The sequence below is a fragment of the Poecilia reticulata genome, chromosome 18, assembly GCF_904066995.2.
Source record: "Poecilia reticulata chromosome 18, P_reticulata-male-v2, whole genome shotgun sequence".
NCBI lineage: Eukaryota > Metazoa > Chordata > Actinopteri > Cyprinodontiformes > Poeciliidae > Poecilia > Poecilia reticulata.
Window position 1 is genome coordinate 19,647,727 of NC_088847.1, and position 119,629 is coordinate 19,767,355.

General features: G+C 38.8%; 2 protein-coding genes, 1 long non-coding RNA gene and 5 other non-coding genes across 13 annotated transcripts; 6 read left to right on the top strand and 2 right to left on the bottom strand.

The window, feature by feature from the left end:
• The first annotated feature begins 3,549 nt into the window (after positions 1–3,549).
• Positions 3,550–26,765, top strand: dok1b (docking protein 1b). The gene is made up of 5 exons (XM_008435952.3): positions 3,550–4,071; positions 20,210–20,530; positions 21,438–21,528; positions 21,611–21,783; positions 23,216–26,765. Exons 1-5 carry the CDS (start codon positions 4,015–4,017, stop codon positions 24,542–24,544), a joined length of 1,971 nt encoding a protein of 656 aa, XP_008434174.2. The 5' UTR covers positions 3,550–4,014; the 3' UTR covers positions 24,545–26,765.
• Positions 26,766–29,565: 2,800 nt separating this feature from the next.
• LOC103480774 (uncharacterized) lies at positions 29,566–46,589 on the top strand. Its single transcript, XR_014084610.1, has 6 exons — positions 29,566–29,653; positions 33,131–33,284; positions 34,225–34,298; positions 41,859–42,044; positions 42,521–42,626; positions 46,075–46,589. It is a non-coding gene; the product is annotated as an uncharacterized LOC103480774 (long non-coding RNA).
• On the bottom strand, positions 35,611–74,597 carry m1ap (meiosis 1 associated protein). Of its 6 annotated transcripts, XM_081599303.1 has the most exons (12): positions 71,479–72,382; positions 71,019–71,282; positions 70,738–70,935; positions 68,713–68,878; positions 47,441–47,596; positions 47,197–47,356; positions 44,847–44,988; positions 41,867–41,930; positions 41,652–41,794; positions 40,744–40,859; positions 40,552–40,636; positions 35,611–37,914 (listed from the first exon to the last, which is right to left on the bottom strand). In XM_081599303.1, the coding sequence occupies exons 1-12, from the start codon at positions 71,533–71,535 to the stop codon at positions 37,705–37,707; spliced, it is 1,761 nt and encodes a 586-aa protein (XP_081455429.1). In that variant the 5' UTR covers positions 71,536–72,382; the 3' UTR covers positions 35,611–37,704. The 6 variants fall into 6 exon arrangements, with proteins under 6 accessions (XP_081455429.1, XP_081455428.1, XP_081455426.1 ...); XM_081599302.1 differs by lacking the exon at positions 71,479–72,382 and adding an exon at positions 74,022–74,597 and having other exon boundaries at positions 47,197–47,596; XM_081599300.1 differs by lacking the exon at positions 71,479–72,382 and adding an exon at positions 73,309–73,425 and having other exon boundaries at positions 47,197–47,596.
• trnaa-ugc (transfer RNA alanine (anticodon UGC)) lies at positions 57,102–57,173 on the bottom strand. The gene has a single exon. It is a non-coding gene; the product is annotated as a tRNA-Ala (tRNA).
• On the top strand, positions 61,217–61,288 carry trnaa-cgc (transfer RNA alanine (anticodon CGC)). Its single transcript has one exon. It is a non-coding gene; the product is annotated as a tRNA-Ala (tRNA).
• On the top strand, positions 62,018–62,089 carry trnaa-ugc (transfer RNA alanine (anticodon UGC)). The gene has a single exon. It is a non-coding gene; the product is annotated as a tRNA-Ala (tRNA).
• Positions 65,476–65,547, top strand: trnaa-cgc (transfer RNA alanine (anticodon CGC)). The gene has a single exon. It is a non-coding gene; the product is annotated as a tRNA-Ala (tRNA).
• Positions 70,097–70,168, top strand: trnaa-ugc (transfer RNA alanine (anticodon UGC)). Its single transcript has one exon. It is a non-coding gene; the product is annotated as a tRNA-Ala (tRNA).
• Positions 74,598–119,629: the final 45,032 nt, after the last annotated feature.

The following is a 119,629-nucleotide window of genomic DNA, read 5'->3' on the forward strand; positions in this document are numbered from 1 at the left end:
CATGAACTTCACTTTTTTTGCCACACATTTATTTTGAAAGAAATCCAACTGGCAGAGGAGGACCTGGAACCAAGGAGCCACGTAGCAGAGTTGTAGTCTAGACCACCGAACCCAAGACCAAATCAAAACCAGCACCCCATGCTACATGACAATAAAATTAAGTGCACCTATCAAAATTGCTTCTCAAATTGATCTGAAAGATTCACTTTCCCATAAAAACACCTAGATATTAAATACTTAGAGCTGAAATAAATTTAACTAGTGACAATTAAAACTCTTCTTCATTCTGTTTTGCTTTCATCTCTGTGCCACAATACACAGAGGTCTCCTGCCATCCCTAAAAAAAATAACACCCTGGGTGGTTGCCCATATTGCCAATGTCAGAAATTGCACCATTAAACATAGCAATTAACAACGCTCAACTATGAACACTGTCCAAGGCCCAATAAGCAACAAGTAACCAAGCAGAAGGAGCACTGACTGTTCTCATCCTCCCTCCTGCTGCAACGTCTGCCACCATGACAGGTGACGAAAACAAAGAGCAATGAGCATGCTCTGTGTTCTTACGTTCTTGTTTTATTTATTCGCCAATTAAATATAAAGATATTTTAATGAAATAAAATAGCTACTGCAGTGTACACAGAGCATTACAAGAACAAAGAATGGCTCTCAGTGAGGCTTCAGTACTATAGGACTTGGTCAAGATCCGTCCAGAAGAATCGGATCGTTCCTGAATGTCATATTTCTATATTGCACTTTGGTCACAGCGTTGTCCCATATATGCAACACCTCAGCCAACACCTCCACACAATAATTTAGCGCATGAGTGACAACTTTTTTTCATCGCAGATGCAACATGTGTTTCAGTAAATACAGCTAGCTTTGCTAGCATCACGTCCACGGAGCTTACCTTTCTTTAAGCTTTCCTTCCAAGTGACGTTAAAAATTGGACGAAGTCCCACCATCTGTGAAAGCGAAGCGCTGCTGATTTTACATGTCGCCATATCTTATGATTTATGCAGCGCTATTATATTACTGACTCTCAGAGGAAACCACTGCGCATGTGTTAGAGCTCCGCGTGCGAGTAAAGGTGGAGGCGATGGGTGACAACAGACACTAAGTCACGTTATTGCTCGGATTTTACGGCGCCACCTTAAGTCCCTGAACTTCACATTTTAACGGAAAAAAAGCTCAACGCGACTTGGATGTAACGAGTAACGCGACACTTTGTAGAAATGTAGTGAAGTAGAAAGTACAGATACTTACTGTAAAATGTAGTGGAGTAAAAGTAGAAAGTACCCATTATTAAATCTACTTAAGTAAAGTACAGATACACGAAAATTGTACTTAAGTACAGTAACGACGTACTTGTACTTCGTTACTTCCCACCACTGCAGTTGCTACAATTTTATCCTCACTGTTATTGATCTAACTATTTGTATATTGCTGCATTTATCTGTAAAACACCAACAAAAACAACAATAGTAGTTACATGTTTAGACACCCTGTCTCGCTTTAAGATGGATAAGCTTGATAGAAAGATACCAGTTAAAAAAATGCACAAAATCCACAATTTACTACATTTACTACATGAAATTTCTCTTCAGAATACAAAAGGTCACACAAATAAATCCTAAAATGCACAAAGCACACAGCCAAAAACAAACAAGTACAACAATGAGGGAAGAGTCATCATTGGTCACAATGACCTTCTTAAGCTTAGATATCATTTCTAGCGAAAGATAGAAATGATATCTATCTTTCGCTAGATACATACTGTAGATATCTAGCGAAAGATAGATATCATTTATCTATGATATTTAGATAAATGAGAGAGCTGCTTTATTCCAGAATAATCTTAACCTGTTTGATCACCGAGCTAAGTCTGTTAAGATGCTTAACGGAAACAAAGTGTTGTATTAAAGGAGAGAAAACTCAATATATTATCTGTTAATCACTTAAACTTTTCAACTTTCTCAAATGATCACTTTTTATAACCAGAATTTGCATGGAACTGGAAATATATATATATATTTTATGTCTAAGTGTACCAAGGTATTTAAAACCAATAATCTTCTCCACTGCCTGACCCTTTATGATTATTGGCCAAAGTGTAGCGCTGCACTATCTTCCAACCTCTCTTCCAAATACAGCTCTTTCAATTTACTGCTGGTTTGTACACTGACCATGTCATTTGATAATTTCACAGCAAAGCGATTGAGTTTATCTTTTGTTGGTTAAGTTATTGCAAAACTAAACTGCAACAAAAACAAACAAAAAACCCCCCAAACAAACAGAATAAGACATTTTGGCCTCAAATTGAGACTGGGACTCATTGTTCAAGAATCCTTATCCAGTGTCAGAATAATGTCAATAAGATTTATCACCACTGGAGACACAGCACAGCTACACTGTGGGCCAACAGGAACAGGAGGCATCTGCAACATATTAATTTAGCTGGGCAGCTCCACTTGCCAACACACACTGCTTAATTTAAAATTCCTGCAATTTTTCTGAAGGGAAAACGTATTTATTTTGGCACCAACAGCAGGTCTACAGAAAAGGGGGGAACGGATTATTATGCAAAAAGGGGAAAAAAACCCCCAAACCTTTAAGCTTTCTGCAACATTTATACCCTGCTGGTAATTTTCCATCATTATCATCGGATGTAAGTAAGAGTTTTCGGGGTTCGTTTCGACACAAATAGAGAGCAAAAGAAACAGTTAATTAGAGTTTGGGTGAACGATGAGGTAGGAAAGTGAGCGTGTCAGAGGTGAAATCAAGGAAGAAGTCACACAATAGTGAGGAGGTGGGTGGAGGAAAGCAGAGGAGCGAGCAGTTTCTGCTGCTCAAGGCAGAGAGAAACGTCAATTCCACGCTACAAGAGGACACCGGATGTAAGCACAGACTTCAAATTAAGAGTCTATCGCTCTGCTACGCTGTTACGTTGCAATACAGGTTATTTGGCGCCACATTTTACTATTACTTGAAATGATTAATGGGATTAATTGTGATGAATCAATTAATGAGATAATCGATTAATTGTTAAATGGAGTACTCAGTAAGAGGCCTTTTACTGAAAGACCAACACACTGAGAGCAGTAATTAAGCAAAAACTATAACAAAAGTATACAAATTTTTACATTAAAGATAATAACTTTATTTAGAAGTATGTTTAATCCATAAGTCTCTGTTTTAGCTATTAAACTATTAAACACCTTTTGCTATCCATTTATTAATCCAAAATTAAATCAGCAGATCAGCTGTACAGTGAATTACTCAAGTAAGAGTAGCAATACTTCATTATAAAATTACTCAGCTAAAAGTAAAGAGTAGTAAAAATACTCCTAAAAGTATTTTTTCCCCCAAAAAAGTTACTCAAGTAAATGTAACTAGTTAACAAAAAGACAGCTACACACAGCAGCACCGGACCAGCAAAATAAAACAAAGAAAACAATGTAAATGGGAGCAATAGTTTTAACTGTTTTATTTAAAAAAAACAAAAAACAAAAAACAAAAACAAGGTTAAATACAAAAACAGTAGACCAGCACCAAAACCAAAGCGCAGATTAAAAAAAAGAGGCTAGCATATCGCGCCAGCATGATTAGCTTTTATTTTGAAAGAGCCAAAAGGAAGGGGTTGGTTGTGTTTAAGCTAGCTGCAGGCGCTCTGCCGCTCCATCCTCACTGGCGGAGTGAGAAGAGACAGACAGACGAGCAGCTGACCTCACACGGACAGTACTGAACTTCTCACGGAACCGCGCGGTGTCTTTTTGGGCCGCTCTCTTTCTGCCCTCACCATGGCATCGCCTCAAACTGTCGCGTCTCTACCAAACCGCTTTTTAAGACGCCTGAGGGACGGAAGTGAGAAGTAAGAGGGAAGTCGCAGTTGGAGATAATTAAGCCCACAATATATCTATATATAAAAAAGCGATTTTCTTTGATCAAGTTCAAGTTGAGTCGCCATTGTTGTTGATTTCCCTGGAGGAAAGTTGGTCTCAGCAGTGTGGGATCATGGACGCGCATGTTAAAGAGGGACAGCTTTACGTGCAGCACCAAAAGTTTGGGAAGGTGAGAGTTTTATTGTTTACTTATTTACCAACACTGAGCAAACGACTAATGCAGATCTCTACTGACGCATTAAATGGTTTTATTTCTTAGCAAAACGCTCATCACACACCGAGAAATAGCCCAGAACCTCTTCGTATTTACACAGAGAATATGAAGATGACATTCGCAGTTTTAAACTAATAACATGTTTTTGTAAATAAGTTGGCTGGTCACCGATTTAACCTTGTTATTGTGTTGTGATGCTGAGTAAAAACACTGTGAACACGCATAGGAGGAAAAGGAAAAACCCTTATGCAACGTATTGCAGTTTAATGCAATTTCCTGAGCAGGGAGAAGGCATGAGTTTCACTCAAGATGAGTAAATTATGCTTCATTTTGTCTTTTTTTTTTTAACAGTATCGACACAAAAAATTTACTAAAACGCCTTTAATTATTTGTGTTTTTGTAGCCAGAAATATTTTGTAACTACTCAAAAATATCTTAAGCAATGGAGTAGTTTTCCTTTCAGCCAGCTGACCAGCAGTGTCCAGCAACAGATGGGATGGGGTAGTGTTGCTCCAAATGCTCAACTTCAGCACATTCATTAAAACAACTTTAAGCCGAGCGAAAGAAAAACTTTTAGATGTTGGTATTCCTTTAAGTCATTAACTGGGTCATGCTGGTTCTGTTTTATGACCCAGATTGGGTCAAAGTTTAGCAGTCAGACACCTGCTCTCCTCACTTCTGCAGACGAATTAATGGCTGCAGCCAGGTCCTTTAAACCTTGGTATGCCTTTATACCAGTTATTGGACCAAACCTCAGGACAGTGGTGTTCAAAGACAGTCTTCAAGGCCCGGTATTCTGCAGGTTCTAGTTCTTACACTGAATCAAATGATGGCCCGCTAGCAGAAAATTTAAGAGATCGAACTTATGCTGCCAAAAAGCCCGTTGCTATGCGTTTTTAGTGATGTTGAAACAAACTCGACAAACAAATACCTTCCGTTATCTCGTCAGACATTAGGTCAGTGCTTCAATAACACATTCTGCTGTATAATATTTAACAGCTGATAGAGTTCACTGCGATTGTGATGTAGCTCATCGTACCGTAGACGTCCAGCAATCGGTTGTTATAGCGATGTTTTAAGAGAAGTCGAGGCTTATTTTGTTACGGCTTTATCCGTTGAAGGATTGTTGACTCAAATTGGCTAGCTAGTAGTCCCCTAAACGATATTGTGATGTTTTATTTTGCAAGAGCCCATTGCACCCGTTGGAAAGAGGGATAACTGGGCATGTCACAAAAACTAATTTTACTGGACGAAAAATCGTCCGAAAGTTTATAGGGATAAATGGAAATATTGTTGTTTTGAGACCATTTTAAGTAATATTGTGGTTAAAATCAGACAATAATGCAATCTCAAACATGAGTAAACTTTAAATTCTAATGAATACGTAGCACTTGAAGCGGAAGACGGTTTAAGTGTTGAAAATAAATAAACAAAACAACAAATGCAGTGCATACTTAAGTCTCTGTAAGCAACACTGACCTTCAGTAACGAGGCTAGTTGAGACCAATGAACCAGACCAATGAAGCCTTTTGTCGTCCAATTTTTGTCAGAAAGAGAGAAAATAGAAGAAACAGTCATCATGATATTAACTGATTCATTGCTTATTAGGGACAGCGTGTCTTCATGTTGATTGCGATCATCCGCACGACTTGTCAAACTACCTTTGACTATGAAAGCTGCTCTCTCACACCTTGTTGCAGCCAGCAAACCAACAGAGTGAAACCCCGGTGATAAGCACCTCAGCTCATGCTTGTGCCTTCCTGTCTTTGGCATCCATGCTCCAGTTTAGTCTCTCAGCAGCACCGCCAGATAACAACCCGGTCAGACGCTCAGACTTGTGAGACGGTCTTTGTCTGGCCTCGTCTCTCTGTCTCTGCTGGTCATATGACACGAACCGACAAAACATCCCGGCCCCATGCTTCCTGTTCTGAAATCACCACTTCACAATGCATATTCAGGCTCCCAAGAAGCACTTTCAATGTCTTTTATGGTGTGAGTTTTCTATGGCAAATGGACACGCATTATGTCTTGTGTCTGAGCAAAACAGAAGTTTGCTGAAGGGGGTAAGGGGAGGCGATGAAAAAAAGCACGAGTGCTTGCAGAAAAAATAGAACAGGAAGCAGAACCTCAGTTATTCTGAAAGTGTTGAAACTAGTTTGAGGTTTGCTGAGGTGAATTATGCAATCTTTCAGAACAGCCAGTGGACACACACACATATATATGTACATATAGGGCTGATTCCCACGTGTTTGGTTGGAAAATGTGACAGAAGAGGAGCAAGGTTTCTGTTTCAGACGGTTGTCTTTTTTTTTTTTGTGACGTGGGACGTTGTGGCACTTGTTGCAGGTCGCCAAGATGCAACAAATCAAGCTTGCAGACACCATGTGCAGACATTGTGGCAGCCAGACTTTGGCCAGGATTCTTTTGAAAAAGAGATTTTAAATCTAAATGGGAAATAAAGGTTAAATAAAAAAAAACTAAGACTTAAGCAATTGTTCTTCCTGGACGTGTTTGCTTTTAAAGCAAAAGCACAAAATGTGATAGTTGTCGTTTATCATTTACCGCAATAAATTTTGATTTATTGTTGTATTATTGTTTTTAAATTGGAATTTACTTTTTTCTCCCCTGTTTGCTAACTATGTAATATGATTAAATGCATTTATTCTGTCGTTTACTGGCACAGAATAAATTCACTTGCTTATGTGTGACTTTTAATTTAATTTCCCGTTTAATGGAAACACAGCAATTCCATAATTGTGTTTTTTTGACATCAGCATTATATCAACGATTTGCACACATTTAATGCAGCTAATGCCATTAAAAATGTTGTCACAAATGGTCACTTTTATTGTTACCACAATGCCGCTAAATATCGTGATAAAAATATTGTTTTTTCATGTTGTATCACATGAAAGAAATGTGATAAATATCGTCCATATCGTCTTCCTAACTTAGTTTTTGCCCAAAAACTATTCTGACAATAGTTTTCTGACAAAAAAAAATCACATTTTTTTTCTTTTCAAAAGATGATTTAGGAGAAAAAAAAAATTGACGAAGTATTACTAAGGACATTATGTGTAGGAAGGTAACAATATTTGACACGGAGAGAATTAGCAACACATTGCCTTGTAAAACTTGTCGCACTCTTAGATGTTTTGTGTATTTTATTGAGATTTTACATAAGTCAACACAAAGTGGCACAGAAATGTTAAAAGGGAGAGAAATCAAATTTTTCTTTACTATCTAATCATAAACTTTTTTTTTTTTTTAGATTTTTTTGGCTTTAGTGGCCTTTATTGATAGTTAATTGACAGGAAAGTGACAGGAAAGTGGGTAAAGAAAGAAGGGGGAAGACATGCAGCAAAGGCCGGGAATCGAACCTGCGACGGATGCGTCGTGGACTAAGTGGGTTGTGCTTAACCCCTGCGCCACCACAGTACACCCATCTTACCCCTAGCGCTTTGTACTCAGCTCGTTCTTCATGCTGATGCGTCTTAATAAAACCGAATGTAACCAATTTCCTTCAGGAATCACCAAAGGAACAATAAACATCTAAAATGATGACTGTTTTTAAAGTTGCTGTTGTAATTGCAGCCTGTAAACCGGCCAAGCTGTCATCCAGACTCTGGTTCTGGATACAGATCTGAGCAGCAGAGCAAAGTCGATTGCTCACCAGGTTTACCGGGGAGTCATGTCTGTATCTGCATCATCTGGCCTGGCCCTACCGCACGCATGCTAATGTTTTAAAAGCTGCTCGGACTTGTGTTCTGTTGACCTGCCGCTAGCAGAAGCTTTCGGCGACCTGCTTGCAGCTGCCGGCCGAACGCTGGCTGAGATTTTGACTTTGTCTCCTCATTGGCAGCAGACGGGTTCAACCGGGATGTGTGTCATGCTTGGCCAGAAATACATTCCCTGAGGCCACGAGATTTATACCACATCAGTTCAGGTTATTGGTTGGGTTTTTTTTTTCTGTCAGGTCTCCTCCTCTTCTTTTGTCATGCACTGAGACGCTAACGTCAAACTTCCCAGGAAGAAGCACCCAATCATTTATGGTAATAATTAAGTACCTAGATGTGATCAAATAATTACGCTTATAAACTGTTATGGTTTAGGAAGAAGGGTGGCATTTGCTTCTAAGCAGAGCCGGCCCAAGGCATGTGCACCATAGAAGGCCGCTAAGAGCACCAAGCTAGCATGATAATTTATGTTTAAAATAGGATGCAATAATACAAACTAAATGCTATTACACATGGAAAATGATTTCTCTATTATTTTTATAGTTGTTGCACAAACAATAGGTTAATCTCTTCCTTTCCTGTTGGACAAATATAAGATGTCAAACTTGTTAAAGCTGCAGAATGTAACTTTTATAAAAAATATATTTTACATATTTGATGGAACTGCCACTATGTTGTGACAGTATGGCATGAGAGACAATCTGTGGAAACGATTGAGCTCCTGTGCTTTCTGCTATCTAGAAACAACCAATCGGAGCCAGGTGGAGGATCTTGGTGCTGTCAATCACTTCTGTGTTCGTGCCACTCATTCCCTTCGTCTCCCTCTCTGCTATGATACAGCTTCTCCCTGCTGTGAATGCTGGGGGTAGTTAGCATCATAAACGGTTTTCTATAACAGTGAGTTGTTTCTTTGCCATTAGAACATTTAGCAGCGCATTCACAATGTGATTGGCAGCGCCAAGACCTTGCTCCTGGCTCTGATTGGTTGTTTTTGGTCTGGAGCACTTGCATTTCTTCAGACAGCAGTAGTAGTTCAGGGAGGAGATTGATCTTTCATAGATTATCTGTCTTATATTATTCCGTCATGAGAGGGTGAGAGTTTTAACAAATATGTAAAAAATATATATTTTTTAATAAAATCTACACACTGAAGCTTCAACTTATTTACTGTAAATTTAGTGTTTGTCAGCTGGTGTTACTTTCAAACAGTTTAAATAATATGGCACACTTAAATGCCACTATGTGTCTCAAAATCCCAAATTTCTTTAGTTTGCTACTCCTGTAAGGTCGAAATCAGTAATAACACTGGTATGATATGTAAGGTAGTTATAAATATTGCCAATGCTAGTAGGTATGTTGCATATAAAGTTGCTTAGGAGTGATAATGTATCTGGTATTGACATGTTGGTATGAGGGGCCTCAATTGGAAAAAAAAGCCCCAAAAGAAGCTAGGGCCGGCCTTGGTTCTAAGAGATGTTTTGGTGCCTTGTGGGAAGTTTTTCCTCAGAGTTTCTGCACTAAGCTTTAGAGATGATGGATAAAAATGTGGAGAAATTTAAAGCAATGCAAGGCTGTAAAGCAGAATGCCAAACTTTGAGTGTCTGCAAATGGACAGACTATATGACACAACAGCAAACGGGGGTCGGTAGTCAAGGATTCATCATAGGAGGACCTAAAATGCAGCTTTAGAGGAGCTGCAGAGAGCCACAGCTCAGGTGTGAGAATCTTTCCACCATTAGTCCTGCACTCTCTGAATCTGGCCTTGATGCAAGAGCTTTAGAAAAAAGTGTTCAGCGTTGCAAGAAAGTCTTAAAAACTCCCTTCTGTGGTTTACTGTTTGCATGCAAAACAACTCAGGAACATGGTAGAAGCAGCATCATGCTGTGTGCAAGCTGGTCAAAGCTGATGGAAAAATATATGGAGCTAAATATAGAGCAACAGTAAAAGAAAACCGGTTATAGGCTGCCAGAGCAACAAAAGAGTGGTACACCACAGTGTGATGTGCTATGATGGCCTTGTCAAAGTCCTGACTGAAGACTTGTTGAGCATCTGTGGTAAGACTTGAAAGCCTGTTCTCTCAGGCTCTCTCCAATTTAACTAAGCGACCCAAAAATATACGTGCAAAAAGTTCTTTTTTTAAAGTAAATATTTGCAGAGGGAGGTTGAATACAACAACACCCCACACTTTTCAGGTTTTTACCTGCGTTGCTTTACTTCCATTTTATTATGATCTGCTCCCCTGCAAAAAAAAAAAAAAGAATTAGTGTTGTAATGAAATGTGAAAAAGTTATGGGGGTATAAAGAATGTTTTGTGCTTATTTTGGTCAAATTATGCAGCACAAACTTAATAAATGAGCCAAAAAACCCTTAAATATCAACGTTTCCATTTCACAGAGATTTGTGCCTCTGCTTCGGCTCTCCTGATTAAAACTAATCAACTTCCTTGTTTGTTGTTACAGAAGCTCATTAATGCCACATCAATTTAAATCTGATATGATGAAATAAGGAAACTGTTTACATAATATATGGCAACACATATAACAGTATACGGGGAGCCAAAAGTGTCGAGTTGATTGTAGTCGTGTGCCACAAAAATTATATTATTTTTAATTTATTAAACATTTAATAAATGCATACGTTTTTTTGTTTTAACTGCATGCCCAGTATTTGAATGAAACTAAGTAGTTTTATTTTTTTTATTTCAAATTTGAAACGTTAAAAAGGGATGAAAAAAAGTCAAAACTTTTTTCTTTTAGATTTTTTTTTAAAATTTGAATTCACATAGTCTTTCTATGTGAAAGACTATACATAGTCTTTCTATGTATAGAAAGACTATGTATAGTCTTTCTATACATAGAAAGACTGACTCTTTCTATGTATAGAAAGAGTCAGTCTTTCTATACATAGAAAGACTGACTCTTTCTATGGGTATGAGTCAGTCTTTCTATGTATACTCTATTTATTTCGCCGAGTTTAATAGATTAGTGAGTAAAACCTCAAAGGATGTTTTTGGTCTTATTTGCTACAAAACTGAATTTTGTGGGTGGGGAAAGTCATTAGAAAAGATGACTATTGTTTTTGTTTCCTTCTTTGGAGAATTGCAAATGATTTAATGTTTTTTTTATGTGTCTTTTTTACAAGACCACACTTCAGTAAAAATTTTGAAAAAAAGTGTATCAGCTGCCTGGACTGGTGAACCAAACTTTATTCAGTTTTTGACACCCACCATGTAAATTGCTCCACATAAAGGCCAGTTTACTGAAGGAGAACAATGAAACAAAAACTGATGCTTCTGTACAGGGTTGAACAGCAACAAACAGCATGTGCAGGATGATAAAGCGTTTTCTCTGCTTCATTAGATCACCCACACATTCATTTTTATGATCTTACGTCGCCCTATCTCAACTTCAAGATTAACACGGAAGTTTTTAAACCACGTCTGAATCATAGAATTGCTCCACTTAGTGCTGCCACATAAATGCACTGCGATGGTTTTTGTTTTTATCTACTACTCCATGATGTAGCCACAATAATCCGTCTGTTTCTGTTAGGGTTAATCAGATTTCCTCTTAAAACACAACACTGTATTTTAATAGTTCAAACACCAAATATTTCTCCATATGTATTACTAAGCACAGTGGAAACTCTTAGCTCTATCACAGAAGCTATTAGTTTTCCTTATTTCACGTTTGTGTACAGCCAAATAGTGACAAGGAAAATAAATGGTGCTTTTGGATTGGCTGCTTTGTAAACGCCAGCCAATAGCGAGTCAAGTAGCGTCGCACCTGGTTTTTTAAAAATATTTTAGATATGCTGTTTGCTAATTTTCTGTGAATAATTTGGAGTGACGTTCTGCAGAAAAACGTACCAATGTTTTGGGATGGATATGCTGCAGGGACGCGTCGTCCATGTTGATCTGCTGTGGACATTTGCATTCTCTAAATACAGATTTCTCTCTTCTGCACAAGCAGTTTCTGGTCTTACGTGCCACGAGGCGATACGGACACGCAAGACTAATCATGCTGAGAGCGCCTCAGCAGATGATTGTCAAATTGAAACATGTTTCCATTCACTCTGTGGTCAAGGCAGTTAGACTTTCTCTCTTTTCCCTTCCTCAGAAACCCACTTCACAAACAGCCTCTCTAATCCGTCTCTTTTTACCAAGCAAACGCGCTCCGATAAACAGACTTTCACACTTTTAAATAAGCCCCACTGCTTTGTGTCTACTCACGCTAAGGAGGTTTAGCTATTCTTTACAGTGAAAGATAAAGATGATGTGTTTAACCGGAGGGATGTTTAGTGGCGGGGTCTTGCACGCACAAGGTGATATTCTAATAACAAACACAACACGTACTGGAATGGGTGTCATTATTGTGTATTTTTAGGCAGCCAAACTGAGCCGTGAATCGCACTAAACATTTCAAACTGGGGTGTTATTCAGAGCATTTTGGGCCTTTACGTTACGGTTGTTTTATGACACGTTCATAAACCACCAAACGCACTTTTACAAAAACGTAAAGAAAGCCACTCAAGCTTTCCTGCATCTCGCCCGTTTCTGTAAAACTCAGCAGGTTGTTGCCACACCAGTGAGGAAGTTTCTCTCCGTCTCTCTGCCATGATCTTTTTTGCATAATTTCCACTCAGTGCAACGCTCTGTTGCCTTATATGGACCAGCTGTTTCTCACACACACACACACACACACACACACACACTTTAGGACCACGTTGCAACACGGCTCAGAGCGTCACGCCTCGTACGAGAAAACTGTTGCATGAAAGCAACTCCAGATGGTCCGCGCTCAGCAGCACGAACAGATGGACGCATTTACAAGTTAGCATTTTTTTCTGAAGCCGCACCTGGATGCAGAAGAAGGAAGCAGAGAGAACCCTGGGTAATCACCATCCCACATATATCCTGTCCTCTCCGGCAGTTATCTTTGAGGCCTCAGTGTGTGTATGCATATGAGATTAATAAAAAATTTGCCCACCTACACAACAGATATTGACAAAAAAAAACAAAAAAAAACTTATCCGTGAAGGTGAAAATCGGACAACATATCCAACTATTTGCCATGTGGGAAAAAAATTGTCAAGTTAAAAGTAGGGCTGAAATGATTAATTCAATTATTAATCGTGATTAAACCGATTAATCACGATTAATCAAATTAAACATGATTAATTGATTATTGAAATGATCTTAAACTAATTTCGTGGTTGATTAATCGTTAACTGGAGTACACAGATTGAAAAAAAGGCGGAAATCTCGTTTTTGCTGATAAACCAACACATTCAGAGCAGTAACTATGCCAAAGCCGCACAAAATAAATATAAATTTTTAATTTAAGATAAAAAAAACTTTTGTCTGGAAAATATGCTTAAGACAAAACTCTTCAAGTGGCATAGTTTTAGCACACCTGGGTCAAATTCCCTAGAGGGATGGGGTCTAATTTAATTATTAGATATTTATTATATTTAATTATATATTTATTTGCATCTTTTAATGCATTTCTAACATTGTATAAAAAGGCTTACAAAACGCTTGATCCAATAATTGATTAATCTTCAGAATAACTGATAATACAATATTTCAATAAAGTCAAGACGTCTGATTTGTGAAGAAAATGGAGCCGTAAGTCATATCAGCTCTGAAACACAAATACCTACAAATTTGTCTTGTTTAAAACAAAATCAAACAAACAAAGAAGAACCATGGTTTAAAACATCCTGCTTTACTTAACCAAGTTTAGTACCAAAACCACAACAAAAAAGTCACTGGATGTTTGGTACAATTTACTAAGAAGGGTATTAAAAGCAGATAAATATAGTTTATCTGAATACTTTGTGCTTTAACTTCAATTCTTTTACTTTATTTTTAACCTCCAGCTGGAAAAGCTCATTTGTGCTGTTTTTGTTTGCTGGTCAAAGGCCACGAGACGTCACTTCGAGGGCATTATTCGGCCCCCGTGCCTCTCGTTTGACACCTCTGAGTAAGAGTGAAGCTCTGTCAGACATAAGCTACAACATTGTTTTAGTGGCTCAGATAATTTGGTGAAAGTTCATAAACATTAAAATAAAATCATAGCATCAGATTAATAAAGTCATACGACATTAACCTGAGATCAAGCGTTTTGCCGCCAACACCCTGTGGCTATAGTCGTACCTGGGCCTTCATGCAAATAGCGCAATTTTGTAATTAGACCGACTCACATGATGCTTATTTTCATGCTATGAATGACAGTGAAGAGATGACCGGTTTGAAGAGTTCATCCAGCACCAGAACCTGCTGTCAGGATGTAAATATTCACATTTGGTCACTCAGATCCACTCTGAACTACACCTAAAACAAAACCTAAACTCTTTGTACCTTAAGCCTTGTTTATATTATATTAGAAATACATTAAAAGTGTGAAAACCCCTAAATAATTCAATTATTTTAAAAATATTTTTTAATCTACAGCTAAAAAAATACTTTTGACATCAAAATGTGAAAAATTCAAACCTTGCAACACAACTTGACACCAATACAGTGTAGGGTTGACCTGCTGACTATTTTTTCGATTATTAATTTGATAGCAATAGGTGCTCAATATGAGATTTTTCACTAAATTTGAATTGGGTGAAGCTAAAATCTATGCCACATGAGTTGTTTTGGGTAGAAAATATTTACAGGTTCAACTTCAATGCAAATTGTACATATTTTTCATATAGTTTTAGCTTAATTACTGCTCTAATTATGTTCTTTGAGCAAATATTTTTTTTGAGTCTATACTCCAATTAACAATTACTAAATTAGTTGACTATAATTTTAATCGTTTCAGGCCTACTCTTGTTATTGCTGCTAAGAGACTGAAAGCATCAGTATGGTGCAAAGTTCTCTCTGCACCAAGTGCAATCTTTGTTGCTGAGCTCATATGTCTATTTATTTGATCATTTAGCTGCGAATTAAAATGTAAAATGTGTATTATTTTGCCAATATAGTTTTTGATTGAAATGCAATCAATTACGATTAACTGCAAATCCAGCACTTATTTGATTATTAATTTTAATCAAGTAGGACCACTAACCCCATATGTAGCACCACGTCATGTAACATAACTCTATGTAATGCCAAACACCACCATGTAACGTAACGTAACGTAGCGTAACGTAGCGTAGCGTAATGAGCCCCATAGCTTCTTTTCATAAAATTAAGTAATTCTCCTTAAAGTGGAGGGATGTCCTCTGAAGACGACGATCGTCTTGGTACCATCCGACAAATCGGCTTCGCGGCTGCAAAGAGGAGCCGTTATTTTTCGGATTCCTGGTGTTTAGGGAACCAAAACTCTAGTAAAAATCTGCCTTCTATACCAATGAGGACTCGAGGATTTCTCTGAATACTACAACCTGCAGTTCCAACCAACGTCCTACAGGAGTCTTTTTGCAAAATCTTAACTAATTACCTTTCTAAATATAACTTAGAAAGGTAATTATATATAAATAGAATTTATAAAAGTAATTACTGTATAGCAACATTTGCTAACCTTTGGCTTGTAGCTCAGATAGTTTCATTTGGTGAAAGTTCATAAGCATTAAAATAAAACCATAGCATCAGAGCCTGAGATCAAGCGTTTCGCCGCCAACACCCTGTGGCTATAGTCGTACCTGGGCCTTCATGCAAATAGCGCAATTCTGTAATTAGACCGTCTCACATGATGCTTATTTTCATGCTCTGAATGATAGTGAAGAGATGACCGCTTTGAAGAGTTCATCCAGCACCAGAACCTGCTGTCAGGATGTAAATATTCACATTTAACTCAGTCGCTCTTCAGACTTTGCACCTTTTCATTTGAACTTTCTGTTGGGCTATTGCTACATCATGGTCTTATAAAATGTCTCTGAACCATTTTACCTCTAGACATTTCCTACCAGATATAATTGAGTATTTTTACGCATGGAAATTATAACACAAGAAAGAAGCCAAAGCAGAAAAGGTATTTTAGACACGTGACTCAGTACCTTGTAGAATCTCCTCAGGCTAAAGTAATCTAATGTAGTTATTTTCTGTGTAACTTAATCAGTCTCTGGAATGTGTTTTAGTATGCTTAACGTTCGACATAATTTTAGAACCTCGTAAACACCAATGGTGTGTCCAAATTCGAGTGCTGCGTCCTGCAAAAAAAAGGCCGATTGCAAATTTAAAAGCTCCTCAGAAAGATTCAAAGGACGGGTCGGGGAGGTTTTAACAATGGCCGACCCAGCAGGAGATGGAGCAAATAATTATGATTTCCATTCTTGTCATCAATATATTTTGAAGGGCAGAAACGTAATAATACATTTTATTGATGGTTTCGGTTGTGTGCAGTTTTTATTTCAGTTTTATTTACGGTTTTTGGTTGCCGTGTTTTCTTTTGGGTATTTAAATTATCTGTCAGTTCCAGCGTCACGGGATCTTTACAAAATTAAAGTTTATCAGTCGTGGTGAGGGTGAACCAACATTATTATGCCGCTATTAATATATTACTAGAAACATCATAATTTATCACAATAAGTACTGGGATAATGTATAATCCAGCAAAATCTGTCTCTGTGACAGGCCTAGACTTACGCAGAGGTAATTGTGGGAATAAATCTGAAGTCTGGTTCGCCAATTTCACACCAGCTCACTTCTATTCCTATTTAACTTTGCTTCTAGCTGACATCGTGACAGAAAGCAGAGGTGTAAATAACCTGATTTCTAGACTAGACTGTATTCTCACGGTATTTTAGTTCAGTCACATATATGACTGTAATCACCCAGAATAAACACAGCACTTTGAGACACAATGAAGGTCAGAAGCGTTTTTACGAGGCCTTTAAGTTAGCCATTATCAGACAGTTGAGAAAAGGGAACGTCCCTCTGATTGGAGCTCATATGAGGATCTGCAGCTGTTTTTCATTTCGTTCTCCTTTAGCTGGATTTTCCCAGCTGGTCAAAAGGTTATAAAAAAAACCACTGACCTTCCTGTCACAAGCTCCTCTCTCTCTCTCTGCTTGTCTCTCTCTCTGACTGTCATCCTGCTGCGTTAGTAACTGTAGGGGCAAACCTGAGCTCTGTGACTAATGTAGTCAATGAAGCATGGCCTGTTGGGACTGCTGCTAGATTAAGCAGGGTTTTTCCCCCAAAATCCATTTTATTCACTTTAGCTGCTGTGTCATAACCTCTATACCATAATGACATGTATATCAGTGTGATGCTTTTGTCTTCGTGGCTATTGTTGGCGCTAAACACGTGCAAACCAACACCTGCCACCTGCGTTATTGTTCAGGGTTGAGTGTCTTGTTGTTTGGCCCCTTGGAGGAAGTGATCATTGTTAGCTGTCGTTTCCTCAGGGTTGAACAGATGAAGCTTTCAGCTGGTTTTGACTGTGGCGTGTCTTTAACTCGTTCAGGAGCTACTGAACTTTAGCTATACCTGAGAGCCATTTTAACTTCACTCCATCTAAATAAGACCAGTTGATCTTTTTGTAAAAGGACGATGACGTTTGACAGTAAAGCATAATCTTTAGCGTCAGTCTATTCCTGTTTTGGTAAACTATGGGTTTGCACAGCAGTATTTCTGTTTTCTCTGTGTAATGCTGATAATTTACCAAACTAAAGTGAACTGAACTGAATATCTACAGTGGGAAATCACCAAAAGAATCACCATTTTATTTCTGTTAGAGAGAAAAACAAAACTGGGAAAAGGAAGATGATGGATCCATTCTCTTTTTTGGGACGTAAGCAAAAAAGCACACAATTTCCAAACTAATAACAGTAAAAACATATCTAAATGTTGATCGTATTTTTTAGGACTGGGCAATATGGCTGAAAAACATACCACAATATAAGGGTTTCATATCAGTCGGTATTGATAATTATTGATTAGCTTTTGGTTTAAATATCTGACATACTCCCAATCTGATGGTGTGGCCTACCCTGTTTTATCCACAGTTTCCTCTTGAACTATTGTACTCATTTTATGTTTTTATTTTTAAGCAGTTATGAGGCACCTGAAACTGCTGCTCAACAGGTCGTTGCTAGGTAACCAAAGAGCGAGTGAGTCGCTAGGTAACCAGAGTGAGTGAGTTAGTTGATGCCACCAACCTGGCTGTGAAAGGTTGAATAGTTGAAGCCTTTCTGCCTACATCCCCCAGAATGCTATGCGGTTCTGGATTGGCGTTCAATGACGTTATTTAATGTTGCAACTGATATATTTTCTATTCATATTGAATTTGTTGTCATGTTTAAAGAGCCACCATTTTATTTTTATTAGACTTACAAAAAAACCCATAAAACATTTGGAATAAGACGAGTATAGCTGCTAAAAGCTGGATTTGTTATTATATTTATATTTAAAAACATCAGTTGGTTCTTTATCATTTTTAGTCAGTTATTAAGAGCCATTGTAGAAGATTCAAAGAGAAGCAATATAGATGTTGTGAATTTAATTAAACGATCTAAACTTTAAATCCGTGGAAGAAAAATGCTGTCCTCAAGATTCAGTATTGAATCGTTACATTTTGACAGAAATTCAATCTCATCAGCCTCGTATGTTGCTGTCAGGTATCGTTCCCTGTAGAATCATTTGGTTGTATAAAACAACATAAACGTCGTTATGATTTCCAGCTGGTTCAAACTTCCAGATTGAAGCCAGTTTTGAATTTTAGGAAGTGAATTGCGGAGTACAGAATGACTAATTCTGAGAGTGGTCTGCCTGCTGATTCAAACAACTGTTAACGTGCAAAAAGAAATGCCGAGTTAACATCTGATCTATCACCACAGGCCTCCTACATTAAGCCTCAGGCAGCAAACGAAAGGCACACTTATCACTCAGACTGATACATTCAGAATAAACTGAAGTTTTCACCCCCCATTGTTTGTGGTCTGACCTACGTTATGTCGCCGACCCGTTATCTCTGAGTGAAGACAATTTCTGACTCTTTACCAGTTACCTCCGCTCACATCCAATGCGATCTGAAAGTTTCAGTTTTGGTTTAAAGTAGCCCAGCTTGCAGATAGCACTGGTTTTCCATTGTTTGGACAGATGAAGCAAAAAAAAAAAATGAAGTGTTATGTTGCATCAGCATTTACAGATAAAAAAATGTCAATTATAGAGAAAAGGTTTTACCGTTTTTACCATAGAGAAGACTAATTAGTGGATATGAGATCTTCTTGCATTTTGAATACTACCTAAGAGCAGCGGCACTTGAAAAGGTTTTCCCAGTTAGGTGTTATACAAACAATAATCTCTGTAATTAAATAGAATTAGAATAAATGCCTGTTCTGTATTAGAAAACTAATCTTTAGCAAAATAATTCCTGTCGTTTCGAGTCATATTGGGTTAAATAAAAATACGAAATGATTTTCTGTGTGAATGAATAATATTTTCTTTTTAATATGATAATAAAATGTTACTTTTTTTAATAAACAAAAAAGTGTTCATCTTAGTCTTTAATTTCTTCTTCATCCTCACTGCTCTTCACCCAAAAACTGCCAAATAAACATTAAACTCTTTGCAAGAAGTGAAATTATATTGCGCAAACAGAATATCTGTAAGTGACTCAACAAAAAGCTGGTTCCTCTCCTTCGTTCACTGGGTTAGTGACGGTGACAAAGTTAAATCAACATTTGCATTTTGTGAGGGATGTGCAGAGACAAACTGCAGTATTAAGCAATTCAGAGATAAATGTTATGCTGGCCTTACAGTCTTAACCCGTACCGTCTCTTTTCCTTTTTTGTGTCTGAGATATTTCATCATAGACAGAAATACAAATTTTAGCTTTGCATATGGCGCATTTGTCCCGACTGGGAAGGCATGAGGGAATTTTCTTTTGTAATGCGACACTTTTGGCAGTTTTTATCACATCTCAAGAGCAGAGAATAGAAAAACCACAGACGTTAGCTTCTGGCGTAGCACTAAGTCTGCTTTCGCTGTATTGATGTATATTAATGTATTTTCGGTGTTTGAACACTTACAAAAGGATTTGTAAGTGTTTTTGGAGGAGGTCTTACATATTTGAGGGTTTCGGTTTTTCACAGGTGGTTGTGGTTTGCTAATTCTCACAAATACTAAAGGTTCACAACCCTATTTTTTTGTTGACTTTAAATTTAAATATGTTTTGCAACTCATTTTGGTTTGGTGACTGTTAATGCCACATAATTTAAAAAAATAAAAATTTGACCCCTGATCAAACAAAACTGAGTGACATCCTGATGACAGATAATATATCCTTCCATACACCAAATCACTGGCACATTTTAGACAATGACTGGAGTCCAAGAGTGCCTCCTTCTCCTTTGACACATGGATTGTTTCAATACTTTCTTCATTGAGTCCTTATTTGTTTTCCACCCATCAGAAATGGAAGAAAAACTGGTTCGTCCTCTACCCCGCCAGCCAGAACGGCATCGCCCGCCTGGAGTTCTTCGACTCTCCCTCAGGCGGAGGCGGGTCCAGCGGAACCTCGGTAAGCGGCTCCAACGAGAAAACCAGGAAGCTGGACAAGAAGATCATCCGTCTGTCGGAGTGCATCTCCATTCTACCTGCTCTGACCGAGAGCTGCCCCAAAGACAACATGGCGGCTTTCTGCGTGGAAACAAATGACAAGACGCACGTGTTTGCGGCAGAGAAGAACACTGCGAAGGACTGGATGGACACCATGTGTGACATTGCTTTTCAGGTATTTTTACCATTCTACTCTCACCTTTTGTTGAAAACAGGATGACCAGTTCACTTGTTTGGTTGCTAAAGGAAATGGGAGCGTGCACCGGGTGACTAAGACGTGGGTGGAAATGTTTTTTAGGACTTCCTTTGCATGTCTGCTCTGTTTGACGTCTCCCCTGTTCTCTAGTCTCTGAGCCTTACTGCGATCAAACACAGACAGAAAATTAGTTTAATAGGAATTACTGGAAACTCTTATTGGGTGTGTTGCCCGCACTTACAGTGTTTTCCAGTCCAGTAGATTTGGTTTGATTAGGACCAATATTACATTTTCAACTGGCACGGCTCGCTTTCTGTAGAAAAACCTGTTGCCTCTCTTCCTGAACCACTGAAGGAACCGACACAAAAACCTTTGAAGGAGACGTGAGCTCAACTTCCTTCTTCACAAAATGTAAACAAAAATGGAGTGTTGTCAGATTTTAGCGGTTGCAGGATTTCTCTTTGGTCTTTGGTAAAAGACCACAAGTCATTTCTCCCACCAGCTCCAGACTTGTAAGTTTTGTTTTGGTTGTATTGACCCAGAATACCTTGCGCTGCAGTCTGCTTCCTGCTTTAGGAGCATTCGAACCGCACCAGAGTTCGCTTCAACTAAACCAAGATCTAGGTTTTTAGGTGGACCAGAGTTTGCCTTTTTGGTCCGGATTAGAGTTCACACCTCCCCAGATGAACCAAACTTTCTAGGCAAACGATTACAGCGACCTATGCAGAGCTGGTGTGAAGGAACCCTTGGATGCCCAGTGGATATCCTTGGCATATTTTCATGCACACTGTGGAGTAAACAAGATGAAGTAAACAGCTTACTCCTTTGTGGCAATGTGGAGTAATAAGATAACTAACATGATGTTTTCTCTCTGGTTGAGCAACAGGGAGGGACCGGCAGCAGCCTGACGGACTCTAATGGAGGACCCCACGACCTGCAGATGTCTGAGAACCTCATCTACTACTCCAGGGACGAGGGTGAGGACGTTGATCAGAGTAGTCTTACGACTTTTGGTTGGAAACTCCAGCACGATCCCTAATGGACATTATCTCTTGACAGTGAATGAGTTCTGGGTGACGGTTCAACGCACCGAGGCGTCTGAACGTTGCGGGCTCGCAGGGAGCTACTGGCTGAAAGCAGAAAATGAAGCGCTGATTTTGAAGGAGCCCAAGACGAAAAGGAACGTCCTGGTGTGGCCCTACAAGCTCCTGAGGAGATACGGCAGGGACCGGGTGAGCGCCTGACCAAACAAACTGAGCAAAACATACAAAAACCTCAGAAAACCTTTAGAGGAAGCTTGTTGGCTGCAGCAGTGATCATAAGGAGGAAGCATAAATAGCACAGATGTGGTCAGATTATATTTAGCAACCCCCGATTGTGGTCGTTTCTGTGTCACATTGTTGTTTCAAGATAGAATATGTGATCTAAAACTGACAGATGACCTTTAAAGCTGGTTGTTTGGTTTGTCTGCACATAGTTTCTGTTGACCTGCCGATACCAATTTTAGCCAATTTGTAGTTGACTTTAAGAGTTACATTATGGGAAAGTTTTACAGGCCGTCTTGCTATGGGCGGCCATGAATTACTTAAATCTTTGGCGATGTGATGCTACACCATGTGCATGAGTCATCAGTATCTTATATTGATTAGCATGATTATGTTTATTAAAACAGCAGTACCCATGTGTAAATTTAAGAGTAGTGACCCTCAGGATTCAGATTTGTCCCTACTCCATCAAACCTAATTCACATGCATTCTCACCTGAGGAGGGCATCAGTTCATTTAAGTCAGGTATATGGAAGCCGGGAAATGCCAAAAACATGCAGGACAGAACTTTGTCAGTATTCCACTAATGTCAGAAGACATGATTTCACAATTCCATTTAATAAGAAACCTGGTTAAAATCACATGTGACTAAGTTTGTTTGAAAGATCAAATATCAACTTTGTTGAACTCCATTAAGCCTCTTTGTTATCTAATGAAAGTTTTGCTTTCTCTTGCTTTTCTGCAGCCTTAAGAAACTTCCGATACCTCCATGACGCATTGTTTTCTTTTTAAGAACTTTCTACGTCTGTTCTTCCTCTGACTTCATTTTTATACACCTGATACTCTTTGTATTTAAAGTTTAGCCTCTATGTAGCAACAACTGGTGGGTGGAAAATGAGCTGTTTCAAAAACTTGACAATTGTTAAGTCACGATCAGCACTGTGGCGTTGCTTAGCAACCACACAGGAGGTCCAGCACACTCGATAAGCTGGTTTTACTGCTGTATTTACTCTACAGTGGCTGCTGGAAAAGAGAACTGCTTTGTTGTTGACTTACCATCGAGAAGTCACTTGCTCTAATATTGTTGTTTGTGCAGGATGCTCCACTTCTGCTTTTCAAAGATGTTTGGCTGCAATTAGATGTATAATTGATGCATCTGTTTTGCAGCCATTTTTACATGCAAGTTTAACCAATGAGCAGCAGCTTATTTGAGTTTAAAGTGACAAGACGCCCTGAAACAGCTCATTGTGAAAGGAGCTCAAAAGCTAAAATCTCGTTATCTAAGAATAATTTTGTACAAAAAATGTAGTTAACATGTTTCGCATCACCCATGTGTCATACATAACCTGTTCAAGAAAGCTTAATAAATCTGACTCCATTTCGTCTTTCCTTTCCCCAGGTGATGTTTTCTTTTGAAGCGGGACGCCGCTGCGACTCCGGCCCTGGCAACTTCACCTTTGAGACAAAACAAGGCAATGAGATCTTCACACTGGTTGACTTGGCCATCCAGTCTCAGAAGGCTCAGGCCGAGGAGCGCCACCTCAGCGGACCCCAGAGCTTAGACCCCGACTGCCCTTTGTCCCTCCAGTACATTCGGAGCGGCGTTCCCGGCTGCGGCATGGCGGCGGGAAGCGGGGACAGCAGTAGCTGCAGCAGTCGGGAAGCGGACGGCGATTCCGGCGGCAGCAAGCCGGGCTCGGCTGACGGAGTGCTTGGGAAGAGGGAGGGCGGAGACGGAGTCGGAAGAGGGCAGGGAGGACACAAAGGGAGGAGCTTACCAGAACCCCCAGCACCCAGAGGACTGGCAGGGAAAGCTGTAGCCCCGCTCGATGAACAGACGAGTCTTTATTCTGAGCCAGCAGACTCGGTGCGACTGCTTGTTCCCATTTGTGACGGCCTTTACTCAGACCCAGTGGACACCATCAAGGGTCAGAACCAAACCTCGCCTCCGGTGCCAACGCCACGCCTTCGACCTGTGGGCGACGACTCCTGCGGAGGAGACCATCACCACACGGGAAGCAACCAAAAGAAAGTTCCCGACCTGTATTCGCATTTGTACGACCAGATCGGCGTGGACCTGAGCCAGAAGACGGGCGCCCTGAGTCTGAACGGGTCGGCCGGAGGAGGAAGAGGCGCCGGGAAGGGGGTGATTAGCAGCAAAAGACCCCCAGGAGGTCATGGGGAAGGAGCTTCACCCCCTCCTGCGCCCTCTGCAGACCATATATATGACGAGCCAGAAGGCTGCGCCAAAGGAAGCAGCAACCTTCCCGTAAGCCTTGGGATGACCGTTTATGACGAGGCCCGGTTGGAGCCTCAGCGGCGACAGGAAGAGCTCGGGCCTCCGTCAGGACAGGACGCCCCCTACAGCACCGCCTCCCACGGGAAGCCGACGGAGCCACAGAAACACTCTCCAAAGCTGCTGGGCCTAAGTCGCGGAACGCCGCAACCGCCAACGCCAAAGTTCCCCAAACCTGCCACCGCTCCAAAGCCCAACAAGAGCGCCTTCGCTCGGAAGGAGCCGGTGCCTCTTCCCGCTGGGAAACACGGCGTTTCCGGTAGCAACGTAAACAACAACAACAACATGTGGAGCTCCGGAGGAGGCGGGAAGGAGCTGTACAGCAGAGTGTCGAAACAGAAGCCTCCTCCATCGGCTGTGTGGTGTAATAAGAACCACCAGACCCCGCTCCGGGCACCTGATATAATTTATGACAACTTGGGAGACATTTGACCGCTCCTGTAAGACGCGGACCAAAAAACAAATCTTTACTCTCTCTCGCTGAAAAACGGAGCGAAGCTTCGGAGCAGAACCGGCGGCTGGGCGGCTGCCTCGGGATTTTCTCGTTTCACATTTGTTCCATCCGTGCGGACTGCAGCAATTATCTGAGACGGTCAGCTGGTTCGGAGGAGATTAGCTCACAACTATGAGAAAACCACATTACGGGCGCAATTTGAAATGTGGCGTCCAGTGATCGCTGGGCCACCCTGTGTGCGTGTCATAGAGAGGGAGCGTGTTTGCACGGGCAAAGCCATAATTGGCATACCAAGCCACAGTGCGGCCGGAGCCAGCCACTTCACTGGAACACACACACACTCTCACACACACACAACCCAAATGGATTTGTCTTTAAGCTGAGAGAAGGAAAGCGGCCTGGTTCCTCTTTTCCTACAAACTCCTGCTGTGCTTATGAAAAAGACAGACATATTTTTGCACTGCGTCTTCTGTGTTTAATGTGAAACAGAATGTGAAGGTCAGGAGTCGATCTTTGACTTCAACAAAAGGAAAGCTCTTTTTTTTTTTTTTTTTCCTGGACTCCTCCAATGCAACGGGGGAGTGAAAACGGGACGGCTTTGGGTTTTGGAAACAGTGGGTCAGAATCTCTGCATGTTTTGTTGGTTGGATTTTAAATAAAAACCCAGAAATGAAAAACAAAAAACAACTTGGTTATAATATAAAACTTTAAATAGAATTGCAAGCATTTTAAAGTGTATTTAAAACTTAAAATCATTCAGAAGAGTTGACCACTGCCTGGTTTTCTCATATTTTGAAATTTTGACATCACTGCCCCTGTCTGGTGTTTTTTTTTTTTTTGAGTGTTTCCAACATCAATCTCACATACATTTATTTATTCTTCCTTTTGACTATCCTTTGTCTAGATGTTAAAGAATGTGTGTATTTTATACACTCTTGTTTAACTGTGTTTGTTTCATTATGAAAAATAATCAGGGAAATTTCAGAATTTAAAAAATGTGTTTTCATATTAATAACAGTAAAAAACAAAACACCTCGGGCTCCAGAAGTATATGATTTATCTTACCTTAATGTTGCACGTGTAAAGTAATGGGCAGTATTTTCGACATGCGCTAAAATATGTATCTCAGTCCAAACCCATGAAAACATTAGGTGTGAGTTTAACTTACCTTCATTTACAGTTAGGGACCACCACGGTTAAAATCCATCAACACTTCAGATTCCCTCCAAAAATACCTAATTTAGTCGTTTAAACACCAAATATGCCTTAACATGCTTCAAGAGGAAACCATCTTATTACTACGACAGAAGCTGACCTCTACCGACTTCCTTATTTAACTCTGAGCAGCAACCAATCAGCATGAAGGAAAATGAATGAAGCTTTTCTTATTGGCTGCCTTTGAACGCCAGCCAATCGCGTATCAACTAGCATCGACTTCCGAGCTGCATTTTTTTTCCATCAGAAGAAAAATTTAACATTTTTAGTATATTATCATTAATAAATACATGAAATTATGGGTAAGAAGAAACAATAAATTGGCCTGTTTTTTCATATTCTGACACTCTCCACTCCCTAACTTGATCCAGTAAAGCATCACTCAGTGACATCACTCGCCGCATAGGGAAGAGGTTTGTTTTTATTTATTTTCCCAATGAGTTCATGAAGCAATAATAATAATAATAATAATAATAATAATAATAAAATGCTACAAAGGTATTTTAAAAAATACTTTTTGTTGTCCAGATTTTATATTTTTGTAATTTTTTTATTTTATGGAATAAAATAAAATATACAGAACAACAGAAAATGCACTGCCTTGAAATATATGTATATAAATTTTACTATTTTAAAACATGAAAAAAACATCATATATTTTTATACTATAAAAATCTAAACAGAATACATTTTTTGCTTGCTTTTAGACCTCAAATTTTAATCTAATATTTTTTTTTTAATTCAACAAAATATGAAATATCCACATTTTAAAAAACTTTTTTCTGGTGAGCTAATCCAATTACCAAAACACGCATGGACCCAAGAGCAACTTTCTGCACAAGAATCCTGAATGTGTCTGTCGATAGATGAACTAAATATAAAACTAATCAATCCCCAGCAATGTGTCGGTCTGTGTGTATACGTGTCACAAACAGCTGTGCTGTCTGTAAATGTATCTGATAATAAAAGTGTCTCTAAACTGTTTTTTTTGTTTGTTTCGCTAAACCGAGTCATTAAACTGGTCGTAATTTCTTCCCCTTGGTGGTTCTGGTCCAATCAGAATCTGTTATTCGTGTTTAAAAAGGACTTTTCTGTGCCGGAGCGGCCGGGACAGTAAAAACAGTCTGACCTCATCCTTCACTTCTCTTCCTCTGCTCTGTTTTTGTTGTTTCAGTCTGTTTCCAACCACTTAATCACACCGTAAAATCGTAGCCTTCAAAAAAAAAAAAAAAAAGAAAAAGAAGGAAAAAAGACCCAAACAAAGACGTTCTTTCTTACTTTTCTTCCTTCCTTCTCTGCCTCTAATTGTGTTGTTTGGTTGCTGAGGCGACAGATGATGGTGGCTGCTTTGCCATGTCGGACCTGCTGTGCATTTTAACTGCAGAGCGATGCCCTTAGGAAGACGAATACGAGGGAAAACAACGTTTCAGATCCCCGATTTAATGTGATGAATGCTGTCTGGATGGATGAACCTGTCTGTCGTCTTGGCTCACAAACAGGTACAGGCTGTTCCACTTACTGCCGTCTCTCTCTCTCTCTCTCTTTTTCTCTTTCTTTTTGGCCTTTTTCTTTCCCTCACCTGCTGCTAGAGTACTTCCAGCTCTGGAAAAGTAACTGATTACATCTCTGCTTCTCTCAGAGAGAGGGAAGAAAAACAGAAAGTAAAAAGAGCTTCTGTTTTTTTCATTAAACTATCTTTGAACTCATCAAAGGAGGAAAAAGGAGCGTTGGGTAAAAGGGGGACTGTGTGCTTTTTGTTTCTTTCATTTGCGTCAACACTTCCTCTTGGAACGACTAACGAGCTGTTTACACGTTTACAGGTCCTGCGTGTTTCAGTATGGAGACTTTTGTCTTTGCTCATTAGGGTTGTAAAACCACCATAAAGTGCCAATAATATGATTCCAACTTCAGTTTTGATCGCAGTTCTACCTCAACCGAGTCGTCTGCTAAAGAGCGAGATTTATTGTTTTATTGTTGCAGTTTTACTGCTTTATGCTCAGCTGGGAGCTCAAATGTTCATTATTGATGCACAGTGGCTTGAAAAAGCGTTCATACCGAGAGAATCCAACAAGCTACGCCAGATGATGCAAAGTTTACATTTATTTTTACAAATAAAACTTTAAAAATAGCACATTTGTATTCAGACCCTCCAGAATCAATAAATCTCTACATGCATTTAGCTCATTTTGTCTCTACAGAACAGATTCTTATTATGTTTTAGGTCTGAACTTTGACTAGGCCAGTGTAACACTTATGCATCCATTGATGCTTTAGCAGTTTAGCCTCAAAGCTTCTGCATCTAACGGGTTTCCTTCAAGGATTATTCTGTGTCTGGCTCCACTTTCTCATCCATTTTGACAATTTTCTCTGTAAAAACCAGTCCAACAGCATGATGCTGCCACCACCATGTCTCCTGAGCTGTGGATCTCTGCAGCATGAACCTCATGGCTGCTTCAAGAGGCTCGATAATGTTGTCCTTAAATTACACAGAAGTTGACTTTTTCTATTCCAACTGCTGAATGCAACTGGCTGTGCTGCATTGTTTTTAGGGGCGTTAGAGTAAAGTCTGCTGATTACAAATGCATGCCACACTTTTTAGAATTTTCTTTGTTCAAAAAGATTGAAAACAAGACGTGCTTCTCTCTTTACGTCGCAGTTATGCAGTACTTTGTCTGCCAAATAAAATCCCGGCAGCTTGAGGTTGAGATGTGAAAAATAAAAGGAGCATGAAAACTTGTAATCAAGTTCCATGTTTGAATTTTTTTTCTGTTTTGTTTTCCTTGCGGTTTTTGTAAAGTTCTGCACACTTGAGCACGAATAATTTATCTCAAATATTTACAGCTGGGCTCGTTTTTAAAAGCAGTAACATTTGGAGTTTTTTGTCAAATCTGGACTGGATTATTTGACACCAAACGCAGATTATTTAAAGCACAGTTTGTGGACTGTGGTAGCTTTAATTTAGTTGTATAAAAAAATAAATAAACTTAGTAAAAACCCTGATTGAATTAAGAAGGCACGGAGACTAAAAAAACAGAACAAATCTAAATGTTCTATGAAGTTAAAGAACATAATTTAAATATAAATATATTTTTTTTACTTATTTATTTTTTTATGTTATTCATTTTACAAATTCAGATTTTTAGGCAACAGATTAAGAAATACGACCCGGAAATTGAACAGTTTTCCGTTCTTGTCCAGACTTGTTAAATAACGAAGAGCAAACTGAACCAGCTGCGTTTAAAAGAAAAACAAACAGACATTTTCAGAAAATGGTTTCAAAAAATGGTTTTATTTATTCAATGAAACAACATAGTTTCTTACACTCAGTTGAAGCAGTTATGTGACCACAAACATGAGGGACTTCATTCATTCAAACAAAAGGGAGCTTCTTAAAGAGACAGAGGCCCAATTTCAAGATGTTAAATTACAAAGTCAAAATTCTTTTAAGTCGTGTTTGATGAATACAGCAACTGAAGGTAGCAAATAATTGTTACAGGATTGAAGGGTTGGACAATACAGATCAAACACGTCACAATATAAGCGTTTCGTATCGGTCGATATCGATAATTATTGATTAGTTAATTGTTTTGAATATCTGAAATGCAGCCAAACTGATGGCATGACCTTCTCCTGTTTTACTCACAGTTTTCACTCTTTTGATTTGGCATAGTGACGAAACCTTGAACTGCTGCTGCGCCACTCAGCAGGTTGTTGCTAAGTAACCAAAGAATGAGTGAGTTGCTAGGTTACCAAAGAGAGTGAGATAGTTGATTCCACCAATCTTTCTTAGCTTGCCTTAAGAGGTCGAGAAACTAAAGCCTTTCCTCTGCCTACATCTCCCAGAATGCAGTGCGGCTCTGCACCAGTAGTCAGTGAGTATTCTACATACTAAATATTCTACCAGAAGTGTTATCTATTGATATTGATCACATGTCTATCGCGGTATAAATTGTTATCGATTTATTGCCCAGCTCTATCTGATTGCGCTATAAAGCGGCTGGAATGTACAGAATACTTCTGCTATGAATCTGACATCAGAAACTAATTTATCGGCTTATTTATTTTTGAGACCTCCACCTCTTGTGGCGTTCAGTACTTCTCAGTCCCTGGTTTCGTTTTGTCTCACACCGACTGATTAGGGCTCCACCCTCAGGTCGCCTTTGCAGCGATCACCTCCTCTGCCTTTTGCACCAAACTTCTTCTCAACTCGTCTGACCTTTCAAACTTGTGCCAAGCAGTTCGGCTGACTTCGCGCATGAGCTGAGTTTAGGCACGTCTAGGTGTGAAAATGAGTCTTTTGTGTTGCAGTGCATTTAAGTGAAAATATGTTGAGCAAGTCCAGCCACATCTTTTTGTTGTTTAATTCTTGAGTGTGTTGATGTGATCATTTTTATGCAAGCTCAGACAACAACAACAAAAAAACCCCCAACCTAATAGTTTCAGATCAGCTTCAGCAGGTTCACACTGTTCTTAGACAGGAAGCATATTAAGAGGAAGCCCTTGATAATTTAGGTCGTCCATTTTTTAAAATTTTTTTAAAGTGTGGACTGCCTCTGCAGTAAAAGACAAGATCACGCTGTGTGGGCGAGGCTGTGTGTGGGCGAGGCTGTGTGTGGGCGAGGCTGTGTGGGGGCGAGGCTGTTTTAACGGCGGTGTCAACATCCACACAAACAGCCTGTAACCTTTAATATTTCAGACGCCGTCTCTCACTTTGCAGCTTTTCTTTAAAGGTCATGTTATATTTACAGAAAGAGAAGAGTCGGTGCAACGACAAGAGGCACTGAAACTGCTTCTTACCCAGACAGGTGCTTCTGTGTGACGGACCCTTTCTGAATCAAAAAGTAAAGGGAATGCACAAGCTGCAGAAATTAAAAGTTGAGCCATTAATTTGATGATGCAGCACTTACAATTTTGACTAGGAATAACTCATTTGCTTTGTGCATCTCTAACTTCACACCCAGCGGTTGTGAAACTGCTGTTAGCATAACAGCAATACTGTTATGAGTGTCAGTGCTAATGAGGAATATTCGCAATATCCTAAAGCTGCGTTTCTGTGTTGACTAAATTACAGGAATGTTGGATGAGTGGTGGATAAACACTCCTTTTTATTTATTTATTATTTCTTTGTTTTGTGGTTGAGAGCTGGAAAACTGAACTGAAACACCAGCGCTGTAAAAACCAAAATAGGAGCAGAAACTTTTTTATCTTCTCTCCGTGTTTAAGCTCTTAGTTTGACTCGTCTTGCCTCTCATAACATGTTTCTCTCATGTTATGAGAGAAACAATTTTCCAACGGACCAAGTACTTTTTAAGGAATTACCGACTTAAAACAGTCTCATATTTTTGATGAAAAGCTACTTGTAAGTTGGCTTTGCCTCATTTGAAGTATACTAAGATATTTGCACTGGAAACTAGACAGCAAAAAGTCTGTCAATAAAGCCTCCAGACGGAGAGGCGCGCGTTGCTGCGCGGCTCCAGAGACGACTGCTGCCATCGCCGTTTTCCACGGTTCAGACGGTGCCGCTAACGTGATGCGCTCTTCCTTCCTGTTTCTGCTGCAGAACCTGTCCGGAAGTGAAGCTAAACAGTTTGATCTTTGTTTTATTCAGAGGATTTCCTGGTGAGCCGAGAGTGAGGTGCCTTTTGGATCATGCCAGCAGGTCTGTCGTGAGTCATTCAGTGAAAAGTGACCTCTGCCCTGTCAACCCGCCACAAAGCACAGAGCGCTGCACTCTGAACTACTGTAGGTGTGATTGGCTTTATTTCTCAGGATGAAACAGAAAATACTTTTTTCTTTTTTTTTCCTTTCAGTGACTCCTGGCGGCACAGACTCGAGAAGACAAAAATCGGGTTTGTTTAAAAGTTTCACGACAGAAAAATAAAACAATTTCAAATGTTGATAAGATATAAAAGAAGGCTTTACCAAATTTAATTCAGTAAAACAGTAAAATTTATCCAGCCTAGTCTGGAACATATCCTTAATTCTGCTTTAATATTTTTAAAAAGTGATGTGATAGCGAACAAGTTTGAATGTTTTATGGGTTTTGTCTCGTCCGCTCAGGTTTCCACTTCACCCCAACAAGATTAGCTTCTCAGGAGAACTGGTATTGATCCTGGTTTTGGTTCCAAAACCAGTTTCAATCTGTGTTTGGGGTCCAGTTTAAACCGCTTAAAATTGGTCACAATGAGAGCTGCACAATCTACTGAACTACGAACGTCTTTGCGTTACGAACGTGTGCGGCGTTGGAGGACGCTCAGCTCTTGACGTCCTGCAGCAGATGTTTGTTTTTTATGGCTAAGATGCTGCGGCTCACGAAGAGCGGCGGAGTCACAGCGATGAAGAAAAACAAAATGAACGCCAGCAGAACGTGGGCTGTTTATGTCTCACTTCGTCACCTGGAAATGTAGTGGAAGTTCAACATCACTGGTGACCAAGAAAAACAGCTGCAGCTCTGAAACAGACGCCTCTGAGAAGCTGCATCCACAGGCAACGGTGGAGCGATTCCACCAAACTGACAAGACATTTGTTTGAGTTAGTAAATTTGAGGCCGACCCAGTTTTACGCTGCGTTCCAGTTGCACTTGGAACTGGGAAATTCTGACTTCTTAGTTGGAAAAATCAACTGGAACGCTCCCCAGAAGTCGGGTTTCACCAGTGGGGAAACTGAGAGTTAGGCGGACTTTGTGTTTCAAGATGGCCGCTCCTCGCATCAGCGGTAGTAAGGATGTGGTGGGGACGTCTATTTTACAAGACACACGTGTGAGAGCGAATCTGAAATCAATGTTGCATGTAAACCAAACAAATTAAATATGGAGTTTGCTTTTGGAAAGTAAAGCCTACACTGCAAAAACTAAATCTTAAATATTTTTGGTTGCGTTTGTAGTTCAAAAATAACTTACACGTAACTTTTCAGCAATAAATTTGAGTTTAAGAAAATAATTTCTTAATACTGATAAAAGTACTGATTCCACTGACAGACTTTATTTATAACAAGACATTTCCAGCATTTTAAAAGCAAAATAATTTTTAGTGGTATTAATATCTGTTTAGCTGTGTTTCTCTTCTGGGTGACAGTATTTCTGGATGAGTGCTTGGTTTTGTGTGTGTGTGTGTGTGTGTGTGTATCCCCATGAGGCAGATGATGTTTGCTTTTGTGTAACATTGTTGACTAAAAACCAAACGTCATGCATACTAGAAAATCCAACAATTTAAATGATTCTGCAAAGATCCAGACAGAATTATGCTACGAGGCTGCAGACGTTTAACCAGAGGGAAGGAGTAAAGTCGAAATGATTTATCTTTAAAGACGTTTGTCTTCCAGCCTGAAGTAAACTCTTGCTCCTTCCGCAGGTTCTTCAGACCCAAAGCTTCAGTCTGATGTGATCTGAGAAAGGACTTCCTTCTAATGTTGAGGAACTTCGACAGCTGTCAGCTGCACTTCTGAATATAAAGCAACATTTAGCTGAAGCTAGGATGTATTTCCTCCTTCTGTTTCAACTCTGCGGTAAGGCAAAGCAAGAACCCCTTTCACTTTTGAACATCTGATAGGGATCTGTGCGATCTGCGTTCAGAAACACCCGAAACTCTACGGCTTCCTCCCCGTGAAGACCACCCCGGTTTATTTTTAGCTCCTAGCGTGGGCTAGCCCCCGTGCAGTCATGGGTCTGAAAGAGAATCTTACTCATTCCTCCTTAGATCTTTCTCAGAACTACCTGAAGGAAATGACAGGTCTTCATGCACGTCATCGCTCTGCTGACCTAAAAATAAAGGCACGTGTGTGTGGTGTGCATGTGTGTGTGTGTGTGTGTGTGTAAACTACAAGGTTTTAAGCACAAAAGTGAGTCGTCAGGAGGAAGAGGATTGTTTGGGTCTTTCGTTTCCAGTAAAATGATTTTATCTGCAAAAGTCTACTCATTTACAACCTCTACACAAAATCTTACCAAGTTTTTTTTGTTTAGCTTCTAGTGCATTTAAAATAAGACAAAACTAACTTGCAACTAACTTCAGCAAGGCATAGGAGCTTGTTTTAAGTGAATATTTCCTTAATATTTATGAAAAAGTACCAGTTCTCCTGGCAGATTATTTCACTTATAACATGGGGAAAATATCTTGTCATAAGTGAACAAAAATTGTCAGTGGAATTAGTTCTTTTTATCATTATTCAAGAGTTACATTTTGCCTAGATGTTACATGTAAGTCAGTTTTACCTTATTTTCAGTGTGCTGAGATGTTTGCACTATACACTAAACCAGAAAATACTTGGTAAGATTTTGCACTGCAAAAACATAAAATTGATTGTTTTGGAGCTTGAACTATGCATTAGTCTTGGGTATAAGCAAAAATAAAAGAAAAGAAAAAAGGAAAGGATCAGGATTTTCTAGACAATTCAGACTTGAAAAATGTTTCCCATTTCTTTCAAACAATTCTTGTTTGGTCCCTGCAAGGTCCTGACTTCACCTCCTCACTTCCTCCCTCCCAGAGATGAACTTCCTCTTCCAGTTCTTGCTCAGCTTTGCTGGTAAGAGACATGATTATTATTATTATTTTTTTTTTTTTGCTCCCTGAGTCTGAATTGTGACTCTTGTATGCTTGTCTGATTCCTGTGGCCTACATGTGTGGACAATTGCAGGAAAGCGACAGAGACAGAGAGAAGCTAAAACATAATTCTGCCTCTGCTGCAGATTGTTGCAAAAAAGGAAATGGAACATTAAGAATAAAGCAGGAAGTCGCAGAACTAATATTATCCTAGAACAGATATAGATGAGTTAAAAGAATCATTCTTTTAGACAGTGTGAATGCAGAAAAGTTATTTTTGTTGGATCACAGTGGAAACTGGCCGGAGAAAAATAACGTTTTTCTCAGTAAAAAGAGTTTCGAGAATGATTTAAAAATGTACACAAATGTACAAACCTTGAGCAGATAATAGCTCCTCATCTTGATATATGGAAATATTCTGGGTAGACTCAGCTCCACCTGCTGCATCTTTTTGGGCTGCAACTAATTTTCAGCAAAAAATATTGAGCCTCTTGATTATTTTAGGAGACAAACAGCCGTTAAAAATGTAGATCGCATGCATGTAGCAAAATCAACAACTGAGGACTGAGGAAAGAAAGATGTGCAAAACGGACTGAGACAGTTTTCTTTATGGTTAGCATTAGCTTCTGCCAATTGTTTTGTGTGTTTAGCAATTTAGCATTAGCATCTGTCAATTTTGTTTGTGTTTAGCGATTTAGCATTAGCTTCTGCCAACTTTTTAGTGCGTTTAGTGGTTTAGCGTTAGCTTCTGCTGATTTTTAAAATCTATTTAGCAGCTTAGTGTTCAGTTATTTGGCAATTTTAGTGCAAAAATTAATTCTCCATGACAGCCCTGGTGGCCAGCTTGAAAATTTAAAAGTTATCAGTAAATATATAATTCTTGTGGGTCCATTTATGTATGATTTGACACCAACAGCATTCATCTGTGGTAAATGCTGGCAGTTGTGGTGCAAAAATAAATCTTCCTTGACGATCATCTTGAAAAATGGCCGCCACCTTGAATTGTTTATGACCAACGCTTATTAAAAAAATAAATAAATAAATAAAGCCCCTGGAAACATCTGTGCCACGTTAAGTTCTTCTATCCACATTGAAATATTAAATTATCTGCTACACTAACTGGTGCACTAGCATGGTGGTGGCAGTATGGTGGTGCTTGGAGGTAACGTTCACTGCCATCAGGATCTGGAGTTTGATGTTGCACAGTTAGGAAGTCAGTGGGTGGTTAAAGGTTAGAAGGTCAAATGCTCTCCTTTCTCCTGCAGTCACTTAATGTCACAGAGATTTTACGCTGATAAAGTTCCCAACAAATGTTGCTTTTATTTAGTAACCCAAATGCCACAGAGATAAGAAATATATAAATATAGAACACAGTGAAGACACACAGCAGAGAGAACTGAGTTTAAAGATGAACTGTTCATTTTCTATATGGATGAACCGTTAAAATCACACAAAAGAAAAGCAATTAAACACAAAGCAAACACCAAACTGCAACATTAACATGTTAAAATGTAACAGCAGAACAACACAAAAGGCTTTTAAAGCAGAAACAAGCACAGTTTTGTCCTCTGATTTTATTTAAATGTGAAGTGTGTCTGACAGCGTCAGGATCAAACAGAAGGACCTCCAGCGCCGACCTTTTGACCCTCAACGCGGACAGAGGGGCTTGCCGTTGCTCTGCCTGAACCAATTTATGAAATCTGCACGCGCCGACTCAACTTCTCCGCTTTTTAAGGTAATTAAACGAGAAAAGACGTCACAGAAAACAACGAGGGTGAAACGTCAGCGGAACGTTGCTGAGGTCCGAACTTTAGGCCTCTGGGAACAAAACGTTTCGTTGTGGTTTTGGGTTTGCGAACGCGGAGGAGCTGCGGTGTCATGCAAGTCACTCGCCGGCGCAGCGAGGTTCAGGGGGGGGCGGAATGGCGGGATCCCGATTAACTCTGTGTGAGCGTCTGTCCGCGTGTGTGTGTGTGTGTGAGGATGATGCAGCTTCCTGAAGAGGAATAAATTAAGACGAGTGACGACACAAATGTGTTTCAACCGAGCGGAATCTACGCAAGAGCGTGAATCATCGACTAAACGGGAGCAAATGCAAACGAAGCCGCTTCATCGACGTAGCGTGAACCGCCCGGCCAAAAGCACCGCGGAAACGTTCTCACTTTCTACGTTCGCCGTTTCACAGAAGACTCACGCTGGAGATTTTTATCACTCGTTTGGTTCTGCTTGCAGGCTGCGGCCCCCCCTGGAGCGGGAGGGGCCCAGCAGAGAGGCCCCTCTGTCTGCTGCTTTATAACAGAGACGCTGTGTTCAAACTGGGGGTTCAAGGGCCAAAATGAAAAGAAACGCGCACTTGTGTGTGTTTCTGTCTGTGGGGCTTCATGCACACATCACTGTACATACGTGGTGTGTTTACTCTCGTCTTTTGGGGGGTCTTACATTAAAAGCAGGAAGCAATTTTTTCACAGAAGCTTTGATCTGCCTACATGAGGAACCTTTTGTTCTTTCTTCCTCCTCATTACTGAAGGAAGCCTTCATTGTCCTGCTGCTTCCCTTCATCTCGTGGTTTTCACTCTTTATAGGTTTGCAGTTTTGAAGTGTGCTGCCTCAGCGTTCTGCCCAGCTTCACAGGTTCACTTCAGCTCTTACTATAAGATGTTCTGGTAATTCAGACACACCTTTACTCTGATATCCGCAAGTAAAACCAGCTGTCTTTGAATGTCACCTAATTAGTAACGACGGTCCAGTTTGAGTGTGTAAAACCAAAAGAAACAAACAACGCAGCATCCTGGTCACAAAACGGCTGTTACAGGACTTGGTTTGGGTCATTTGAGATGACCTAGTCAAAGCCCAGACTTGACAGCTGATGTTCACTGGGGCTTCCCATCCAAAGTCAAAAAAAGCTTGAGGTTATATCACAAACAACAATTTGAAGGTTTTAAAGCATAATGTGGCTTGATGGGGGTTTTATTTGGGTGGTTGGGTGAATTTAAATGCACACCACACTTGTCAGATTTTCACCGTTTTAAGAAAAATAATGACAACCACATATCATTTTCCTTCCCTCTTCACAGTTCTGCTCTGTAACCTTAAATCCCAATAAAACACACCAAACGTTTGTGGTTTCGATTAATTCAAAGGCTTCGAATACATTTCCAGGGGACTAAAGCCTCAAATTAAAGCATTTTTTGTTTTTTTTTAACAATCTCTTTAAATACTTTAAGAGCCATGTGGGCGCTCGTATGTTTTACGGCGAGCCCAATTAGCCAAATGAGAGCGTATTTGTGCTGACTAAGGTCTGCTGCCGATGCAGGGAAACCCCTCTGCAGCGCGGCGCTCACCTCTCCCTTTCTCTCTGACTCCTTTCTTCCACTCACCATTCATTGTTCTTACTGTAAAATCAAACAGTCATCGCCGCCGTCGTCTTCCTGCAGAGGAGGGGCCGGGGCCCGGCGGCCGCTGCTGAGGAAGTGCAGCGCGGGGCGGGAGGCCTTCGCCGGAGGGGGTCCCAGCAGGGAGGAGGAGCAGGGGGAGGCGGAGGGCAGCGGAGCCACGGTGGCCCTGACCCTGCTGCTGGGTCCAGGCTGGCGGCTTGGAGGCTGCGGCGAAACAACACACACATTGTGTCCGTGTGTGCAGAGGAAACCTCCTCGAGATCAAGAAACACATTTTACACACATATTTATCTAATTTGTAACCGTGGATGGTAAAGTGTTGTTGGACTGAATTAAGCTGAGTTGAGATGTAGATCAAAAACAAGAGCCATGATTTCCATGATTTATCGTTTTTCTACCAAAAACCGGATAACAAAGTCGTCAGTCTGGTGCTTTGGGCTCAGCTAGGACTTTTATTTTGAAGGACGATTTTATTACCAGAAACTTCAGAATTCGTTTTATTTGTTGTTTCGTTTTTTTTTGTTTTTTGTTTTGGCTTATTTGGGATATTTAAAATGCCTTCCAGTTTCAGAGTTAAATATTCATTAGGATTTAAAGTTGAGAATGTTGTGTTTTTACATTATTACTATTATTTTCCTTTAAAATGGTCTCAAAACTACAATACTATCATTTATCGCAATAACTTCTGGGACTATTTATCGTCCAGCAAAATTTGCTATTGTGACAGAGTCAGTGACGACATCCGTGAGAAAAAGCCTGAAGGAGTCTGAATGCAGGTCTTGATGGAACATTTTGTCCACGTTTTGCAATTTGACGTTTTGAAAATAAATTCATGGAAACACAGTAATTTTGAAAAAAATCACCTTTTTTGCGCTGGGATGAGGTGGATTTTTTTTTTTTGGCCGAATCAAATTTGATTCAAAACTGCAATGGAAACACTTTTCACAACACAAGTCCTAAGATCAACTAGTGGATGTCACTGGGGCCTGATTGAGCTTAAAATATTTAGCAAAAAATCCATTCATCCGTCCAATTTTGGGTTAAAAAATTGGGTAAAAAAATACAGAGTTTAAAATGTAAAAATGTGTGGGAATAATTCACGTATGTTAATCAGTTCAGTGTCAAGACAGACTCTTGGTTCATTAGAAAAGTATTTCAAAAATAGCTCATCTCCTTTAAACAAAAGTGATTTGTTTTCAGATTGGCAGGTTTTTTGGAACTGAATCATTATAGTTCTCAAACTTTCAATCTTCTTTGTCTTATTCTTAGAGTACAAAGCAAAAACAAGGTTCAGCAGATTCTAAACTAATTTAAGAAATAAAAAAATAGGACGAAGACGAGTAAAAAACATAGTCCTGGACATTGTCTTGCACTGAAGCGAACTATTTGCATGTCAGCAGCTTATCGGTCATGATGAGTCACACGGCACCGCGGGGACAAATTGAAATAAAATGGCAGCTTGATGTGCGAGTTCTCAAGCAGGAGGCCGTTTGGAAAATGGGTTTAGCTTGAATGAACGATTAATAATGTTGTGAAAAGACAGTAGGAGTCAAAGCACGGCGATGTCTGCACAGGATCAACGCTGCAACAAGAAACACGAGTTGGCCGTTAAAACTCTTCACCGGAAATACGACGACAAATAAACGCAACGTTTTTTTTCTAAGAAATTGAATTTTTTTAATCCGAGAAGAATCACTTTTTGTTGCAAGTCTGTTTTTATTTTAAGTAATCTTGCTTTTCAGACGGCCTCACCACAGCCTTGCTGTGTCACTGAGTTTAATTGGCTGTTATGAGTCATTCTGGAAATATTGAACTACAATAAAAGAATGATTCAAAGAGAATTAGTTTGACTCAGCAGGACTTTCTGTCTTAATGTTCAAAACTTAGAGCCGAGCGTGACTTCTGATCCCAGACGCAGCATCACCGCAGCAGAACAGCTTCTAGAGTTTTAACTTCTTATACTTTTAATGCAAAAAAAAAAAGATTAAATACCAACGGCTTAGTGTTTAGCATGTTGCATTCATCTTAAAAAGAAAATAAGTTGCATTTAGAAATTGACTGTTTGATTTTGGATCTCAAGTACAAAATAAATAGAGCGTTGATTAATAGATGAATAAATAAATTGAGAAAATCAATCAATTGATTAAAAATATACGTTATATGAGTAAAAAAAGAAGCAAATAAGTAAAATAAAAAAATCCATTAAATGAACTACACCAAATAATAAAATAAAAAAAAAAATGCAATAAATAGATAATAAAAAATGCAAAATAACCAAATAACTGAGTAAAATAAGTAAATGAAATAAGTAAATAAATGTGAAGCGGGGAATATGAAAATGTATGAACCCCCTCCCACTTAAAGTTTGGTCACATTAAACAAAACCAAAAGTCCCTTTTAGGAGTCGGTATCTACTGGTTTTAGTTCAGGTCTTTTGTTTTTATTCGGTGGCTGTAAACAGTCTAAATAAAAACAACATTAGGAAATTAATTTGCCTTTTATTAAAATAGATTATGCTAAATGTTACTTTTTAGGTCTGACCGAGCTCAAAGGTCAAAATTAAAGAATAAAAATAGTTTGCAGTATTTGACTACCCAAAGCAGAACACAAAGAAACTTTTATGTTTTCCTGTTTATTTGGACTTTATTTAGTCTTGTCTGTGTGAACTCTGCACTGCCATCTAGTGGGTCACCCAGGAACTAAAGACGTGAGGAGGAAGTTATCCTAAAAAGAGGCTAAATTTAAGCTGTCCTAGTTTTTATGCGTAATTGGCTCTGGAACCGCGGCGCCAACGTTTCCGCTGCTCTATTATTTCCATGAGGAGCAGCTGTTGACCTTTACCTGCCGCTGCTGTCGGCCGCCTGTGTTCCTGCTGCTTTCTGCCGCCTGCGGCTGCTGCTCTCTGTGGGCGGCTGCCGACTGGAGCCTGAAAGAAAGAGATGCGCGATAAGCCCCTCATGTTGTCATTCCTCGTCTCCCTCTCTCTCTGTGCTTGAGGAGGATTTTACGGTGGGAGCGGATAAGGCGGCCGACCTGTACGGGTACCGTGGCTGTGAGAGGAGCGCTCTGCTGCGGAGGTGCTGGTACAGGTTGCTGCTCAGCAGGAGAGGGTTCAGCACAAAGTCCTCATCCAGCTGAGAGAGGCAACTCTGAGACGCACACAAAACATAAAAACCTTAGAGGAACAAGCGCAAAATCCTTTTTTGTTTCTAGTAAATATTGTTCAAGACACTCATAAAATGTGCCTGTATGTATATATACTGTAACATTTTAGAAACTGTGGTCTTAGTCTAACCTAAATACTCGGGTTTTATGAAGCTATAAATTAAGTAAACACTAATTTCCAGTAAAATGTACATATGTTTTTATTTTGAATATTTATTAGCAAGTAAGTAAAGATTATTTATAAAGTGCCTTCAACAGCCACAAAGTCATATACAACATAAATAAACATTTCATGTATACATGATATGATTATTAAAGGTAAAGAAGCATAATAAAATCATGATAAATTGGAATATTTTCCTTCATCACAGCTCATTATTCCTACTAGAATGAATGTAGCTAACCTAAATTTGACGACAAATATATATAGATTGAAAAGATTCACATTTATTCACTTTTGCATACAAGCTGTGAAAATCTTGCCAGATTATTAAAAATATTGATAAACTGGAAAGTTTTACATCCAGTTTTACACTCTTAAGACTTTGAATATGTTGCTATGAAGTGTGAGTGAAGGAAAAGTACAGATTCTTATTGACTATTTTCATGTGTTTAATTAAAATGAACCTTTTCAACAATAACAGAACATTTTTTCTGAGTTGCGGAACAAGAAGAAGGGCATCATCTTTGCCAGCTTTTATGATAAAATCTACTTATATCAACAAATATATTTCTATCTAGTGCAACTTCCATTAAACAAACCGATGTTACTGAACCTGTATGCTCTGCATGGCATTCGGGGAGGGGTCCTGATTTGAGACGGGCAGAGAGCAAGGCAGCAGCAGCTCTCTGGAGGCGACGGGCTTCAGGAGGAGGGAGACAGACGGAGACGGCTGGAGGACGTAGTGGGAACACACACCTGCACCAGGTACGACAAGAGGATGTGAAGACATGAAGTAATAAACTGTGTGTTTGTCTTTGAGACACAGACCTGAGCCTCCAGCTGGGGATTTCTTATCAGGCTCCACCATCAGCAGCAGGAACAAGTCTTGATTCTGAAGGTGGACGAAGGAGAAACTGCATTAGAAATCGGCTTTCAGCTCCTCCATATTTCTCTGTGCGGCAGAGAAATATGGAGAACTGGCGCAAAGCAGTCATAGCAAATGAAGGTGATAAAAGAAATCAACCATGTGTCATTTGTCTCAACATTAATTCATGTTAAACAATTACTGACTTGTGATATTTTCATTTTGAAATGAAAATGCTGCAAATGGCTTAACCAAAAGTATAAAACATTGCAAACTTGTAAAATGGAAGTCCTCCAGACAACTAGAGGGAGTCGACCACCAAATCATATGTGATCAGACCTCAGTAGAAAGTTTGTAGGGGAAGAAAGAGAAGGCACACTACACTGCATGTCTCTATCAGACATGCTGCCTTTTACAACATTATGGAACAGCAGGATATTTACGTAGTTAACGTACTCCAGACTCCCCCTAGTGGTCTGGAGCACTTCCATTTTGTGGAGCAAGTTTGCAGCTTTTTTGTACTTCCTGTTGCTATCCTGTTTCTATTTCCTGTGATTGCAGCATTTTTCTGTCGCATGTTTTTTTTGTGTGTACATCTGTGTTTTATGTGTTTGCAGCACATTTCGCCCTGCTGGCCAGCGTAAGAAACAAAATCATTGATATGTCAGAGTCTGGAAAGGATTACAAAGCTAAGGATTTGAATGACCCCCAGTGAGAAAAGAGGTAAACCTTTCTGAAAGGGCCGGGGAACAAAAATTACTCCAAAAATGTAGTGACAAGGCGACGAGGTCACAAAAGGACCTGGAGCAAAGCCTTAAGCATGAGAGGCCTCACTTCCTTTAGCGGAGGTCAAATAATCATGATTCAGAAAAACAAAAGAGACTCAGCAACAACTGCCTCCATGGGAAAGTTCCCACCACCAAAACCACTGCTGACCAAAAGAAACACAATGAATAAATATGAAACAGAACCGAGATGACTGCAGGTTTCACCAACTCAAATGTGAAACTTAAGACACTCTTAAATGAACTTTAAAACCTGTACCAAGGTTATATATCAATCACTAGCTAAGACCTCTCAGTGGGTCAGACGGGTGCTTGAAAAGAAAAGTCCTGCAAGAAAAAAAACTCTGCCATGACAAAATGAAATACCTGTGATTAATGTATTTAATACCAACTTGAATTTAAAAATATATATTTAAGACAATTTAAGGCCTTAATTTTGGATGCATAAATTTAACACTTTTAAGAGTGTACAGACATGTTGAGAACAATGAAGCACAAACAAAACCCCAAAACAAAATAAAGATTTCCCCAGGGCCTAGTCAAAGTCTGGACTTTCTCTGTTTGAGAATCTCTAGAGTGGCTGAATTAAAAGAATTCTGCAAAGAAGACTGAGCCAAGATTGCTCCATATGACTTAAAAGACTCATTGTCAACCATGTTGGTTTGGATAGTTTTCTTTTCCTTGAATAAATCAATAAACAAGATTTAGAAGGTAGCAGATTTTTGTAATCAAACACCAGATACTTAAACAAGCCAGTGTGAAAACAGGAGATATAGAATAAAAGCAATAAGTCCATATCTTTTCTGAACTGCTTCAAGCCTGAAAGCCGATGACATCACCAGAGGCCTGCGGCTGTTTTCTCAGGCTTCGTTTAGCTCGTTTTTATTCTTTCACTTTCCTCCTTAGCTTTCTGGGCTTTAGGTCTTAAGACGGACTTCTCTTTTTCTGTGTGACTGCAGCTTTTTCAGCATTTTGAGGCAAGTCACAAAACCCACTGGTCAGTGAGGTGTGTCTGTAAGTTTACTTTCTTAAACAGTGCCTGCTTTCTTGTGTTCTTTTGTTATCAAAGCCAAGTGTTTTCAGAATAATGTAGAAATTTAAAAATGACATTGCACTGCTGTTGGAATAGAGTTGAAGTGACTGTATGTCCTTCTGAAGTTATATTTTTATATATAATATTTAGTTTGCTACAAAAGAAGAAAAAACAAATCATTGTGCATCTTTAACATCAATAGATGAACTTGGCATGTCCAAACCTTAAACCCTTATCACCCGGTGAAGCTAATTACCTTTATAGCTGTTTAATTGTGAGTAAAGCCATGAAAACCAAAAATGTAATTTCATACATAAGCCACTCACACTAAGGATACTATTATAAATGTTATGGTGCCATTCTGCTTGGAATTTGGCTGATAAACTCAGTAAATAATCTTAACCTGAGCAGTAAAAAGACATATATAGTCTCACTAATGCCTTCTACAACTGATATATCTGGATAGACAGCATGATAAAATTTCTAAAACTGATTCTAATTTTGTATTTGAAGCTTTTTGGCAACGCTAGGCAACTAAGGAATGGATAGTGTTATAAAGAAATATCTCAAATTTACGTTCAGTTGTAGTAATGGTAAATTCTCTGCATGGATTTCGATTATATATAAAATGTTCAATAAGTAATCAATTACAGAAGTACTTGTGGTAAGACTGGGAATAAAAGTTTCTAGCACAGTGCAGTAAATAAATGTTTCAGTATTCAGCTGTATTTGAAACCCTGCAGGATGAAAACCAAATGCTGTTCGAAATTACTTGTTGAAATTCAGTTCGTAAACCGATTTCATATGACAAAAAAGTGAGATTTGCAGTATTTACAGAACTGTAATAATGAAAAAAAGATAAGAGGTCATTTAAAAACATATATTTTGGCTAAGTTTGTAAGTCTTGCTTGAGAAATAGTGTCAATTAGACTGAATGTTGTTTCATTCCTTAAGTGCCTGGTGGCTCAAATTGGCATCATACCTAAATTTACACTAATTTTAGGTGCAATTCAAATTCAAAAACACTTTATTAATGTTCAAAGTTATAATCATAGCAATAATTTTGCACATCTGGATACATTTTACTGTCATCAGTGGGAGAATAGTGTTAGCTTGTTTACACACCCGCAGTGTCTGGCAGAGTGCATGGAAAAGGCTGTTGTTGGTCTCCATCTCGTCCCAGTCCAGCTGCCAGCAGGTGGTGGGCCGGATCACCAGCGGCAGCCCGTACAGCACACTCTCACACACTCCGTCTGCATGCAGGACCCTTCAAAACACACAGTCTCACTTGAGATTATAAGCATACAAGACTGAAGGAAATATGAGGCTTTTGTTTTAGATGTTTTATAGCACTAGTGGCCTTTATTCATAGAAGTTAGATAGGAAATGGGCTGAGAGAGATGAAGGGAAAATATGCAGCAAATGGCCCAGAATCAGTAATGGAACCTTGAATGGCTGCATTATTGACCAAAATCCTTTATTCGGAAATGTTTGGTGACTAGATGCTGCTAAAAATACTCCTGACGTGAACCGTCATCTCTGCAGGTCCTTCACAGCGTAAACTTTTCATTTCTTCTGAGAACTTCCTTAACTGCAGGTTAATGCTGTGACTCATTTATGTAAAACACTTTTTTCCTGAACACAGACGCACACGTAACTGCTCTTCCACAAAAAATGCAAACGCCATGCAAATCAGGATAACTGATGGAAACAGGCCTATGTCACTCCAAACACCTCGGTCTCTACATTCTGTTGTGAAGGCACAAAGGTGTGTTTGACTTAGAAGAAGTGTGCATCAGTTTGTGGTGCTGTTTGTGTGTGTGTTTATGTTTACAGGAGTCAGTGACATCATCTCTTGAACATCAGCCAAGTATCTGCTGTTTGGTTCTCAGACGTAAACATATGCAAAGCAGCAGTATAATAGATACTCATAAATATGAGAAACAAAGGAAAATAAAAGGAAAATATGGATTTCAAGCACTAAATAACTTTCACTACTTATATAAACAACATAAAATTGCAACAACTTGATTTCATTGCACTGAGAAGCAGACAATAGTTTGTAGCCAATCAAAGTGAAATGAAGGAATAATTAAGAATGAAGAAGGAAATTAATTCCACTTCACAGTTATACACACGATTGTATTGATCCATCACATAAAATCTAACTAAAAAGCACTGAATTTAGAGGCCAAAATGTGAAAAATTACAAGCACTACTTTCTCAAGGCCCTGCGTTTCATTTTGTGTTTGCTTCCAGTAGAATCTGTTATCTATAAATCAAAACTTCACAAAAACATCTCATGGTTTTCCGTCTCGGCTGCTAACTCATTCTTGTGTTCTCCCTCTCCCAGAAGCAGAAGAACGTGAACAAAAGGATGCAAAGCACATGGAGGACATAAACAAGTCAGTCCAGAAAACCGTCTTTTAGCCCCTGTGAAGTTTTTCCGCTCGGTTTCACTCGTTCCGATACGCTTCAAACATCAGAGCAGAACAAAGCGTCCTCTAACACGATGAGAGAGTTTCATCTAAGAAATATTCCGCTGCTCCATGCAGTCAGAAAGAAGGCATTCATAGAGATTCTACTGGAGCGAGGTTTCATCACACGGACGGCAAAGGGCTCGCGTGTTTCTTCTCTTCCTCTGTTTCATCAAGCCAGACACAAAATTAGGAAGAGTGAACGTGGCAGAAACAGGAGGGAAGAGGACATTCATGTTGTGTTTTTTGAGGAGATGAAATGAAAAAGAAGCATCCGCTTCGTTTATCTTGTCAATAAAAAATAAAATATATGTCCAGGGTTTGTACACTTTTCCCACAGTAAAATTGAAGCACTTTCCAAGCATTTTCAAACCTTTCCAGCCCCACACTTTGGAGATAAACCAATACAAATGAACTATAAATTTACTATTATATGACATCATTTATTACTATTATTAACTAATAAGATAGGGACATCTTATGTAGCCAAATTTGATGCTTTGAGATTTCAATAATGTTGTTCAGTGTAAAAAATATAAGTCAATCTTTTTTCAATTATGCAAGTCAATAAGTCATTAAGCCAAAAAAAAAAATCATGCTAATGTAAATGACCTTCCTGCTCAAATTAAACGTTAAAACACCATAAGCAAAGAAAGGTACAAAAAATTGTCTTGCTAAGTTTTGTGGCATTTAGCAAGTAGAAATAATTTTGATAATTATAACTCACCCAAAACAAGAGCAGTTTGGTCTGATTTAAATTCAGACAGTGAGAAAAAAAATGTCTGTTTTTATTGAAAACATTTGGTTTCAAATGGAAACAACATTTTCCAGTTCAAGTTTTCAAGCAAATATTAGATTAGACTTTATTACAAAACTGTGCAGGGTGAATATTAAGCACTTTCCAAAATTCAGGCATTTTCAAGGATTTCAAGCACCAATATGAGCTCTGTCTTGCAGATCCTGAGGCTCAGAGTTTGTGGTTTTTCTCCTTCACTTACTTGATCACTCTCAGCCTCTGAGGAGTCGGGCTTTGATTTCCGGGGCCCTTGACCGCCGGCAGGAAGTCTCGAACGCTCTCTGTCTTAACGCCCAGGCTGGGGGTCGAGGGGACGAGGGCGGGGCTTATCAGACGCTCCAGCATGTCACACTTCACACAAACTGCACAGGTGGGACAGAACATTTCACTGAGTTTGTTTAACGTTTGAGCTTGTGCGGTTCTGAGCGCCGGTCGCTGAGTCGGACCTGGAAGCGGGCTGTCAGAGGGGCTGGGCAGGAGCAGGTGGAGGTGCTCCCTGTCTCCCCCCTGCTCCTGGAGCCACGCCTTGAACACCGTCTCCATGGCAAAAACGCTGTTCTCCACCTGCTGCAGGTCCACCTCCGTCCCCAACATCAGTGAGTCTGCAGAGACACAAACACACAGAAATCAGAACATTTGATATGCTGCAAGATAAACGACTTTTTTCTAACGTCGTTTAAACATCCGTAATTCTCCAGACCCTCTGATGATATTTAGGAATTTATCTTTGGGCTTTTGTTGCTTTTTCACTTATTTTTACTCCAATATTTGCAATAAATAGGGACCACATCATCTACTTAAGAGACACTGCTGGTAGGAAAGTGTCCATAAGCTCCAATGTAAAACTGGGTCTTTGCTATGTTGTCAGTTGTTGACATAACATTGGTCAGTTTGGGAACTTTTTATGCCTGAATGATTCGTATGTCAAAGTGACAAAACAAACAACATGACCTTCCTTTTCTAATGCTTTTTTATTGATATTTTGGAGACTACCAAGTGAAACCTACTTCTGGTAATTAAATACAAAAGTCAAAATCACACACTGTATGTTTTTATTGAGTGTTTACTTCCTTTAATTCTGATGTTTATGTTTTAGAGATGATAAAAATATTACATTGACACCCACCTCAAGGACAGTAAGGCACAAAAAATCATTAATACAGAGTCTCAAGAGATGTTTACGAGCGGTTTAATGGAAAATTATGTGGAGGGAAAACATTAGATAGAAAAAACCCCAAACATAATTGAAGTTTATTTCGTCCACAGTCAGATGCTTTGTGGAGCAATCCAGACATTTCACTTAGGTTAGAGTAGCGATACTTAATGCTAATATAACCCAAGTAAAAATACAAAGTATGGTATAATAGAAATTATTTTTTTTCCCAAAAACGTAATTAAATGTAATCAGTTGCTACACACCTTTGGTTTTATGCAATAATCAAATTTACAGAGAAACCGAATAATCGACAGGTTTCATAAATAAATGTCTGAAATGTAGCCATTTATGTCTATAAATATAAAACTATATAAAAAGTATATATAAATATAAAAAGTGTGCTGTTGACCATTGCTACATAGAGTTATTTAACATGTGCAAAATATTTCAAAAGCTTAAGACGGAGGTTTTCTAAAGGTTGTATTGATAATCTATACAGCCGTGTCTGAAGTCCTTCCTGAAGCAGGCAGAGATAATAAATGACGGCCAAGAAGGGACAAAAATACAGATAAGAAAGAAGTCAGTGCCTCTAAGTGCCTGAGCTGACAGTAGAGAGGCACTAGCTAGAAGTAGCTAATGACTAAAGGAAAGTTTTCACAGACCTTAAGGAAGCTGGATGAATTTTGTTCATTATGATCGACAACAACATGCTCACTCTCATTTGTCCATCAAAAAGTGTTGCTTAGGGGAATTGCTGTCTATGGCCACTAGATGGCGGCATTATTCTACACAATTTAAGAGCCAAACAATCTTCTGGAGTGTCATTTCAGGGCTTTACAGTCACTTGGTGTAACTTCTCAACATGCCCGGTGTGCAGAGATTTCATGAACTTCTGATGTTTTCCATGTAAAATAACTTATCAGAATGTATTTTATCCAGTTGTTTGTGCTTATCTGTTACTTCAAAGGACAAACTGGCCACTTTTTCTTCTTCTAACCATAACTTTTCCTCTTTCATCCCCAGCGTCCATTCATTATCGCAGGCTTGACAGAAACCGTATAAACTCGGCTCGTCCGTCCTCCCCTTTTTTCCTGCTGTTTAATAGTTAATGAGCCATCAGCGGATAACTAATGGGGCTGGAGGGAGAGCAGAGGATCAGGAGGTCGACAGAAGGGAGGATATGTTGGACGCAGAGCAGGAGAAAATGGATGAAAATATCCCCACTCCCCACGTCTGGATGAAATTAAGCGAAGCTAAATCCCTACAGTAGACTGAACTATCTATCTGATCCATCATGTGCTGTTAGCTTTTTGGATTGGCTGCCAACATTTGCAGAAGTCCTCCGTCTGTGCGCTTCGTCTGAGAGGAAAGATTTGCGTTTGCTCGTTCTCCTCTGATTGGTCCCTGTGAGAGTCAGAGAGGTTAAAGGAAGATTTCAACTTTGCTAGTAAGTCATGAATTGCACGTCTGCTGCAACGTGTCAAACAGTCACACGGGAAAGTCGCCTTCGGATTAAAGAAAACATCCCTTAATTCCTTCCAACTTTTACTCGTCAGTATAATAAGACAGCTGTGCAAGAATCGGTTTACATACGAATGAATTCCAAGAAATAATTTTAAAGTTAAAAAACACAATAATTAAACACTAATCTTGTCCCCTGGAAGTTATATTATTTATGAAGTAACATAACTTAAAATTGCTTTCCTTATGTCACAATAAAAATAGATTTTTACAATATATACACACCATGTTTCATAATGTCTCTGATTCTGTCACTTCCTGCCGGCTCTTTTCGTTGCCCATCCTGTTTCTCGGTTTGTGCTCCAAGCCTCGTCCACTGTTTTCTTATTTATTCATTGAAAAGCGCAGACAGAAATCCCCAAGTTCCTGTCTGCCTGCTTCAGAACCCAACAGTTCAATCAATCAATAAAACAAATAAGGAGCATGGCTCTGGTCTGCCTGTCCTCACAAACTGACTGACTGGGGAAGAAGAAGATTGCACACAGCAGACGATGAAAGCCGTTAAATTAAACGACACACCGAAGCTGCGGGTTTGTCTGTTCAGCTAAATCTTTGGAAGTCAGGAACTGGTTTTGACTGGACAATGTCTTTTGAAATTACTAGAGCAAAACTTGAGTCATGTTTTTCATTTTTATCGCAAACCCTATTGTAATTTCCTTTGAATTTGTCTTAAAGAGAGTTTGACTGCCTCCCAGGAGTCCAGATTGCTGCTGTTCAGCTTTTAACCCACAATAGAGGCAATATTACATCGGTTTTAGCTTTGCTTCAGTGGTTATCAGTTCATTTTAGAGCTCTTTTTAAAATCCAAGTCCTTACCTTCGAGCTTTTTGCAGTCAATTCCTCTTTTGATCACGGATCTGACCCTAATCCACATCCTTAGCAGCAGTCTGTTGCTCAATACCCCAACACACTTTCTGAGCATAAAGGAACTATAACTTCTGATGATTCTTTCAAAAAGCAGCTGAAGGCGTTTTGATTCAGGCAAGCTTTACATTAAAGGTTGTTAAAGGTGTTTAGTAGACCAGAAGGTCTGTGGTCCAATGAGATGAAAGCTTATCTCCATGGCCATCACGTAAGATGTTATGTGTTTTTTGTTGTTGTTGTTTTTTTGTTTTTTTTACTCTGATTATCGCCACAAATACATCATCTTAACTGTGAGGAATAATGTTGGCAGCATCATGCTGTGGGGATGCAGCTCTGGATGCCCAACATACAGCAAAAAACTCCACTTAAAGACAACAAAGAGAATGTTCTGGAATGGCCTAGTCAAAGTCCAGATCTCAATCCAATATACAGATTATGTATTCAAATCAAAAATACTTTATACACCAAAGGGAAATGAAACATTGTCATAACTCATATCAATAAGTTACTGTGGATGGGTGGGAAGGATTTCCAGTAGCAGTCAGTCTTGCAACGACTCTGAATAAGCCTCTGGCTGAAGACTGTTGCTTTATGACTGTTATAATATGCTAACACCTCAATTTCTGGGCAGCAGAGATGCTAACACAAAGTAACATGTCCTGAATGACACCATCAGTTAAGCACTGCTAATCCAGCTCATTTGCTTTTGCCGCACCTCTTTAAATCTCTGTCTGGCAATTAAGTGGAAGGGATAGTTTGAACTTCCTCCTTCTGTCTTTCCTCTGCATCCGTCAACCCTCTGAGATTTGAGGTCGTAGTTCAGGGCTTGTTTTATATTTTGATTTGATGATCTGCTGCTCCCAGTTGTAAAAACAAAACCTTGTTACCACGGTTACACATCGTCACAACGGTCCGAAAGCAAAAGCGTAATCCTTCCAGCTGCACAGCAAGAGGGAATAATTGTACAAAACAGTCATAAAAAGTCAACAAGAAGGACAAATCAGAACTAGCATAAGATAAATACTCCAACACAGATAATTAATATTTATTTTAATTACACAAATTCATTTTTGTGTACTAAACTAACACTACTGAACATGTTTTAATTTCTGACAGCAGTAAAGCAGTGAAACATCTAGCATGAAGAAAGAGAAACTTCATGTTTTCTTCTTGGGAGAGGGATATAGATCAGAAAAAAAGAAAGTTAGAGGACATTAATTACCACTTTCTACGATAATGTCAGTAAAGTAGGAAAGAAGGATAGCAGTGAGGAGGAGCCATCGGAGCCGGAATAAACACACGGAGAAAAACCAGGAGGATAAGACGAGATAGAGGGAAGACGGATGGGTGAGCTGGGTGATGGATGACAGACCACACCGTCAGCAACGTTCGTAATTAGACCACCGAGTCTGCTCGTGTTTACGAGGGTCTGAGGACGTGCTGCAGAGGGAAAGGGAAAAAAAAGAGGCGTTTTATATCTCCCAGTTGTTTAAATACTGAAAAGTGATGCTTTAAAGAGGGAGAGCAGTCAATCCTCATGAGTGTGTTCGACAGAGAGCAATAAAGCAGCAAGGTTACACGTTTCACTTCTGGGGATTTATCTGCTTAATCCTCCTGTGGATATCTTCTTCCCAATCGCTGCTCGGTTGGTTAATAGTGTGTATTTAAGTCAGGTAAGATTGAAAAACAACAAAAATCAATTACGTCCAGCAGCCTTCCTAAACCGCTCTCCCCACATTCTCGGTGTTTTGTCCCCGCCTTTTTGCTCTGATTGGAGATGAAACATTCATTAAATCAAGAGCCGGAGCAAGTGACCTAACCCTGATCTACAAGTCTAATGGTGCTCCTGAATCTCATTAGGTTTTCCTCCATGTGTTAGCGGGTGCAAACCCTGCTATGCATGTTAAGGTTAGCATGTCGGGCGGCGCTAGTATCTCATTAGAGATAGAAACGTATGACAAGCCTCCTGTATGCAATCATGGTTTTCTAAATTGCTGCATTTAAAGCGTGATTAAACAATAATTATTCAAGCCCTGCAAACATTAATGCAGAAACAGATGCATTCAGATGCATTTGCATTTCTTTTTTTACATGCTAATGACATTTCAAATAAGGAAAACTAACAAGCAGGGCTGCGTGTGGCAGAATGGCAGAGCCTCTGTGTTTGTTACCCCGTAGATGGAGGCTATTAGCCGTCGATGCAGATGTTCAGGGTTGGACTTCTGACCCCACGACCCTTGCTGCATGTCTTCCCCCCCTTCCATTTCTGCCACTTTTCTGTCCAAAATCCTGCTAATAAAGGCTGATAGTGCCACTAAATCTATACTAAAGATGTTAGTGAGCACTAATTCAGTTCAATTTAAAAGTACTTTATTTATCCCAAAGGGAAATTAAATGTTGCAACTCATTTCATCAAAGTATCTTCAAAGAGTTGTTGTGAATGGTGATGTTCCAGTAGCAGTCAGTCTCGAAACAAATCTAAAAAGGCCTCTGACTGAAGACTGTTGCTGTATGACAGAATCATGGCTGTCACAAGATGTTAAGAGCTAAATTAATGTGCTGAAATGTTAATGACAAAAATCCCAATGATCCTGGAGTTACAGAAAACAGCAAGTGTTTGCTTTAACTTCAGAGTAATAATTTTTATTTCGTAATTTAAACACTTCATGTTTACACTATTGCTAGCCTCTGGAGCGGTTTGAGTAATAGTACGTTCTAAATATCATCGGAAAAAAGTATCCTAACCTATATATGTTAAACACTTAAATTGTTTCAGTTCCGTTTTGACTTAAATGTATTGATTTTAATTTGTACTTTTTATTGTTGTTCTTTTATTTTGTTGTTATTTCCCTTTGGTTGTTTTGTGCATAAATACCTCTGTTTGCTAGTCGGTTTTTTATGCAATAATTGGACAAAAAGAACATTTTCATCTGCTCTGATGCTGTTCAATAAATATTTAAACATGCCAGTTTAGGAGAGTGTGGTCAAGAGGTAAGCAGAAATGTAAAACAAAAAATAAAACCACCCATTTTAAGCATCATCCAGCTTCATGCTTCAGTCCTACTTTTAAACCCTTTCATGTTTATGTTTCCAGCAGCAGCAGAAAGCTGATCTAAGCAGTAAACTCCTTCAGACAATCCCTATTTATGCTGCCTGCTCAGCAGCAAATTGCAGATAAAATTAAAGAGTTGGCTGGTGAACAAATTAAATATTTAGATGTTAAAGTCTCAGATTATTCCAACGTGATATATTTTTGTGGAGTGTTATTTCTAGAAGCACACACAGGTGAAATGCATTTGTCTCTGACCACCCACAGCTCTAAAAGCCCGACATATACACATTTCCAGCTGTATTTGTTTTGCCCATTATCCATGAGGCTTTTACTTCTGCTTGTGAAATGGAGGATAATCAGATTACTTGCTTTATCTAAGAGATTGTGCTCTTCCTCTCAGCTCACACGCTCCTTGACGAACACACAGTAATGCTTTCTTTTATCTGTGAATTAGGACAAGTGCTTCATCCTCATGACCATTAGCCGTTTTAACATTAGCTTCTTTGTCTTCAGTAATGACGCTAATGCTGTACAAGAAGAGGAAGCTCAGAGATAAGTACTGGTGATAAGGATAATGGACTGTGTTCGGGATAGTGATGGGAATCCTGGTGAAAGCTTCTTGCAAACTTTAGCAAATTCCATGATCTTATCTTTGTGTGGGTAATTAAAGGTTCAAGGCTGCTTTAAGGTGTTAGGTTAGAAAACAAAATCCCAAGCTTTGAACATCTTTCCAAACACTGTTCATCTGAAATGGAGACAACAAAGCTGCAAGACAGGACGAGTATTAGCTGTGCACTCCACAAATTTCATAGAAAAGTGGCAAGAAGACAGCCATTGTTGAAAGAAAGCTGTAAGACGTACAGTTTGTTTCACAAAGAAAGTGTTCTGGACAGACGAAACCAAAATTAAACTATGTGGCAAATGTACAAAATGTCACATGGTGAGCAACTAAAACTACCCGTAAACACAACACCCACATCTCGAAACGTGGTGAAAGCGGGAATGCTTTTCTCCAGCAAGAACATGGAAGCTGGTTGGAGATGATGGAAGATGAATTGAGCTAAATACAGGGTGATGCTTTACTTAGCACAATTTAGCAGGGAGAAAACCTGCTAGAGGCTGCAGAAGACTTGTGATTGGGTAAAGAGGTTCCCTTCCCAGCAAAACTACCCTAAACATACAGCAAGAGTTACAAAGCTTGGTTTAGAGCAAAATTATATTAATGTTTTAGAATGTCTAAGATTTATGATTTCGTTCACAGACCGTTCAATCAAAGAAGATTGAGTAAAAGTTACAGTTTCTATGCACAGCCAGCAGAGACATACTCTAATGTTTTACAGCTGTAGCAAAATGTAGTTTTACAAAGCATTTTTTGAAGCATCACATTGGAAAAGTTTCCAAAATTCGAAATAAGTTTATCAATTTCACAAAAACGTTTTTACATCTGCTTGAGGTGGTGTGCCTTACCAGAGGTACAAAACTCTGAACATTTTCAAAGTTCAAGCCTCCAGCTTAGAGGGGATAACTCCACAGTTTTTCAAACTAGTTTGCGACCTCTACATCTTATTACGTCAACATCTTACGAAATTACGATTCGCGTAGCTTGGTTGATTCGCTCCAAACCAGTGGATGGAAATACGTGTAATTGGCATTTTCTTTCCTGCAATATTTTAAAAGTTTGCTCAAAATTTGCAAGGCAATTGGATGGAAACTTTTCTACTGATTTGCAGGGATTGGATAAAAATGCCCGGCACACCTTTGAAGTCAATGACGAAGTCAGTGATGCAATCTGCTGGGTTTCTTTTGACAGAAACTACTTTGAATAACTAGTTGAGCACACTGTACTGTGAATTGAATTTAATTGAAATCCAGGGTTTTAATCACATAAACCGTTGAAAACCATGCATCGTTTTTCTTCGACACCACTATCATGTTCTTAGTCTGTGATATGAAATCCCAGTAAAATTGACTGAAAGTTATGTAACGTTCAGGTGTTTTAATACTGTGGGAAATTAAATGCAACAAAAACATGGCTCTAGGCAATATGAGCCACTCAACAGTATATTTTGTGAAGATTTTAAAGGAGCGTGAGGTTCCTAAAACGACTTGTGATCCTTGCAGTATTATGCATTCTTGTGCCCGTATGTTGACTTTATTCGACACTGAGGCCAGTCCCCTAATCGGTGCGAGTTTCAAAATGTGCCTTAACATGAAAGTTCTGCCGTCTGTGGAATTTCCCGCTGACATCAACATTTTTTTCCCCCCACAATGACACTGACAGCATTCACTGTGTCCTTGCTTGTCAGCATGTCTGTGTAAATATTAATGATGAATGGCGCATTGATGCCGTTTGAGATGATGACAAATAGGACATTGATCATCTGGTCTGAAACAAGAGCCCTCGCCACACCAGAGGCTGTGTGACCTAATTGCTTCAGAGTCACTTCTGCTAAAGTGATGTGGTCGCAGCGAGCATTAATTCAGACAGACGGCTGAAAAGGACGTGAAGATGAGGGAAGAAAAAGCTCTTTCATCTGGCTGTCAAAGGGGAGGCAGAACAAGAAATCATTCAGAGAGAGTTGAACAACTTACAAATAATGCAAAGCTTTATCTGATTACTTAAAGGTAGCATGATGCTCCAAGAGGTTTGACTTTTATTTATTTTCTGAACATGTCTCTGCAAGGTTTATTAGCCGATTCTAGAATCTCTCATATTACATTCAAATCCTTTTGTTTAGCTTTGAAAATGTAAATTTAGGTTTAAAAACATGTATTTTTCCAGCTGGAAATGGGTGGTGTAGCCAAGTCCTGAATTGAAATTAATAAACTGTGGTGGGGTTTGAGATTATGGTGAGCTCATTGTCAAAAATGAACCATCAAATTACCAGTGGAAACACGTAAAAAGCTGCTTAGCAAACATAAGAGGAATATCGTCGCAACGTACTTCTCAAAATGTAGTCTTGTAAAGCAGTTTGTCAGATGGCCTTTAAAGTAATATTGAAAGTCTTCTTTAGTTGAGTAGCTTGTATAGAAACTAACGTGAATGAGCCTGAATGCAACTTCTGATGGATTACAATGGTGGTTCTTTCAACAAGCAATATTGTATTTGCAGCTCTGGAAAAACTTAAGAGCCCCCTGCACTGAACCTCATAGAAAACCTCCTGGTTATTCCACCAAATATTGATTTCTGAACTCTTCTTGAGTTCAAACATTAGTATTGTTGTTTCTAAATGAATATGAACTTGTTTTATTTGCATTATTTGAGGTCTGAAATCACTGCATCTTTTTCGTTATTTTGACCATTTCTCATTTTCTGCAAATAAATACAACATTTTTACTTGGAATTTCAGAGACATGTTTTCAGTAGTTCATAGAATAAAAGAACAATGTTCAATTTACTCAAACATTTACCTATAAAGAGTAAAATCAGAGAAACTGATCATTTTAAGTGGTCTCTTAATTTTTCCCAGAGCTGCATATTTAACAGTATGTGAGATTTTATAAGTTTAAAAGCTGGAGATGCTGGGGATTGAACCCAGGACCTCATACATGCAAAGCATGCGCTCTACCACTGAGCTACATCCCCTGCTGGAAGTAGCAAAGTGGTCTCTTAATTATTTTTCAGGGCTGTACATGCATATATTTCTTGTTGAGTTTTTGATGCTTAATGGTGATAATGAATAATTGTGAGAACTACATCACAGAAACACAGCAAATTTGTTATGAATGTTGAAAATTTGGGGTTTTATTATCGTACTGGATCCTGCTTCTCTCTCAAAGCTAGAAGAAAATTGGCATCAGCAACGTTCTTACCACTCCTGGATTATAGATTTATATATGAATACTTTCGGATATGATTTCTAAGTTACTTTTTTGCTCTTAAAGCAAAAAAGTCATTGTGAAATGTAATGGTAATGGTGAGACAAACTAGTTTAGCTTAGTTCAAGCACAATCTGGGAAAAAAATGAATTTCAGGGCAGAAAAGGACACGGAGACTAAGTGAGGACAGCAGCTGTCTGCCTTCTTTGAAGCACTTGGAAAAAGAAGATACAAGTATGCTTGATATCAGAGAGCCACTTGAAAGAGGAGTGAGTTACACAGAGGGATCAGAGAGCGGTGAAAATTACAGAAAATATCAGCCACACAGGGGCAAGGAAAGTATTTTAATTTAACGGAGGAAATTAATCACTTCTGTCTTAATAAAACCACCAGATGTCTACAGACTCTACCTAAAAGAATCAACAAGAGATCACAGTGGATTGTATGTTAGTATCTGAGATGTTGATATAAATAAAACAAGGGGCTCAGCACGACTACAAGAGAAGTTAAACAGAAAGGTTTGGACACAGGGAGTTTCAATAATAATCCTGAAGAAAATGGAGGAATCACAAAAATCAGAGTGTAGTGGGACTGTCCACATGGACTGGATTTTATGCTGTCGCTGTGTAAAGGATCTTAAAAGTGACCAATTATGCTTCCTTGAACATGTTGGCCGATACTAAACATGTTCATTACATTTATTGCACAAAATAGTATTTAGATAATGACATTTTTAGAAATATGGTCACTTTTGCCTATTTTGAACTCCTTTCAGAATGAGCTATTTTAGGGAGTTTTGTCACTTTAAACCCAAATAACCTATTGCTGGCCACGTCCCCAGCTCAACGTTTACACTCGTGTGTAAAAATGGCTGCAAACAGATGCTTTATACAACTGTACATCTTTGCAAAAAAAAGCAGAAGTGGAGCCTCCTGCACAATCCAGCCTCCTAATATTTTCTTTTTGTAAACAAATGATGACAAAAAAGATTTTTCAATTTTTCTTCAGTTTTCCAAAACAATAAACCTCATAATACTTCAGACATTTTGCCTCATAAATATTTAAAAGCAAGACTTTTTACCTGAGCCTGAAGTAGACAGGTATATAGAGAATAGCAGACACTAAAGCTATACACCTTCTGGATGTTTTATAGCTATCAGTCTCTTTGAGAAGCGTTTTAGTTTCTCTCTATACCAACCATCTGTCCCATCCCCAGTGTAAAGCAGGAACCAAATCGAAGCTGTTTCCTTTTGCCAGCTGAACTACGACTGACACCCCACCATGTGTCAGACAGCCTCTGTCTTATCTCCTTAGCTATATTCTAGATCTCTAATGTATATTTTCTTGTGTGCCAAGCAGAAAATGTAAAAGACAAAACAGACTGACGGACAGCTGCGGCGTTGACACAGGTGAGAAGAGGACATGTGGATGTTCGTCATGACGCAGAGCAGCCAGCCAGTTTCGGTGACGGGCTCAAATCTGGTGCAAACAGAGACGCTGCTCTCCATCTGTGTGGCCACCTGCTGTTCTGTTAATGCAGAGGTGTGAACAGCCTAACCTTGGCACTGACCGAATGTGCACGTAACAAATAATTTAATTACTGTTAGTGAGAAAAAAAAATACCTCGTTCTCCCTCATTTTGTAGCCAAGCATACAGTAGAAGGGTGTTTGTGTGTGTGTGTGTACCAGCAGGTCTGGGTAGGGATTTGCCTCTGTGCAACCACACACTGAGCCGAACTAGCTCACCAAACGAGAGCGAGAAGACAATTCGAGGTAAATGTCTGCCGGTGTGCGGCTGCAACAGCAGATGAAAGGGAAGCGGCTGGTTGAAAAGCGGAATTACGATTTAACACGGAGCCGGAAGAAAAGAACGGCGTTAATCAGCACCTCCCAGGACGAGGATTCACTCAAGATGAAATGAAAAGGTTCAAGTTTAGGAGTGGATTCAGCAGCAAAGTCCCTTAAAGGTGCTGGAACGCTGTAACCGTGACAACACGTGATGACGCAAGTAATGATGTAAATATTTATTCATCAAATAGTCGGAACCAGAGTAAACCGACACCACAGTTGGCAAGTGAAAAGCGCTTTTGATGGTGCAAGTGGGTTTCCCATTAAAAAGGACTGAAAATGCAACAGTAGTTCACTCAGTGTTTTATGATGACACCTGTGCCAAAGGGCCTGCAGCTCAGTGGAGGAGAATAAGCTCTGCATGTAGGTCCTGCTTTAGTCCCCAGCATCAATTGTCACCAAAAGTCTCACTTAATTCCTATTGATATATATTGGAACCTAAAAGCTCCGCTCATGCATATTTAATAGATGTCAAACGTTGCCAAAGAAAATCCAAAACAAACAATTTAGAAATATTAAAATTCTACAAACAAACACATGGTATCCAGATGACTCTGTTTCAATGTCTCTTCTGTTGTCCTACTCCAAAGCATTATGATGTGGTAACCTTGCAATGTTTAACACACACCAGAAAACCAGCAATTTTTCCTCTCTTCAGTTAAGTTCAAAGGCTAGAAGAACAATTTCCACAGTTGGGTTGTCTGATTCACTCTCAGTTGGGCTGCAGTTCCCACTAAAAACAGCTTGTGTTACCTTGTGCTGTGTACTTTTAAGAAAGGTTATAATTGTTATTATTGTATATGTTGTTTATTGTTGTGGTTTCTTGGTTTTGGTTTTTTCTCTTTTCCCAGGTTTAGAGGCAGACTATTGACTCTATGTTTCTTTTTACTCCTCTAATACAAACAATCTCAGTCTTTCCCTTTAAATCCTTTCTCCATCTTTCTTCCTTTCTTTCTCATCTCTGTGTTCATTACATTCTAAATTAACACAAACCAATTTCTAATAAAGTTTAGAAAGTTTAGAAATAATAAAGTTTAATATACTAATATACTATTAATATACTAATTTCTAATAAAGTTTAATATACTGTGTATATATAAAAAAAAAAAAAATTCCCTTCTCACCCTCCTCGGGTGGTCTGTTTCATCCTTTGAGCTCGGGTCCTCTACCAGAGGCCTGGGAGCTTGAGGGTTCTGCGCAGTATCTTGGCTGTGCCTAGAACTGCACATTTCTGGACTGAGATGTCTGATGTTGTTCCTGGGATCTGTTGTAGCCACTGCTCCAGTTTGGGGGTGACTGCCCCGAGGGCCCCGATGACCACAGGCACCACTGTGGTCTTCACCTTCCAGGTCTTTTCCAGTTCCTCCCTGAGGCCCTGGTACTTCTCCAATTTCTCATGCTCCTTTTTCCTGATGTTGTAATCACTTGGTATTGCTACATCCACCACAACGGCTTTCCTCTGTTCTTTATCCACCACCACAATGTCCGGTTGGTTCGCCATTACCATCTTGTCTGTCTGGATCTGGAAGTCCCACAGGATCTTAGCTCGGTCATTCTCCACCACTTTTGGGGGTGTTCCCCACTTTGATCTCGGGGCTTCCAGTCCATATTCTGCACAGATGTTCCTGTACACTATGCCCGCCACTTGGTTATGTCGTTCCATGTATATATATATATATATATATATATATATATATATATATATATATATATATATATATATATATATATATATATATATATATATATATATATATATATGTGTGTGTGTGTGTGTGGGGGGTGCGCGTGTGTGTGTGTGTTATTAATTACCCATAAGGATTTATTTTAAAAAACGATATGTGTCATTGGTAATAAATTGGAATTACAGCTTTAAAGAATTACTTGTTTTGCTCTACAAGTTGTCAATAAGAAAATTGATTAGGATTGCTGTATAAGTGAAGACAGGCATAGTTTAGACATGGGGATGTAGCTCAGTGGTAGAGCGCATGCTTCGCATGTATGAGGTCCTGGGTTCAATCCCCAGCATCTCCAGGTTTTGAGCTTTGACTTTCTCAAGTTTCCAGCAGAACCCAGGGATGATAATAGTCTTTAGCTACTTTAAAATTCCTGTGGTTTGACCCTGAAGTATGAAATGTGTCGCATGTGGGATGTAAAAATGATAATTTAGCCTCGTATGCTCTGAAGCAGCAGAGAGGTCCATCCTAGGAACAGCAGACCTCGACTCAAGTTACTGTCATTTAGTGGACGGTTTTCTTAAATCTGGTCAGAATTTGAGTGGCAGACATCAGCAAATCAGATAAAAAGTTTCCAGGGCACCAGGAGCAGCTAAAGTTTCTTGAAATTATGGAGTAGTCTGGGTTCGGGCACCTCTTCAATGTTGAATGGGTGCCTGTCAAACAGGAGCGGTGGCCCCAATAATCAAAACATGGGACCAGAGCTGCTTAGAGTCTCTTAAATCGTTTTGATCATGTGATGATTTCATGTGTAGTTAATGCAAAACATGAAGAGAAAATGGAGAGAGCAAGACCTATTTTAGGCAGAATGTAGCTGAAAAGATTTTCACAAATAACTAAAGTGAAGAATTATTCCATCCAAATTGATTTAGTAAAACTAATAATATACTATTTATCTAACTCAGCACAAAGAATGCCTTATGATCTAACCGAGATATAATCCTTCTGAGGTTCACTGAAGAGAAGACATGGCTCAGAGGAACCATGTCGACCTCCTGGGCTGCGTTCGGGTTTGTTACTTCCAGCAGGGGATGTAGCTCAGTGGTAGAGCGCATGCTTTGCATGTATGAGGTCCTGGGTTCAATCCCCAGCATCTCCAGCTTTTTAACGCATAAAATCTCACATACTGTTAAATCTGCAGCTCTGGGAAAAATTAAGAGACCACTTAAAATGATCAGTTTCTCTGATTTTACTCTTTATAGGTAAATGTTTGAGTAAATTGAACATTGTTCTTTTATTCTATGAACTACTGAAAACATGTCTCCGAAATTCCAAGTAAAAATGTAGTATTTATTTGCAGAAAATGAGAAATGGTCAAAACAAAAAAAGTTCAGAAATCAATATTTGGTGGAATAACCAGGTTTTCAATGAGGCTCAATGCAGTGGGCTCTTAGTTTTTCCAGAGCTGTATTTATTGTATTTTTTGTTAAATGACAACAGTTTTAGAGACTTACAGACTTACTTCATGAGTAATTAATCCAAACCTTAAATTAATAAATTGGGAAAAGTGAAGTGTAGAATCTAATGATGGCATATACAAAGTATTACTTTTTACAAGCTGTTATGGTTTTGTCCGTTCTTGAGATCAAGTTGATAAATCTAAATAAAAAGTTTAACAATTTTAATGACTCAAAGCAACTAATCAGTGAGAATCATTCTTTCCTACGACTGAACTATTAAATCTTTTGGACAAAATAATTACATTAAACTCAATTTGGAGCTTTAAAATCTAAAGTGAACTGGGTCTCTGTGACGACATGATTGTGATGTACTGCAATGAAATGGGTTGATTTGCTGTGAATTAGGATCAAACTGGATTCTTTAGAGTTGGATAAAACTGATTGTATCTGTTAGTCTTCCAAAGTGCCAGGAGATAACACTCGTTAGCTCATTAAAATCGTATTGAATGGCCCACAGTGGCCCATTCACACATCAACACTTGGCATTCATGAGCTGACAAGCTAAAGTCTGTCATGAATATTTGCATCCACGTATTTGACTCCTCCAGATAATGTCCGAATAATGTCGGGCAGGGTGCAAATTATGCTGTGACAATCAATGAGGGGCGGTGGGTAGAAGGAAGGATGCACTTACCTAAAAAGTGTGGAAGTAAATCTTCCCTAAGACAGGTCTGTATTTCAGTAAACTGAAGTATTACGAACAATATAATCTTCGTCTAAAATCTACAAAATTCAACTAACAATAGGTCTTCAGAATATTTATTTTTATTAGCTTTTTTTATTAGAAGTGTTTTTCTTGGCCTTCATACAAAGGAAACTATGTTCAACATCCACTGATGTGATAAACGCCTAACTCTTTACCATTGTTTGAACCAGATCCTATGAATCTTACGCCATCTTGTCAGCGTAACATAATTTAGCTTAATAATAATTTTCTAATATTTATGAAACAACCAATTAATAACTTGTCGCTTGTAATTCATTTTAAACATCAAGGACAACGAGTCAATGCTTTCCAGTTTCAGACTAACAAAGTGACTTTGGGTTAAAGGGAGTTTAATTTGAAATAAAGTCTACAACTAGATAATAAAACGAAGCGCAATAGATCTAGGTTGAAACATCATAAATCTGCGGTAATACAAGAGAGATAAAGCAGATGAAAGGATAGAGGAAATTAGATATTTTACCGCAAAGTACAAGGGAGGAGGGGGGAGACGTAGCGGCAAAGAGCTATCCTGAAAACAGGAGGAGGTGGAGGAGGAGAAAGTAATTAGACAGCTGGAGAGGAGAGAGGGAATCTGCTGTGGCTTGATGGAGAATTGCGCACGCTGTGAAGTGGGGTTTGATTGAAGAAAAAGTGAAAATCATGAGAGAAAATCGCATTGGCTCAGTCCACACACTCATACGGCACTTTGACATCTCAAGCCCAGAGACAGAGATGGGGAACATGTGCAAAAAGAGATAGTCATGAGTCATGTGTGGAGGACACACATATGAGATGCGTGTAACGCGACGAAAAAAAAACATACGGCAGAAGTGACTGTGAGTCAGTGCTGTGGCTTTGAGAGGAGTGAGAATGAGAGGAAAAGGATGAAAGAGGGAAAAGAAGGAGAGAGGATTAGAGGTGATATAATGTGCTAACAATTCGCTTCTGTGGAGGGACACATCCAGGAATCGCCTGAAGAGTGCCAGCTTAAAATTTACCCAAGATGTGACTGCTTCTGCTTAACGCTAAGAGGTTTTAGGCAAAGCTTTCAAAGAAATACCACAAGCCCCCACGTTAATTGCTGTAATAAAGTAGACGCACTGGTGATTACCACTGCTTTCATAAAATGTGATTACCTTCATTTTAAATATGGCGCCAAATTCCTTAGGATCAGCAATCCACACAAACTGCAGACGTAAGATTACACATTTTCTTTGGAAAAAACGTCAGGGTGAAATAGCACTCTGGATTTTAAGATCATTCATTCATCATTTCTCCTAAATTTACAAAACTTAATTGAGGGAAATATGGTCAGAAAATGAAACTAAGGAAAATCTGACTAAATGTCTTTATGGAATAATTATAAAACTAGAAATGTTGCGTCTTTGAAGACATTAAAAGGCCTCCTCAGTTCTGATCGTGGTAAAGAAATTCTAGCTTTTTACATTTTGACACTATAGTGTCAAGTTGCTGCCCCTTGTGGGACGTTACAAAAAATGCCAACATGCTGATCACACTTCAAGGTGTGAATGGTTGTGAAGCTCCCTGAGTAAAAGACTAAAGACTGCAGTGTTGGTGTTTGATAGGTGAGAGCAGGGGAAATCTCTGCGATTAGAAACCTTTATCTCCTGGTAAACGTGTTTACTCTCCAGCCTATTGCAAAAGATGGTGCCATTCTGTTCATATGTGAACAAGTCTAGACCAGAATAGCTCTGACCTGTTGCTCCTTGTTTGTCTTGGATATTCACATCTCTTCTCACATTGTAAAAACAAGCTTCAATGTACTTTATCGGGACCTGAGAACCTGATTTATAATGAGGTGAAAGGGAAGTGTGACTATTCAAAATCTAAAAAAATGTGGCTCTGCAATTGTATTTAACTCCAAATACTCTGATGCATCTAAATAGAATCCAGTTCAAACCAACTTCAGAAGTTACCAAAGTTAAAAAAATACTTTTAAATCATAAATGCCATAATTAATCTGTCACTTTGTAAACAATCAGAAATGGGATCCAGCACAGAGAGCCTGCTTTGCTTGGATGGCATCCTGGGTTTAACCCCCAGCTAAGCTTCTCATTAAACATGTTTAAGAAATAGACAGGCTAAAAGCAAAAATATTCAGAAATTGTCAAATATCTTTTTTTTTTTAAATCCTTAAAAAACAGTAATCTGGTACAAGCAGGCAGATTGAAGTTTGAAAATAAAGGGTAAGCAGCATAACAATATTCTCACTGTCTTCTTTTATGTTGTCAATGTCAATTACTGCCACCTACTGGCAGAGACAGGTATTAGGAAGTTATGACTGAGGTTTCAGCAGGAGGGGATGTAGCTCAGTGGTAGAGCGCATGCTTCGCATGTATGAGGTCCTGGGTTCAATCCCCAGCATCTCCAACTCCCTGGCCAGAAAGTCAAACTTTAGCTGCAGCTGTTAATCCACTACCCAACATGCATCTGCTGCTCATTTTAACCACAAATCTAAATTTAGACGATGCTTACTCTGAACACGAATGTCGGATTAAACAGTTAAGAGTCGCAGCGTTAAAAGCCGTTATGAATGCTGCGACATGCGTTTTATAAACGCCAGCTCATTTATGCTGAAAGATCAAACAAAATTAGGAAAAGGAGCAATTTATATGGGATTAAATGTCATTTGTAAATGCATCATTCATAGGAAGCAGCTGCTGTTTACTTTAGAGTTTACAAACACTATAAATATTAAAAGCCTTAACAGCAGGGAATGTTTAAGAAAAAAAAAAAAAGAGTAATCTTTCTCTGACTGTGGATGTAATGACTCTACATTTTTTATTTATTGCTGTTCCCAGAATTTAGATGTTTAATGCTGTTTGGAAATGACAGACGAATCTCAGCATTATCTGTGTAGCGGCAGGAAGCTGGAGCTGAGAAGAGACGACGGGTTGTGAGCCAGCACTGGGAGCGCCCGAACACAGCTGAGCCGGTCCCTTCGAGTTCCTGTTGTCTTAGTGCTGACTGTTTACCTTCCAGCTAAAACCAAACAAGTTCATTCATGTGAGACTGATGGGTGCATTGATGGAGAGCTGATCCACAAACAACACATAATGTAAAGACAGCCCGTGTTGGAGGGTCCGTAAATAGACCAAAGAGTGTGCTTTTGAATTTGGATTAGAGGCACATGCATCTGTGGGCTAAATGTAAATGAAGCTGTTATGAAAATGACACGTATCTGACAGAGTGCTGATTTGAAAAAGCTGTTTTGAATAAGCATTTTCCCAAATACAATATGAGGAGGAGGAAGTGAGTTAGTTAGCCGGCTGAAATGGATGAATCTCTGAACGACAACACAATGGGCTTACGATTTCTTTCTGTTTCAGATCATCAAACAGATTATGATACGTGACAAATATAGCCCAAACAAATACAAATGATCTGTTCCAATTATGCTTTTATACATGATCGGGAATTAAAAGAACTGTACAAAACACTTTGACTCTTTGTAAATAAAAAACCAACTGATCCCCCTACACGTAATAACTGGTTGTTGAAAACAAGTCGCCACACATGGAGAAGCAGCATCTATTTTCACTGCTCCTCAATTCTGAAACAAACTTCCAGAAAACTGTGAAACCGCTGAAACATTGAGTTCCTCTAAATCAAGGCTAAAAGCCCATTTTTGCCACAAATTGCCTGTTGCTGACGTGCATTATTCAAACAAACTTGCCGTAGAATTATTTGGCATATCAAGTGTCTGGTGGCTGATTTCCTCAGGAAAACTTTTGCAGAAAACAAGATGGGCTTTCGCTGTGTGTCAGAGTTCATAACGTTAAGGCTGATTTTTGCAGAAACTATCAATTCAAATGAAAGCTATAATTAAAATATTAAGAAAAACAAAAACACCTCACAATGCATCAAGTCTCCTGCTAAATCGCCGTCTGCTTCGGAGGAAAACAAACCAACAATGATCCACGAAGAAAATCAGACTAGTGGTGATTTTAGATAATTGTTAAGACCAAACGATCTGCTTCACCAAGAAAATTCGGGCTGGAATGAAACTCATTAATCATTTAAGCTTGCCCCCGTTCCCAAGGCCACACAGTGCTCTCTGGAGACAATCCGACAAAAGAAATTTATTGCTGTTGTTGCCCCGGAAAGTGTTCCTGTCAGTGTGACGGCGTTGCTGTGGACGTCCTCCAGCCCAGACAGTGACTCGTGCAAAGATTCGTAACGTCAACATTCGACCAGAGTTCATCGTTTTTCAGTCTGCAGTCAGGAATGTCGGCCTTCAAGGGTAAGATCTGCAGAATCTTTTTCATGCAGGATTTATTTATCTGTTTTATGCTCTGCACTTCGTCTCAAATTAAAACTCCAGCTCATTGTATAATTAAGATTTATTGGCAATTTAAATAAATGTCACATGTTTTGTCTTCTAAAAGATTCACCACACATTTTTAAAATGCCTTTTCTTTCCAGCTGGCGTCATTCTTGGGTTTTATCTGAGATGAATTCAGATTCCTTTTCAGAAGAAAGAACAAACTGCAAACTTCCCATAACTGCCATCATGTTTCTAATTTTCACATTAAAAGTCATAAATTAATCTTATAAGTTTAGATCATTGAACATGCACAAGGAAAACAATCATATCTATAAATTGGAACCTGTTAACTTCCAACAGTGCATCTGGACAAGATCCCTTAGCAACAGTCAAGAAAGAATATTTCCAATAAAGACATATATGTATGAATGTATATATGCACTTAAATGTGGTTTCATAAAAAATCCCAGCATCGCACCAGAAAAAAAAACGCATGTAAACTCCACATTACCCAGAGTCCATCTCCATTTTCCACTTCAGTTATTTCAAATAAAATTTATTTATTTGACTGAGTAAAAGAACTCAGCAATTCTAATGTAAATATTCTGATACAATAAATAGAAACGTGTGCTGATTTAAGTCGCAGGAGAATTGTGATTTCTGTTTTGCTTCTACTCTCTTGATGCTCCCAAACAACGCTGTTGCTAGTTATAGCAACAGAAAGGTTTAATGGGAAGAAGTGGGACAAAGGAACACCCATTTCTGTCAGATGTTATGTAAAAAGCCGAGATGCAGACAGCAAGTTTTACAGCGTTGCGTAACTGATCAAACTGTGTCAGGCAGGAAAAACATCACAACATCGTTAGTGTGATGGTTTTCATCATGTAAAAGTTTGGGGCAAAACAAACTTCCAGTAAGCTCAACGATTTCCTCATTTCATGACGCACTCGATTAAAAAATTCTGTTTTCCTTCCCTTGAAAATATTTCCAAGTCAATAAAGCAGAACAGAAGGGCGATGGTTACGTGAAACAACGGGAAAAATAATTGGATGGTAAAATATCCCTCCAACTTTGATAATATCAGCTTTGCCAAAACTGCAAAAAACATTAGTGATGCAACATTATGAATGAGTTCAAACAGAAGTGAGTGTGAACGGGAGGGGTTTGGATACGTTTACAGCTAGCAGCGCCAGTTAGCAACATTTAAACAACTCGTCTTGCCTATTTTCAAACATTATCAGTTGAAAATCCTCCTCTATGTGTTGTACCTTCAGTCATTGTGGCTTCAGGTGAGTGGGAGTCCAGGCTCCAGTCATTCGTTCCAACAATCTGAACAACCAGGAGCCGCCTGAGTGGCACCAGGTCAGCTTCTTTCAGCCCGCTCTCCAAATGATGAATCAGGCTGCGCCCCGGCTGGCTGGTCACCACGGTGACCTGAGAAAACACAGAGACGAACCGATTAAAAGCAACTTCTTTAGAAACAAATCAAACTAGATATGTTGTGAAAACATTCAAACAAACAAACAAAAAAGAAACTCCACATATAATTTTTTCCCTATATTAAAAATAAAAGAAATCTTGGACATTTTACAACATCAACTGGATCAAAATTATTAAGATTATTATGAGTTTAAAGAAGTGCAAGGTACAAGATAACCAAAACATTATTAACCACTTCAGCTCAAACACTCTGGATATTATTAGACATGTGTGATGGGTTACCTAAACCAAGTCAAACAGTTAAAATGAACTCTACTAGATACGAAAGTAATAAATGTGAACTCTAAAATTAAAGAAGAAAACAAAGAAAACTCCAAAACACCTTCATGCTTGTTCCTAAAGTGGAAAAGTTTTTGTTTGTTTTTATGCCAGAAAGTGAGAAATGGGTCGTCAGTCTTTTTAAACGAAACGAGTAAATATCTGGTTTCACCAAAATCATGCGTGTGGATAAAAAACTTGTATTGTCTTAGTAGATTAGCGACAGGCGTGCAGACACTCATGCACAGGGTTATTATGCCTCTGCGTCTGGTAATAGGAGCTATTCATATCGGCTGATGTTGGGAACAGAGCGTCCCAGTGTGTCATCCACAAACCGCTGCGTCTGGAGTCTGTAGAGCATTAAAGTTTAACAAGCACAGATGCGACTGGTTCTTTTAATCCCAAATTTGACAATCTGGAGTTTTAGCAACTTGTAAGAACATCTACACAAACATCATCACAATCAAGAGCTTTGAGTTAAGCAGCGCTTCTAATGCTTTATTGATGCAGTGTGCTACAGGGCTTGATGTATGATGATAGTTTTACTCTGTAGTTAGAAGAGTTTTGGCCGTTTACACCCGGGCAAATGTCTGAAAGTCAGCTACTGTGTGTCTTCTGTTCTGCTGACTGACCAACCCGTCCACCAGGTCACGTCTGTATGTGAGCGGTTAACAACAGTCGCCACACGGTTCCCAAAATAGTCACTTTCTTGCTATTTTTAGCACCTTTTCAGACAAAAAATAAAAAATAAATCAGAATGTCAAGCTTTCTAAAGATTGGCGATCAGCCAAAAAACTACAATCAGTGCCCCTCTTGCAATTATTACATTGAAACTATGCACGGTGTGGAAATTTGATTTGTATTGAAAGTGTTACATGCTCCAATAGCAACAGTGGGGATGTAGCTCAGTGGTAGAGCACATGCTTTGCATGTATGAGGTCCTGGGTTCAATCCCCAGCGTCTCCAACTCCCTTTCCTCAGAGATCTGCAGTTATACGCCATCTTAAAGCACAAATCATGACCTGCAGAGCTGGATTGGAAAGTACAAATCTGAAACTAAATGTAGTTTAATTCAAGAGACTGAAAATCTAATGACATGTTTGCTGGAGGGAGATGGAGAGTTTTCCCTTTCCTCAATTTTGTTGGATAAAATCAGTTTCACTTCCAGTCCTTATCAAAGAAGGGTAAGAAAAAAAACAGGATGATGTTGAGCTGGAGCAAAGTTTGTTTCAGATAGATCAACATCTTCAGCCTTCAGGACAGAGCCGATAGTTTCAGCTCTAAAAGTTAAGTGCAGCAAAGTTTCTTTCTAAGATTTTACTGACTCTTCTTTTTTTGTTGAACTTGTGATTTTTCCAAACGTATGATTCATTGACTGGTTTTCCTCCGCTGATCTGAGAAATTAAAGCTAGCCAGCAGTACGCTCAGAGTTCAATAAATCCCCTGCAAAAACTTTGCTAGACACCTGGCCTTTTCCAGAAAGTCTCCGGTTCAGAGGAAAAAGAAAAAAAAAGACTAAAAGAGCCTTTATGTACCTCCACAGATGCGTTGCTGGAGGCCTGGTTGCCTGTGCTGGTGTGTCTGATATACTGCTTAAACTGCTGCATACTGTCCAGCACCGCCTGTCGCAGCAGATCGCCTCCTTTGGCTGCACTTTTGATGCAACTTTCACCTGGAACAGACCTCAGCTCCTCCACGCAGGAATGCAGCCTGGCCAAATTTCCACGGACCTGCTGTAAGCAGAAAAAACAGCCGGGTTGAATGCGAGTGGACAGACAGAGAGGCATGACAACATGCTTTTGTGATGTTCTCTAACCACAAATGGCAGCAGACACTCTGGCTGCCTGCTGATGGCGTAGAGGCTGAGGAGGGGTATCCTGCAGGGTCCATCCAGGCTGCAGGCCAGCGACAGGAAGTTGTCCAAGGCATCACAAAGCACGGAGCAAGTGTCTGACCAACCGGGGGGCAATGCCTCCACGATCAGGACCCTCGCTGCTTGACGGGGGAACGAGGAGGACCAAAAGACCAAACTCCCCGTACTGGAAGAACTGGGTTGCCTCTTCCTGCTGTCCATGGGCTCCTGGAAGACAATGTGCACAACACACCAAAAAAAAATAAAAAGTGACTTTAAAACAAAACCAAATCCTTTACCTAAAAAAATAGAAAACTAATGTGTGCATTTAAGGAGAGCACAACATGAATTAAATTTGTTGGATATTTGCAACTGCATAAAGAATAGCAGAAATATAATTAGTTTTAGTCCAGAGCACGGTTACATTTGTTGCAATAGTTGACAGGGAGCAGTTTTGTCCTTTCAATTGGAATGATTTCATGTTTGTTTCATCATGTTGCCTTAAATTTGTCCCTGAGACTCCATGGCAACATTTGCTTGTTAGAGTTTAAACACATAAAAAAACAAATTCACACCAAGCGGAATAAAGTGGCCAGGTGAGGTAGTGAGCCGGTGATAAACTCTGGAAGAAGAATAACTCAAGGTAGTTTACTTTTTGTTACCAGGCTGTGTCATCATCGGTTAGGAACATGTCCAACAAAACACTTGAGCGATCAAGCTGAAAATAACTGACAGATAATATTCTCCACAAAGACTGAGCTCCCACCATCTGTCTTCGACTCAATCCCTGTAACAAACTGAACCACCCATGACGACCACATCAAACACCTTTCACCCTCACACCTTCCACTTGCGTCATCTTTTTTTCTTTTTCTTCTTACTCTTCTGTGAAGAAAAAGTAATCATCAATCTGAGATGTATGGTCTCTGCAGGCAGATGTTGGTTGAAGTGGATTTTTCTTTTCTTTTTTCTTTTTTTTTAACGGGTATTATTGCATTTCACAGGCTGGAAAAAGGTGAGAAAATTTCACAGTAGAGCACAATAAATACATGTCTGTTTTCTTATTTTATACTTATAAGTAGGCATGCTAAAATCACTCAGTCGGTGGCTGGGGTTTTTGGTCCAATTACTCGATTCGTGATTGCATTAATAGCTGCATCATCGCCTCAAAAATAGGTTTTTATTTGCTGTCGCCAGCTGCAGTTTCACATTCTTTCATTTGAGGTCTGATAAACCCGGTTTTAACTAACTGACTACAAATACAAGCGCATTTAAATCCAAGTATTCAGTTATGTGATGTTTATTATTATTATTGCTGCCTGTAGTTGACATCAAACCGGACTTAATAAGGTTTATGCTTAACTAACGCATACAAAATTTGGTTTCCATCAAAAATTGGAAATTATATTTGTCTTGATTTCATCATTAAAAAATAAGGCAATATAAATGCCTCTTTTTTTCCAAGGCAGAATATTTGCTGTTGCTGCTTTTAACGGTACAATGTCATATTATTAACATTGTACCCTTACAATGTCAATATGTACAGTAGGTGGACAATAGTTACCTTTTGGCTGAGTAAAAGCTCTATTTAAAACACAGAACTACTAACAAAGGCAGAGATCGTTTGTTAATTTTAATATCTAGAAAACCTTTAGGGTAAAGTCGTTTTTTTGTGTTTCCTGGTAACTTTAAACTGTTTTTTGTGTTAACTGAAGGAATAAATTATTTTAGTCTACTTTCAGACAAAATTATTTTGACGTAAGTTTAGTTTTTCTATTGTACCTAGTGAATGCAGCTATTTTCTACATTAAATTAAGAATTTCTATCAAAATAAAGCGCACACACACAAAAAAAACAATGCCTACAATTAAAATGTATAAACATTATAAGCTATATCTTATTATTAAAATCAGGTTAGATATTGGCTTAGCTATTTTCTTTCTCTCGCTTTAGCATTAGCTTAAACTAACTTGTATAAACTTACTTCTCCTTTATCTTGTAAAATGAAGAACTGCTAAATGAGCTACAGCTAAACACTTTATATGTGGACAGCACCAAAAACAAATGTTAGCAACTAAATCGGAAAGTTTTAACTGCTAAATTAAACCTAGAATCTGCCTGCCTAGATAGCGTGCTAACATTTGCTAGCGCTAACGCTATGCTAACTAGCTTCATCAGCTAACATCCGCTTGTAATATATTTAAAAATCTCTTTACCTCTCATTTGGTTCTCTCCATAGCAGTACTAAACTAACCTTTGCGTTATATCCCGTTCTTTACGACTGAAATATAATGCTTGAGCCAGTAAAAAGAAATCTAGAGAGTTATGTGGGTAGGGATTGCTTAGGGATCAAACTTTTCATACATTTACCATAAACAATATACAGCAGAAAACTTTGAAAGAGTTTATATCTACAATATCTATATCTCTAAATAAAAACATAATTGCAAAGTTTAATCAAATTGATAGCAGAGATATTTTATTTACATGTAAAAATAAAAACGAAACAATTTGGTTCAAAGGATTGGCAACTTTATTTGGATAAGAACTACAGATGTGGCAATTTAAAAATTGCATGCTGAAGAACTATTTAATAAAATTGATTGATTTGTTTGAAAAGGAGGAAACTTGAGAGCATTTTTTTTTTACATTTTCCTAAAACAAAAACTCACAATGCCTTATTATAAGTAAGATGGGGAAAGGAATTGAGATGGCAATACTCAGTGCTTCAATATTAGCTAAAACAATTCTGGTTGCGATGAGAACATTGTTTGCATAGAGAACAGCAATCACTGGAACCACTATATGAATAACTTAGCAATCTCAAACTAACTTAGAATCAGTTAATACACATATACATTTAACAAAAAAATCCAAATAACTGTAAAGACTTAAATTAAGCACTAAAGTGAGGGGATGTGTTTATTTCCCTTTAAATGGTGAAATAACACCCCAAGAAAACCTTACCTTGTCCTCTTTGTCGATGTCAAACAGTTTATTCTGCTGTCTAACTCTTGCTTGGTGTCATTTATTGGGTTGGATCATTTTGGATTGAAGAACCAGACATACCAAGTTCACCAAGTTGGTCACTCAAACCCAGGGCCCTGACTGGTGTTTGGAAGAACCAGAAGCAACCACAACAGCCTGGCACGTCCTCATCATGCCTGTCCCTAGCTTGGTCCCACACTGCTGTGGCTTCCCAAACCTCAATTAGTCAATTTGTTTATGCTTTTCTCTCTCTTGTACGAACAGCTCACCCTGCCTGATCCCACAAGGACTTACGGTGGTTGAGGTCTGCAAGCAGGACGTTGCGTCTGATCATTGCATCTCTCCACAATGACACTAATTCCAATCAAGATAAGACTTGGCTTTCCAGAAAGGGAGATTTCAACCGCCTTCATCAAACTGCCTCCACCAGAAGCTGTTTGGCATTCACAGAGAGGATTTGGCAAGTCTATCCATGGGTGCAACCTACATACTCAACACTGTTGCTCAGCCCACAAATGTGGCACCGTTTAAGAGGAGATAAAGACGCTTTCCAACTGCTTGGTTACAATAAAGGGGAAAAAAAAGATACACGTTTCTTTACTATTAATAGCAAGTGCAGTTGTTAGATCATTGTTTCAGACAGCTTAACGAGATACTGTGAGGCTAATTCATTGGATGAGATGTTGACTTAGCAGTTCACTTCTGTGAGGCTTCAGATTTAACTCCCAGTCTATTGCATCTAAAAGTTTTGGAAGCTGTCACTCCATCAAAAAAGTTTACACCAATATGTTACACCAATATATGACATGTTGATTTGCAAATAAAAATTATTTCTGTAGCTTTTTAGAGCAAGGCGTTGTGGAAAAAAAAAGTGCTTTTGAATCTTATTCTGCCCCACATCCATCTGTTTGGTTTCTTTCATCTTTTCAGATGAATGGAGGGAAAAGATCAATGAGAGGCCAGTCACTGCAGCAGACTAAGAGAGCAATATGGAAATCTGTTCCTGATAGTTGACCTACTTGACTGAAGTGCTTTCTACTCCTCACAGCTGCCGAATATGTGTGAGAGATGGAGACCTTACAATCTGCTTGCGGAATCACAATCTAACCAGTGTCAGTGAGGAAAAACTCAACTTTACTGATGACTATGAGTGGGTATGAAGGGATTTTGTAATCGAAGTGCTGCATGGTCGCAGACCCTCTGAACGCAGTTTGTGCTTTGTTGGGGTTAATGAAGTTGTCATAAAGAAATGTGGAACATAAACATCTGTTTTTGGGAGATAACTCTCCGCACCTGGCAGAAACCATTTTCCCGATGTTCCCGATGCACTGGTGCTGATTTGAATGTAAGCCCTGTGCATTTCTGCACAAGTGTGTGTGTGTGTGTGTGTGTGTGTGTGCGTGTGTGTGTGTGTGTGTATGTGTGTGTGCGTGCGTGTGTGTGTGTGTGTGTGCGTGCGTGCGTGCGTGCGTGCGTGTGTGTGTGTGTGTGTGTGTGGTTTCTCAAAGGCACTGGCAGTTCTCCATAATGCACCCCCCTCTCTTGATTTCTTCCTTTTCCTCATCAGAAGTCCTCATCGTGCCTCTGCCTCTCACAGGTTTCCTCTTTCTTTCATTCACCCGCCTCTCTCAGAACCTTCCTGTCAGACCGCGATGCTCTATTTTTATCTCTAACGTACATATCCAGGCACACGATTCTTGGCAGGATATGCGGCCTTTACTCCTTGGATTTCCACTGAAACGAACGGGGAACATTCAGTCTCAAATTCAAGGCCTCTGTAAAAGGGATTAAGTGCTGCAATATGACTGGAGCTTAATCATTCTTACACACCGACACACTTTTGCAAACTCACACTCAAATAATGAAATGCACTTGTGGATGTGCTTTCTAATTTAGTTGTGACAAACACATACTTCTGGGTCAAAGGGAGCTTTACAAGAGTGAACTAATCCGTCGTTTCTTTCTGATTGACTTTGGGGGATTGGTGGAAACTTTGCCCAGTAGTTTGAGTGATTATTTTGCGCACCAGTTGCTTTATTCCACCTCGTCTTCTAGAGTTCCAGCACTCCTTTCAATATTACTTCTGGTTAAGTTTTAAAAACTTAGGAGATTTAGAAGAAAATAATTTCAAGTCAAACCTGTTTTTTTCTTCTTCTGCCTTGAGAGGTTTTGGTTCAGTTCCTTAGGATTTGAAAAAGGGCAAGAAATTTGAAAATCCCTGAGTTTATACTGGTAGTTTTGACTAAAGAAAGTCAGTGGGAAGCTGATGAAAGACAAAAACGTGGTTTTGGATCTTTTTATACAGAGTTGGTTTACTCCTCATTTCAGTATTGAATCTTTTCACCATCAATTTTCAAAAATGATTCCCCAATCTGACCTACTTTATAACAAAATTAGAAAAATATGTAAGTGTTTCAAAACAAAATGCAAAGAAAAATAATCAAAATGGACAGAAATAACCACCTTTTTGATCTGTTACTTTTCATTGCATTGTCAAAAGGAAAGCAGGAGACAGGTGAGTGTTCCCAGTCATTTCTGGATTCAGACCAATGATGGCTGACAGTAAGAACAAAAAAACAAACACTTTATATGTACAAAATATGCAAAAGCAGTGGGGGTAAGACTTTGTTCTGTCTGTGAGTGTTTAAATAACTCCTGTTGTAACAAATGTGTGTGTGTGTATTTTCAATATAGAGATTAATTCTTTGTGTTTCAAAACTAATCTTGGTGGGAAAATGAGTTCCTGGAATGTTTTTTGCTCGTGTTTCTGGAAGACAAAACCAGATATGTTTATTGTGATTTAAAGCTGCTCCTGTGCTTAAAGCTGCTATTTTCCACTGAGGTAGATAAAAGTTTATATTCTACACGTCATTCTTTTTATTCACCCTTAAAAACAATGACTTCAGACTACATTGATGTTGTTTTCTTGTTTGTTTAGCGAGAGAAGTTTTTTTTTATTTATGATAAACTTTTAACTTTTTAGTTTGAATTGATTCAAGGAAATTTAAAATCTGTTGTGATTTTGCTTAGGCAAAAAAACATCCAGCCTGTACTGACAAAGTAAAACACAAAGAATACTATATATGCCGTATTCATCAAAAGCTACACAGATCCTTCAAAGACATGACAAGACTTGGTGCAAAACAAAAACATCCTTTGTTTTCTCACCTTTAGAAGCGAGTAGGACTCATTTTTCAATACATAGCAACATAAGAAGCAGCGTGTCAACGGGCTGAGATGAAAAAAAAGGGGAATCTCAAAGTGTACAGCATGCATTTGAAGTCTAAGAAATCAAATATATTACGCTGCCAAAGAAAAGTCGGGCCAGTGGTCAAAGATTAAATGTTTGATCTTTAGTCAAAGTCGCCTATGATCTAGATTAAACAGAGCATTCAAACAAAATTTATCTTCTCTCTAAAGTAGGACTCAAAAAATAAATCTTCAGTGGTCAGCAAGATTTGTGTTGATCTAATTATTCCCCTCTACTGGCAGTTTGTTGCTGGAAAACACAAGCCAAAATCTGGTGGCCTTGTGTTTGACTTTGAGACATTTGAGACAGGTATTTCTTCCCTGTCGAGTCCCTGGTTATTCTCCAGGAAAAGTCCTTGGTTGCTAAGACAACGGCTCAGGAAAACTGAATTCCACAACAGTTTCTCTTTGGCTACTGCTGACAAGTTCTTAACTCGGAAATAAAGAGGCTCTTGGGAATCGAAGTACACGACTTTAATGCCGAGCTACTCCAGAGTGACCAGCAGCAGACAGAAGTGGGTTGTTTATTTCGAAGTGACAGCCAGACTTTCCAACAGCCAGCAAGTAAAAGTAACTGCAGTCCAAACCACTCGACTGAGGAATAAGAGGACCAGGCACAACAATGTCAACAAGATGTCAGCAACTCCATGGCTGAGAAATCAAGTAAAGGAAGCCAGGTGGAAATCAGAGCACAACACCAGAGCATAAACCATACTAATATGGTCAATACTTTAAATGTAGCTAATGAAAATATGAAATAAATGCTGCTTGCAAACCAAGTTACCTTATCAGAGGCGTGCATGGCACTCAGTTCTTTGAAAAATGTAATCTGTCAAGAAGGTCATGTATAAAATAGTGTTTAGGGTCTAATAATGAAATTACAAAAGGTTTATGTGAAATTGTGAAATTGGTTTTAAACAATTAATCTTTGAATATAGTCATGCTGTAAATGTGTTAAAGGCGAGAACAAAGTTTTGATATGAAGAACTTATTTTGAAATGCAGTAACTCTACAACAGAAACGAATCAATCCCAAAATAATATGTGACTTGAAGCTTTGAATCCTTTTAAGTCTGTTGAAATGTGTGAAAACAGTTTAAAACATGTTCTTTGATTGGTGGATGATGATTCATACTAGTAGCAAATAATACTGGCTGCAGACCAGATGTAAACAGACTGATATATCCCATTAATAATAATAATAATAATAATAATAATAATAATAATAATAATAATAATAATAATAATAATAATAATAATAATAATAATAATAATAATAATAATATGACTTTCTGCCATTTTCAAACCTTGAACAGGATGTTCATTATGACCTGCTAATGTCTTTCTACTACTACTTTGTCTCTATTAAGTACCACATTATATGCTGCAGGCATCATCACATTTCCTACAGCTCTACGTACCCTCAGAGTTTTAAGATTAATGACAGCATTAGCACAGAATGTGAAGAGATTATAGAACTTATATCTGGTGCTCTTAGAAATGTAGAAACATTTTAAATGTTTTTTTGGCCCGTTTTTTTTTTTAAATATGAAATGACTACAGTTCTTCAAATGTACCAGCACTCTCCCAATGTCTAACTGATGACCTAGTGTCGCCCACAGGTCAATGGATGCTGGTTAGAAACAATTCAGAATCCACCAAGACTCAAGCTTTTAACAAACCTTCAGCCCAAAATCAAATCCCTCAATGTTTGCATTCAGATGAGAACATTGTAGCTGTTTGCCCATTGCTTGCCTTTACAACTTAGAATATTATACAAACTGTCTAGCATGGTGGTGGTAGCATCATGATGGTGGACAGTCTCCAGATTCTTTGATGTAATCGACTCAAGACGGTTGTAATTTTCAAATTTGATTCAATTCAAATTCAAAAATACTTTATTGATCACAAAGGGAAATTAAATGCTGTTGTATAAAATATATTGATTCAAAGTCTTCAAAGAGTTACTGTAGATAGTGATTGCTGTTGACAGGAAAGATCTCCTGTAGCGATCTGTATTACAGCGAGTCTGAAGAAGCCTCTGACTAAAGACACTCTGTTTTCCCAAGACAGTCTCGTGAAGAGGATGGTCAGGGTTGATTTTATGAAAACTCCTTCTTTGAATCATCAGGTTCAAACAGCCGTCCCCTGAACAGAACCAACCAGATTACTTAACCAGATTGTTGAGCCTTTTTAAATCCCTGGTTCTGATGCTGCTGCATGATGACAGCAGAAGAGATCTCAACAACAGACTTATAGAAGACCTACAGCCTCCACTTCTTCTTCCATAATGGAAAAAGGGTTTCATCTAACCCTTCTTCTCCTCAAATCTACAAAAAATCTACAAAAACTATCTCTTAACTGGTTTTGTAATGGCTAAAGCAGGCTAACATGAAGCTATTGGAATGGTCTTCCAAGAGCGTTTAGTCTAGCCCTTTTGAATTCATAGCCTATGCTTACAGGCTGGAGCTGAACCAGGAGAGCAACCAGGCTAAGGGAACTCCACCCATTCTGCCAAGAAGAGTTGTTAATACTCAGACAAATTTGTGCCAGATGCTTGTTGATGGTTGCAAAAGCGTGTGATTAAATTTGAACTGAAGAGGAGACAGAATGTACCAAATAAAAAGTGTGTGCGCGCGTGTGTGTTTGTTTAATTGGTGTTCCATGGAGAATTTTGATCCTTTGTGGCATACCAAAAATCTCCATCGGCCTTAAACCTCTGCTTCCCTCCAATGGTTTTTAAAATAATTGAAGTTGTTTCATTGGATTATGATTAAATTAAATTAGTGTGACATTTATGTTCACGATGAGTGTATGCACACTTCTTATTTCAGCTGTTGAGAAGACAGAGCTACAATTAGCTTTCACAAATTTGATAAAGCAAATGGATATTAGTGGCTACATTTATTGTGCTCTTCCAGCTCTTGCAAACTCAACATGTAGCCATCAACCACCATTCACCCACCACCAGATTTAATTAACTGCTACATATCAATTTGCAATCTTATTAAGACGATGAAGTACTGAGAACATTTCCACTTTCAGATCGAAAGCAAACGGAGAGCTCTCGCTGGTCTGCAGCCAGAAAACATTTTTTCTTCTCTTAATATGTAGATGACGGGAATTATTGATATTACTACCTTTTAATTTCCCATTTAAGATGCTGGAGTCAGGCAGATTTACTTTGATTAAACTGCAGCATCATCAAGGGACGTCTCCTGTTTCATCATGGTTTGGTTGCTGTTTCTCCTTCCTTCCAAAGGGAGGTTTCTCTCAGCCGTAGGAGAAAGAAAAGGATTGTCTCCAGAACAAAGGAAGCTCCTGATGGTCTTGTGATTGCGGCTTCATCAATAAGTCAGTGTTCATAATGCACCAACTGAACACGAATCCCTGAGGGCAGCAGACCTCAAGAGCATACATGACTCATCTTCGGCAGAACATGATTATCTCCTGGGTAAGTGGTGTCAGTTGCATGATGTGATTCAACTTGGTTCATCCTTTGTCCTTGCTGTGGCCCCATTAACTAACAGAATACATCTTTGTGACAGGTTGTGTGATCAAAAAGGAGTTTTTGGACATTTTAATGCTCCTGATGTCATTTCACACATTTTACATCCACCTTATTTGAAAGGGTAATCCTACCACTTGAACTTTTTACCATTTTGTTACGTTATAACCATAAATTTCAATGTATTTTACTGGGATTTAATGTGACACACTAACACCAAGTAGTTAACTCTGAGGTGGAAGGTTTTAAATATAGAAGACTTGAAAGTGTGTTCCCAAGTATTTTGCTGCCTCTGACTTGGCACCAACTCTCTTCTGAGGTTAGAGGGTTCCTACAGAATGATACTGCCACCACCATGTTTCTCTGCCGAGATAGCATGGTCAGTGTAATGTTAAGAGTTAAATATCCTCAATAGTTTTTGCATGAACAGTTCTGGTCATCTCCTTCCACCAATTTGTTGAATCTCCCACAAGATCTTTGGGCAAACTCATATGGCTTTCTTTCATATGTACCATACATATGTACTTCTACAATTTTTGCACAAGTGGTACTAAAATGTTACAGAAACAAACCATTTGTAATGTTATATAACTTCACTTTACGCAATGCAATTGCCTACTCTGAGTTGATATAGATTGCCTTACCTCGGCATGCCAAATGCTTGGAGTGACTCCAAATGACATACTTTCTTAGTAAGACTTATTTTACCAATTAGAAACAGTTAAAGAGTTGAACTTTCACCCACACATAGTCAAATGATCTCTAAACATGGACAAAAACCACATATATTCAGCTTTCACAAGTAAGCACTACACTGAGTTAGGTTATCATAAAATATTAAGAAAATACGTTTAAGTTAAGTTTAAGGGCTAATTAAGCTGGAAAAGAGTTTGATATTGATGCAAAATCTGAAATAAAAGCACAAGAGCCGAATTTGGTGAAATGTGGTGAATATTTCACCAAATATTTCAGAGTATCACCAAATAAATTGATGCAATTTGCTTTTTATTTGAACATGTGCCTTGAATTCAAGACTGCCTCATGCTGGTGGAAGAAGATCGAAAGGTATGATTTGATCCCAGACGTTTTTGCAGATGTAAAACCAAACAGTGTCACTGCTGATCTCGTGTTGCAGATGCGGGAAACAAAGGACACAGCTCCTCTTTGTGCCCTGCATCACCATATGTGATGCTGAGATGTCAGAAAGCGCCTCCTGGTTGTCTCCTTTGTGTGGCTCCGTACAGTAACAGGACTGCATGGCTCATCTCCTCCAACAATTCGCCCTGTTGTTGCTCTTATCTCCTTGTGCCGCTGTCAGAGAAGGGACAAGCTGCAGCAGAGGGAGCAGCTTCACCCAGCTGAAATGGACTGACATGCCAATGCCTTTAAGCCAGGAGGATTTGTTTGCCTTGTTTTCTTTCTAGAGGCTTTTGCTGTTAGTTGCTGACTAGCTGCAAATCAGAACCTGAAATCAATTGATTGATGGAGTTAAAGGTCTGTTTTGGCCTTGACGACTAAATCGCCGCCCTCACTTCTTAATCAAGCTTAGAACTGATAAGAACTGTTGATCAAAGTCCATGAAGACGTCAATGAAGCAGAACATGGTTTGCGATTGTAAACATGTTTTCTCCTTGCTGTCACTGATCTGATCCCTCCTCGTGTTTCTGTCGTCTCCAGGCTGCAGGGTGAGCCAGTCAGAGGTGGACAGAGTACCCACAAAATGCCCTCAATACGAGTAACAATACTTCAACATGTATTTTTTACTTAAGAAAAAGTAATAAGTAGCCATCCAAGAAATTACTCAAGTGAGAGTAAAAAACAGTATTTGGTAAAAAGGTCACTCCAGTGAGTGCCTGATCAAAACATCAGTCATTTAAATATTTAAGAATTACGTCATCAGATGGACCAAGATATACAGTATGTGGAAATGTTTGTATTTTAAGGAGCAAATTTTAAAATAATTCATAATTACTGTTGTCAGGTCCTCCTGATGCCCTCACCAGTTTGATTTTTGTCGTTCATTGTGCTTTTTTTTTTTTCCTCACTTCTCAATGATTCTGTCTCTTCCCTGTTATTGAGTCCAAAGCCTTTCACTTTCTCAGAAGAATCTTTAGAGAAACTGTAGAAAAGCCATTTTTTAATCTGGAAAGACTCATTTGGCACAGAGGATGACAAGCTTTTCCAGTTTCTTAACCATTTTTTGCAGCTCCTTCAGATGTAGACGTGGATATTTCTGACATTTCTCTCGCATTACTTGAGCCAGATGTTAGTTGTGCTGTTTTGTAGTTCCAATTAGAACAAGCAGATGTTCTGAGATGAACAGCGTCACTTCTGATCAGGAACGGAGGAGGAGCTAATTGTGGAGAGGCTTCAATCATATTTGAAAACAGTTTAGAAAGTGATTTAGAAAATCAGGCATACACACTACCACATAACCAAGACCTGTCAGTTTTCCATGGATGTGAAAAGCTTTACAGCATCTCTGCTGTATGTAAAAGTGAAGCTGTCAGGCTGCCACAGCTGGAACCAGATTCAACCTGCTCATATCTGGTGATTTCTCTCCTGAAAAGGAAGGTGTGCATTTTGAAGGGAGCTGCTCCTCCTGTCCCGGAAAGATTAGATGAAGCAAAAGGAACTCAAATTTAACATGTTATGGTCCTTCCTTTACCTCACCGCCAGTCTCCTCCAGGCACATGACGAGTCCCTGAATTTATTTCTGCAGCTGACAGTTTTTTTTATAGCCACGTTGGTTTTGAAGAAGGAGCTTCAAGGTGTTTCTCTTCCTTCCCCCACCAAATGAATGAGTTCCTTTCATGACTCAAATGTTGGCACTCAAATGTTGCAGCCTCACATTTTGGTTAATAGACCATGAATAATTTGCACAATTTTGAGACCAGAAATACCTTATCATGAAATTCTCTGTGTGAGTGTGTGTTTATGTGGTTTATATATAAGTGGGTTTGAGAGAATGAAATTGGTTTGCTTTGGATCTGATTTGTCCACGTGCTTTGGATTCTCATCCTGCTGAAAGACACATTTTCAAACTTTTTAACACTTTTTCTGTTGGTGACGGTAGGATAAAAAAAACTTTTTGTTTCCTCACATCACTCACAAACATCTGGTTTGCATGTAGACGGCATATAATGGCTGCTGTGAGGACTTACTTGGAGTTCTTTAGTAATGGATTTAGGCAATGATGTGTTCCCTTTTCTTTCCCATTTTGAAGGGAAATGGGGCTCTGTGCCATTCTGTAATTATAACCTTGGAAAACAGGAGGTTATGGGTTAGTGATAAAAAAAATCTGACATTCTGAAAAATAAAGATAGAGAAGTCATTATCCTAAGCAACAACAACTGGTATCCAAAATTCACTTTCACTTTTTAATCTAAAAATTGTGGCAATTTTTATTATAGTGCAAATTAACATAGGAGTTTTATTCTCAAATTGTCTTGAGAATAAAATATATATATATAACTAGCCCCTATCAAGTACAAACGTATTATAGACTCTTTTCCGTAAGTCAATAAGTTCATTCAGTTACTTGTGAATATTTTTTTTTGCCCATACCCTCTACCTTTATATAATTTCTTTGTTCGCTAAATGCTACCTAAGTGGTTAAACAACACAATAACAGTATTTTTTTATGTATCTTTTAATTCCTTTTTATCTTAGCGTCTTTTTTATTTACTTTGCTTTTGTACAAAAACATTTTACCCGCTTTGCTCAGCGTTAGTCTTGAGTTACTCTGGTTTAAAGTGGCTGACACTGAAAGGCGCAGGGCTCAGCAATCTTCAGGACAATTTGTGCAACTTTCTTCTTTGCTGCCTCGAGCCTTTCAACCACTCAAAATGTCTTTGTTTCCACTCCATCATCTGCTCCTTTCCTCTAAGCTCAAATGGTTCGCTGAATCAAGGTGCTCTGAAAATTTCTCTGGCATGTTGGGCTCTTCATCCTAATCCTGTGACTTGTTGTCATGGAAATACGGCTCTCCAAATGGCTGCCCTCACATTCAATCCTCCTCACAAGACGCATGAATGATGGAGTTCGGGCTTTTTTTTTTTTCCTTTGAGGAAGTTCAGCAGGTGGATTTAAGCAATCGCACACTCTTTCTTTAGGAGTGGAAAACAAATGAAAAGCAAAAGAAAAGAGAAGGGAGACGGTAATACAGAACATGGGTTGTTGATTTCCCAAGGCAGCATTCAATTTTAAAGATTTGCCTAATTGCTTTGGACTCAAAATTGCTGCAAAACCAGGTTAGTTGCTGAAGAAGAGCTAAAGCTATCTCTTTCTTTTTATATCTTACTGCTGTGAATAAGTGGCTGCACAGTGATGCAGTTGAACGTGGAGTTTGCATGTTTTCCCGTGGTTTTCTCCGGGTACTCCAGCTTCCTGCCACAGTTCAAAGACTTCAATATAAGTGAATTAGATTTACTTTTCTTCAGTTATGCGTCCTTATATAAAAGTCGTTCAGGTTTTCAATATTTTTTTGCATTTTCTGCAGTGTTTTTAACTTCACATTTGTGGGATTTGTCATTGTTTTGTTTGGAGTAGCAGTCCAAGACTAAGCCAGCAACCAGAGGAGTTAATACAATCAATGACATGTGCTTGTTTTCAGGTCGGCACTGCAGAACCCATTTTCCCAAACCAGGCGCCACAGAGACACTTCCTTCCTCCAGACTGTCTCTGATGAACACAGTGAACGCCTCAGTCAGAGTACTCAGACATAAAAATAAACATTTTTGCACTGCCAAGCCAAACATAATTTTCTTTCTTTATAGATAAATGAAAATGAACTACAAATACATCTGCATATTGTTCCTTCATCCTTTTTTAGCTCTCCTAAAGTGATTTATTTATAAAGCAGAAAACAGAAGTCAGATTTGTCACGTGTGCACGCAGTCTTGGCCAGTAAAACTAATTCAGTTTTTATTTACGTTTTACTTCATGAATGAAGAACTGTAGATTTGCTAATAAAAATCATAACAAGTGAGAAATATAAAACTTGCTGCATTTAACAAAGATGTGGAGCTGACATCACAAAGCACAGAACAATACACACATATCTGCACACAGAAAGTGGATCGAATGGTAATTTTTGACTCAAATATATTTATTGCTTTCAACAACAAGTTATTGTCAACAGAGCAGCAGGACAACCTAATCAGGCTATGCTCTTCATTAGTCGTAGGCAGCACTAAAAAAAATAAAAAGGGCAATATGAAATTATGGGAGAGAAAAATGTCAAACACATTATTCCTAACTTCAAAGCTTCAGCTTGAATTTGAACCAGACAGGGCAGTAGTTCTTTTTTTATCTACTTCTACTTCCTGGTTCTTCAGCCAATCGCAGTTGAGTGACCCAGGTTGCCATAGATTCCTAGCTTTCGCTCCTTTTACTACCAACAAGCCTGTCTCTCTACACCCTCTTCTCCAACAGGACTGACCTCCTCATTCAGTATCATCAAGGCTTAAAAGCAGGGAGTTTCCACCACAGAAGGGCTACCCTACGTTGCCTGGAGACAAAATTGATTAACAGAAAACTCATTTGGGGAGCAGATGCTCATTCCTCCCTTGACCTTATGCACAGTTCACCCATAACACACGTCAGATTACAGATTACAGATTACAGAATAGGTGTAACCATAAAGCATGGCTTAATGAAGTAACCTACAAAACCAAAACCAGTGGTGAATGTCTTCTTCGATTTGCTCTTCAAAGATGTTATCCTTGTGGTATTATTGTTCTTGCGTTAATGGAAGTAGCAAAAAAAAAACAAACACAATTTTGTTCCATTTGTTTAATCAGGATAAACCTCGCGGCTAAACCTTAGACCATCTCCTAAATCATAACTTAATAATAAAAGCTACTTCCAGTTCGGAATGATCCAGAAATCCTGCTGGAAATGATTTTGCATAACAAGAAGATATTATTAGGATGATTTGAATATACAGCCTGCAACAACATGATTACAAGAGGAGCATTTCTGAATAATTCATTCCTCTTTATTGGGTCCCATATATTACCGACATTACTAGGAGAACCCAGAATCCATTTTCTATCATCTAGTTGCAACAGAGATAATTTCATCACCATTGAGACGGATGTTTATATGAGGTTTAAATTATGGCTACTCCAGGCTGCCATTCCATGTTAAATTACACTATTTATCATCTCATTGCTTCATTCGCTCCCAAACGTTTGAATGGTGGAGTCACAGCTCCATTACCATGCTCTTGATTAGCAGTGGATGAAGTACGCATTAATGGACTTCATTATTTTCAGTTTTCGCTGTTGTTCAAACGTTTCAGGTCTCAGTTGTCATAGAAACAGGAGAAAAAAAAAAGAAAGGATAAAATCACTTGATTGGACATTTAGTTTTTCCAGTCATTAATGGAGAACTAATTTGGTTCTTCATCTTAATCATAAATCATGGATGTCTCTCTGTGTGTGTGAGTGTAATTTTTCAACCGGCAGAGTGAGACCAAACTTGAACATCATTTACAGTGAAAGACCAGAGAGACCAGAGCAGCACTGTAAGAGAACTGGTGTCTGTTTAAATGATTGTAACCAAAATACAGTTCAGTTTGTGAAACTTTCAGCAGCCAAGGTTCTGTTTATAATAAAGCAAAAACCCTTTTCTAACAGGCCATTCGCAAGTTTATGTCTGCCTTATTTATCTTACCATGGTTTACAGTCTTTGTGATGCATTTAACAAATCCCCTCCACATAGATAAGCCACTCTGAACATGATTCCTGCAGGACTCAGTCCATTGTTGATCCTGAAGTTTTAAGGAATGCCTTGGAGGTTTAGTTTGGAGAACCTGAAGCTCACTGCGAGGAAATATTTTTTAATTCTTTGATCAATTCTGCGCCTTCTGTATCGGTGCTGCATAGAGGACAACTACGCAAAAATAGGTTCAAATGTCTGTTATCAGCTGGGTATGATGGGAAAGTTTGTATCTGCATGTACTGAGGGCAATCTGATAACTGAATCAGGTGATAAAATAAACAAATAGTTGGTGCAAAACAGCTGCAAAAAGTGAAGGTGTTAGCAGTGCTTTATGGATTTCTCCCATCAGTTTTTAGCTCGTCCTGTCAGTACTTGTTAAATGTTTATGTTGGTAAAATAATAAAGGTTTATTTCACAGTTATCCCCTTTTGCCTTTTAGAACCACAACAATGTGGTTTATATTATTTCAGACAAGTTTAGAAGGTGAATTATTCAAGATAATCAGGTTTGAAATGACAAAGAAAACCTGAGAAAATCAATGGATTTGAAATTTGCGCTTTTTGTTTTTGAAACTTGTTAAAGTTAGTTGCTGTTTGATCATACCCTCTGGAAAGACAACGGTTCAAACGCATCCTTAAATGCCCAGAATTAATGACAATACTTCCCAGGCTATTTATCTGTAAACATCTCACTGAAACTCAATTTTTAAATTCAGTTAAGACTTGGCAAGCTTTATGGTAATATCTGCATACTTGTTGAAATGTCTGTGATTCTTATCTGGTCTGAGATGTTTTGTAAATTAAAAAAAAAGTAAAAAATAAATATAAATACATTTAAAATATTTTTTACTCAGTATTCAGCACTAATAGTAATTTAAAACAACAGATTTATAAAGTGGACTGAGTCATACGATCTCGGCTGAACTCTGTCCTCCCTGAGTGCAGCTGTGTGCTGCCGCACCATCACATGATGCTGTTTTTGTTCAGCCCTTCAGATCTGCAAAGTGAAAACAGTTCTAATTATATATTAACAAATAATTCTTCACATATTTTTTTTTCTGCCAACTGCACTGCAAGAGAAAGCACTGCAGTCGGATGACATAAACATGAACAAATATTGGCTAATTGATTAAAAAAGATGGATCTTGGCGCCTTTTCTTTTGGTGTTTTTGTGCAGCTTGTGCATTATGTCCGGCACTTTCCCGTTCATCAATACCCCCCAAGATAGGCTGTGTCCGGCCAGTCATTTCCTCTAAATGGATTGCAGAAAGTCTGAATATTTATTAAAATGCAGTGCTGCAAAGTCAGCTGTAAGTCCAACTGATCATTTTTAGAAAGGCAAAAAAAAAGGAAGTTACTTGAGTGATCATTTGTTGGATATTTCTATTTAAAAGTCTTCTAATTTGGCTCACTGGACCTTATCTATGAGATCTGCTGTGTTGGCTGAGCATTAGGAATGTACAAGGATCTGTGGAATTGGCACAAAGCGCGCCAGCAGACTAAAAAAGACAGTCAATCTGTTTTCCAATTAATTTTTTACTTACTCATCTCCTGACTGCAGCGTGCGTACACTCTTGAGATGATGGTAAAGCAAATAATGTAATAATGTAGGTTTAAAAAAAGACAGAAAACAGAAATTCATTTTACAGATTCAAGCCTTGAAGTCTCCAATTAAAGCTCCTCTGATGGATCCATAAACCATGTAAAATGCTTTGCTTTAGCTGTTTGTTTTATGATTGCTCTGCATTTCATGATTCATTTCTCTACCTATTTTAGCATTTTCAGTGTTTTTACTATTTTAACAGATTAAAAATACAGCCTCTACTGAGTTAAAGAATCTGAAACAATCAGGTGATGCCTGAAAGTGTGTAAAATAGGACATGGATGGCCAATTTTATGTTGAGAAGAACATAAATACCTGCAAAGTTGATGTTTTTGGTGCCAAATGATCATATTTGGGCTACTAAGTTGCGCAAGGAAGTAATATTTGAAACTTGTTTAAAAAAAAAAAACCTGCCATAACCAAACCACATTCATTTTTATTGCTTATATGATCACAGCCGGCTGGTTGTACATCTAAAAAGGGTCAGCAATTGTATAAATGTGTTTTATAAAAACAAAATGTTTCCTGAAGATGTTCTGCAATGATATTAGACTTGCAAAAGTTTCACTTTTAGTGTTTTTAGAGGTGCCTGTAAATCTGACATTGAAACCAGAGCTAAAACTGACTAAATGCTTTACTTCCTACTTCTGACATGATTTGTTTTATATCTTTAGCCTGACCTTTGCTAGTATTTATACTAAATGTTATAAATATGAGCAGATGACAAGCAAGGAAGAGAAAGTTCACATAACTTTCCTTTTGCTAACTTTCAAACAGGAAGACAGGATTCCTCTGAGCAGATGCACTTCCTGTTTCTGCGCAAAACCTGCCAACGGTCCACAATAGATGGTACACAGGGTTAAAAACGGTAGGCAGAGTTCATTATTATTATTATTTTTTGCATCTTCAGTAGGTGGCTGGCATATAATATACATGTCAGAGTTGCAAATTCCTAAAACAGACGTTCAAATCTGTGCATTCAGTGTGGTTCCAGAAAGGCCGGTTCCTCTGGTGTAAGTTTGGTCCTTCATTCATCTCATCTACTCTCCACATGCTGCCAATTTCCAACAGAATAATTAGCCATCAGTCTCGCCTCAGAGGCTCCATTCACTGACCTGCTGCACACTCACCGTTACACGCACACACACACACACACACACACACACACACACACACACACACACACACACACACACACACGCATACACACGCACGCACACGCACACACACACACACACACACACACACACACCAGGTTACATAACTGACATCAAACCTAAAAATTATATTTTCTAATCTACTTCATGTCTGTGTTTGTCTGCAGAAAGCTATTATCAGCTACAAAGCGTCCTTGCAGGCAGCAGCTTTGGGAAAAGAAAGCACAACAGCACTTTCTGTTCTTCTCCCTTGTGACAAAAGGACGGCAGAAACACGAGGTAATGGCTCAGAAGAGAGACTCATCACAATGAAATGAAATTACAGCAAGCAGAAAACACACACACACACAGAGAAATACAGCAAAAACAAGATTAATGCAAAAACATATCGGAGTGAAACGGGATAATGAAGAAGCAGGGGATTGTGAGGACGAACGTTAAACTCCAAAGGTGACACATAACATAAAGAGAGGCACTTTTATTAATTTTCCATTTCCATTATAATTCAGTTTTTTCTCAATGAATACACAAATAATTTTTTTCTGTATACAACAGGGAACAAAAACAACCTCCCAATCTTTTATGTAGGACTCTGTGGAAGGTTATCAGACCAAGGTAATGTCTTCTGACAAGATATTTTCAGATTCTGACAGCAAATAAAGACTAACCGGGCAGTCCTAAATGCAACTGGAAAAGGGCATTTATCCCTGGAGAGGGAAAGGGCAGCAGTGAAAAACTATAAACAGTCTGCAGTGAAAACAAAAAGAAAACATCTTCCTTCCCTCTCTGTGACTTCAGTGACTGATTAAGACCTTTACAGTCTTGCAATTAAAGTCTAAAACATCTACAGCCATTTTTTTAAAACAAAACAGCTGGTGCCACATTTATTGGGAACCTAAACAAACATTAAAGTGGAATAGAATAATAGCATTTCAATATAATTACATAATCTGCATAAATTAGCGGATTAGCAAACCACTGCTGCTTTTCTTTTAAATCTTAAAATGTTGCCCCACATGGGTTTATGTGGTTTAGAAAGCTGCTACAGTAGCTATCCACCTACAATATGTCACTTAGCATGTGGATAGCTTTTCTGTTGTCTCTCTTTGGTCCATTTTGGTAAACAAAAGAAAATTGTTATATAGTTGATATTTTACTGTGACTTTACAATAAAAAGTAAATTGGACTCAAGAAAACTGCACAAAAGAAAAATCTTTAAAAAAAACCAAACTAATAATTTAAAAGAAAACCAAAACACGACCAACAGAATGTCTTCTTTAGTCACTTTTGTAGGTCACTCTTTCCAAAACCAAGACAAAAGAGGAGAGTTTGAATTGTTACATTATAAAATAAATAATCATCAACAGGTGTTTTTTTTACTGGTTTTTGTCTATGGAGTCAGTGACTTTTAGGACTTTTTTGTGGATGTCGCTATAAATGGTGAAAAACACTTAGATTGTGTAGAAAGTCCATATTGACAAGATCAACAACATGTTCACATCCAGAAATATGATTTTGCAAGATGTGCAGAGAAACAACAACAGGAGGGATTGGGAATGAGTTGGTACTTGATATTGGGACAGCTGCTTGAGAAACATAACATGTATTCTAGATTTTTTTTGCAGTAATGGCGATCGCTGCCAGCTTGTCTCAAAGACGCTTTGGAAGTGAATAATCATACAGCAGGGGTGTCAAACTCATTTTCGTTTTGGACCAAATCAAGATCATGAATGTTCCTAAAGGGCCGGTTGTATTGATAAAACCTGCTCACAGACTGTTAAAATATCAATGAATACTTAAAATTAAATAATGTTATTGGACATCTTTTCAGTCCCACCAGGATTTCATGATTTTGTGTTTTTTTTGCAATAGAAATCAGAGTGTACTATTTTGGAAATATTTGCAATATTTGGGCTTATTTATGACAGTAAATGTGACATTTTATTACTTGCTGTATAGGTCATCAATTCAGCCTGAGTCAGCTGTTTAGTACATGTAAGAAAGGTTTTAACAATTTTTGAGAAATATCTGCAATAAACTCCCAATTATTAGTGCAAAAACTGCTGGGATTTGTTGATTTTGTGTGAATTTCCACATTAATTCTGATGACTAGAGGGACTGATTGATGTAATTTGGCAGTAAGCAGGTAAAAACTGTATTGATTTGATTAACAATGTAATATGTAAGTTTATTTAGTGTTTAGTTGAAGAGGGCCACATAAAAAGCTATGGCGGGCCGGATTTGGCCCACGGGCCTTGAGTTTGACACACGTTACCTACAGAAACCAGTGTCTGCTTCACAGGCTTTCTGTGTAAGATTTTAGCATTCACTGTTGGCTATCCTGCTGTCACTTGTTCTTCATGCCGGTAAAATTAACTTCATTTCTCATCAGAGAAGAAAAACCAGAAGATTAAACTTGTCAGGCTGCCTGCTGACTGGGTTAAATGAGTCAAAATGAAAACCAGGCTGATCACAAATGGGGGTGAGTGAGAGAGCAGCTGACGACAGGAAGAATCTGAAAGAGTATAAAGAATATTTTTTAACAAAATACACTCTGCGCCCCCCCAGTGCCTTTGTCCAATTGGCTGAGGTCCTGACCGGCACCGCCAGCAATTGATGACATTACTGTGTGAAACACGGCGGGGAAGGTGGGGCCTCTGCTGCCTCTGGTCACCCTGGCAACAGGTTAGCAGTCAATACATCCACTCTGCCAAGAAGTGTGCTGCCAGTTTTCTTTTATCCTTTGCTTTTTTTTGGCTTTCTTCATTTTCTGATTTACATTTTGCCTTTAATCTTAAAATAGTTCAGGATTAACCATGAGTGACTTCTTTTCTCCATCCTCCTCTTTTAGCTCCTTTTTATTTCTCCCCCTTTCAGCACTTCTCTTTCATTCTCCTCCCCTCCTCTTCAGTCCATTCAGTATTCAGTGGAGTCTATCGTAAGTGGATTTTGTGGTGCGCCCACTTAAAAGGAGTGGAGGAATCACACCACTAATCCCATTGTGACAGAACAAGAGCGGAGGCCTACCAATATGCTGGAGTGTGTGTGTACGTTCGGAGTAGAACGAGCGTGGCGTTATTTTCAAGATGGGGAAAATACATTTGAAAAAAAGGAAGAGAGGGGGATATCCTATGGATGGGAAAGACAGGGAGATAGAGCGCTCTTTGTGCGTCTGCCTTAGTAAATCAGGCATATAATGCCAGCTTTTAGGAGAAAGCCTCTCCAGACTCCTATGATAAGTGGAAAGCTTCTCTGATCTGAACATAAAAGACTCAGCGCTGGAAGAAAGGGAAAAAAGTGGAGAGGAGAGAAAGTGGAAACGGAAGAAAGAGCATTAAAGCAGGAAGCAAAGAACTGAGACTCCTACAGAAAGGGTCACACTTTTACATCTCTGCTTACAGGTTGGCTTACTTGCAGCATGTAAAGCTGGAAAGGTGGACAAATTGATGAAGAGAGCAGTAAATGCTGTGTTTTTTTCTGGTGCAATAACACAATGTAATTCTGATAAACTTGAGATGGATTTTTTAAACACTCGGAGCATGGAGGCAGAGCACAAGTGGGTAAGAAGAGAACAGAAAATAAAAGTCATTTTCAGAAGAAGGTAGGCGTGATTACCACCACTCCTATGGCCAAAACAATAATTTTTTATGAGGAGTTGTCCTCTTTCAGCTTCCCCTGATAGGACTTGATAGGGTAAAAAAGGAAGATGTTTATATAAAGTACAAAAGTCAGTATTAATTAAAAATATTCTTGAGAGAAACAGAGATTGAGAGTATGTCATGCCTATTTAGATGACATTTTATGTCTAATAGGAAGGAAAAATAATGATAAATGTGCAGGATGTGGAAAGAAAGAAAATGTAGAACATGTATTGATGAATTGTAAAACATGTGAGCCTGAAAGGGACAAATTAAGAAGAATGGTTGGAAGAACAGGAATGGAGTCTTAAAGAAATATTGGAAAATGAAGGAAACGTAGTGGATACTTACAGATTAAGGAAAGCATTATTTATTTATCTTCAGGATACAAAACTTACAAAAATAGAATTTAATAGATGTAAAGTAATGTTGCTACACACTCGTGTACAGTAGGTGGCGGTATGGAGCTTAAAGTTGCTTGCGATCCACCATTGTAGAAGAAGAAGAAGACTTGACGGGGCTCACCTGTGTGGACACCCCTGCGTTGAGATATGGTAGGAAAGATGAGCACACAGACCAACATGATACAGCTCAGTGGATGTGACTGAAACTGCTTACAGTCAAGCTAACATACTTTTACTCAAGATATCACCTAGTGAAAGTGAAGCTAATATTTATTTTTAATCAAGCTATCGCCTAATGAAAGTCAAGCTAACAGTTACTCTTAATCATGCTATCACCTAATGAAAGCCAAGCTAACACCCAAAGAAATTCAAGCTAACAGGTAGTTTTACTCAAGCTAACACCCAATGAAATTCAGGCTAACAGGTAGTTTTACTCAAGCTAACAGCTAATGAAAGTCAAGCTAACAGTTACAGATTACTCAAGCTAACACTGAATGAAATTCAAGCTAACAGGTAGTTTTACTCAAGCCAACAGCTAATGAAAGTCAAGCCAAGCTAACAGCTAATGAAAGTCAAGCTGACAGTTAGTTTTGCTCAAGCTAACAGCTAATGAACGTTAACAGCTTCTCAGAGTTCTGATATGTGAAATCTTCCATTTCATATTTCTATACTTAAAATGACTTAATCTCTCATGTAGTATATGCAGGAGTAGCTAATGTCCAATCTTTTGAAAGAATAATAATGTTAATTAATATTAATCAGGATGATTTAACACTAATAAATCCAGTCCATAATGATTACATTTCTCGTCTCTGAACAGGGGGTCTTTGTTCATACGCAGAATCACAGCAGGAATGTTTCTAATATACACAGAGACTCTTTGAGGAAGAACAGATCACAGGAAGACATTTTTTGATCTTGTTCTCTTCAGCCTCCATTTACCTTCTCCCACCTCTCGCAAGGACAGCCCTTTAGTTTTGTGACCTCTTTTTCTTTTAATCTCTCCCTCTTCCCTCCTTCACACACTCATCTCTCCACAGGCACAAACACACCTATCTTTCATTTGTGACACCCCTGTTTTCTTCTCTGTGCTCCCACCACTCCTCTCCCAGTGGGAGGCACAGAGAGGTTTATTGAGTCTGAAGTGATATCGTTGTTATTGCTCCCCTCTGCAGCATACCCAGCAACACACACAAGCAGAAATAATGAACGATCAAAGGCATGCAGTTGACTGAGCAGGCAATGAAGGGACTCGAAACTCACACAGAGACAAGAAAAAACAATAATACCCACTCGTACACCTCAGAGCTTCTCTGCCAGCTGTCAAACGAGTTCCCGCTCGGTATGGGGGGTGTCTTATGATCAGCCAGCAGTGTGTTTATGTAGGTGGTGTTTGTGACGCCAGGCATGTTCCCTGGGGATTCAAGTCTTGTCTTAGAGTCAAACCAAGCTGGACCTCCCAACACTCACACAATCACACCGTCAGTGACCCAGGGATAGAGTTAGCAGATGTCACTGTTGCCCAGCAGCACGTATTAGCAGACTCTGAGCTGCATGGTGGTGTGTGCTGGCTGTTTCCCTGAGGCGAAGCCATCAGAGCGACACAGATGGACTCACATCCATTAACAGCAGCCATAGGCGTAGGAAGCAGGGGGGTACAGGGGGACATGTCCCCCCCAATATTGGAGAAAGTCACATTTGTCCCCCCCAATAATATCACCTCCAGTGGCGGAGCTAGACTTTTAAAGTTGGGGGGGCAAAGGGGGGGCCAGGACTACCTCTGGGGGGGCAAAATTTTAAATGTGTGTGTGCACATATATATAATTTAAAAAAATAACCAAACTGAATATTTGGTTAGTTTTTAGGCCCCTCTGTCATTTGACATGTTATAATTAACACCTTTGACTGCCGCACATGGAGACATGATAGACTTTATGCAGAGTTCATCGCAGAGGAAACTAAAATCAATCAAATAAAAGATCCTTTCTGAATATCATCTCATGGACACTGAACTAAAGGCGTCTTTCTGACCGGGAGCTGACAGCGTGTTGAAGAGTTATGGACACCTTGGTTAGGAAGCTCTGGTTTGACAGGTAATTTGACAGGTAACAATATTTCGGGTCGGACCAGAATTATTTGCCTGATGGTGGTTCGGGCTTCTAATGAGTTTACATTTAATGAGTCTGCAGCACACAGAGAAAACCTAAAGAGAATGTGATCTACTTATTGTAGTTTAAGTAGAGGAATAACAGCTGATTGTTGAGAGAGGAAAGAAATTAAAGTGCAGATCCGTTAGGCAGAAACAAGCGCAGAGCGCTGGGCAATAAATGCTCCACGGTTACGCTCCAATTAATCACACATGAGATGACAAACGCCAAATATACAATATATAGTTACACTGCTTATGTTAATGGTGTTTTAAAAACAAAACCAGTAAAAACTTAACCTAGTTAATATGCCAGATTCCCTCCTCAGCCTCGTCTTGATAAGAACAGAGAGCAGTTCACTGGTTTCTGTCCAGAATGTGATCAGCTGACCACTTGGTGCGCAGACAGTTTCAACTTTACGCACAGAGAACATCGTGGAGCTCATTATTAATCAGACTAAGAACAATATCAGTCAGAGAATCATCTCTGATCTGGTCGCTTTAACGGACCAGAGGCTTTGGAGTGTCCAGCAGCTGATCCGCTTCTGCTGGTTTTTCTCCCGCTGAGGGATCAGGAAACGATCAGAGTTCTGCCGTCTTCTAATCACATAATTTCGTGAAATGTTACCTGATTTCAAAAACGTTCTAGCAGAGAAATAATAAATGTTTCGTTTGATGACTACAAATTGGAAATAAAATTATTTTTTTCTTTGATGGACAACAAAAAAAAACTGTAGCGCCACCTCTGATCCAAACTAGGAACATTGTCAGCCCCTCTTCGTTTTTTTCTCTTTTTTGCGGAGGATCAATAAATAACTTATTGGTGTTTTACAACCACCAGGTATGAAGTGCTTTAGCCTTTGAATTGCACCACAGCGCAGCAACTGAAACACCCAGGAGAAGAATATCAGCTTCTTGTTATGAGTATAAAGGAAGCTGGTATCGCGCCTGATAAAAATCTATTTATTTATGTCATCACATGGACTTATATAAAGTTTTATACATTTTCTTTTGATATATTTATTATTGTTTTTCTTCTTTAGATACTAGGTTGACTTAGAATGATTCCAAATAATGTACAGGAATAACCTGGTGCTGTTACATGTCAATCATCTGGGGGGGCCACTAGGGGGGCCAATCAGATGACAGGGGGGGCACTGACCCCTCTGGCCCCCCCTCTGGCTCCGCCACTGATCACCTCAGTTGCAAAGAATTTTAAAATCTTCCACTCGCATGCTTTTATTTTGAAGGCGCACAACAGCGCATTAGCAGAGCGCTTCCTCCCCCTCCCCCTTCTGAACGGTTCAGAGTAAAGGCAGCAGCAGACGGAGTCAGAGAAACTCCGTTTGAATGAAGTAAACAATCTGTCAGGAATGTTGCCATGAATATCGCTCGTTTATAACATCTTGTTGTCAGTTTATTTTTATATATAGAACTAGATCTTTTTGGTTAAGCTGTTTTAATTCTGGAATAGTCACATGTCCAAAATTTTACTGCTAACTTTGTTTAAAAGTTAGCTAGTCTAGTCACAATGATTTAGAATGAGACTGAAAAAGCAGCAAAATTAGCCTATTTATTATTTAAAGTGAGCAACACCTGATCATACTCGACCACTTAACGTGTATTTATATATTATATTATATTATATTATATTATATTATATTATATTATATTATATTATATTATTTAGATATTTAGGAGAACAGCAGTGCTACAATGATGCCTAGAACACTCTAAAAGGCAATACCTATTCTTACTTAAATTAGGTTTGTATGCTTTACTCAAGTCTCACTAAATTGTTTATTCAACTCAAGTAATGTGAGCAATGTATGTGTTTGGCCTGAGAAAAGTACAAGACTACATTATTTTGATTAAACTGGATTTGACTATTTTTGTCACTGAAGTGAATGCTTCAGCTCAGCGGTGCGCAGTAAAGTGCAGGAAGCTTCCATTGGAAGAAACAGAGCTTCTTTAAAGGTGAGTTATTCGTCTTCGGTATATTTTCATGTGCCATGTATGCCTTTACTACTCGCATATATGGTTACAGGTTAATTTTTCTTTGAAAAGATGACGCATAAAAGTCTTTGTAGGCTAATACGCTAATGTTAGCATTGGCTCATGGGTCCAACATTAGCTAAAACTGCCACGCCTTTTACTTGAGAGCTTTTCATGTTTTTGTCCATTGTTGTGGAAAAAAAACTTACCAAGCACTGTTCAGGTAAAATCACTCAATCAGGTTTATTTATGAATTATGCACAATACAGAGAGCTTGCAGGACAATCAATCATGAAGCAATTCTGGATGGAAAGCTCTGCCAGGCAGAGACAACACATGAGTCTTTTACACACATTAATTAAAGTTAATTTTAAATTGACTTCTCTTATGTCTAGAAGAATGAATTTCTAAACTCTTAAACATCCTTAGGAGTCAAACAACTAAGAATGATCATAATTAAGCTACCCAATTTCACGTGTTTTCTAGAAAACCCAACAAAACAAAAAAATTACATTAGTGCAGTGAAGGTATAGGTTTGATTTTAACTAGCGTTTCACCTAGCTGTAAACTACATTATTTTTTTCTTATGTGCACAACTATCAAACGTTTCCCAAATGCAATGTGACCCCAACACTGAAACTGTGAGTTTTTGTAACAGTATTTGTTGAGTAACTGAGGGAAATAACATAAACATACAATATTTAGGGCTCTCTAACAAGCACCATGATGTGCAGAAGTGCTCACATCCCATAACTATTTCTAGCATTTGCAATGCTGCAGCCACAAATTCCAAGATATTTTACAACAAAGATGATTACTTCAGATCAACACAAAGTGCTGCATAACTGTAAAGTGTAAGGAAAATAATTTGCTAACTTTCTACCTTTCTGATAACATTTTAAAACTTAGAATTCTGACTCGTTATCAAATTTCTGGGCCTCGTCAGAGAACTTGGGAACAGTAAATTTAACAAGGCAAGTGATATCAGATCTGAACCTGTACGAACAATATCAGGGTGCTCACAGAAACGAACATTTGAAGTCTGCTTTTAAAGCAGGCGTTTCTGTTTTTTAATAGAATTCCTTTAACTCAAGAATTAAAGCCAGTTCTAGGAGTTTAAGATAAATGGCGTTTTTTTTCTTCTCATTTCTGCATTTGCAATGATTCTGCTTAAGCATCTCTTTCTGTAAATATTTCTGACTTTGTTCTGTAGCCTATACTTGGTATCACAAAACATTAGGCAATATCAAGATCGAATAATGGTAATATTAGCCTAAATATAGCCAGTGGCATGTGGGCTCTGGGTTGCCGGCTATTATGTAAAGTCGACTTTTTGGAGCTTAACATTATGTTATAATGTTATTCCCTCTTCAAAAGCCTGAAGTGTTGATTTGACTCTATCATTCTTTAAACTCTTTTGGTAGCCACTCTGGGTGCAGACAATGAGCGCTTCCTTTTCAACGAAGCTCCTCCCCGAAGCTGCAGACTCAAACCCAGCTTCGCCTCACAGAGCACACCTAACCTGCGACTCTCCCACTCAGCTCCTTCAGACTAGCGGCAGCAGCAATTAGCAAACATCTGGTGGAACTGCGCATCTGCTGAGCGCTTTATCTGATCTACTTCTCAGGTAAAAACATTGTTAAAGGATTAGTAGAGGAGTAGTGATGTGGTGACTTTGGGAAGGAGGAGTTTCATAAAGAGCATGAGCTTCTTAAAGAGACAAAGGCCCAATTTCAGGTGTGGAGGTATTGGCATAGTAATTCCTGGGAATATAATCTGGCAAAAACCCAGCCAGTCCATGGATAAATAGGAGTCCTAGCATGTAATGTGCTTTTATGCAGTGAAAATGGGGGGTGACAGATTGTTTCCTGTATTCTATGGACTGTTGAATGAGATTAAAACATCTGTATTTAGTGTTACGTGGACATTTCACAGCTCTAGAGTAAGATCAAGAGCATCTGGTTGTGCTGATGTGCCTTATGTCTAATCCAAATTTAAATAATACTTGGTTTTTCTAAAGTAAGAATTTGTTGAAAGAATATCCATTTCTAAAACTGTGCACACTGAATCCCTTTGTGTTGCCAGGTTTTTGTCATACATGCTGAAATACTGTATCTTCTCAATTCAATGCAGTGTTTTTTTTTTTTCCCCCATGATTTCTTTAGAAACACCCACTATTTGGACGCCCTTAACCCATATGTGACACGATTTTGGCCATCTAATGTAGATTTAAAGGCCTGTCATAGACAGATTTCAGTCTGGATTAAATCCACCCCATTGATCCAATCTGGGGAAGCACATCTGGGGCTCTTATGGGATGACGGCGTACTGTTAGGAATCTAAACGCAGGGTGAAAGGCTGAAATAGATTCTTGTTTTCACATTTGATTTTTTTGATGAAAACCAAATATCAGTATTGATGGTTTGTCCCACACAATGTAATTGTTAGTTAGAATTAATGGCTCTTAAGCGTTCCCTTAACGACGCCATGATTCTTGAGGAGCAAACCCACGTAAATTAAAAGCAATGCTTGTTTGATTGAGATAATTACTGTGTTTTGAACTAAGAAGGAGGATTACAATTAGGTCTTTGAACCTGGCTATTAATGTGTTTCCTTTTTTGCTGCTGTTGGGCACTGGAGCTTAAAAGGGATCAACATTTCTCAGTTGGCTGGCTTTGGGGGTCAGTGCATTTTTTTTTGGTGTGATTATGTGACTGTCTAGACAGATGACATTATTTTTTGTTTTGTGTCTGATGTTGGAAAAACACATATTTGCATAGATTTGAGCACTCATAACACCAATGTGTTTTTAAGTCTGTGTATCGTTAAGTGATGGGGATTTCAGAGGTTTACAGTAATCGTTCCTTCGAAGATGTAGAGTTTACCTGTTTTTACAGAACATGATACAAATAGCAATTATAATTATGAGTTTTATGTATCATAAGCAACGTTTTAATTAAGAGGAAAATTGCAATACAGTCAACATATTTAACTCGTCGCAGATCGCTTTAAGATAGTTCCAGCTCTCTTGTACAGCTCTGGAAAAAATTAAAGAGACCACTTAAAACGATCAGTTTCTCTGATTTCACTTTTTATAGGTATATGTTTGAGTAAAATGAACATTGTTCTTTTATTCTATGAACTACTGACATGTCTCTGAAATTCCAAGCAAAAATTTGTGTTTGCAGAAAATGAGAAACGGTGAAAATAACAAAAGAGACTCGGCACTTTCAGATGCAAAGATGCAAAGAAAACAAGTTTATATTGATTTAGAAACAACAATACTAATATTTTAACTCAAATATTGATTCCACCAAATCAAATTATTTTTCAGTGCAGTGGACTCTTCATTTTTTCTAGAGTGTCTTTAAAGTGTAAAATTAAATCCTACAAAGGTACATTTTGTAGTATTGTCAAATATGTGTGGTATGCATTTGACAATATCTGAGTGGCAGCTCTCACGTCTGAAATATTGTCACAGCTGGAGTTCACGTTACACATGCTGCAGCATCAGATGTGAATGCTGGAGTAACACGTCCTTTCCTTCCTGCAGCTGCTGCATTGTGATGTAGAAATAACAAAAGCAAAGCTTACCATTAGAAAAGATCGTTGCTTCTGTATGTGTCAAGTTCTATCCACTATCATCTCAATTTATTTTCCCAACTTCTAAAATATCTGAAGTTCTGCGAAAGGCGACACACAAAGGAAACGGGTTAGTATCAAAACAAGCGTCTATCCAAATGCCAAATGTTTCTGAAGGCTGGAAACTGATCCCATGGATGCAGGAACTCACTGCAGATGTTTTCTGTATTAGGCCAGAGAGCAGAGCTTCCTTTGCTTCTACTTAATATGATTGCGAGACCAAAGAGAAACATCAAAAAGTGCCTGATTGTACTGCCTTCTTCAGTACAAGCAGGCTTAGGAATGAAAGATTTTTCTTACTTTGGCCAATGTTTCTTTAGTGCATCAACAACTGTGCCATTAAATCTCTTATATCCTGCAAAATGAACTTGTTGCTCCAATAAAAATACATTTTTGGACAAAGGGTGTGATCACAGGGGAACAAAGACAATATCGGCTTTCTCAGATGGACCCTGCACCCCGACCTCCTCTCATTGTTCCTTTCAGTCCCAGAGCACATCCTAACCTTTAACAGGCCACTCTTCCAGCATGCAGAGGATAGCCTGGGGAGAATTATAGGACCCTTTCCAAAAGGAGAGACAAGAATACAGCTGTGTTTATATCAGGTCATGCAAATGTTTACTTACGCCAAATAAAAAGAAAACTCTTTTTTTTTCTCATGGTTTGAATTTCAATCAGACCAAATTCTCCTATTTCAGGTCAGCTAGAATTTCCAGAACTAATTATGTTTGCCAAATGCCAGAATAATGTTTTATTCATTAACTAAATTCTTCAAACTCAGAGGTTTGCATAAATTTCCGTAGATGATTTTGTGTGAAAATACCAGTAGATCTACAGTTTCTGAAATACTTAGACCATCACTTAAATCTCCAGATGTTTGCTAGAATATCAGAGACCAAACACTGTCATGAAGATCAAGAAGCACAAGTTCAGAGGAGAGTTAAGGTTATGAAATGATATTCCGAGTTTTGAAAATCACATGGAGAAATCGTCAAACTGTTATCACAAATGAGAAACCTCAGAAAAAAATGGTTCACCAGCTACCATTATGTTATGGGGATGCTAAATATATAACCTTAGCAGAAGAAAACAAGCTAAGGATGTGCTTTCAGCTGAAAACTGCTTCTAAAAATAAATTGTTTAGATTAAAACTTATGTTAGAATGGCTAACAATTTAGCTAATAATTCTCTTAACTCAATCCAACTCAAAGTTTGGTCAATTTCAATTATGTTAAACTTTAAACAAGAGATAAGTGAATTATGCCAAGACTCTTAACTGCACACTGAAGGTGAATACACACCAGCCCTGTTTAGTCCGCTTTTATCAAACTTTGGTTTGTTTGTCTAGAAAGTTCGGCTCTTCGCTTGGGGAGGTGTGAACGCCAACTGAACTCTGGTCCAACTGCAAACCTCAGTTTGGTTGATGTGAGGTCTGGCACAGTTTGAATGCATTATGTAGATGCCAAGTGGACCGAAGACCACTCCAAAAGCAGGATGTGGACAATAGTGGAGGGCATTCTGGGTAAATTCAACCAAAGCAAACGCACCATTGAAGCTCTATTGGAAGAAATGGCTCATGGTCTTTTGCCAACGACTGAAGAGAAATCCTATAACAGATAAAATCAAACACTACTCTGTTCTTCTTTGCATTTTGTGAAAAAGAAAGTTGCGTTAAGTGCCTTCTTCTGAGGTTTTTGTCGTTACCTTCAGTGCAGCGCCCCCACAGGCAAGGAGGGGAACAAGTTTTAAACATCTGAAAATGCAACATGTGGCAATATTGATCATGTTGAAACACTATTAAAACTGGGTGAAGTTGAATCAGATTCCGACTTCACTGTTATAACCCTGCAGTGATGTATGGCTGTGATTTCCTACTGCGCTTACTGCCACAATGAACATGGAAACAATCAATAGAAGACTCAGTTGTGGCACAGGTGATACCTGACATTTTGTCTTCTTTCCTTTTACAGTTCCTCCACCTCAAACACAGAGCCACTCTGCAGGGCGAGAAATATCGCTCATGTAACTAAACATCATACTGAAAAGTAAAATAAAATTCTGCTATATCAAAGTGAAAACATTCAAAACTATCCCACTATGTTCATAATTAAATGCTAACCTGATGTCACCTGTTTGGTATGAATACACCATAAAAAAACAAAAAACAAAGCCTGCAACCATGTTGTATAGTCACAATTAATCAAGGAGATTAATAATATTCGCTTTTCTTGTGACAAACCCACATCAGGCAGGACGCCACAGACGTAAACAGCCAACAGTTCAAGCTGCAGTCATCAGGGTTGTGACCGTAAACAAAAGCTAATGGAATACTGCTGATTGCTGATTGAAGTGGCCTTTTACCAGACTGACATCCAATCATGCCTGGTGGATAATTGGTTGAAAGGGCGGTCAACAAACACTTTTCATTTCGAGGGAAAACAAGGAAAAGAAGCAACCGCCTCACAAAAAAAGAATCCAAGACAAAGAGTAGGAATTGGTGACCATGCTAAGAAAAATCATGGACCTGTCAGATTCTCTACATCTGTGCAGTCCAGAGTTCATATTGACAATGCTTCCTCTGCAGTTCTTTATGTTATTGACTATTCAGTAGACATACTCAATTTTCCAATAGGTCACCATGGAAGCCCTTCAGTGTCTTTTTCTGGGGAGGTTTACATCAATATAGAGATTATGCTGCTTCTTTGTAGCCTTAATTCTTATCTTCATGTATATCTATGACTATAGAAGCGGTTATTGATCCGGGGGTATTGCATAGATACAGTCGATAATACGATCCACTTTATTTTCCACACATTTTACCCTCCATTTGTAGTTCAGATGCGTATTGATTTCTGCAGTCAACAGAGAATGCTTTGTGTGTATCGTGATTCTGTGTAATCACAAGGTTTCTCATCTTAGAAATGGCAAGACACTAATATATGATGCACATTTTTGTTGTTCATCTAATTTTGTTTAGATTTTAGATAGGTTTATACAACATACAACATCACAGTTATTGTCTACTTGGTAAACGTGTAAAAACCCCTAAAATAAAAGAAGTGGCCCTTCTATCCTTCTAACACAAACGTAAACATGTTGAGTTTGATCAATGCTAATTGGACTTCAATTGGAGCAATACACAGAAAAACACAGAATTAAGTATGGTGGAAGATCTGTCATGCTGAGGGTCTTTTCTTTTCGAAAGGCCATAGGAAACCTTTCTAGTTAAGTCTTTCAGAAGGACAATGATACAAAATATGTAATCAAATGAACAACAAAGTGGTTCACAAGGCACAAAATCAGCCATCAGCATAATAACAGCTGCATATTAGAGTAAATAAAACCTCAAAAATTCATTTTTTTGAGGTGAAAAAACTCAACACCTCTTATTTTGCTATAAACAACTATTTTTGAACACTTAATAAATGTGCTAAATGAAAGGTAATATTTTTACCCTTTTTACTGTGCTTGATTATGTTGCTGCTATAAAAGACAATTTAATTTTAGGCCTTTTTAGACACTTTTACCAGGTTTACCCACCTTAATGAAATGTGTTGAGGTGAAATATGTTTGTTAAAAAGACAAAAAATATACGTTGTTTATCCTCAAAGCCAGGTCCATGCAATATTCAGATGAAGACAAAACAAATGCTAGTTAGATTAGTAATTAACATATTTTTCCCAGCCTGTGTTTTTATATGATGGGATTCCAGCACACACAAGGAAAGCATGTTTAGTGATGCACACACCCTTCCCCCTCCAAATGTCAGGAAGCATCGATTGTGAGGTTCTGAGAAGAAGCCCACAGGCATCTTCAGATTTTGTTTGTCTCAACAATGAGATATAGATGATACAAAAACCTGACAGTGTATTTAAAGGTCAGACCTAACTGTGCTGACTTCAATGTGTAACAGACAGTGAAGGAGATATTTGGCAAGAGAGGAGAAAGTGGCTGAAAATATTTGTTGAAAATGGCCAGAAATTTCTTTTTGTCCTCAATGAAAAGAAACAATTAATGGTTTTCTTTTCAGTGTTCGAAAAATATCCATAAATGTTGTCGGTGGTTATTTTTCTTGTAAAATTCTGCATCTGATTATCAGTCCTTCCCTGTGTGTCCAAGTGGTTGTTGTTAGATTTGTAAAAAATTGAAAACCAAATGTTCTTTCTCACAGAATATTTTCTGGGCTGCGTTTTTGAGCATCGTTGCTTGTGGGCTTTGATAAGAGTGTGAGTGATTTGGAGGCTTCAGCCGGAAGCAGGATGTTCTCCAAAAGCACTTGCAGATGGACCAAATGAATAAAATTAAGCCTTTTTTTATCATTCTACTGAGAACAATGATACTGATGATTTTCCAACACTTTCTTTTGATAAATTGTGAAGCAGGGACAAAATAAAAATAAAATGCGAGTTTCTTTTTTCTTTTTTTTTTTTGCGATTTTCTTTTCAAAAATCTTTCTGATGGAATTTTGAATTGTAAAACGCTCCTTTTTCAGAGATTGGTCCAATTTTATGCCGCCTAAATTATATGCCGGGTAAATCCTTGAAGCAATCTACAGCGTAACTACTCAAGAAAACAACACTGAAATAGCCTGCATTTTGAGTTTTGTCATCCGTATATATGCTTTCCGATGATTTTAGTTCCTGTTAAGAAGCACTTGACTACAATCTCCTCTTGGGTGTGATTATGTGTTTTGTTTATCATGCATACTCTTTGTTTTACTTTTCATAGAAAGTACTCTAGTGTTTCAGAGTCTGACCTTGTCATCCTACTGGATGGAGTCAATGACAAAGATTTACTACTCTTACTTTTCAGTAAGTTAGAATAGAAACAGACTTTATTGTCCCACAAGGGGAAATTCAGGTGTAACAGCGGCAAAAAGTACAAAGGTTCGCACAAAAAATTTGTAAAATGTTAAAAACAATATATAAAGACATAATATTAGCAACAGCAATCTTATTAAGCATTGAAAAAGAGACTATTTACAATACAGTGTATGAAAGCAGAAACATAGATGTGCAATAACAGCTAAAATGTTATTTAAAAATGAGTAAAATCAGAGTATTGTGCAAACACCAGCATGCTGTATATATATGGACTTACTGAGTTTGTTGGGAGCAGTGATGGTTACAAAGTCTGACAGCTGCTGGGAGGAAGGATCTGCGGTAACGCTCCTTTGTGTCTCTGTGATGAACTGGTGACCTGTCCAGGGCGTACACTGCCTCTAAGGAAAAGCAAGTTTAGACAATGGATGGATGGATAGAAAACTGTGATAAGAGGTTGTAGACAGAGACAAAAGTGAAGTTTAGGAATTACACAAAGTGCTGCTTGATTACTGCCCTCAGACAGTTTCACAAAGTTCACATTATTAATCCAGATGTTATTTCTTTCTGATCAAATTCTGCAGCTTTACGCACAAAAAGCAGACTTTTATTTGTCAAATTTTTTTTTTAAGTGTCAAATCAACGTTTGTAAAGTCTAATTTTCAGTGTCTGGACCCGTCTTTTATGTAAAGCAGTACCAGAACCAGACCACCCACATACAGGCTGATTGTAATCTGTATTTCCACATTATCAACTCCTGCTTAGCAAATTTAATCTGAGTCCACAGGCAGTAATCCATCAGATGATAGATTACTCACCAAGGACGCGCACACACACACCCACGCATACACACACCCACGCATACACACACACACACACACGCACACGTTGCCCATCATCTTTATTATATGTGACAATCCTCTCACAGAGAGAGCATCCCATGACACCAGCTGATACCGTGATCAAAACATGCTGCCTTATGTGCAGCATGTCTTCACATGATCAGATGCACATTTACATCTGACATGCAGGACTGAACCCTGAATGATCGCATGCTAGCATGTTGTTCCTTTAGATAGCAACAGTCTGAAGTGCAGCTACTCAAAGCATGATTACGCACAAACTAATCTGCGTCGGTTTCAGTCATGAGGAAAACATGCTGACTTCATGTTAGAAGAAGCACGTTTATGGGGATTATTCTGATGCAGACGTCTATGACTGCTATGTAATCACACATAATCTGTAATTAAACAGACACTGGACACGGGCCTAATATAAAGCATAATCCCTCTGACCTGGTAAGGATGGATGCTATGTTTGCTGCTTAAACCAGGTCAGAGACGAACAGGGTCAGCATCGTTTGTAAAAGTATAAATTATGCTGCTCAGATTATGTTTTTAATCTGTTGCATTCTTACTTTTGCAGGTTTGGGTTTTATTTTATTCTTAGATTTCAGAAAAAAATAAATAAATGCACTCAACAAGCAAATTGTGTTTGAATAAAGATCTGTTGAGGCTTACACAAGGACATTGCTCCTTTGCTTTGTAACTTGACACACACAGTTGTCAGCAAGTTGATTTTTTCCTACAATTTGCTGCTTAAAAAAAGCTGTACAGTCAGTTTTCTTGTGTTGTTTCTCTTTAGTAGCAGTTAAGTAATTTAGATCCTTAAACCGTGTTTAATATAAGAGTAATATAACGTGAGTAATCACAAAAATTTGATTTTTGAACATATTTGGCTAAAATGTAATTGCTTGATCAACAGAATTAAGAAATCGTTAAAGAGAGCTTTCCTGACAACATGAAGTAGACTAAACGATCTGAAGAAGCACCACACCATGCCTGAAACGTTCAAAAGTTCAGGACAGAAGGAAAACAAACTGATTCCCATCTTATCAGTCTGGAAAATATATATAAAAAGCCATTTATAAGCTTTTGGGAATGGCTTTTTATAGCCATTTTATAGGCTCTCACCAATATGCTTAAATGGTGAGAGCAGTTTAAATAAAATGGAACCAGCTGGTAAACCAAAAGTACTTCAAAAGCTCATTAGCAACTCATTCAGGAGGTAATAGAACGACATCTTAAGCACTGCAGACCTCCCTTTCATGATTCAACTATAATAAAACACACTGTGTAAAGATTCTCAGGGCTAATAAAGCTGAAGCAGTAACGATAGCGATGGTTGTGGGATGATGTTGGGCTGCTTTGCTGCCCCAGAACTTAAACCACTTCACATAATTAATGCAACCAGGAGTTTTGCGCTCTGGCAGAAAATCCTGAAGATGAATGTCCAGACATCAGCTGGTGACCTTAAACTCGAGTGTACTTGGATTACAAAGCTGGACAATGGCTAAAAAACCCAGCAATAATAAACAAAAGAATGGAGCAATCTTCAGTGGTCAGTGGGGGAGAGGCAGGTTATTCTAAGGACAAGAAGCCAGATCATCACTATGTTTACACTGTGATTACAAGACACAATTGCAGTGAAATGCTTCAGGCAGATTTCTGCATGAAAAGTAAATCTTTTTAAACCATGCCAACCTATTTCTGTTTTTCTAATTCGGTCCTCTCTCTGTTGTTTCACATTGACTCATTTTCATTCTGGTTCCTCAGTTCTGATCTCGCCTTTGGGCTGCTTCGGGGCTGCCTCTGTTGCACCGTCTCTCCTTTGTAGCTTCACTCGGGTTCTTTTTAGCTTTGTCAAAAAAGACGGCAAACATGTCAGATTATTTCAGTGTGGGTATTCAGTTTGCCAAATAGTAATTAATTCTAAAACAACTGTTGAACAACAGAAATATGAGGATTATACAGATTTCACAATGGCAGGAAAACCTTCGGCAAAGTCTCATTTTTAATTTAAAGAGCTGGGATTACATTTTGAGAAATGGATAATTTTATGCATAGAAACAGAGAGAAGAGGCTGATTTTGTGTAAAACTACCAGCAGAGATGGAGAGATGCCAAGGAGTCTGCATTTGTCTGGGATCAGAGTATCATGTAATGATCCTCCTGCTCTTCTCGATGTTCATTCGTGTATGTGCGCTTGGCATGGTTAATCGCTCTGATAGTGATATCTCGTCAGCCTCCCTGTATGTCTGCTCATCGCTGCTTCGGCTCGCTTATCAGCCTCCAGCTCAGCCAGTCGTCTGCTGCTAAGCAGGTCACCAGCCCTGCTCTCAAAGCACCACCAACCAGAAAAGCCACACAGTAATTGCTCCCTTATCTTGTGGCACCTCAGAAATGTCAAGTAGTGTTAATATTATGTGTCCTAGATGGGGCACATGAGAGATTTGCTGCAGAGGAAGCTTACTTAAATATAATGTAGCTCCTTAAACCTGGACAATATGTGTTTACACACGTAACCTCCTGCCTCCTCCAGAATAAAACGTAGTGAAAAGCCTTTCGGTGAGGAGGAAGCCATTCCTCCAAAGGGAAAAAGCCAGCCTGAAGTTTGCAAATGTACACAGGGACAAAAAAACTCAATTTTTGGAGACACGTCCTGTGGTCTGATGAAACTAAAGTGGAACAGTTTGGCCGTCATGTTGCATGGTTGCATCATAGGGATGAACACCCAGGTACTTTTAGAGTCCAGGCTCTCCATGTCAGTTCCCTGGATGTTCATCAGTGTTGGCATACTGGGTCTGCACCTGTGGGAAAACACCGTCAGCTCCTCGCTGTTTACCAGAAGATGGTCATACAAAAACAATACAGACTGCCTCCTTCTCAAGTTACTGTCAAAATATACTAGAATTCAGACTCAAATAGGAGCACAAACAACCAATCTGTAGCTGTGTTTCCACTCACCAGATTTTTCTGTATATTGGAATATCAAGAAGGACAATGGAAACACTAGAATTTTGAAAAAAGGTGTTTTTTTTCTGCTGTATGACATTTATTCTATTTCACAGAAATTATTGTTTTTCACAAAACGAGTCGTGTGACCAACAACCAGATGTTATTACTGGCGGAAAAGACGAAGAAGACGACAGGAAGTGGTCGGAGGACGATGTTTTTCAATGACTTGAATCGTGTTTCTTATATAATGGAAACTATTTTTTTTCTTTGTTGACATTAGGAGATTATTGGCAAAGTTTTGCGGACATTTGGAGTGGAAACAAAACTGGTTTGTCATGTCGATACAACTGTCATCTTCCTGACGGTTGAACGTGGGAATTTGCAGGACCACTTTAATATTTTCTAACAGTACTTGAGTTGTTCTCACCTCACAATTTTATTTACTAGACGTGTCTGTAATCCTTAGAAAGCCTTTTGCACTGACAACCAAAAGATCATCTTTTCTGATGTTGTTCCCTTGTGGCGCCCCCTTGTGGTGTACTTCACCACGCCGAAATCAATTTTACCAATTATAAAAGAAACAGATTTCACCAGATGAAGTCAGAAGCTCACAATGGACCTCGATACAGACTCTGCTTTGATGAGAAATATCTTATCTTAGCAAGATGTAGTGTCACGAGATTTCTACATCCTACAATTTCTGGTTTTCTGTTTTTTTTTTAACTTGGATCTTCATGAGGCAGTAAATCAATACAAGGGTGAAGACATATTTTGTCTTGATTGCATCAGCTTAAAGTCCTTCAAACATCTGCTGACAAAAACACTTTGTCTACTGAAAGAGATGATTGATTTAAATTGAGTCTTCGATTCTATAGACAGTTTACATATCTAGATCATAAACTGTTTGTATTTTCACATTATTTATGTTGTCTTTGCTGTCACAGCGGACCAAATACAACTAAACCAGCTTCCTCCTGCTGGGTAGACCACCACCCAGTTATGATGCACTGCTGGCCATGTACTGAATATGCCTCGCCATGTAATGAAACATGTCTTGTTTGAGTGATTTTGGAAGCATTTCTTCCATTTTGGCCCCAAAGAGCGGCGCTGGACCGGAGCCAAGATGGCAGATGGAAGCTTGTCTGCAGGGTTTGGATTCCTGCAGAATTTCTAAGACGGCAAACACAGACAACTGGGTGGAGGAAGATGCTACCATGACGAGGATGATGTTTTTTTTTATTGTTTCTCTGCGTGTTAATCTCTCCTCTCTGATGCAGCGTCCATTCATCCCTGCACTTTTTACTTACTGTTTTCTTTTCGCTTCCAAATATAAAAGTTTTCTGCTATATTTTAATGGTAATTCAGACCCAGGAGAAATGAAAATTCTCCTCACTCACCTTCAGTTTTTTTTAAATTATTGTTATGCATTGGTAAGGAAATTGTTATAATTTCTCAGATGTTAAGTCCTCATATATTTATTTGCGCATAAAACCAGGGTGAATTGCTTCCTCTGCAGCAGTTTGTTTTTAAATGCTTCGATTCTAATTTAAAAAAAAATAAACATTTTGCTCTTCTTTGCTGTATCTGATTAAAATTAAGAAATGCTGAGGTGGCTTTGACTTTATCTGCAAATTTGGCTTGAAGTTGGTTCCACTGAACCATTTAATTCAGAAATTATTATCAGAGCTGGGTGAAAATATTGCTTTCGCTACCTTTTGTTCCGTTTTTATTTTTTCTTTATTTTAGTCTTGCAGTGAATTTTCTCCACATTTCCTTCCCTTCCCAGTCTTTTACCATCGCCATCCTGTTTGCTTCGGTCTCTATCCATCCCTCCTGACTGTCATCCCTCTGCATCCCTTTCTCTCCTCCTTTACTATCTCTCTCTCTCCTGGAGCAGAATGTATACACCCGGTTGCCATAGCAACCGGAGGAGGCCACATGAGCCGGTGGATGAACAAAAGAGCCAGATAGCACGTTTTCCACCATGGAAAGAGAGAGAGAGAGAGGAGAGAATGAATGATGGAGGACAATCAGATTTCATTTTTCATAGGCGAGGGGGTTTGGTGTTTGGAAAAACCTGGAGGAGTACCTGGTGAGGGAGGACGGGGGGAGGGGAGGGGAAGGATGGATGGATGGATGGTGTGGGTGAAACAAGTTCATAAATGAAACAGGAGAAAGAGAAAGAGGAGAACAATCATGGAGAAGTAGGAGAGGTTAAGACAAAATGCTTCAAACAATAAACGACATAATGATCAATAAAGCAGAGAATTCAGGATGATTTCACTCAGGTGGACAAGATGGCAAATTTTAATGAGAAAGGACGATCATTGTTTAGTCAAAAGGTGCAAAAAATAAGCCGTGGAATGTCACATCTTGAGTTGGAGGCTGCCTGAAGATTGAAGCTGTTGCACATTATTGTGGATCTCATATCTTCCAGATGGCAGGAGGCTAAACAGCTCACTGACGGGTTGAGAGGGATCACCTTCAATACTGAAAGCTTTTCTCCTTCCATTGCTCTACAAAGAAGAGAGGGGGGGAGGTAAATGAAACTCTCAGCCATTTTTATTTGACTAGTGCTGAACTTCCTCTAAAAACAAGTGAGCATCTTTTTGCTTGAAGATAATTAGAAATTAGCTAAAAAAAAATTCCATACAACATGAATTCAAAAGGTTAGTAGATTCCCAAATCAACTGTGATAGACATTGTATAATCATTGATCTGTTTCGTATTTTCTTGCATCTCAACAACAAACCAAGTAGTGTTTTTAATGGGGTTATAAATGTTATGTATTACAGCAGAAAATGTAATCTGCAGTCGTCCTTGTTTCCGCTCTCTGGGGTCCAGCCAATCAGAACCGGGTAAAACGAATGGCGCTCCTGGATTGGCTGCTTTGCCAACACCAGCCAATAGCGCGTCAAGATAGGTATTTTAGCTTGTGAAGCTGCATTTCCTTTGAATATCCTACATATTTTCAACCATAAAATGTGAGAATAGGCAGATTTTATGCAAATAATTTGTAGCTATATTTCACAGAAAGTTCTTTGGTAAGTTAAAATGATCAATTGAGTTATTAATTACTGTAAATCACAATTAGAATACTTCAGACTCAAACTGTATTATCAAGACGTTTCTATTCCAGTTTGTGCAGAATGCTATCTAAAGCAGTCCATTATTTATCTGAAAGGATAATGAAAATCCAAATGAGGATTTGATGGGAACTAGTGTGTAAAAACTTTGGCCTGCAGCCTAAATTATTACAAAATGATCGTTTTTTGAGTGTGCTTCTCTTGTTCTGCCATAAAATACGACTCCAAATCACCACATTAGACCATTAAGTAAATTAGTACTTAGAGTTTATTATCAGCAGTTCAGCTGATTGCAGCTGTGCCATTGTTTCTCTGAGTAAACGTAAAGCTCATGACCCTCCATATACATGAGTCCTTCAGGGCACAAGTGGGACAACCATATTCAATTATCCTGCCGATTAAAACTCGTCTGTGATGGAGTGTGTGAGTGTGTGTTAGTGCATGTTCGCTGAAACAAGATGGCCCTATGCTAATATAATTACACCAATTAAACCATGGAGTTGCCTCAGAAGGGGTGTGTGTGTGTGGGTGTGTGTGTGTGTGTGGGTGCGTGTGTGTGTGTGTGTGTGTGTGTGTGTGTGTGTGTGTGTGTGTGTGTGTGTGTGTGTGTGTGTGTGTGTGTGTGTGTGTGTGTGGAAAACCTGGCAGCAGCAGCATGTAGGAGTTGGTGTGTGTGGTGATGGGTATGGTGTTTGGATGTCTGCTTTATCTGGTGTGTGTGTGTGATAATGTAGATTCATGTGCATGTATGTGTGTGTGGGTGTTGACATTCTGGTAGAGCACTTCTCCTCACACCCTTCCCTCCATCCCCCATCAGCACCACCATCACCCCATCCTCCCCCCCAAAAGCCGACTTCCGTGGGTTTGGCTGCCTTCTGGGAGTTGTAGGCGCTCAGAGCTTGTTTGCAGAAAAAAAAGGAGAAACGGATGGAGACATGGAGAGAAATATGTGTACATGATGAATTAAATATATCATTTGACATTTAGTGGGTCTAATGACTTTAGATTACTTTGCGCTGTGGAAGCTTGTAGTGAGAAAAAACGCTTTCTTATATTAATTGAATGTAAGCGGACTAAATGAGGGTTGTTTCTCATTAACAACAGAAATGAGAAAAGAATGTTACTGCAAATGGATGCAGCATGGATACCAGCCCAGTGGTTCTTTACATGCAGAGTGAATAACTACAGATTTTCTCAATCGCCTTGGTGCATTTCTCAGAACAGAATTGAATTTCTCAAAACTACGTGTTCAATCTTCACATCATTTTCTCACTTGTGCACACCAGAAATGTTGTTGCTCATTTCTGTGGACAAATTGCAGATACTTTTGTACTTCCACGCAAGTGATTATGTGCAATTCTCAACTTTTTTCCTACATTTTCCACTCGCTGATGTCAGGGTGATCAAAAATGTTTGCGCACATTTTGTTGATAAATGCAGTGTTTTGCAAATTTTGAGAATTATTTGAGAAAAGCTGTAATACTTCAGCATTACTAATTAGAAGTTCGTAAAACCTCTTGGTATAAAAATGTTTTTATTTTTTAAAGATTAGCAACTCAGGGTTGGTGTGGAGTTTAATGGGACAAAAAGATTTACTGTTGTCACAGTTGATGCCCAAACTATTTTTGCATCTCAAGTGAATTTCAGCAACAGACCAAATGTAGCTTCATTCTTTGTTTTAGCAACAAACAATGTTCATTACAAGGAGCAAACGTCTTGGATTTATTTACACCTTCACCTTCTTGCCTAGAAAACTTTAAGAAGACGCACAACATTCACCTTTAGAACATGATTGTGTTGCCACATCTTCCACAATCAGACCAAATAATTCCAACACTCTGACAGATACTACTTGACAGCAGGGTGTTCAAAACAGCAGGCCTCTCACCAAACTGATGTAAACCCCCCCCGACATCTTCTGGTGATGTTTGGGTCCGTTTCCCACACACACACAATCCTTTAACCGGATCAGAAGTCCCTGTTGTTTAGCCGAAGGGCGGCCGCAGTAAACAAGCCTGTCAGGGTAAATAGAGTCTTAAGGAAACTACCGGTTCACAGTCAGTGGGCGACAAGAAGGACTTAATTTGTGTTGACTCCGTTTACCCACTCTGACCACAACACAGTTAAAGCCACAACAAAGCTGTTAAGTTATATTAAACCACTCAGCGCCAGCAGACTGACAGTGATAATGTGGAAAACTCAACTGCAGTTTACGGACAGACAGACAGACAGATATTCTTTCTCTACTCAGCCCTTTTTTCCATAAGTGAAAAAAAAAAATCTATATTGAAGACTTATTTATTTAAAAACACGCTCCAACATCTTACTGAAAGGTTACTTGCAAGTTAGTTTTGACTTATTTCAAGTATAGATTTTTCCAGTAGAAACTAGACAAACATCCTCGGAAAGATTTCGGTGTTTTTGCAGTGCAGGAGTTTCAGATTTATTCCCAACGTAAAAAAGAGAGAAAGTGTAAAGTTTTTTTCATTGTAAGTTTAGAAAAGCAAAACAATAAATAGCTCATCGTTTAAACGTTTGCACGCCATTATTGTTTTCCAACATTATTCAGTGGATCCACCAAATTAAACTATTTTGCTGAATACCTTAAAAACATAAAGATAAATTATATATATATATAGTAAAAAGAATAGCCAGTTCATTCTCACATAACATTTGCCACAAACTACTGTTCTAGTCCTGACTTACTAGATGCTTTGACACCTAAACAAAAATGATGAGTAAAGAAAAGTATGAGAAAAAGCAGCAAAATGAATACAGGAGAAATTACACTCTTCTGTATTTTCCAGCTCTGCACGTTATTTGGCTTGTAGATGGACTAATTAGCATTTTCCTCTAAGCTACTAGCTATTAGGCTGTTAAACTATTAACACTTTATGCTGTTGCTAGAAATCATTTCATGCAAATCAGTCAAAACTTTCTGAAGTAACCAAATAACAAAGAGAAAATCACCTTGAGAAAAAGAAAAAGAAAAAACTTTAGGCATTTGTTTTGTGTTTGAAAACAGTTGACTTGTCAACCTTATGTGACTTAAAGTCCCTTTGGTTGCATTTCAAGCAAGAGATTTCACTCACTTCAGTTGCAGACGTTAGAAGTTGAGAGGTTAGCCAGGGTTGAACTTATATATTTTCAGTCATTGTTCAATAATGCATTCACTAATCTCATGCAGTATTCAAGGAACATCTGGAATATTCCATTTCCTCGCATCTATTTTAGGTATAACTCCCTAAAGAATAAAGAGAAAAAAACCTCTCCTGATTTTCTGTGATTCTGTTTGGTCGTCTGCTAATCAGCTAGCAGATGTTTCTGAGGGACAGATGCCTCACTCAGTCTCCTCCCGTCTCTGTGTCCCACAACCCCAACCAACCAGAAGATAATGTTTGAGTTTCTTACATTATCCAGTTGGAAAATGTTCACATTAAAGAGCTTTTAGTGAGAGAAACAGATCTCATCTGCATGCACAGTTATTGGCTGTAGATAATACGGCTCTTTATTGCAGTGATTTAATCCCACAATCTGAGTGTCTGGAATTAGAGGGGGGAACAATTGTGCTTTTGACACTACTGATACTTTTAGCAGATTGCATAAAATAAATGTATCCAAGGTATTTCTAGTTTGTACTTTTAAGTTTTAAACCGATTATATTTTCTAGAAACGTCTTTTTAGTAATCCATGTTTTCACAGAGGTCCGTTTCTATTGGCCACTTTTCAAATGGGGAAAGACAAGAAAACATAATCCAAGTAAAGACGGAGAAACGTGTTTTCTCTGCCAGGGACGCCGTATGAGCAAAATGATGTAGTTCTGTCCTTGTAGCTTGTCCTTTATGTATAAGAAGAACGTTTTTCATTGAGTGTTTCATCAATATCGTGCGATTGGACAGAAATATGAAGTTGTGATGGTTATGAGGTTCACAAATCCTGCAGTCGGAGGGAACTTTAAAGATTTCCAAGGAGTTCTGCACTTGAATTCTTGCAAAGTATGAGATGTCCCACAACCTCGAGTTGAACAGTTAATGTAAATATCTGGACGTATTTCAAAAATAAATCTGGTTACATACATGTTTCTGGTGAATGCCTGCACACCAGAGGCTGCACTTTTTTGTTTTCTGTCACTTTGACTGATGGGATCAAAAACGTCCTATTGATGTTTCTGTTGACTCGTCAGTTTTCAATATGATAACAACGAAATATGCAGTAGTATTTATTCATTTTAGCTAATATTCAACTGAAATAAGCTGAACTTAATTCAAAGTATGAAATGTCCTGCTAAATGTCTTCAACACACTCAGAGCTGCCTAATAGTGACGTAACCATCTAAAATGCATTTCAGATTCGTTTTAGATGGTTGCATCATAATCTAAAATGTATTTTGTTTTAGTTGTAAACACAGAATGAGGCTAAATTGACCTCAAACTTAAAAAAAAAAAATAAATCACGATTTATTTTTGGTGGAAATGTCTTGAAGCTGTCCTGCAGCTTCAGCGGTCTGACACCAGAACAACTAAAGCTCTATTCTCATTCAAACAATCAGTGCTTTGAGTGAAAAGAGACTTAAAAAATTCTGCTAAAAGACTCTGGAAAAGGAATATTGCACATCTGCTCAGGTCCACACTGCAGTACAGACATGATGCTAATGACCGTAATCCAAGTCAGTCAAGCCGTCAGCAGGAATTAAGAAAAGATTATGATTATGGTTAATGTGTCTAACTAGAAACACAAGGCACAGGATTTTTTTTTTATTGTCACATGTAAGTTTTAACAACATAAACTTGAGCTGATATCCTACAACCTGCAGATTTTCTATCAAACCGATGATCAAAGAAATGTTGGTAATACTGCTGGAGAAGGACAGACCTTATCGCAGAAAAATTCTTTCAAAATGCACAATCATAGCATGAAAAATGTACATTTTCTAAATATGGTGAAGACAAACTATGTCAGTGTAAAGGAATGTAACTAATCTCAAAAGGTATAAATGCAACAATCAGTCAGCAAAAGTTGAAGTAAGAAAATAAATTTGCTGAGTGGGTTTCCAGTTTGCCGGCCACCCTTGTAGACCAGATGAATCATCACGCAGGCAGCTGCTAAGCCTTCCCTCAAATGCAGAGTAAGCTGCTGTTAAAATGTGCTTCCTCTTCTCCTGCACCCCCACGCTGAAAATCCCATTTCTCAGATTTACACGCCGCGGATCGCCCAGGTTTTTCTCAAGTATTTTTCACACCAGTCGAGTATTAATGTCCCAGGGAGCTGCGGGGCTTCACTTTGTACCGAGCACTTGTTTCTTCAATTAGATCTCAGCAGGGTGGAGGGGTACAATGTCGTCGTCGCCGCAGGCCTTTCTCCCACTCTCTCGGCTCTTTCACACACTCAAGAGTGGGTTGATGGGATTAAAGGGACATGCGTTGGTTTGGGTGGAACGCCGGGTATGTTAGCAGGGACTCCCATTACGACTGCCTAGGAAGACGATGTGCAGCTCGTTTCAGTATTGGAGATATTAAGCAGGCATATAGATCCTGCAGATGTTTTACTCCGAGCTGGGATTGTTACTTGGTAGACGGAGAGGTAAACTAATTTGTATTAAACAGGTTGTTGTTGAGGAATGTGCATCTTTATTGTGTGTTTATTTTCGAGTCTGGTTCAGGAGGGAGTTCGTGTTGGCATAATCTACTTAATCTGATTGAAGGCAGGCTCATCTTCACAGCCTCAATAATTGATAGCACCATCTGCCATGGAGCCGGTCCACCGCAATGCAAAGAATTGGGTTACAACTCCACAGGCTAATTGCATTTTACCTTTGT

What these genes read in the sequence shown, in the direction of transcription:
- dok1b (XM_008435952.3), top strand. Translation starts at nt 4,015, where the DNA reads ATGGACGCGCATGTTAAAGAGGGACAGCTTTACGTGCAGCACCAAAAG. An exon ending in AGCACCAAAAGTTTGGGAAG is followed by an intron (nt 4,072 to 20,209) that starts GTGAGAGTTTTA and finishes TCCACCCATCAG; the next exon opens with AAATGGAAGAAAAACTGGTT. An exon ending in GGAGATACGGCAGGGACCGG is followed by an intron (nt 21,784 to 23,215) that starts GTGAGCGCCTGA and finishes TCCTTTCCCCAG; the next exon opens with GTGATGTTTTCTTTTGAAGC.
- m1ap (XM_081599298.1), bottom strand. Translation starts at nt 71,535, where the DNA reads ATGAAATCATTCCAATTGAAAGGACAAAACTGCTCCCTGTCAACTATT. An exon ending in ATGCCATGCAGAGCATACAG is followed by an intron (nt 40,860 to 41,651) that starts GTTCAGTAACAT and finishes TGTGCGTCTCAG; the next exon opens with AGTTGCCTCTCTCAGCTGGA. An exon ending in CAGCCACGGTACCCGTACAG is followed by an intron (nt 40,637 to 40,743) that starts GTCGGCCGCCTT and finishes TCTTTCTTTCAG; the next exon opens with GCTCCAGTCGGCAGCCGCCC.